Here is a 144,179-nt window from a genome sequence, read left to right on the forward strand (position 1 = left end):
TGAAGTTAAATAAATAACAAATAGTTCTCTCCTGGCCACGTGAGCAGCACAACTCAATTTTGCTTTAAATGCTACAAGGTTTTAAGTTGGTTTTGCAAGAAATTATCAAGGGTTAATTGGCACTGCCTGAACTAGTATTGTTTAATAATAAGAATATGAAAGCTATTATACATGTACACCCACCAATCAGGCAGCCAGATATCAAATTTCTAATTTTTGTAAGCAATAAAAAAATACATGCAGTTTTGACAAGGTCACAGCAATTCACAATTACTTTGCTGCAATACTGAATAGACCAACAGAGATAAACACAGTTCACCTAGACGCCTATTTTCAGGCAACCAGAAAATTTTGAGGTACTAAAGAAAAACCAAGCTTGAAATGAAGGAAAAAAAAAATGTTAGAAGCAGGTGTTGCCGTTTTTTGTTTGTTTTGTTGTTGTTTTCCCCTCTACCATCATTCTGCTTTAATTCTGAATTCAGGGCTACTGGGCACTATAAGTTGTTCCAACAGTTTTGAAACGAAATCAAATGTGTTCTCAAATGGAAGGACTAGCAGAATATATTCATGTATTTTCTGCAATGTTTTTACATATCACCGTTACATGTCCTTTAGAACATGTATTTCTTGTAACTGTATGTAAATAATAAACTCTTATAGAATGTTCTCTATTCTCATCAGCTGAAGACAGTCTAGAAGACAATCCGTTCTGGATCTAACCCAAAACCTGTTAAATTCAAGAGAAAGTCTTATTTCCAGGCTTTGGTGGCCTTAGAGTCCAATCTTGCTGTATTATCAAAAAGAAACTGTTCTTACTTACAAATCAGGCTTCCTGGCCCAGTTCAATCTGTTCAAGTACTGAATAAAATGCTCATATATTCCTCCAAACCTATATTCACAGATAACATGGAATTCATTATTCTCAGGTGGCACATATTTTCAATAATAAATGATATGCCATTCCAAGTGCTCCAGCTTATATCCACTTTGTATAGGAGATCAATCCCTCTGCAGGGCATTTACAAGTCATCAAAATTTTATCTTCACTCATAAGATGAAATCGTCAAAGTATTTTTAAATAAAGCATTTTCAAACAACCTCAAATATTTTCATTATTCAAACAATGATCTGCAAGTTTCTTTACTATTTCACAACTATATATTATTTAGACATTATTCAACAAATTCACCAATAAAAGTTTCAACATTAATATAAGGAATATGTAAAAATACCTATGAAAAAGAATTACTGAATGCTAACATTGCAGGTATTGTAGCATACACATAGAAATATGGAGAATAATTTTGGTTACTCTCTTATATTTAATAATATTATTTCTTCAGACTGCCATATAGTATACTTAGAAAAAGTAGAGTTTTTCTTAACAAGATCAAACTCCACTAAACCAAGTTGTAATTCCTGCTGGATAGAACAGATAGCCCAATGTCTTTCAAAGTAGTGCCATACCTACATGCCTCATTCTTCCATTTGAGACTGCACGTGGTGACTGACTTTTCTCACACTCAATTGTGGTAACCTCAATACATCCTTAACTGAAAAAAGTATCAAAGTCAGCTGTCTTAACTTTAAGCTTTAACTTAACTTAACTTTTAACTTTTTGTCTTTAGCTGTCTTAACACAAGTGGGCAATGGACAACAAGTATAGTGCACTTGACCTTATCAAGCACAGTTGGTAATGACGTATTCCTAAACTGCAGCAATGTTAAAAAAATCACCTCTAGTTGCAAGAAAAACAATACATCTAAATCAGCCAAATTGGCATTTTAAGAAAGAAATTTGTATTGGTCCTGACCAGATGACAGAATATAGTACAGCGTAAATTCCAGTCCCTAATGATAATTTAGTCCATCATAGAGGGAACCATTGCTCATCTGACAAGTCAGACAAGAATGACTAAGCAATGACAAAGACGACAAATTGGTAACCAATTCATCTGTCCAACCAAAGATAAGACCTTTTGCTATATTGCAAAAGAAAGCACCAGATTAGTAATTCACCTTGGAAGAGCCACCATGCCAAATCCGTACTTCAAGTGGAAAAGCAGTATACTAAAATATCTGTCAGTACAGAAAAAACAAAACAAAACAAACTAACAAAACACCAGGAAAGAAGCCATTGTTGCTTGAATACAAACAACATTTTAATCACAGGGAAAAATTTTGTGAATTTATTTAATTCAACAGAAGTCAGATTACACCCTCACAAGTGTAATGAAAATCTATAAACCAACTGAAGTTTCTGGAGTTTTGATGACACTCTAACCATTCTCAACTTCTCTCAAATTACTATTCTTTATTATGTACACAAACATTTTAAAAGTTAACTGCCAAAGTTTTTGCACAAGACAGAAATTGTATTACTCTGAATAGAGACATTAACTTAAATGTGCAGTTAGAGGGTGATCTATTAAAATATATATATTTGTATACTATACATGTTAAGTAAAGCTGAACTTTTTTATAGTAGGGAAAAACACCTTTGTGTATAAAGCTTTACTGTAAACTTGAATATAAGAAGAATTGCACAGAATATTTTTCTGATTACCTGATACCCGAGACAATTTATAAGTGATATTGAGGTATCCTGTCATTACTAAAATTGCATTATTTCAATTATTTATTTTGTGATACTAAAATGAACTAAATAAAATGTACAGGTTTTAACAGTTAGAAGAAAAATTGGGAAGAAGATGGTAAAAAGAGCAAATGATTGCCAGCTTGCAAACCTCTCAGTAAATGAAAAACTGTGATAAGCATCTAAAAGGAAAGATCTTCAAGAAATAGATGAGAACAGTCATGGTAAAATCCATTTTTACATCACTAAAAAAAATAAAAACTTGCATTTCACCTTGAAATTAATACATTTTACATGAAGACCTAAGTGGAATAGTTAGCAAGGTGTGAATTTATTATTAAAAATCAGGAATGTTTTACATTTACCTGGATTTTTATGCATACTGTTTTCTAACAACTTGGTTTCTACAAAAGAGCACCATGTACAAATGAGCACATCTTGATTTGAGAAGAGTCTTCTTTCATCTAGTGTTCTCTGTATAAAGTAATTCAGAAACATGTCTACATCGTAGCTTTAGGAAATCATCAAGGCTTATTAGACACTTAAGTTCACTAGCCAAATCTGTTTTAAAAGTGATCTATAAAGGATAATATTTTAGACCTAGTTTTCTTTTTCACATTAAATACAAATCTAGAATAAGTACATGCATTGGCTGAATGGTTAACATACAAATATGGAACCATGTATTTTTATTTTTCTGAAATCAGCACTAGAGCATCTTCTCAACCCATATGCTTACCTGTTTATTCCCAACTCATTTTTGTGATATTTTGGCATCTGAAATGGAACCTGTAACAATCAACTTTCTACTTACTGTGGCTAACAAGCCAGAATAGCAAACGACTATGAAACACTCCTACACTATGGCTAGTAAAGAAACGGAAAGGGCAAAGGCTCTGTTACCTCCTGTGAAATTACAGCACAGCACAATTAATCCCAATTTGCATGCAAGATTTACAGAGAAATACTGTACTTACAGAAATAACTATAAAGAGATGGTGACATTGTACCCAATTAGCTGTATCCAATTTATTATCCAATTATTGTCCCATATTAATGGGGAATTTCATCAATCTGTTTAAAACATCTTGGGCAACTTACAATCTGTTGTGTTAAAGAGAGATCTTCTTTCATCGTGCTCAATTGCATCTAAGCATTAACATGCACTGAACACTACTAGAATACTCTCCAAGATTTTTTATTTATTGTTTTCTTCATGTAAATAACTGTGGTATTTGCCACATATGTAATGGAAACTTACAGATGGGATCACTGTCTGCAGAAAACATTCTCCAGTAGGATGCATTTAACTCATCGGAAGTTCAAGAATGCATTTTAGTTTTATTGTATAAATTAAAGGGAAATACAGTCCCTAATTAATTCGGCTAGGAATACATGAAAACCAATCTGAATTGTCTTTCCAAAAATCTTTCCATTCTTCAATTGTTTTCCCTGAAAATTCTCTGATCTTTATGATAAGAACACAAATGAGAAGTCCCTCAGATCTTAAGAAAATGCAATAAAAATAATGCCAAGAAAGGCAACAAGAAAGAGACGAAGAGAAAATACGTTAGAAGAGAAAATAAAAACAGTTGAACTCTAAATACTGGGGTGCGAAGCTGGGGCTATAAAGAAATAGTGGACTGCAAGAAATACTGGACATCCAAATGTAGGTTTCAGATAGCATTTTATGTTTGCAGAATACTACTCACTGCAAAGCAGTGTCCTCCAGAGAAGATTCCTCAATATTCAAACAAAATCATCTGAAAACAATTTCAATGTCAAAACAAGCTCAGATTCACCGTTTAAGTACTGAATTTAACTGTACATCTAACCTCTACTTCAAGCAGCAACTGACTGTTCTAATTTTCCATCAATAACAAAGACAACTTATAAGTATGCAGTCACATACTGTAAAGACAATGCTCTTTTATCTTCATGCTAGCAGATTATAATAGCTACCAGTTCAAATGAAAATGGTATCCAAATTTAAGTTATGCAGAGACACACAAAGCATACATCAAAACCTCATCAGCTAACTTTTTTGCTCTGTCTGAAGATAATTACTAGGCAGGCAAACAATTTTAAGGACCAGATGTTTGGATTCCTTTTATTAATTTCTCATCATACTGTACATAACTGGAAAGAATTCTAAACACAAAATTTAAGTCAGTTAAAGTTTCAGCAATCAACAACTTCATAATCATTGCTATATCTGTTACGGAAACAAAGCTGTAACTTTACTTACTCAAAAGGGATGAAAGTGATAGTTTACATAAATTCCTATCAATTATGGAATGCATTTCAACTCTGGAGGTTTTGTGATGACCATATCTTTTTTGGTAGCTACACAAGATTTTGTCTGGTTTTCCATGAAAATTAAGCATATGTGGTTGCACACTACTTGCCTATCCGCCCTGTTCTAATTACTTTTAAATCCATGGAGCAACCACATCTAAATTAGAGGAGAAACACATTAAAAAGTTTTTTTTTGTTTGTTTGTTTGTTTTTTTACAATTTTTACGGAGACAGACAGTAAATAGAAGGACATTCAGGTTACTGTCCATCTGAAGGAAACGTGTACAATTTTCATTCATTTGCACTTTGTTTAGTAAGCAGCTGCTGGCCAATCAGGTGATGCATGTACCCAGCACATCAGCTAAATTACTTGTCAACTCCAATAGTGCATGCACAGCTCCAGGTATAAACCGTTTTCTGCTTAGTGTAAGCATTAGAGGACAGAAAGGCATGAGAAGCACAGAAAACAGGAGAAACAAGGCTCTGCTAAACCAAGTAGTATTTTCTAATTACATAATGAGGTATTCATGGCTCAAAATAAATATTCTTGTACATAATTTACCTGGTTTGGGGAGTTTGGGGTAGGTTTTTCTTGGAGGAGGGGAGAGGAGATAAATTTTTAAGTAACACAGCTCTGATATTGTCATGGCTCTGGTTCTCTCAGAAAGCAACCACGCACAACACTTGGAATAGATTGGACTTCTTGCTAATGACAAGCTTGCAGATGCTGCTCAGCAAACCTCAGAATTAGACACAAGTTGTATGATTCACCCTACAGATACTTACATACTTTAAATTCAATCAATATGAAAATCATTACAGTAAGGCAATTCCAGCAAAGTTTCCTGAAAACAGTAATGTTGATCTGACAAAGCTGGAAAAGACATTTGAAATTGCAAAACTGGTGATCTGCCACATATATACTTTTTCGCACAGTTATCAACTGTGGTATGACTTTTCTGTTTCAAGTTTTCAAACCTACTTGCACTTAAGACTGCTAAATTGCAAATGGGCATTCCTGTCCTGCATCATGCCACCAACTATAATATAACTTCTGGTCTAAAATATCTAATCAAAAATTAATCTTCAAGAGGGGGTAATGGGTGCCATCAATTGATTTAAAAATATAGCTCCTCCAGTGTGCAATGTTTCCTAATACTCAGCTTTTCAGACACACACCTCTCTTCAGATTCTGCCAGCTATTAACCATTAGATTTAATAATAATCCTCATTACCGCTGCTAATGCAGTTTAAACAAATGTAAAAAGCTTCAGATTATCTTTCACTTCAAAAACCTAAGATGTCAAATGCAAACTTGTAGACCTTGCTGAAAGCTGACAATATGCATGCAAAAAAAGCAGTTAATCTCTTTTCCAATAAATAAATAAACATATTCCTGTTGTCTCCATTTGTGAGAAACAGATGACATACTCAGTTCAGAGTGTGACAGCAATAACAAGCTCTTTAACTGTCACTCTTCTAAGAAGACCTAAGATTCTTAAGTGATTTCTAATGCAGATAGAAGGGCTCAGGGAACACAGAACACAAATCTATCGCAAACTAGGCTTCACAAAACAGCATGTAATTATCGTGTTCTAATTAGATGCTGAAAGACATACAACTGTCCACAATTAGTTCTTATTCCTGAAATGTTTTAGAGAACATTACAACTAAGAAATAAGTTTGAAAAGACCACAACTTGCCAAAAAATGCAAAAGTAATGCTAGGTATCCTAGCATTATCCATTATATGATCTGCATTATATGTACTGAAAACTGAAAAATTTATATTGTATAATCCTCGGAATTAATTTTAAACAGTCAATACCTTATGAACATAATTCATTACAATACTAGTAACTAATTAGTTACTAGTAATTAGCTAGTCTAGTAACAAAACTAGACAACTAGTAGTTTTAATAAACTAGCCATTAACTTGTACATATAAGGGAAATAAAAGAAGAGTATATTACATAGTTTAAAGAATCATAACATTTTTCAGTTAGCACTAGCTTCTCTTTAATAACACATTATTCCATGAGCAAGGAAAAAATACAGGATAGGTTTCATGAAGTTTAAAACTAAAAATGATTCTCAGCAGAAAAACAGACATTGTTGAAAACTATACAAGTCTAAGAACCTTGGAGGGGGAAGGTATAAAAAAAAAAAAAAAAAAGAGGAATTCAGTATTTTACATTACAATGAACATAAAATTGGGAGAATATAGCCAATGCTTGTGACAATCTGTGCAGTAGTCCCATTTTCACAGATAAATTACACATCTGAGGCTGGATGTCTTGGCACTGTGATACTAATGCATGCAGAACGTGATTACTTTTTCCTATATTGTTTACTAAACCTGCTAATTAAACTAGAGAGCCTCACCCAAGCATCAAACCCACAGATTAACTGAGATGGAAAGCAGTCAATTTACTTCTTCAACTAAGCAGGTGCAGAAATAAGGGAAAATAAATTTCCACTTCTCATTAGCTCAGATATTCTGTTCAATCCTGAGTGCTAAATCTCAGTAATTTTGACAACTGAGAGACGCAACATGTGGAAACAGACTCATCTAAAGGAACTTCCAGTACGAAAACCCCTTCCTTCAAAGAAGGAAAGAAGTGCTTTACATTTGCGAATACCTTTAACCATAGTAGTTATCCCTCTTCCTCAACCTGATGTCCGTGCCCCTGTCCCTTTTCTTATGTGTCCCTTGCCTTATTTTGCTCATTTGCACATAAAGGTATCTTTTTGGTTTAAGATTTTGGTGGTGGTAGCTTTTGTTTGATTGGTTGGTTGTTTTTCCCCCCCTCTCAGAGCTGAACTGGAGTTGGATGGGAAAGGGCTTGTTTACTTCTTTCTAGCTGGAGTTACTCTATGCTGACTCACTTTGTGGCTGGAAAAAATCCACTGAGAGCACAGAAGGAGTACCAAGCCAGAAGCAATGACAAGACAAAGCTGCCCCCTTTTAGCAGCAGCTTGCACTCAACCTTAAACACCATCATTCATCCCAAAGATTTCACAAATGCCCATTTCATCAATAGTGACTGAACTATATGGCAGTCAGCATTTCCTACCCAAAGAACACCACTACTGCATGGTTTGACAGATTTTGAAATATGAGGTCATTTAAAAGACTTGGACCTCCTCCTCTCTACTCAGATTATATCAACAATTTGAAAATTCAAATAAGATAGATCTATTTAACCATATACAAGGAAAGCATGATAATGCTAGTTTGAACAGTGATTTCTGATAAACAGCTTAGTATCACTTTACCTATTGTTCTCAAGTCAAAAGTGTCCGCAGAAGTGACTGAAGGGATCCATCAGTGAACAATAAAGGCACAAAAACCCACTGTAGCACAAGCTACTGAAGTGTTCTGAAGTGATCAAGAACTCTGCAGCTTTCACTGATACATTTTGTCATCTTTAGTTTTGTGTGTATGACCATAGCGCTTTGAACTGCATACACCTCATGAGCTACATTTATTTAGTTTTCATTTCACATTATGGACAGCATGCAGGGAATTAATCTGTTACCAGCAAGATCTCTGCATTTATTGAGGCATCTGGGAAGAATATTCAGAACAACAAAAGGATGTGATGAAAGGATGGAATCACAGTTCAGTAACTTGAATGATATCCTGGTAAAATGGAATTGTATTTCTTCCTCCGACACAGATTTTATGTGATATTTACCAAGTCATTTAAACCTAATGTTTCACAACTGACCACTAAATGCATCTGCAGACATCTAATCTGAAGCACCTGCTGTCCAACAAGCAGAAAAGCAGAATCTCTAAATTGCAACAGAAACCATCCTCAGTAACAGCTGAGTTATCAGTAAATAAAGAGTCAGATATGAAATACCAGAATACACTCAACTCTAGGCAGGCACTATTAAAAAATACCATTAACGCTAATATTGAACCATCTTTTGATGATTTATAGAAAAATAAGGCCATATTATTTTCTCTTTTTTACAAGATAAATTAAGTAAAGCCTTCAAAGACATCAGATAAACGATACACATCTTGTAAAAAAATAATAAAAAAAAGTTTGTATCACAGAATAGTTCTTCTGCAATAAATTAAGTGACATAAGCAATAAAGCTGTATTTCCAAGTATTCAAAGTAATTACTTTCCATCTTGTAACTGCACATGACAGAGACCATGTAAAAACTGTATATAATAATTAAAAGTGCCATAACATGTACAAGGGGAATGAATAAAAATCCTTTCATGGCATGTCTCAGATGTGAACCCACCCCATCCAACCTGTACCACACTCCTTGCTCTTTTCATCAGGTTAAAATCTTTAGTATAGGTTAAATGAGATAGGAATGAGAGGCTATTATCATCTTCACAGTTCACCGCACCACAAAAGACAAATTTAACACCTTGCTTTCACTGTGATCTGCTAACAGCAGTACAAAGGGTAACTATTCCTGGGTCTAAAAAAAATTTCCTGTAGAGGTTACTGATTTTCCCCCCACACCCAGCCTTATCTCCATTTCTTTTTCCCTCCTTTCAAAATTTGACTCTTTTGACACTCTAGACTTCACCAGGCCTCTGCCTTCCCTTAGTTCTTCAATCACATGTCCCAAGCCAGACCCTTTTGTTCCCTCATACAGTTGCATTTATTTTTTATACCGTTTTCCCTGAACTACTCTTGCTTCATGGCTGTTTCCCACATTGTTTCCCCATCCCCTCTTCATTTCATGGCTCACTCCCATCCCACAGTAGCTAAGACTGACCTTCCCAATTTCCTAAATTCTGGCAGTGTTCTTCTACTCCTCATTATCTTGGTTCAGCATGAGATTTTTGAGAACATCAGCAAGAAGAGTTACTTTGTCCCTTGGTTGTAATACACACTTCTAGTATAATTTATAAGTAATGAGAAACAACTGCGGGGAATTAAAAAACAATTCCTTCAGTCGGGGTTTCCAGAGGTAATAATAGCTACTGCGTTTCAGACCAATGATCCATCTAAAAAAGGCTTTTATCCCTAAGCAAATGCCTAAGAACGGGTAAGAATAGGAAGTAATATATATACATGCTTATTCTACTACATTCTTTACCTTCAATTATTTTCAGCTGAGAGAATTTCTTGAACTTTCTTGTACTTCTGTGAACTTTTTCCTATGCTAACACAATTCTTTTTGACACAGAGGAACCCAAAGTGCCACATAATACATAATGCCACATTTCCTGAACTTAAATACTTTACCTTGCGTTCTCCCTTCCCTGGCCCCATTTTGCTGCTTTCAAGCTATGGGCCTGGAAGGCTGACTGCTGCACAGGAAGAGAGGAAGGAACCTCACCTCTTCCATGGAGTGGTATTCAGAACTCAATCCCTATCACATGATCTGTCACTGGGAGGCAGAAAGACCACCCAGCATGGAGTAAGTTAAAGCTTGGTGATTCTAATTGCCAATGGTGTATTCCCGCTCCCAGGACAATATTTACTGAATTCATCTGTCTGCCTGAAATAAAAACTTTTGAGAACACACAGAATAGTTTCTGAAAAGCCATTTCACAGAGATTACTAAAGAGTACTCCTAACAACACTATTACCTCTCACCAAGCCTTAAGGTTTCATGCTAAAAGTCACAAGGATTTAAGCATTAGAAGATCACTTTTTTTTTCCCCTGGCATCATGAAATACCTCTTCTCTCAAACAGCTCAGTATTTTGGTGAAATTCAGAGTTTTGAAATAGATATCTGGCATAAAAGACTAGAAACAACTCTATTATCACTAGGAAAATAATATGCAACTTAAAACAAGAATAATTATTTAAAGTGCCAGGCACAATTAAATATAAATGCCATAGCTTGTATAAACTATAAAGCACTGAGAAAATTAAAGTACCAGTTTCCAAAACACTTAAATTGCTGATGAAAGCAATCTCAGCAGCAAGAAGGAAGTGAACCAATTACACTGCCCAGAATTAAAGGGATGAATAGTTTTATGACAGCCACCACTGACACTAAGATATAAACCTCACTGCCTGCTATGACTTGAGTTTGAGAAGGAACTCATTAAATGAAAGACAAGATTAAACTGGATAAAAATGTGTTCTACAGAGGGCAACTCTGTATTTTAAAAAGGTTACATGAGAAAATTCCTTTTTCCTTAAGATTATGTTGTGTATTTCAAGAAAGGCATTAAATTAGTCTAGCTAGGTTGATTCTAAAGCAGAAGTGAAGGCACAGTAAAGAATTCATTTCAATGCTATTTTAATACAATTTATTTAGTTTTGGTTTACCAAAGAATGTAAGAATGCATTTATATTTGCAAATATACCTCATAACTGGCAAAGGGTATTTACATACTCTGTGCCATTCTTAAACATTTCTGAAAATAAACTATGAACATATTTTGGTATATTCAGACCTAGTGCAGACACAAACAGAATCCTGAATCATCACTTAAAACCCTCCCACAGACACTGTATCTAAGGCTTTTGCTTGCTTTAGACCAGAGGAAAGAAAATAAAAAAGCAGTGCCAAGCAGTATGCTAATACAGTACTAGCTTCTAGAACTGAATTCTCCTGATAATACTGTTACTCTGATTTCAATGGGTAGAAAAGTAAGTGGAAAAAAGGTGCAATTGTGATTTACTTTATGCAAACAGTTGCGTTGATCTCACTGGGACTATTTTATGAGCACGTACGTGTACAGCTGTTTATACAACCACTGTAAATAAGAGTTCTACAATCATGCTTAAAGCACTTCCCTGTACTTTTGCAGAAGCATTGTTCAGAGATGTGGTAGTAAGCTGAAGCATTCACCAAAAGCAAAAGGAAGGAATCATCAATAGAAGAGATGCAGGTTAACTATCCAATTTTGATAGTACCATTATAAATGCTCTGTAATTACATGCAATAAAGTCCACTTTAGAGATGGCTTGGATAGTGTGAAAGAACAGTACTAAATTTTATTTGCAGCAAATTAGGCCCTGGACTGTTCATATTTTGACAGTATTTTGCACGGTCAGAATTTAAAATACATCAAATGTTCTGTGCTATAGCTTTCAGAGGCACAGAAAAACTCAGCCTGGCTAAAAAGGAGCAGTGAGCAACATAATACTTATCATACTCATCAGTATTGTACTATCATAGTGCTGAGCAATACAAGCATCCACTGAATTGCATTGCTAGTGAATTAACTAGACGAGCAAACACAGCAGGTATGCCAGCCACTACAAACAAAACATATGTAAACCTGCACAAAATTAGAGTTTACTAGATGACATCTGACCTGGCATATTAAAGGGAATTATAAAAAGCATATAAAAACAACAAAATTTTATTCCCAAGGCTTTTTCATCAAAAACAATGAAAAACTGTGTAGTGTCACTGCATGCATTGGTAGATTTTATCACCTACAATAGCCCACACCCTAAGTGGCTCCCTCTTTGCATTTAAGAGAGGGATCACTTCTGCCAGTAGGACTCACTACCACTCAAATTGTCTTAAAAAAAAAAAAATAAATAAAAACATGCAAAACCCTATTCTTGCATTTTTGTGTTGAAGTACAATTTTCTGTCCCTCTTGGGATGGGCACGCCATCTCTTACCAATCAGGATAAGTCAGCTTTTTTTTTTTTTTTTTTTTTTTTTTTAATATAATCAGAATTAAATATAGTAATTTTGGAAAGTTTGCAAAAGGCTATCCATTCAGAAAAAAAACATAAAAGTGCATTCAAATTATCTGCGTATCACTATACTATCATCTGTATTACAGATGAACATGTCTGTCATGTAATTCATCTTCCAGTAATTTTATCTCAGTATTTATAAAACCACTACTACAGGGAAACAAAATGCTGTTTGTACATACAAAGCACAGCATAATGTTTCTTTTGATAAAGATGTCTTAAAAATTCAAAACAAGCCATCATCAGCTTGACTGAAACATATTTTTTCTAAAATCAAAAATACAGTAAGACGACAAAGAGTGGATCTGGTTAAGGATAACTAGCCTCAAAGCACCAAGACACAGCTTTGATAACCTTCTTCTCCCACCTAGTGGCAAGAAGCAAAAAAACCAAGGTCTTTGGGAGTTCAATTGTAAGATGTTTCCAGATACCAACTCTATAAAAATTCACACACATGACAAGGAGAGCTAAGTCACATAGATTTGTGGCTTTCATGTTTAAGTTCTTAAGTATTAGGCATACCATACAAGGAGTTTAGAAATACACTTAAAAGATAAAATTATTGAAACAAGTCAAAGTTCTCTTTACGGGTATATTTATCATTCACCAAGCTCAGTATTTGTTTGCCAGGTCCTTCAGTCTGATCGTTTCCTAAGTAAGAGGTTGTAACTATCTAACTCTGCATTCAGATTCTATTGCTCAAGTATTTAGTAAGATCTGGAGGAAAAAAAAATATTACAGTAAGACTGCTTAACATTTCATTACATTTAGTAAATCAAATGGCATGGATAATATAAACCATCTAAGACAATTCCATTGCCCTATAAACAGCAGTATTCTTGTCTAAGAAAGTCTAAGAAGTTTGTAAGTTTCTACTGAATTATCTTACCACAATGAAAAAAAAACCAAGCCCATTAGTCTTGAACACTGTGTAAGTGTAGTCCCACATTTTTTTTCAAGGTTCAGATCAGTTTGCTCTTACACTCCACACTTAAGTTACCACAGCCAAAAAGCTTCTCATATCTGATGCTTTCACCAGTGATAAATAACATTTACCATCCTTGCCAATATTTTAGCGAGTATTGTTACAGATCACTGCTGCCTGCTAGTACGCCACAAGCAGCAATTCACTTAGACGTTTTTTTTAAGTGTCCTTAATCACACTGGCAAAGCTGTAAAACACGCAGTACAACGTTACTCTTTTAACAATACTATTTATAAATACACACATAGAACAAAACTTGTTGCTTGCTTGAGAAAATCAACCAACAAACCAAAAAGCACTGTTTCTTAACTGGAATGCTAGGTTTAGAAATACAGCCTGGATGTGTCTTGCACTCTGAACAACACCCAGGAAGCATTGTTTCAGTGAAGTCACATAGGTTGTATCAGTGTAATACAACCAATGAGTAGACGCAGTCCCACAGAAGTCCAAGACCTCGTTTTACTTAGTTTTCAAACCAACACAAAAAAAAACTTACTGTAATTACTAATATAACGCTTTATACGTACATACCAACTTCAAAAGTATTGTTTGAAAAGAATATGCAAGTCAAGAAAAATAAGTTGCCTCAGATAACAGCAGCCAAGTTACATACACAATTACCTACACAACCATTGCACTTACCTTCCTAGGAAGTGGATTATAGTCAGAACCAAGGCAAAACATTTTGGTAACTGTCCACTACCCCTACCTTCTTCACCTACAGATTTTAACTTACAATGCCCAGAAATGTTTTATCAGAAAGTCTCATTATCAACAAAGCAAACTTTAAAATTGCACTGCAACATCCAAGTAATGTGTGCTTTGTCTTGAACTACTATTAAAAAGGAGATATTTCTTTTTTTTTCTTACAAACAGCAAGACAAACAAAACACAGTTCCTTGTGCTTATTTTATATAAACATTCCTTTTCCTAAGCTTCTTACCTCAAACTAACACCAGCATATAACCTGCGAAATCTAGGCTCACCTCTGTAACCCCTTAAGTTCTACACACATTACCTATTTCCTAATTAAAGTCTAAAGGCAAGAGCCTGCACATACTACAGCTAAAGTTAACCATGCACCAACTTCTTCAAGGTTTGGGTGCTACAAATACAGGATAAGGGCTATGAGATGTTCTCTTTTTGCTCAATTTGGAGAAGCTGTAGTGAAGAATTGCCTCCAGCTGTTCATATCCACACACCTTGCAAAACACCTGTATCACTTGAGATTCTGCTCCTCTGCCTGGTTCAGCTAAAATTTGCTATTGGATTTAAAACTTTTGGTAGTGAAGTAGATGGGGATAACACTGCCAGAAAGGCAAGAAGGTAGCAATACCCCAACAGCCTAGTTTCCTTAGAAATTCTGGCTAAATACATCAAAACACATATTTTAACTTAAAATTGTCATGACATCATTTTCACATGTGAAACTGTCACATTTGAGAAGTTTATCTAAAGTCTTTGCAGAGCTAAAACAACAAAATCAAACACCATGCAGCCAAGTAGGCATTCCCCATTTCTAAAATAATAAAATTCCTGAATCTTAGACTCAGTATGCCACAGGATGTAACGAGCACAAAGCCAAACATTACCCACAGGAAATACATCAGACAGGTTGATTTCTTTTAAGAAACTGATGACTCAAAAGTGCTCACACAGCTGAAGTGTTTAAATCAATTTCAAAGTGAAATGGATTTGTGGATGGAGTACTTGCATAATCTATGCTTTCCATCATGCAGCTCTCCCTTTTAGCAAATTCATAGAATACATACAGTAGACCTAGTGTGACAATTTAGAATTTATCTGTACATATCAGATTCCTGATAGGAGTATGACATACATGAAACACCACAATGCTGAATGACTCTCACTACATACACATGTATATAGACACACTGAGATGGACTGAGTTGAATCACCACTTCTATACCAGGACTAACGATCAGGTACTTAAATGAAACTTGTGCAGAACACCATTTTGTCTTTCATTCATGTTTGCATGTCAGAAAAAAAAAATAAATAAAAAATGAGGAAGTTCAGGAAAGACAAGCTAGCAGTACCAGGCTCCACAGCATAAAACAAGGACTGTTTAAAAAACAGAGGAAGAAAGCCATGAACTAGCTGCCCGTCTCAATGAACCCTAATTTCCATCCCTGCAAAGACCTAGGAGATGCAAGATAGACTGGCAAGTATTGTACTGTCCATTGATAAGCTGTTAATTGCTATGTGCAGAGTTTACATAAGACACTGCTTACATCTAACATATGCCTGATGTTGACATACTCTCCTCCAGTAAATATAGGATATATCTAACTTTAAACCTTTATTAGCAAGTCAGTGCACAAGTCTGATCTCTGCACCCCACAAACCCATTTGGAAGCCCGATGAAAGGCAGCAATTACAGTTCAAACACTCTTAAAGCTTTGAAACCTACAGGTGAACCTCCTGACAGCACTGATGAGTAACATGTGCCTTAAATAAAGCCTGTGTGGTGATACCCATTTTCAGAAGCTTCTAGCATTATATTGTCTACTGCAGGGTTATTTTACTTCTAATTATTTACAGAAAGCAATCTATTCCCAAAATTTATAATCCGATAGTTGCATCTAAAATCAAAATTGAAGCTGTCAGAAGTGGGATTGAATGAAATGAAACCATTGAATAGTTTGATTTATTGACTCTTACATACAGAATGCCATTCACCACAAGAAAACAGCCTTTGAGATAAAAAGCAGGAAACTGGTTTTAAACCTCTGTACACAATTTTGACAAATTATTTGAAGTCTAAAAGCATAGTGATTTTTGTTTGTTTGCTTTTGACTGAAGTTTCAAAAAGTGGTCTTCAGATGCTGACATCTCAAACATGTTTTTAATCAACATTTATTGGAGTACTCAAAATTTCAGACTATGATGTCATTCTTTAAAAAACTGAATATCAGTTGAAGGTAGAAAAGCCAAACAATTGAACGTACAATACTTCTAATTTACAACAGATGGCACTTTACAGCAAGGAATCTATAGTGTCTAATTAAAAGGACTGAAAGAACTGGATAGCTGAGTACGTTGGAGCACACTGAAATGCCAAAATCTGCATATGACAAAACTTAATCCTCAAATTTTAAAGTATAGTTCTACAAAAATGAAAGTACAAACGAGGAATCAAAAGCCAAACAAAAGAGCTCTAAAGAAACATTCCAATTCACAGAAATTAATCACAGATTTTCTTTATAAATGCAGGATGTTCCCATCTTCTTTTCTTCAAGTAGAATTTCTAGATAGATTTGGATTTAAAAAGAGCACAGTAAACATGACCAGACTATGGCTACTACTGCATTCATGCTCAGAAAAGAACAGAGAACCCATTCCACTAATATACCTCACTGTGATAAGTGTCTGGTCTGTGTAGACATGAAATAGTGCAGGCTTGTGCAAAATATTACAGGCATTTTGACATCTAAATACAGATACAGGATTTTCAAAGGATGGGTTAAGTAAGAAAGCTTGGAAACATTGCTGCCTATGAGTTACAACACAAGTTACACTTTATTATCTCAATGTTATCTGAAGGGAAGGTACTTACTAATGAGATTCACAAAAGGCAAAAAGAGAATGACAACATGTAAAGAAGCCCATGAGGAGTTAATAATTATTTTCAGTTAATTAATCATTGGTTTTAGAAAAGAACGTCCAAATCTTTCTCTGAGAGGACAAAAGGCAATGGACCCAAGTTGCTAAATGGAAAACACCTACGCGTTTTCATTACATAGCTCATTGAGTATTGATAAAGGCTACCCAGATCCTGTTTGCAGAATTTTGATCTATGGAGTTAAGTAAAACTCAGCCCTGAGCAAACTGGCTTCAAGGACAGCTCTGCTTTGAGCAGGATGTTAGACTACATGAACCCAAGTCCCTTCCAGGAACTTGGAGGATTCTCAACTGTCCAGAAGAAAAAGCTGAACAAATGGTGGAGACCAAAAACCACATCTCATGCATTAACTTCTGAAAGATCATCCTTCAATGATGCAATCATATGACACAGTCATATTCTCTCAGACTCTCAGAACAATCCTCACCCAGAGAATGTGACCAGCTTTCACCCTATGACGATGACACTTGAAAAGGATACAGGAAGCCTTCTTTCCAATAAAGGGATGAGAACTATGTCTTGGTGTAAATCCTCATTCTGAACTAAACCAAAGAGAATTTTGATTTTAAAGTCACCTACTTTTCAGGTGTGTGATCAGTTAGTAGAAAAGCTTCCCATTTTCTAAGGAACAGCTATGATGCCAGATAAGAAAGGAACATTTGTAAATCTTGTGAGAGTTAGCGAATTAGAACTTAAAATCTAACAGTATTCAGTACTGTTAAAATATTCTACCAGTATGGAGAAGTTTAAGCACTCCAAATTCATTCTCATACTTCCAGGGCTAAGTGGCAAGCAAACAATACTTGTTAGTCTGATATTTTTCATATGTCTGAGCTGACTCCTTAAGGTGACATGAAAAGGCCAGGCTTCTGTAGGCACACAATTATACCGAGGTTTTACTAAACACTGCTTTCCCCAGAAACTTTGCTTGGAGTGCATAAAACCTTTTGTAAATCTATCCACTGTACCTAACTAGCACTAGAAATTCCAAATGGAATTTGAGCCAGAGAAGTCTGCTAATAAAGCAGCAGATAGAGTTCCCCCTTTAGCAATATGTAAAGGAAAACTGCAAGTATAGGAAAGGGGCTGGCTAGTATTATAGCTCCACAGCATCTTGCAGCGTGAGTACTGGGCTAAGAATCACCGTGACAGGTATGTTCTCTTCTGCTCCCAAAGAAAGCATTCTTTCTCCTGATCGCAACACAAAATTCAGGCATACAAGCTTTACATTTAGCAGCCAAGAAAAACAAGACAGTGAAAATCCTGTGGTTACTGCATTTCTGCTGTAAATGGATTCCAAGCCAGATAACTTGTCATGTCAGTCTTAGAGCACTCATGGAAACACAGTTGTAATTTTTGCACAATTTTCCCTTCATTGAAGGGGCAGATTCATCTCTGTTGTGCAGATGAAAAGCTCCATATGCAGATGAACTGAAACACAAGCAGTTGCGCATTTCACATACTTAGAATTAACTAACTGATCCAGACACTTTACAGTCAATTTCAAGATTGATCAATGCTTTTAGTGTCAAGAAAAGCTTTACTAATCTTACATGTATATTTACAAACTCTGTTCAAAATGAACTTGTTTTCATACACCTTCATCCAACCGTAGTGCTATTGAAAACACAGGTCTCGATCCATTTTGCTAATTGGCGTGAGACTTCCAAATATCTGACTCAGGCTGCTTCCAGTCTTCTCCCATTAGTCTCTTCAGATTCAATTCTTTGAAAAATTCCAAACGATGACTGTAGAGAAAGGAAGAAAAAAAAGTTTCATATTATGCATCTTAAAAGTATCCTCAACAAGTTGAACTGATCTTTTTTTCAATGCTTCCTTGCACAGGAATGTAACCACTACTGTTTCTTGTACTGGAAACAGGACAAAATCCTCAGCTATGAACAAAATTCAGTTTGTGCTGTGGTACTTAAGTGCTCACCTTTAAATTATTTCAACTTATATTGCCTGGAACTCCAGTCAGATCAAGAACAAAATTATATCCTGTTTTATGACTTATCTGCACTCCAGACAAATATTGTTTACTACTCTTGACCAATTCAAGAGTCATATCACAAGGATATCCTCTCCTTACAATAAAAAGGAAGACAGAACAATGTAATAAAGCTAGTCTTACAGGAAAAAAATATTTACTGTCTCATTTGCTTTTAAACATTATGAATTGCTTTTTGCTAAGAAGCTCTCCTTTAGGCTGCCACACAAAAACAATTGAGATGACAAATAAGCTAATTTCTAATTAATACTTATATTAAAAAACTGCCAAACAGTAAACAGTACATCTGACACTATTAATCATTTAAGTAGGTAAATGAAATTCTCTAAACAGGAAGCATCAATTTGACGTGTAAAGACAAACTAAGAGTGATGAAAACAACCTCTTTACATCAAAGCATCTGCTACCGATGTCTGAAAAAGTCTGGATTTTTCTTTTTTGAAAAGGTACTCTAGAAAGAATCCCTTCCTGAAAAGTATCACAAGCGTTCTCCAGTATTGACTAACAAGTTTGCATAAGAACTATAGCAGTCCTCTAGACCTAGCTCCCTTACACAGACTGTCCACAAGTAGCAGCCTGTATAAAGTCATTTCAGCCTCACAGTTAGGAAACGAGCAGGCCCATAGCACAATTTAAATATCAAGATATTCTATTTTTTCTGTTGATACTGGGTATCCTTTTACTATACTTCTCAATTTCGTCTGCCTTTTCAAATTTTCCATAATATGGAGCCATCTGTAGACATGAGGCTGTTTAGAACAGTAGGGGAGAAGCAAAAGAGATTCTCTTGAGATGTATCTGGTACAATTAACACTAACTGTCATTTCAGGAGGTGCTGTAGGCAAAGAAAAACCTGAAAAACCCATCTATGATTTAGCCAAGGAAGGTGATAACAGATGTGAATGGTGTCGAATGCATCATTTGCTATGCGCCCAGGGGATAACATAGAAATCAAGCACTAATTACAGCTATCTGGCAGTTCTTTGCACTAAGTACAGTGCCAATGGATGTGGGGCTAAGCAGTATAATTCAAATAGCACTGGCACTCAGTCTGAAAACTAAATTAGGTTTGTTGTACGAGTATTGGAAGAAGAATGCAACTATGTTACAAGAGAACTAATTTTATTCTTACAAATCTGGTTTCTGTCCTTCTTGAAGTTCACATCGAGGCACAGGATGAAGTGCTTCATATTTTCTCTGGTCTCCTGAGCCATGAATTGCAAATGCGTTAAACTTGTTAGTGCACTGTGGAAAATAATTCCAAGGAAGATGAGCTTTACCCTCCCATTTGGTTTCCATTCTGGTCACCTCAAATTCCAAGGGAAGTTCTTCCTATTAAAGGCAGAAAAAAGAGCTAGTTAACTTCTAATCAGCCAACATGCACCTAAAAGTTACTTTCTGTACATTATGAATGCACTTGACCACTTACTTTCCATACTCTTCTTTTGCCAGAAAGCAGCAACAATAAGTGTTGTCCATGACTGTCAAAAATCAGAGTCACAATTTTCTTAAAATGATGCCAAGTTATTAGTGCATATTTCTGCCACAAATTTGTACATCCTCCATATTGAAGTAGTTTCTGCACCCAGAGTTTTCCTCATGCATACATTCCACAAGCATTACAGCCAGAAATGCAGATTAGTATTCACAACTTTTTCCAGCATGCTGTACTTACGGACAAAGTTCAACTTCTAAATACTGTTCAGTTCTGTCATTCAAGAAAAATGCCTCTACAACTTTAAAAAAAAAGACACAGGCTGTCAATGCTTTATATTAGTTACCAATTTTATAGCATCCCAAGACTTTCACATCCCATTAAAACATTCGTTTTCATAATGGCTTTTGGCCTATGCCATTCTAGAAAAAAAAAATCTTGTGCATCAGAAAAATGGCAGTTCTACTAAGTAGCATCAGCTCTCAGCACAGTAAGCATAGCACCAGCACAGACATTTCACCCAATATGCTTGCTGCAAACACTGTTAAGACAGAGATCGTGGCCAATCACACTCACAGCAGACACTCACCCTAAGGCACTTAAGGGTCAGAATCATGTATTTGCTGGTAGCCTGAGGATTCAGAGCACCATACACAGCAGAACACCAAAAAGAGGAACTCAAAGCAAAGCACACACACCATAATTAAAAAGCCTGCTCAGAAATATTAAGAAAGTAGTAGCTTTCAAAACACTCTGCCCAGTAAATAACTGATCCTGTGGACAAGGAATTACTTGGTTTCAGATACACCTGAACACTAGGTGTGACTACTGAATCACTTTTTAGGACCATTAGTTAGAACTATAATGGTCTTTCTCACAGTAAAGATATGTTATCATAAAGCTTTAGTTAGAGTTAGAACTAGATATGATTTATTATGCTGTTTTACATTAGCCTACTTGGTATAATAGATATCGAAATGATGCTATTAATTTTCCAGTAGAGCTTAAATCAGATTATTTCAATAATCCGAAAGCAGAGAACTGTTAGAAGCATTAAGTTGCTATATTATTCAAAGCAACAGGTAAAAATGAAAGTATTGACAGGAAAGAAGAGAGAAAACAGCATTCCTGTAGGAATATTTCCCATTCTATTTGGGTGCAATTTTCAATAATATTATGAGCTCTACTTTCTTTGTTTCATACCTTCCTGTTCCTGAAATTGACTTTGGAAAAGTAAGCAATTAATAGACGAATGTTTTACCTATTGTTCTCTACTACTTAAAGAGAAAGGAGAACCTATATTTAGCATTTCAATTCTATTTACGTACTGCAAATGTATATTTATATATGTATATAATGTATTTGTATATTTATGTATACATAAGGTATGTTTATATATACATCTCGTAAAATTATTTTAATACTAAAATATGTCAAGCCTTAATTGTCCCACAAGTTATATCAGTAACCCAAAAGCCAAGTTTGAACATCCATACTACTGACATCAGGAAAAGTCAACCTCACTATTCTTGATACCCATCCTGTTTGCTGTAGTCCTTTTCCTTTATGTCCACCAAGTGACATAAATGTAACGTTTTCTTCTTTTCCTAGTCATCTATATTGTTGCACTACTATAAAAACAACCTTACTGTCAACAGTGTTTGTCATGAAAATAATTCACCACCTAGATAGAGAGCATCCCTCTTAATACATTTGGGGGTAGTTTATGGCTAGATACAGCATGACATTTACAGTTACTTGAGGAACTTCCTTAAGGGAGGATGAAGGTTACAAGGAAGTTCTTCACCAGCATTCTTTCCCAGAGCCCTCAAGATAAAACAGGAAGGAATTTTACTTTACATTTCCTATCTGGAACTTTAAAAGCAGTACCGTGATCAAACAAACTGAACTGAATTAGTAGATGCCACACATTCAACACTTCAAATTAGATCAGTTTTTAAAAATAGCCATCAGAGAAGCTTAAACAACAGCCAGGCATATTAAATACAGATGAACGTCAGCATGTACACAAATCAGATAATTGCAGCAAAACAGTTACACTTACCCTCATAGTCCCACAAGTTTCTGAAGGGCTTTCCTGGCTCTCCAAGTGGTGCTGGAGGATCATTAAAGAAGGGAGCATTGACTACCATTAGCAGCCCTCCGTCATATGACTTCAGCCCAATTGTTACTGGCTTGTGGCTCACAGGTAAATCATCCCACGTGTGTTCAATTGTGAATTCCATTTTAATATTCTGCATAAGACAAATGAGAAAGGAAGTTTCCATTAAAGAGCCCAGATACCATTTCAGCACCAACTGTACCGGCCCCTTGACTAAAAAAATAAAAATAAAAACTTGCAAGTTAAGCAGTTGAAAAGTAAGTTTGCATGAAGCATAAATCTCCTAGACAGGACCAAGAGGAGAGAACTGATTGTTTTCCGTCCTATTTACGAATGAATAAAGATGGTCACTTGAACAAGTCACTGTTTTAAAACTATTATTTTACTGAATTCCTCTATACAGCAAGTTATGTATGACAAGTCAAAGTCTGTATAGTGTTAGCTAGATTCCTCAACTCAAGGCCCAAACAACATTAGGGTAGCAAGACAAATCCACGCCTCCTCAAACGTCTCTGTTTGCCTCTTGTACTACAAAAGCAGCTTCCATATGTCAGCTGTGTAACCCAGACTCTCTACAGCTAGAGCTTTTGCCAGCAGCCCTGCCGTTACACAGATCAGCACAGATACAGACTGCTTAGAGAAACTCACCCCCATCCCGACGACTACGTGTACGCACACCCTCCTTAGGGCCACTCAGTTCTAGGACAAGCACGTGGCATCCCCTTGGAGGGCAGACTCCAAAATAGACTGGGGAGGAACTGCTCTTACACTCACCTATAGCCATACTTCTGCAATGCCAGATTATTCTGAAAGGGAGAACCATTTGTGCAGGCAGAAGTTAGAATATTCTGCATGAGCCCTTACCAACATAAGAACAAGTTACAGGCAAAAAAATAATGAAGCTGTATCAGTCATTTTGTCAATAACAAGACAACTGCATCTGTTACAATCCCCAAATCATGTTTCCAGACAACAGAAGAGCTGAAATAGTTTAGCTTTATAAAGCAGTAACATGAATGCTTTTCATAGGCTTTTATACTTCCATGGTTACAAATGACTTTTAGAAGTTTTGCCAAGCTTAAGACATTTCACTGCCTACCTAAACACCTTCCAAAACCATCAAATATTTATCTAGAGAACAGATAAACAAAGCAGGCATAACTACATGCTGTTAGATGATTTTGTAATATGAAAAAAAAACAGATTGACAAAAAAATCTTCAGTGAATCTGAAATGCAAGACAAAAAATCTGCTACAGTTTTGCTTGGCGGTCATTGAAAACCAGCCAAAGCAAAGGATTTCAAGAAAAACTGCAAGCACATCTTACCAAACAAGATCTGCAGAGCAGCAGAGAACGCTACACTCCAACGTTTCTTCCTTAGAAACAATTGCATGAGTCTCAAGAACAACCTTAATCTACAAGCAAAAGAATAAATGGAGCACAGTTTCCAAGAAGTTTATGGCCCCTTATTCTTCTCCTCCACAGTATCAAGAGCTTCCTCACATTTCCACAACAGTTCTACAACAGAACCCACTGAACTACTTTGAGCACTACTTTAACTATGGTGTCTGAAAGGAAAATTAGACACAACAGATGTAGCACCATACTATTTGTACATGTAGGACAGACAGATGACTTTACTATAAAAAATAAAAATAACTCCTGCAGTGACAGCTTATTGGGTAGAAACGTACAAATTGTAAGAATGATCCATGTTACCATACACAGACTTAGTGAAGTTGGTTACTAGTATGCTTCTCAATTATAATAAAGAAAGCAATACAGCACAATGGTATGGAGCAATGGGGGTGTTTAAAGTAAAGAGGACCTTCAATCTATCTTTAATGCTATACATGCCCAGGAGGCTCAGCCAAACACCAGCACACCATACAGAAGAAGCTCTTAGCCACCTGCAAGTGCTCCCACTGCACGCCCCCAAGCTGCACGCAGGTCGCTGCACCCGGTTCAAGCACTCGCACCCGAGCTCCCCCAGCGCTCCGGGTTCCCTAACTGCCCTGCCGGGCCAAGGAAGCCGCGAAGGAGAGGGCAACTTCCACCAGCCGCCACCCCGTAGCTGGGCACGAGCCTCCCGCAGGAGCCCACCGAGGGGCTGCCCCACACCCTCAGGCACCTACTGCGACCCTAACGGCCGAGGCTCCCCGGCCAACCGCCCTCACCTCACGCCAACCGCCGCCGCGCGCGCACCCAACGGCCGCCCCTCAGCGCCTCGCCGGCGCGTGCGCAGCCGTTAGCGCAGCGCCCCGCCCGCTGCAACCGCCGCTTCCTTCGCTACGGGCTCCGGCGGCCGGGGGAACGGTGTCGGTGAGGGGCTCGGGAGCGGGGGCTCCGCCGTCTCCGAGGCTGCGGTGACGGCCCTGACCGCCGGCATGGCCGCGGAGCTCGGCGGCGGCGGGGAGCCAGGTGAGGCGGTCGGCCCCGGGGCTGCCCCCGGCCGCTGGAGGGAGGCGGCCCCCGGGAGCCTGGGGCGGTTCTTGTGTGGGGAGGGAAGGAGGGAAGGCTTCAGTCCGTGGGTGTAACAGCGGAGGGGTGTTTTCTGTGGCGTCTGCGGCGAGAAACAACGGTATGAAAACTTTTATGGCTAGCAGAGGACTAACCATTATAAGGATGTAATGAGGGTAATAGCCAGGCACGGGAATTTTTAGGATCGTGCCTCTTTATGTACGAAAATGTTACTCTGCATAACCGACACCTAGAAGGCAAAAAAGCTGCCTTCTGATGACATGTGTGTTACAGACTGAAAGCTATACCTGTAAGTATGTGTTCTGTATGGTTTGGGTAATTTTAATGGGAGCGTAAAACGAGTGGATCAGAGCATACTTAGACTGCTGAACGCCAAAATACTGACTGGCAAAAGATGCTTCTGCAGAATTTATATTTCTAAAAATAGGGAGTTGATGTGTTGTCCCAAGAATGTTGCTCACCCCGCCATTGTAGTCTGTGTGGTGGGGAAATCGGGTAGCGTGAATGGACAGGATCACAGTGCAAGAAGTGCTGTGACCGTGCAGCACACAGCTCAAGTTTTCAGCGGATACTGAGCTTGTTAGGACAGTTTTGGATGGGCAGAGGTGGAGGGACAACTCGTGATTCAAAGGACCTCAACAGCAGAAAAGCTTTTGTCTGTACCACCAGTAACCTTGCCTCAGAAGCCTCTATATCTCTTGAGTTTTGCTCAAACATTTGTTATACTGTGACGTGAACAAATGGTTTAGGTTCAAAAGTCGTGAATTTCCTTTTTTATGTATTTGATGTGTTTGGGTGTAGTTTCTTATTTTATAATTGTGTGACTCCAAATGGAGCTTAGACAATATACACCATGAAATGACAAGAGTTGCCTTTTCTCTCAAGGATACTTCTCAGAAAAAATGCATCCTGCAAAGATGCTGAACAAATTTTAAGTTAGTTTGCATAGCAGTTGAGACACAAGCTATTTGAGGCCTGTTCTAAGTCTGATGTGTTTATTGATGTTCTACTTTTTTCATAGATGATGTCCAACTTCTAAAGTGTTGAATGTGTGTAATACACGGGGATTCTATAAGCACTATTAAATTCAGCTTTATAGCATAAATACTTGTTGCATTGTAGCTGTAACGGAAGTTCTCATAATGAAATGCTGTTCCCTGATACTGATCAGTTATAAATTCAGTTTTGGCTGAATTCATTTTGAAGTATCAGCAGCCAATCTTACATGTGATAGTTATCCATTCCATTCCATATTTTTGTGATAAGCTGCTAGGTACGTCTTTTATCTGAATGAACTTTATGATTACTATTGAAGGTGAATACTTCTGCAATTGGTGTCTAAGGTCTATCCTCCTTTTGCACCTATGTTCGTGTTCTGAGATTGCTTTGGCTGGTGAGGCCAGCTACTCTTCCAGGTCCTGTTTGTTGACATCCCCTTTATAGTCTGTTCTCTTTTTTTTTTTTCTGTAGATTCCTGTAGCATATTAGAACCACAAAAAAACATTGCAATGCATATCAAGAATAACAGGCAAGAAATTTTAAGTCAAAACAGTTGTATTGTCTTCCTGAGACCCTTTTTTTTTTTTTTTCCTCTATCCATTTCAGTTACAAAGGTTTAAATCAGATTCTCATGGTTTGGCCAGATGGAAGAACACTATAAATGAATGGGAAGAGCTGCTGTTTTCCCTTTCCAACCTTTTGCTGATTCTTCCATTTGCAGCCTAAGTAGTCTTTGAAATCCCAGTAGTCAAAGTTAGATTAGTAGAGAAGAGCGATGCCTTAGTTGATGTTTATTTCTAAAAATGCAGATGCTTGCAGTCTGCATGTCTTTCTTGCTTGGCTTTCTTTTGGATATATGTGAGTGCTCAGATTCATGTATCAATGAAGTTCTTGTGACCTAAATTTGTTGAATATTTTTGTCTGTCATTTATGTGAATGCTTTTTTGAACGTTTATGGGTCCAGTTCCCAGCAACAGGTTAATTTTATATCATCCAGCTAATTGAATTGGCTCTGGTGTGATTCCTTGCATTTAGTCCTCATGAATCGTTAAGATGTTGTGTATGTTTATGGCTTTTCTAGGCAAAAAAAATAAAATAATTTCTAGGAGGTAATGATATGGAAGACGTCAAATTAATTATTTCTTGTTAGTCTTTGTATTTTTTTGAACTCCTACTTTCCTGAAAATAAATGCACTAAGTAGAATTTTACAAAGCATATTGTGTGCCTTCAAAGCACTACACCATAAAACATTTCTGACTACCAGTCAGGTTTATCTAGATAAACGTTCATGTTGTATGATCTTCTAACTTCTATTGTATTTTTCAGATCAGAGGCTAAATGTGGCATTTGAACAGTATGAAACGGATGAAATTTTGAGCAGCAATGCTGAGCAGGTATGTGAACTGAGGTATTGTGGTTTTACCACAGGTATAGAAGTAGTTTAAAAAAAAAAATCTCAGTTTTAAGACATACATCTTTGCATACCTAGAACATAGTCCACTTCAGTGTCACTTTGCCTTGAGCCCATTGCACATCTGCAGAGTTGCTTCTAGTTTTCAAAGCAGCAGCAGAATAAAACTGTCATAACAGCTATGAATTCTGCTATTTTTAGTGCATTTTAAAGTTTATCATATGCAGGAGAACACATCCCTGCAAAGACACTTCATTTCTGCAGAGTAGACTTTTTCACTTCTATAGGCTTTTTTGTCTCATGTGAAGATAGCATTTTGTGGTGAGTACCATAAGCCTGTCTGAAAATTTGTGCAGAACTTAGGGCATCAGCACTTTTCTGATGCTGGGATGCATGGAAATGAACTTGGCACTTGCACAGACTTGTAAGGGTTCTTTTAAGAAAGAGCTGATTCCCCATCAGATGTTGTTACGCTTTACATCAGACCATCTCCAGGAAAAAAAAATCAATTGTGTTTTTTTCAAATTGGGCCAGAGTTCAAGGATTTTTGAATGTAAACCTAAAAGCGATTGTATGGGATAATGTATATGCTTTCAGTACAGACAGAATAAACAGCTTTGTGTTGCATATTAAAAAATAAATAAATAATAGCTACATGCGGTCATGTACAAGTACTAACATAAGATATTCAATTACAGAAAAATGTCTTTGGAGGTGATGGTATATCCGGATCCAGGATAATGGACCAAAGGTAACTGACTCCAAACAAGCGAGAATACTACTTCAAAAAAAAAAAAAAATTGCTTTTAAAAGCGTTAATATCCAGTTGGGCCTAGTTTTATGTACGCTTACTTGCTCACAGCTCTGAGGACTTGTAAGGGGAAGTCTGCAAAAGTGTTCCTGTAACAGTTGTGTTTAAATAAATCTGTTTATTCAGAGATTTAAATATGACTTTTCTTGCACAGTTTATAAAATAAAGAACAGGAGATGAGGAATAATCTAATGTAAATTTTAAGACAATAAAGTGCAGGTGAGGTTGCATGAAGTTAGGTAACAGGTGTTAACAGGTGTCTGTTAAACAAGTCAGGTGGGTATTTTTTAAAATGTTTGCTTGAGAAGTTGACTAACAGTGCACAAATAAGCTTTTCTATATGGGCACTAGTAAATTGTTTAATGGTCATTATCCTCTTCATGCTGTTACAAACTACCCTTTATGGTTGAGTTTTAAGGCTTTATCACTAATAAAGTTTTTTTCAGAGAATTACTGTAGTCTACAAAAATACTGGGAAGGAAGGAAGTATGCAAGTAAAACTGCATTTTTTTACATTATCTTATACGTCCTTTACTGCTGTATGTGAAAGCAGTAAGAAAGTCTAGTTTCTAATCTTTGGAGTTTTTTATCTGTGCATGAAATACTAATGCATTACAGCTCATTTACAATATTGTGTATTCTAATTCTCTCATACAGTAAGTCTGTGGTTAATTATCATACTTTAAAAGTAATTAAACTTGTTCTCTTGATGCTGGTGAATGTTGGTCTTGGAAGTAAACTGTTTTGTTCTGTTCTCTAGGTTAAGAATTCTGTAAAACTAGTTGATTATCAAAACGATGTTTCTGCATTTACAAAATGGTTTCTGAGCATGTTTTTCCAATTTGCAGCTTATCACCTCTAATTGTAGAGTATGATAAACACCTGGAAGAGATGAGGGAGCAGCTGCGGATTTATGAGGTATGTATATTGCCAACATTTTGCACTCTTTTAGTGCTTTACTGTATTAATATGTAGGCTACTATTTTTTGTCAGTTGAGGAAAGCATGCCTGCATCATGCTTCACAAAGTCCCAAGATCACAGCCTGTATCAAATGAATTAATAGAACTTTCTATGAAAAAGCTGGGAGGTTGTCCAAATTATGCCATTACTGTGTTTGTGGAAGTGGTGGTGTGAAACACAACATGCGTGTTTTTGTCTCTGGACATTCTGATATGATTGCATGGAATTTTCCTCAGTGACGCTGAGACGAGGCAGATATTTCCATCTTTCCCTACAGGTCTGATCTTGGCCGTACAGTCCAGCTCAGTCTTGCAACTAGATACACTCATACTTCTATGTTGTTAGTTGTTCAAACTCAAATAATTGAAATGTTTGATACCATGGAGAGTGGGGGAGAGGGAACTGTCTCTCTTCCTTTCAAACCGCAAGCAAATGAAACCAATGCTTCCTATGATTCCTGAAAAGTAAAGTGGTGTGTTTAATAATTAAAATTTGCGGAGCAGAGATCAATTCTTACTTGTGATCTACATGCAAAAGCTACACTACAGTTTTGTTTCAGTGCACTTAATCTTATGTCCATAGTAGAGCATCCACAAATAGTCTTCAAACTTGGTTGATTGCAGAAGGCAATATAAGCCCTATGCTTCTGTTGCACTCCTTCTGTTAACAAAGCCGTTGATTCAGCTATTACAAACTGACATTATTCCTTACATAGTTCCTAAACTTTTTTATTAACTCATCCTGTACACAGTAAGTATTTATCAACTGTATCCCTAAAAGAACAGTATTTAATTAAAAATATATCTGTAAGAGCTATAGGAATTCCCAAAGCTAAGTTTAATGGTCATAACAACTTAGAACTCAGGTGTTAACTTTTAAACAGGATTTAGCAGCTGTTAAATTTATGTGGCATCTTGTGACTTTTGTTACAGGAGGAAATCTTACTTTCAATTACTTCATTATGTTGAATTATGTAGTGTGTGTTTTACAGTATCATTCAGAAAAAACATAAGAGCGAGTTGCTGAAGTTTGACGCTTAAGAGCTTACTTGTGCATGTTTTTGTATTAGGCACAGATGGGTGAGATGAGACGAAAATGTGAGCAAGTCACCAAGGAAAATGAAAGGTAAATAAGTGTACTGACTTGTTATTGCTGTTGTTCTTGATTTTTTAATCTTTTTTTTTCCTAAGACTTTGAAATCTTGTGAAGCCACTTAACAATTCAAGATTTCATACTCATGTACTTAGTGTTAGTTGTTAAGTGCTTAATATATATTACACCACCAGATTAGGACGTTCAGCCATATCTGTGTAAAAGAACTAGATATAAAGCTATTTAAAACTGTTCATTGTTTTTATAGAACATATCTTAACAGATTTAAATGTCAGATGTAGCATTATGTACAGATTAAAGGTACATAACTGTCGTGGTTTAACCCGGCCAGCAGCTAAACACCACAGCCGTTTGCTTACCCTCCCCCTCCCTCTCTGGGACGGGGAAGAGAAATGGAAAATGAAGCCCATGAGTTGAGATAAAGACAGTTTAATAAGACAGGAAAATAATAATAATAATAGTACTACTAATAATAATATGTACAAACAAGTGATGCACAATGCAATTGCTCACCACCCGCTGACCAATGCCCAGCCTAACCCCGAGCAGTCCAGCCCCCTCCCCCGGCTAGCCACCCCTATATATTGTTTAGCATGACGTCAGATGGTATGGAATACCCCTTTGGCTAGTTTGGGTCACCTGTCCTGGGTCTGTCCCCTCCCAGCTCTTGCTGCACCCCCAGCCTGCCCGTTGGCAGGACAGAGCAAGAACCTGAGACGTCCTTGGCTTGGTATAAGCACTGCTCTGCAACAATTAAAACATCGGGGTGTTATCAGCACTCTTCTCATCCTAAGCCAAAACACAGCATTCCACCAGCTACTAGGAAGAAAATCAACTCTGTTCTAACAGAAACCAGGACAAGAACTTAGTTGATTTAAAAAAAAATAATATGTTAAAGAAATATTTTACTTAACTTGTTACTTTGAATTTCAGGCTTCATGCAGAGTTGAAAGAGGTTCTTGAGACACAACTGGAGGCTCTTCCTTTCATGCCTCTGGGAACTGATCTTCCTGCAGATGAAGGAATAGTGAGAAACCTTCAAGAACAACTACAACTGGCAAATCAAGTGCGTGAGACAAAACGTTTGTACTGCTTTATTTCTCTTGTGCCTTAGCAGATTGGAAGATGGTTTATTTCTTGGTTCACAATTTGTTTATAACACTTTCTTGAAACTATTTTGAGGCCTTCTTGATTTTACATAGCTTAAAAAAGGTATTTATAGTATGGACAGCAAAACCTGAAGGAAGTTTCTTTCTAGCTTCATACACCTAGGAAGTTTTTATGTTAATTTGCCTCTAATTTTACCTAGTTTACTAGATCTTTATGTTGATTTCCTGACCAGGAGATGAATAAAATATATTGTTCAATTCAAGTTACTGTGGTAGGTTGTCATTTTGATTTAAAGAAAAAAACATTGTAATGTGAAATGAAGAGGCAAGTTTATGTGGAATATAGAAAGTAACAAATCCAAAAAGATAAGCAAAATCTCATGAACTTGTTGTAGTGATATGTCAGTCCTGTTGCATTGGACTAAATTGAAGCTAAATTGACAGCTGAATTTTTGCATTTGACTGTTGGTATACCATAGTCCTAGAGTAAATACTTGTAAAAGTTTGCGTTTGACAGTTTCAGAACTTTAGTAGAACTGCTTTTCTGGAGAGAGCTACAAAATTGTGCAAAACTTCCAATTCTCATCTATGTATAATTTGAACTCACAAACATCTTTTTCTACCTCTGAATTTGTTGTTTTGTCTTTGTGGTTGTAATGTGTACAAAGTACAAAAAGACATTTCAAAAGAAAAGTTACGTCTTTTCTTTTTGGGGAATGGTAGATAAAAGTAAATGTACTGTAATAAGACAGTATTTATGTAGACATTTGTTCCGCAACTTCTTAGGAAAAAGAACATGCAATAGAGCTCTGGCAGACTGTATCACAGGAGCTTGATCGCCTTCGGCAGCAGTACCAGGAACGCATGACTGAAACACAAATCCATGTGGCTGAAAGACAAAAGCAGAAAGTAATTTTCATTAATATTTTTGTTAATTTTGGAATGTCATTGTAAACTGTGAAGATTTGGGGTCTGTGTGTAGTCAAAATGAGGTTGGGTGGTTATATCATACTGTTTTCTGTAACAGTCATGTCAAATGTTGAGTGGTCAGATGTGGTCGCTGATGCATCAAATAATTGCTAACACGTCGTGGATACATGTCTGCTACTGTGAAATGTTTATAGTACCATCATAGCCTGTGTGGCCCATTAGAAGCACTACACATGTACGCTTTCATTTAACTGAGTGAAATTCAGATACGTTTTTCAGTAGTAAATCTAATTTGCTAGATTACCAGGTCAACAGCTAGAAGTAATCAAATCACTAATTTACAAAGTATATTGAATTTCCTGTAACGTGCATAAATTTTCAAAAATGTTTTTACTTGACTGATTGTCACATCCTTATGATGGTAAACACAAGAAGTTCAATCCTTTTTTTTTAGGATCAGCTGACTAGCTTCCACCAGCTGACTCAGCAGCTGCAGGCTGCCAATGAGAAAATAGAGTTGGTAAGTAAAACCTGAGCAGTGACTTACTGAATTTATTCTTTCTATGGGAGCCTTGAAGCGCAAACTGAAAGCAAAATATCAATGTCCCTCATAGATATGTGCTTGGATAGACCTTGTGCCATTCAGATTTGCACACTTGTCTAGGAACAAGTCAAAAATCAAGAAGTAATGGCTTTTAAGTCAAGAAGTAATATTTTTTTTCCTGAATTCTGAATTTCCTTAAAATTCTTTATTTAAATACTTAAATTCTTTGTTGTGCAATCATTTGGAAGCTGTGGGCTGAAAAAAATGTAGTGCTTCAGTCAAGCCCCTACTGATATTGAGTACTCTACTGCAGATTGCCATAGAACTGTATCTTGCAAGCAGTTCTGTTTACTCGCCATTTCAGTAGTTTTAATAAAAGCAAAATAACGCACTCAGGAATTTTTACCTTATACAGTCAGTGACTAACAAAATCAACTTTCTTTAAGGTTGATAGCCGTATTATAGTTATTGAGGGATTGCTGTCAAACAGTCTCAAGGAAATACAATGAGCCAAAACAGTTCAGGTGAGGATTTAGAATTTGCAGACTGATCCGCCATTATAAGTGAAGCAGTAGGAGGTAACAAAAAATTGAATGACTGAATGCTTAAAATCATAATATTGGAAAAATGATGCGGAGAAGAGTGAAATACAGGTGTTCTTCGAAGAAGACAATGTTAAGGTAAAGGTTATCCGTTTGCTTGTGTTCTCCACACAGTTTGACAAGGTCTGTTATGAATGTCAAGAAATGAAGAAGCATGCCCTTTCTAAGCTACCAAACTGAAAAATGAGGAGTGGAGAGCAGAAGTAACTAGTTGTGTTTTTTATCATGGTTAAACATCTGTGTTGCATAGATGTGTTCAGGTTTGAGTTTTTCAGCGTATTTATAAATGTTCTGGAAATGGGATCCAGTAATGAAACAACAGTGCTCACTACTAATGTTAAAGAATTTAAGGTAACGAAAACTGAAATACAGAAATTTGCAGTTAGACATGATATCAAATACATGAATACATTTTGTCAGACATTTCATTAATAATTATATAAGCAGAATAACCTATGAGAGCAAAATGGAGCTTTCACATAGGGTACTTAGTATTAGTCCTGAAATTATTGTTAACACTGAGAATACATATTTTACAAGTATGAGGGTTCTGAAAACAATTCTCAGCAACAGTCAAGAAAGCAAGAAGAATGTTAGCATTGGGGTTGGGTACTGTGCTGAAGTCCACAGTACAGTAGCGTCTTGAATGCTACCTATATTCAAGTTGTGGTCATCTCTTATCTCAGAAGGCGAATGTAAGATCTAGGAAAGGCTAGTTGGATAACAAACACTAAATTATTCTCAGATGAGAGGGCACCTGAAAGAAAGAGGATGAGATTTCTAGCACTCTGGGTGGCATAGAAAGTTGAGGGATAAACAATTGCTTTCTGCCTCAGGACAAGAGGGCATTCAATACAAAGTAGTGTGGTTTTTTTTGTTTGTTTGTTTGTTTGTTTTGTTTTTGTTTTTAATCAGGCAGCCTATTTAAAACAAAGGAATTCTTTCCAGCAATATGTGGTCTACTGTGGTACTCATTTATCTAGGGTATTCTAGGTACCTAAAGCAACTAGATGGGAAATGTAGATGGTAGATCTGAGTTATTACAGTCTTCATCTCTGGAAGTTCTTATACTACCAACAGGGGAAAGAAATGGAGGATGGGGTAACATCGCTCTTCATTTGCCTTTCTATAGTACGCTACCTAAAGCCCGGCACCTTGAAGACCAGCCAGTGTTACGTAGACTTTATCAGCTATTCTTACAGCATTCTATTCTGTAGAAATGTCCTGTAACTCCAAATATATGAGACTTTCAACAAAATGGGAACATGCTATAAATCTCTCCTTTTTTTGCAGAGCAATCAACAGTTTCTACAAACTGTAACGGAACAGAATGTGGAACTAGAGCAGCTACGAAAGCAACTGAGGTATAAAACAGGCAATTAAAAATATTTTTTCCTATAGCCTTTTTTAGCTTACTGCTTTATTATGGGCCTCTTTTTGTCCTGTAACACCATTTGTACAACATCCCGTTATATAGGTGGCTACTCATCACAATCCTGAAATTTGAATATTCAAAGTAGCTTTAGATTTTAACAACTAAAATTTCACCAAGAGCTCTAAATCATAGGCTATGTGGACGTTAGAGGTAAGAGAAGCTTTATTTGTCTTAATAGTTATTTTTAAGTTTCTTCTGCACAGCACATTTAGGACCAGGACCTGTTCACACATGCAGTTACCTTGGTCAGTGAAGATATTTTTGAAGGGGAACTTACCACCTCTTTTTTATTAGCTATAATTTTTCAGTGGGAAAAACTATTTTCAGAAAATGATGTAATTTAAGGAAGGAAAATGTGGCAGAAATCAAAAATTAAGGTGGTATTCAAGGTATTTGCTGAAATAAAGTGTTTATCAACTCTGTTATCACTTGTCATGCTATCTTAAAAGAGAAAATACATACCTCCATTCTTGGACATTACTCGCACAGGCTAATATTACTCTTTTGGTACCCATTCATCTGGAGATCAGTCTTGCATTGACATGGTTGCATTGACTCATGTAATAAGTGTGTGAAAGCAATTAGCTGAACTTACTTTAGACATTCAATAAACACTTGCAACATTGGCTTTTTATGTATTTCTAACACTTCCAAAGGTTTGATTCAAAAAAAAAAATTGGGGTGCAGTGAAGCATTCAGTTGGGGTGTTTGTCAAATTCAAAGGTGTCATGATTTCCTTTGCTCTTACCTTTACTTCCTTTTTAAAAAAGGAAACTGCTCTTTTTTTGAAACTCCCTGGGACTGACTTAAAACTAATGGATCACCTTGGTCTGAACTTTTACCTATGTTTGCACTAAATATGTGTATTTTTGTAGTTGCTGTTACTTACAAACAGCAGTGAAGTTTGTATATAATGGGGGAAATTGTATATATTTATGTATATTCCTTACTTTCACAAGGGTAGGCTCCTATTTCCTGGGCTTGAGTAGACTAGTCACCTTCATTCGTCTGGGACACATTCCTGATTAAAAGTCTTTGCTGGTGAAGGCAGTTCAACGCATGGCTTAAGTCAAAATAGTTCATTACATGTTATTAATCAGTGAACTGATAAAGTAAAGTGTGTGCACAGATACTCCCTTTGTAAGAAATACATGTCCACTTACCTGACTGCATATCTCTCCTGTTGGAGGTGTGATTGCTGCCGCATTGTGTGTACTTATGCAGCGTCTTCAAGTCCACTAATTGTATGCTTCTGAGAAAGCACCCCAAGAATTCCCATACGAACACAGCAGATACATTGGTCCCCATTTATTTCTTGCTGTGTTGTCGGTCTGCCAGTTGGGTGCAGGCTATTCCTGGTGTCTGGCGGTGTGGCTGCTCTCCACCAGTGGAGTGACTCCAGGCAGTGTCAAACACAGCTCAACTGCTGGTCTATTGCTGTCTTGTCACTCCCGCTGCAATCACAAATCTTTATGCATCTTTGGAAGCTTTCTCCAGGTTCTGAGAGTCTCTTGGTAACTCCCTGATTACTGATTAAAGTGACTGGGGACCATCACGCACAAACTTTGTCATATTTATTCTCCCCATAGTGTTACCAATTTGGTGCAAACGGGACTTCAGAGTAATTTTGAGTTTCTTGTCATGGGCACTGATTAGACTGTCATTCCATGCAGATCAGCTCAGAGTTCCAAAAAACAGTACTTCATATTCACAAAGCTAATGACAGCAGCTCTATATAGCTGTAAAAGAAGTACTGCAGTGATTCTCAAAGAAGTCTAGAACACTTTTCACCAGCTGTTGCTTCTCTACCAGGAAGTCACATGCATGTAGTTTGCTTGGGTTACAAAGCATATATTGCTGACAATTTGATGCTTCCTTCAGACATTTTTAATAGATTTGCAGTGATTTACAGTAATAGAGTAACAAATCTGGAGAGATTTAAAAACAAAAACTTACATGTGGAACAATTTCTATTTGTTTCATATGATCTAGACTGGGTGCAGTTTTGGACCTTTTGATGTTGCTAAGCCTAAAAGCATGTCTTGGTAAATTTTAAATATATTAGGATTGATCTAACAAAGTATACAATCTGTTTTATGTAACCATAAAACACTTTAAACATACTCGTGACGGATTATCTTCCTATTTCTAATATGTGCACCTAAGGGAAGACTGCTAGATTAAGTTTTGGAAGGTAACCAGGGGAAAAGAAAACAAAATGAAGAGTTCTGCTGGAGTTTATTTTCCAGAGGATAAAAGCTTTTATTCTTTAGATCAGAATAAAAAATTGACCCGAATTAAAAAAAAAATTAAAAAAAATAAAAATAATAATAATAAAAAAAAGAAATCTGGTGAAAACTTCTTGAGAAGTATTTAAGAACAGAGTTATTGCTACTCATTAATATTTAAATAATAACAAATCTACGTTTATGCAACTATTAAAGGGCCATAATCAGCCATACATTATAAGCAACATAATATTTGATGTATTTGTGGAGAGAATTGAGGATTAAACAGATTGACTTCTTTAAATGCTAGAATTTTTATTACAATATTTTACATATTTAACATGTAATATTTTAATATAATATTTTAAAGTTCCATTGTATATAATCAGTTGTTTAGCTCGTCATATTATTGTTCTTGTGAATTAACTCCTAATGGCTGTCTCTGGAGAGGGGATACTCTGGTGATACTGGATACTCATTTGTCAGATGGTCTGCTCCAGTGCAGTGAACTTCTGAGTTTAGCTGCGAGTATCAAAAATGTTTTGAGATACATGCTGTTGAAATGTTTTTAAAAGTCTGAAGATAATGCATATAAACATATAAACTTTGAATTGCTCAAAGCTGCATTTCAGTATATTAACAGAAAGGTAAAAGCTTGCCAAGGTTGTATCAAAGATAAATTGCACAATGAAAAATCAAAGTTGCATCTTTAGAATCAATTTGTCACTTCTTAAATGCACATCCCAGAATTTGATCTGAAGCAGAGTTTGGTTATTAAAATGCATTTTAAGTATTTAAGCTGTTTTGAATTTTATGATCTCTTTTTTTATATATATTTATTTTCTCCCTATGTTGGGTTTAGAGTTCTTTGGTTTTTTTTTTGCAACACTTTTTAAATATTTTGGGGGGAAGCAACTAAATGCTCTCATAAATTTAATAGCGCCTTTTCTAGAAGGCACCCCCTTTTCATATGGGGTAAGGTTTGGACCTGCAGTGAGGGCCAGAAGTCTAGGAATAATGTTTTTTTCTTTGTTTTTTGATTTCTTAAGAAATGAGCTTTTCTGATGTATTAAACTGAAACTGTTGTAGAGTTGGTAGGATTATGTGTATGTTGGTTTATATTTTCACTTAGGCATAATATGCTTCTTCCTTTTATGCCATTAAACAAAAATGTTATTTCCTTAAGGAATTTTTGCTTGAAGTTTGTTCTAAAAAAATATTCATTATTTCCTGGCTTCTTTCATGACTGTTAGTGCTGTAGTTTGCACTAGTCTATATGTTTGCTTTTTTTTTTTTTTTTTAAGCTTTATCGTATTTTCAGTCACTGGTCTTTAAATTTACCCTAATACTGAGCCAGAATAATTGGGTTACGCACCCATGTGAGGGACTCTGTACTTCTTTCTTTTCCCAAGTCAGAGGAGTAGAAGCATTGCTCATTTCAATGAGCTTTTCTACTGTGTTTAAAGTCTGATTCACTAACTAGCCCATTTTTTTTCTCCTTTTCTGTTTTAGCTGTTGTCAGACCTCTTCAAATTATAATGCATATCAATTATGTTATTTAGAAATGGTTAACATTTTTTTAAAATTCTTTGTACAAATTGATTTAAAAAGTGAAATCTAATTCTGAAAATTATTTCAGTGTTAAGTATTTGAGGCCAATTATACTTAAGTTACTGAGTTGCTCCAAGTTTTTGATTGCCTAGTCCTCCCAAATATTTATTCAACGTACCTTCCTGATGAATTTGGTCTTTCTCTCTCATTGTGCCACATGCTTAGGGGAAACCTCTTCTGCCATGTTAAAGTATTATGGAATCTGACTGCCCTTCACAACTATTTCAACAAAGATGTAACAGAGTTCTTTTTTTGCCCCTGTAATAATTGAAGTGTAATTCATAGACTCTTTTCTTTATACAGGCAAGCCAAAATAGATGGACGGACAGCAAGTGCTAAGATTGATGAAATGACCAGATTGACAGAGAAGCTTCAAGGCCAATTGGAGAGAAAGGTATTCTAGAGAAAAGAACAATTTTAAATTACAACTGAAAATGTTAGTCAGTTACCAAGTTGCTGGTGTTAAATTAATGGCAAGTTGTTCCCTGACTTGTTTTTTATTGATATACCTTTGTTTTGTTAAATGAAGTTCAGATGATACCTGGAAAATATATTTATTCTTTCTAGGAAGAAGATGTGTTATCTGCCCAGCAAAGAGAAGCAGCATCTGACAAACGCTTGCAGCAAATGCAGTCTAGTATAAAACAATTAGAAACAAGGTAAAGACATCTCACTGGATGTTACTAACAGGGTATTCACAAGTGAGATAAAATGTAGTTTTTATCAGTCTCTGGGTTTTGTATTTCTAAGTCTGTTTTCTCAAAATACAGGTGTTTTATGTTTGGCTGCTCTCTACCTTATTTGTTCTATTCTATAACCTTGCAGAACAGCTTCTGTCTTCAATATGTTTAAAATGTTAAAACACAGCACCGATTTTATTGACAGTCATGGAGAAAAAACAAGACACGTATTTTTCATTCTAGTGCATAAATTCTAGTTACTCAACTCTCATTAGTGTTAGGTGGAGTTTTGAAGAAAAAAATGCACATTAGAATTTGATTTATTTTTTTTAATGTAAAGAAGCTGTTTTTGAGGTGAATACAGATCTTCTGACCATGATCTGGCTTCAGGTCTTAGTTCATCACTCCTCATACAAAAAAAAAAAGAAAAAAAAATTAATAACATTGCTAAAGCATTCCAATAAATGCAAATTACAAAAATTGCTTGAGTGATCAGGAATAGAATTTTAATTCCAGTACTGTCTACTGGAAGATATAAGATCCAATCAGTTTCTTCTGTGCATTCCCCCTTACCTTCACTCTCCAAGGATATCAAGTGTAGCTATATTACATGGAGCTGAGGACAGTAATTTTGATTAAAATATTGTAAGCAATTTTAGAATGACAAATGACTTGATAGGTAAGAAGAATTCACAAATTTCTTATTGGAATAATTGTGTGACTGTTCATTTTCCGTTCTTGCTCACAGCTCTGTTCGTAGCCCTGTGAACTCTTCAGTAACTCTGGAAAACAAATAATTAGTGGGGAACCATGTGTCTATATGGCCAAGTACAGCCTTGAATAGTTCTACAGATTTGTTTGGCTACCTCTACTTACTGAGTTTTACTTGTCTAAGTGTTTCAGAGGCTCTTCAATTCATTTTAGAATGTGTTAAGGAATTAGCTAGCATTATTAGTTTCTATGGGCTTTTGGTTCTCCAAAAATTGCATTTTAATAGAGTGGCTCTCTTTCTTTGTGTGTGTTACTGTAAACACGTTAGAAAGTAAACCACCATGATTGCCTGAAAAGGCAGCCCAAGTGTTTCCAAAGCGCTCGCTATGTGTATTTGGAACTATGCACTCTATTGAATAAGCTGCACTTCGGAACTTTCAGACATTTTTTGAGGATACCTCTGAGACTCTCTTGCCCTTTCTCATGCCTGCCAATACTGACAATCATAATTAAACAATAAGAATTTCTGAGCTGTTGCAAAATTACCAGTGTTTTCATTGTTCTAATGGTATAGCTGCAACTTCATTGCCCACATCCAATTATTCCATTTCCTCCGCAGAGGAGAACTTTATTCCTTCTTGGGCTGTTCTATTCTGTTTTAATATAGAACATTTTCAATGATGTATCCCAGGATAGCAACATACTTCTAAGGATTTTCTGAGAGTAGGTATCTGAGTTAACTCCTTCAATTCTGCTTCTTTCTAAGGTGTGACAAATGTCCCCAAAACAAGCAGAAAAACAGGAATGCAGTATTGACTATTTTTATTTTATTTTACTTTCTACAAGCTTAGTTTGAAAGAATTGAAGTGTCTTAATTAAGCATTGTATTGTTAAATGAGTAAAATTATAACTGTCTTTTAGATTACATGTTACTGTCCAAGATGCCGAACAGCTGAGAACAGAAAGAACAGCCCTGGAAAAACAAATTAGAGAGCTTCAGACAAAGTACACTAATTTAGAAAGGGAGAAGTATGATGCAGTTGCAAAAGTCCAAGATTGCATACAGCTCTTAGAAGAAGCTAACCTACAAAAAAGTCAGGTAAGGTAATGGGTGAAAGTATTTCTTACATACTAGAAAATTGAATCACTAGCAGTTGTGAAGAACCAATCTTATTGAATACCTAGATAGGGCTGTCAGAGTAGTTACAAGATTATATTACTTGCTAATGGTTAGGAAAGAAAAGCTGAAACTATAGGGATTTTTTTTTATATGGTAGACATAAGTCAGCAAGAGTGAGCTTTATGTTTAGATCTTAAATATTCAGAAGAAATCTGAAAAAGTTTCTGAGTAATGAGTCAGCAAAGCCGGCAGCCAGTAAAAAAAACTGCAAAGGCGTTTGAGTGTGTATGCTGGAATGGCAGATGAAATTCAGATATTCTGTACAGCATGCTGAACTTACTGTTCTGCAGTCAGAGAAAGGTCTTCTGAACACATTTATGTGATCCTTAGTGTAACTCAATACAATTAATAGAATGTTCAGAATGAGATTTTTAAAAATGCTTTTAAACATAGTGCACCTTAACATGCAGTTTTGATCAGTATATTTCAAGTAAGATGGGAGAAATAGGAAAGTGCAGGATTCAACAATGACAGCAAGACATGTCAGAGAGGCTGTAACAAAAAAAAATCGATTCAACTGTTACAGGATAACGTTTATGCCAAAAGTATAGATATGAAAACAGTCACATTGAAAATAGAAGAATCCACCAAAACTTCTAGAGGTAGACTCTAATCCAGCAGGTTTAGAAGCATCTATTGATCAAAAAAAAAAAAAAAGTCATCCTCTTTTCCCAGTTTTTAAATTTTCCAAAGTATCAGCTGTTTGCCCTTTAGGATAATAGGGTAGAGGGACTGATAAACTGTTGTTTAATATGGGTGCTTCTTTGTTTTCATGCTAAACTTCAGCTCAAATCAGGCTTTTAGCAATCTAATGAATAGTGTTTGCTGGCGAGACAGAACTTTAATGCATGTAATAGACTTTACACAATGAAGTCCAGATTAGTTAATGACCATAGGAACATATGGAGACTTTATTCTGTTTGGGCTAACATGTTGAACAGTCAAGCAGTTAAGGAGATAAACATTCCCTTTTAGTCTGAAGTTGCTTTTCAAACTCGAGGAGCCTCCTGAGAATCTAACTTAACTTTATATTTTTACCTTTTGTAATACAAGAGTTAATGTTGTCTTTTTTGCTCATGCTGATTTCATTTCTGTAACAAACAAGGAAGATCCTGTCTGAAAGGAGGAGTAACTCTTTAAAGAGATCCTGCTACCTTCTTGCCTGCTTCCAGAAGAGTTAAATCTTGCTAAGACTTATGGGTCCTGGTTGTTACTGTGGTGCCCAGTAACTTGTGTGTTTCTTTTTGCCGCACAAAAGAGGGTTCTTTTCTTGTTACAGTCTTTCTTCCCATATATTTATAGTAACTTAGGATACACTTTGGGTGGCATCTTCCTGACATACTAATTCCTTTTCATATTCATTCAAAACTTAGTGCATCATACTTGCTACAGGCCCTGATCTTCTACAGTTCCCTTCACCTCTTAGGCTCATATTCAATAAGGAAGGGAAAAAATGAAGTTTTATGTCCTCCTTTGCTGGCTACCTTTGGACTTATTAGTTCCTTTTTCCTAGTAAGACATTTGTATCCTTAACAGCATTTCCCTGGAGCCTGAGTACGAAGAAAAGGTAGAAATTAATTCATTTTTTCAGAGTTTAAAAATGAGAAATCACTCTTTCATTTGAAAGTTACTGGTAAGAAGTGTAAATCACATTTATAGTCTGCTACATATTGGTACATCAAAGCAGTGTTTTTCCCACCATTTTTGACAGAAAAAAATGGCCCAGTAGAATTTATTGTGATGCAATTATGAATCTGAGAGATTTAATGAACTTCTACAGATAAGTAAGTGGCTCACTACAAGTTTAGTGTAATGTTCTTTCTAGGAAGAAAAAACTTGAATTTGCAGGCACTTGTTAATTTATTGCACTGGCTAAAGCTGGGAAGTTTATGAATTAACAGAATAAAAAATGCAGCCTAATATGTACATTTAGTTAACTGTGTGTCTTATACTGTTGCCATGGAGGTTTCTCCCTGATCTGTAAGAGATTATGGGAGGCAGTAAAGGGTTGTCACGGTGCTCCTTTTTTTATGTTAACATTGTAAAGTACACAAAGCTAAGATTACAAAATGAGATCAGAAGAATTCTAAGAGTACTTTGAGAAACAAATCACAAATTGAATGGGAGCAGTAAAAGATAATATGACATATGATGCACCATGTTACTGATTGTAGTGAGTAACCTTCTACAGGCTGAATTTGTATCAACATTGTATTAGCAATGCTTTTCATGTCTTTCTCCCTTTACATTGACATGTTCTTAATGTGCCACCTAGGATATTTTTCATCTATCCCATCAAGAGATCTGTATTACCTTCCATAATCTTTCCAGACCAATATCTTGTGTTCTACCTTAACATTACTATCTTCATCTTCCTCTGGAAAGGCTCCTTAATAGACTTTTTTTCTGTGATTCTCACCATCCTTTTGTGCTGAAGAGCTGTTCAGTTGATAGTTATCCACTGTGAGATGGATTGCATATGCATTCATTAATTGCTTGTGAATTTTCATTCATTTAGTTTTCTAGAAGATGAGTAATTTAGTGTATCAACAAAAAATGCTCAGATGTGTGTAGGAATACGTGTGTGTGTATTCAGGTTCTTAACTGAGAATTCAGGTATGCAGATTCTTAACAGATCTTTCTATGTGACATTTCTGTTTGTGTTCTTGATGGATCTTGTCAACGGCTCCAAATGCAAGCCAAAAAGTTCTTTTGAACAGTGGTTATGTGTGGTTTCTTCTCTCACTGCTAGATATTATGTCATGACTGAAATATTTTCAGTAGTATTTCAAGTTTTGTTTTGTTTTTTCTAGGCACTGTTTGGGGAAAAACAAAAGGAAGAGGAAATTGAAAAGTTGAAAAATGAAATGTCTCAGCTTGCAGAAGACACTGCTACAAGAATTAGGAAGGCAGTAAGTTCTGATATTTAGAAAGAATCAACTGTGAACTTATAGAGTTAAATCTGACATAATTATGTTTTATGAATATGCATATTATGCCTGATCAAATCAGCTGTTTTCTACAAGTATTTTGGTAATGTAGGTAGCAGGGGCAGCATACTGACAGGACTGTACTCTTCAGCTTTATCATCTAGATAAGTACTCTTCCAACCCAAATGATATTGGTTTATCTCTCATGAACCAAAAGTGTTCCTGTCAATGCACATGCTGGTATAGAGAAGGTGAGGATGTAAAGATTGGCATCTATTTCAGAAATTCTATTAGCATGTTAACAGACACTAACATCTGTTAGTTGTATTGGTATCAATGTATTTAGTTTATGAATATATGGCCTCATCTAGGAAGTTCACAGAATCACAGAATTTCTAGGTTGGAAGAGACCTCAAGATCATCGAGTCCAACCTCTGACCTAACGCTAACAGTCCCCACTAAACCATTTCCCTAAGCTCTACATCTAAACATCTTTTAAAGACTTCCAGGGATGGTGACTCCACCACTTCCCTGGGCAGCCTGTTCCAATGTCTAACAACCCTTTCAGTAAAGAAGTTCTTCCTAACATCCAACCTAAAACTCCCCTGGCGCAACTTTAGCCCATTCCCCCTCGTCCTGTCACCGGGCACGTGGGAGAATAGACCAACCCCCACCTCGCTACAGCCTCCTTTAAGGTATCTGTAAAGAGCAAGTTACTGATGCTTATCAGTACAGTCAGATGATAGAAACTGTTGAGAGTTATACTGTCACTTTTTTGGCATCTCAGTACTTCAGAATATTCCTCTAGGCGAATAAGACTTCTACCAAGTACAGTTAATAGTAGAAGACTCAATATCACAGTTCGCTTCAAAACCAGCATTCGGTAGAGAAATGACTCTGAAGATTTTACAGTCTGTGTCCTTATGATTTTTATTCTTTTTATGAGTGGCTGAAAAATTGAAGCTCTTTTGATAACAGACTGTTCACAAAATTAGTTTTCTTTATGTTGTTTCCCATCTGTGATTAAAATGCATTTACCTGGAAGTTCTCAACAATTACCCACATGTCAAATAGACATGCTTTATTTTAAGGCAAACTCCAGAGGAAACAGAAGCTTGTTATATAAATATGTTAACAGTGTCTTTTATTTCAAGTAGGCAACAGTGTAAATCAATTACCTGGTTTGTAAGTTTTCAGTGGTGCCATTGATTGTGCTTCCTTTCACTGTCTTCACTATGACACAATGCATATGTTTATTGTTTAGGGATGAAAGGATTCTTTTTATTTCCACTCCTTTAATTTCTAGAGGTTTCAGAAACATACTATGTAAATTTTTGAAGCCTTTAAAATGAGGATGAAAGTGGTTTGTGCATTCCACTTGTTAAGTACCCAAAAGAACCACAAAAATTACATGGATTACTTAAAACTGCAGTATTTAATGTCATGCATGGTTTCAAGAAGGTGTGAGAGCTAAAGAGCAGGTAGGATAACCACTCAATCTAGTTATGACAACGCTTTACTCATAAGAATTTTGAAATTTAGAAATGTCTTTGTTCTTATTTTGACATAATCCCAGGAAAAGTGAATCTATCAAAAGCATTAAAAGTAAAATTTGAGAATATGCGTTGTCATGTTTCCCCAGGAGTTAACAAATATTTTTGAAAATACATGTTAAACAAGTTGCAGATATCTTGCACCTAGAGGACAGCAGCTTTCTGGCAGTCTTAACGATTTGTTTTGTAAGGCCTTGTTGTGATGTCTTTCTGCTTTTTTTCTAAACACCCTCAGTTAAAGTAATATGGATTGATAATAAGCATTCTTCTAACATTGATATAGAAAGATTTATCAGTTGTTTCAGTCTCATTATTTTTATATGTAAGCACGTATACACAATATATATTTCAGGCAGCTGCCTCAATTTTTGTCAGGGGAGGTTTGGATTGTACATCAGGAAGAATTTCTTCACGGAAAGGGTGGTTAGGCCTTGAATAGGTTACTGAGGGAGGTGGTAGAGTCACCATCCCCTGATGTATTGAAGAGACATGGGCATGGCACTAGAGATGTTGTTTAGTAGTGGACTAAAGGATGGACAGTTGGAACTGATGATCTCAAAGGTCTTTTACAACCTAAATAATTCTGTGATTCTCTATGTAAAAACAGGATGGAAAAATAGTTCACAGGATTTTTTTATTTCTTTTTTTTGGTTTTGATCACAGGTAGACTCTGCAAAGAAACAATATAACGTACAGATTTCTCGACTAACAGAAGAACTTTCAGCTCTCCAAATGGTATGGTCTTGACTTACAAAAGTATTTCTGATAGCAAAACATTTGAGACTTTTTTGTTGCTTATCAAGTTAAACACTAAATTCAAGTAGAAGTAAATCAATTAAAATCCAACATCTCATGATATTATTAGCTGTTTAGTGAAGAGAGATAATTCTTTCTTTTATACAAAGGTATCAGAGCTTTGATATTCTTATTTCTAGAATGGTGTTTATCTTTAGTATTACTTAGAAGTTACTAGTGATTGGTTCTCCATTTCCCCTCCCCTCCCCACAAAAAAAAAAAAGGATCATGACTGTTTTTATCTTTTTTTTGTGTTGTTTATGTTGCATACATTGGTCAATAATGGTAGGTTTGGGATACTTTTATTTTAGATTTTACTAGAAATACTTTGTTTGTAGGGTTGTCTGGAAGGGTTTGTGTATTTTTATTTATTTTTTTTATGGCCAGCAGTAATATTCTAAATTGCACGAGAAACTGTTGTTTCATCCCCAACAATCAAATAATTTGTGTGCATATATGGTGTACTAAGAGACACAAATACCATGTGATTCCTGTTTTGGAGAGGATCTCGGTGTAGATTTTGTAGTACTGGTGCACCACTTGCACCTAACAAAATACTTGTCTTTATCAATAACAACTTTCCTACAGCGCACACTGCTCATTTCTTCTACTGTACCTGTCTAGATTTGTCATAGGGCCAATGCAGAGAAATACAGGCAAATAAACGGATAGAGAGAATAGAATTGATACTATTTTTAGTTCTCTCCAGATACGTAGGTAGTGAGCTGGAGTCTGTGCTGAGTCTCTCAGGAAATTCATCTGTGAAGGAATGGCTCAGGGAACAGGAATAAGGTGGACTTTGCTGAACCAGAATGAGCTATCATAGGTGCTATTATATGTCTAATAGGACCTATTATAGTCATGGATCTGTACAGGTTTTCACAGTTTGTCTGATCAGAGGCAGTTTAGTCCTGCTGTGTAACCATTTCCTCGCTACCAGTATAGAGTACCTTCACAGCTCTTTTGTACAGTTTAGTTTGTGTAAAGGACAAGAAGCAAAAAAGGTAGATGATAGCACAGTGCACGGAATAGTTACGATTTATGAGTAATTATATAGGACTATGGTTTATTATAGTAGTACTTTACCCCTTGCATGTGCACAGTCATTAATACAACATTCAGTGCCTTTAATGTTGCTTAACAAAAGTGACTGTGTGTAGTGTCTCAACAGTCAGTGCAGCGATTCGAATGTAGGTATAAAGGATACTTTGCTTTGAAAATTCATCTTTAATGTGCAGATTTACTTTATGTGTATACAGTCGTATTTTACTTTTACTGAGAATCTTGCCTGGCTTTGCATGAAATAATAGGGTTCTGCAAATCTACCCATTTATTTGTGTAAGTTTATTCCTTGATTATTCTTGTTCTTATCATAGGTCACAAGCCTCTTTACAGTGAGGTTCTGTGCTCTGGAAAATACTTCCCATGTGGTGGCATTTCTTAAGTATCCCTGTTTCTTTCAGGGATAAATAAAGCAAGGAAAGCTGATTATTGCATATCTGTAGTTGCATATGTAGCAATAAAGTATACAAAAGTTGATAAAGTATACTAAGAGAAAGTGCATCACAATCATCATATTCATGAATCAACTTGGAACTTGTAACAACTGATGTGGGGGACTAAAAGAGTTTGGTTTTTATGCAGCTTTTTAAGGATTAAATTTATTTCTAAAAAGTTTCATTTGGCATGTTGTAGTCTATGTAGTGAATGACCAATCCTATAGAGAAAATAATGAACAGGTAAATACAATTGAATGCATACATACCTACAGCAAAAAATTACATTTGCAATGGTGGGTATTTGTCTTTGGCAGTTCTTGAATTTTTATTGTGAGTTATTTCTGATTAGATGTACTTAAAGTGACTTATTTTAAAACAGGAATGTGGTGAAAAACAGAGTCAAATTGAACGAGCCATTAGAGAAAAGCGAACAGTGGAAGAAGAACTTGAAAAAGTAAGGCAATTTTATGCATTTTTACATCATGTTTAAGATCTCTCTTCAGTAGGAAAAGATGTGTTAATTTTTTATGTTTCATGTTTTTCTCATATATTGGAATGAAGGACAGTTCTGTGACCCTTAAGTTTCTTACTTTTTGAGTAGTTTTTCTTAACTGTAAATACTCATGTCAGTATTCTAAGCTATTAATCTAGAAATCATTTTAAAGCTGTAATTCTAAACTGAAAAAGAGTATTCTTTGAAAAATGTAAAAAGTAAGGGAGAGGTACTTGAAAGAATCTTGGTACATAGTGCAGTTAAACTTAAGCTCAGTATACAAATGGATGAAAAAACTTTGAAAACCTTTTTGTTTTTTTTTTCTAAGTAGCAGCAACTCTAAAATTCGATGAAATTCAGTTTTGTTTTAAATCTGAAAAATAGGGCGTAATGAGGAGTAGCATTGTTGTCATTACTACGCTGTCAATCACCCCTGCAAGGTAAAGTTGATCTTACATGGAATTTTATTCTTCAGATTTACAGGGAAGACAGAGTACATGAATCTGACAATAGAAGACTAGAGCAACTGCATCAGAAGTACCTACTTGCAGAAACTACAAAAGGTGACCTTCAGCTGAGTCTACAGACAACACAAAATAAACTGAAACAGCTGGAAATGAAGTAAGTCATGGATGTTACAGAGACAGGAATGGAAAATAATGGAAATTATTTCTGACTAGCTGTTGATAGTGTGTTAGGTCTTTGTCGCATTTTCCATCAGTAGCAGGAATAGTATCAAGTTGCCATAATTCTGAAGCAAGGGTAATTATGAATCACTATAAAAGTATTAAGGGGGATAACAGACTATAGGATGAAAAGTTTTCTTTGCAAGACTAGAATTGCAAGCAGCTTTTTTTTTTTTTTTTACAAAATGATAAAAATTGGAGTACATTATTTGAAATCCTGACGTATTTCTTAATACTGTTTGTAGGAAAAGTTATGCTCTGAAATATTTGGGCAGAATTTATTACTTTATAAATTCATCTGCAATGTGGTATCTTCTAGTGCATGTGTAACACTCCATGTTTATGTAGCATACTGCATTTCAGGTCTGTGTTCAGAGAGCTAACGGATATTATCGTAATTCCAGTAATGTAATGGTAAACGACATGGTATAGTATACGTTTTTAGATCAGGTTGTTCTCAGAATAAAAAGTGTAGGATTCTCTGTAAGTTATTTATGATCTTCAATGATCATAAATTCTCTCTCTTCTCCAGAGCAATCATTTGGGAATCTAGAAATGTGTTTAAAATGAGAATCTACTGTTCCACGTTGCCATTTTACTGAGATTGCTAGAATGTTAGATTGCTGTTATGAATTCCCTAGACTTGATAAAATACTATGCTGACTTGCACGTAGTCCTAGGTGTAAAGGCCATTAAACATACTGAGCTGATACAAGCTTTCAGGAAGAAACAGGGAGATGTATATACTGGCTCAGACCAAAATCTGTCCCAAATTTATGTATGTTCATGAGCACTGTCCAAATTAAATCATCTAAGGGAAACACTGATCACTAGTATAAGGTGACAGTGATACTTCACTGGAATGTTCTGACAGCATTCTGATAGTGATGGGCTGCTTAAAAATGTCCAAAGGTGACATCATATATTTATATGTTTAATTATCTCTCTTACTGTTACATGGATTACTTGAATCTTTCATCTACAATATAGTGTGATAGTGAGTTCTATACCTGAAACATAACTGCATGAAGAACTTCCTTTTTCTGCCTTCACTTTGCTTCCTGATAGCCTCCTTTAACAGCAATAGAGGCAGTGTCCTACTAGACCAATTGCTCTATTAAGATTTTGTTGCTGTCTACAAACTTAGTGTCCCCTATCTTCGCACCATTGCAACTGCAGCAAAGTAGCATTATGAAACTGTAAAATGGATTCTCTTCTTGCGTTCAAACAAGACTTCTTCTCTTTCAGCTCTGAGGAAGAGAAATCTCGTTGCCAGGAAATTATCTGTAATTTGCAAAGCATTCTGGATTCAGAAAGAGAGAAGAGTGGTTTTGTCAGTGAACAAAGGTTAAAACTTCAGCAAGAGAACGAACAATTGCAAAAAGAAATGGAAGGCTTGAGAAAACTAGCCGTAGAGGCTCAAAAAAAAGCTAAAATAAAGGTATGGTTTATGTGCTGTTTTTATTTTAATATAGGACTGATATTTACTTAATAAGGCAGCGTGTAAGGGAGTGAAAGTTTCAATGATGCTTCCTCTTTTCTGCTTACAAGTAATTTTGTTGTAGTGCTGTATCGTATGTCCTCATGATCTTGTGAGTAATTCAGCCTTGGCTAATTAGGTTGTATTTTAATGTGTTATTTTCAGCTTGGTAAGAGGATCCCAAATATTCTATGCTTTCATAAGGTAAATATTCCAAATAGTAACATATTTACCTTCAAGTGATTTTACCCATTCCAATTCCAGATCTTTATCTACTGTCTTCAATGTTAGGAATGTATTGACTCTCAGTACAGTGTTCCTCTGCTTGCGTATCTACCATCTTATCAAAGCAGTGTGTAGCTAACAAATTTATTAATGGTATGGTTGTCAAACATTAGTTCTGTTTTTTCTGGACAGAGAGTATTTTTCTGTGTGAATATTTGCAAGCAAGATACTTAGCTGAAAGACATGTTCTTTTTGAATATGTTTCATTTAATGTACCTGAACAGACTGCATGTGGGATAATGTATTAATAACTAATCTCAGCAGGTTCATTGTACCTTTTAGCTTCTGAAAGGAATAACAGCTTTGATTTGACATGCTTTCTAAATATATAGAGCTGATGCGTTCCCCGCTGCTCTTAACTCTGAGTATAAGGATACTGAAGGGATCTAAGAATCTACAGCAATGAAGCAGACTTGAGTAAACAGTTGTAGTTAATTATGAATGAGGGCCATCTCAAATCCTGGTACCGCTTTGTACCTCAAGATTAAAAAAAGTAATCAAATTAAAAAAAGAAATCTTATTCCAACTCTAGAACCTTTTAGTAAAGCGTGACAGGTAGCAGTTATAAAACAAATACTAGATCTTCATATGTCCCTAATCAGACCAAATTCCATTATAGTCAGTCACAGATAAGATTTGTTATTTGCCTCCCTTTTCCTCTAATGTGCAAAAGATTCTGGTTGCAGTTCAGAAAGTTCTAACACATTTTGGCTAGATGAGAAGAAAAAATATGTTCTGTGGAGAAAACACAAGGGAGAGTGATAAAGTTTATTTACAAAAATAAGCATACACAGCTCATTATCCTTTATTGTCAGTTGTACTATTTGCTTAAATTGGCTTTGGGAACATGCATCTATTTGAGTATATAATTACAAGTTTAATTATTGTATGTTACATGCTTTCAGCAAATGCTTATAAATTTAGCTCAAGAGTTTTTTAAAAAAAGAAGGAAGTGAGAGACTTGGTTGTATCCTATTGGTATTTTTTCCAGATAAGCACAATGGAGCATGAGCATGCTGTGAAAAAACACGGATATGAAGCTCGACTGAAGGAATTGGAAGACACCAGTCAAAAGTCTACTGCTGAACTTAGACGTTTGTTGGTAGCTCAGCAAAAAGCAACAAATCGATGGAAAGAAGAAACAAAAAGTCTTAGTGAAACTGCAGAAGCCAGGATCAGTAAGCTAAAGTAAGTGCAAATTTGTTGTTCCGGCAACTGTTATAGTTCTGGTAACCATTTGCTATGACAGTATGATGGTGGAAAGCAATGAAGGGCAAACCATCTAGAATAGATGATGTGCTTGTAGCAAATAAAAGAAAAAAATGTTGTCTTTAGAACATTTTAACTTAACCCTTTGTGAAGTTAGCAGCTAATCACTGAAGTTGAAATTTCACATCTCGTTGATGTGTATGAATTTTGGAATGACAAAAAGTAAATGGAATATGTTCTTTTTAATTTTCTCTTTCAGAATATAGCATTCTCAGTGTAGAAAAATAGCTTTGTATTATGAAAACTCCTATATTTATCACTATTCAGAGCAGTCTTCATCAAATCAGTTGTGGAATGAGTCTCTAGACTTGTAAAATAAGTTGAAAAAAGCATATTGGGAGACATATCTGATGTTCTCATCCAAGCACTTGGTTGTCATTAATGAGGATACAAATGAGTTTTTTGATTGCCTTAAGCAAAAATATGATATAAACTTTACTTTTCTCTTAATTCATACAGGTTGACAGGTAACTGGCTCATGCTTTTATTCCCAGCACAAAATATAAGAACATTTTCAATCTTGAGAGGCCATGACAAGGGCATCTCACACAGCAGACACATACTACATATCATTTCTAGAGGCTGGGCAATACAAACATGTATGGTGCCTGTGAGCCTATATACGAACAGGCAGCAGTTGGCTTAGAAAAATAAGAAGGTGAGTTATTGGAAATGAGTGAGTAGTGAAGGAAGCATCCCAGTGAAAAATAAGCTATTCTCAAGTCATGTTTGAAATAAATTCTACAAGCCTTTCTTTGTTTTAAACGCATACTGCTGTAGGTAGTGTTTGCTTCTACTTGTATACACAATATCCATTAAGATACATTACCAGTCAGTTTATGAAATAAGCAAATGTGACATCTGCTTTCATTTTGGTTTTCCTTTTCACTGTAAGGACACATTGCAAAGTGTTAAAATTTAAATTAATTTATCCATGCACAGTGGTTTTCTAGTGTCTTCCTTTTTTGATACTGCCTTCCTCCATCTAAGCTTCCTTGTGCATTTTTGGCTGGCAGGTAGCAGACAAACTGTGGCAAATTATGAGCTAACACACAATCATACACCCTTGCTGGCCAGGTAGGTGGTGTTTGTGGGGTATAGGAGGCGTATGGGAGGCCACATTTTCAACAGTCTTTCTCGAGAGGCAAAGATGTATGTTTGCTTTATTTGATGCCTAAGCTCAGGAGACTCTGTCAGTCAGATCAAGTTGCCTATAAAGTAGAGATTAATTAGCCTCATATTTTTATAGATCTTCTAAGTTTGTCTTCAAGATCTCCCTCTTTTCAAAATTGGTTGAAAACTGGAGGAACTTGAGACTGGTGCATGATTACTTCTAAACCAGGAAGCCTGATTTCATAAGTCTTGTTTCTTTGAATGGTTTGAGAAGATTATAATGTTATATGTACCTTTTAGAGAGGGCATTCAGTGGTCTTTAGAAGAAAAATCTGGGGCATGCAGCTTTGTTAATTTGAGAACTTTGAAATTACCTTTTTAACTTCAGCCATGTCAAGTTCCGGATGCACTCAAGTATATTTCTTCGTTCAGATTGATTTTAGAAGTTGCTTACTATTATGTTAACAAGGAAGCAAAGATTTTGCCATATTAAAATTGGAAACCTATGAATTCTAGCTTTTATTTCCTTTGGTGTAATCTGTAAATTTTTCATGTTCCATTCTAATGGTTTGCAACTTGTCAGCTTCAACCATAATGTTTCCAATATCCTTGTTGCAATTTTAAGTCAGATTTTTTAAGCATAGTTTGACATTTCTTAGTTGTCAGAATGCTTGTGGTGAAAGTAGAATTAGAACCAGGTTTCCCAACATGAGCAAGGAAATGTAACTTTCTGTTGTAGACTACATCTGCAGGTTTACCATACCACTACTCTAACTTGTTTTTCGAACTTCTGGGAGAAGAATGTGAATTTGGTCTCCAGTGAATTTTGCAAATAGCAGTGTCATATGTAGTATGCACAGTTAATCCCTTAGAAACTATTTTCTTATGTTTTTAAAGTGACCCACTGTCTATCATGACAAGTTGTACCTATCCTCTGTTCAAATAGAGGAATACTTATTGATGACCTTTCTGATTTAATTGAAGCTTCACTGGTCAACCTAGAAGCCCTTTTATTTTTAAAGTACTCCTTTTATAGTGGTTATAACAATTTTTGTAGTCATCTATGATGACTAGTTCAGTTTAAACTTTTTCAGATAGACCAAAAGCATGCTAAGTCCAATTAGAGCTAACACTTTGGCCTATTTTTCTAGATAAAAAAAGTCCTACGTAGTCCCTCTTGTCATTTTCACCTCTCCTAAGTAAGCAGGGTTTTTTTTTATGTTTTCAGTCCAGATATAGGCTGGATTTATTTTGCCTTTAAATATTCTGCATTTCGTGAAGATTACTAAACAGTGTTTGTTGTTTTTTTTTTAAAGCAAAAAGTGTCTTTCGGAAGAAATCATCACAGTGTTCATTGTGTCTGCAAGACACCAGGAGCTCTGCATATTAACTGACAGTCTTAGTGATACAGCTTCACTTTATGGCTGCATCTTTGTAATGCTTTTTTGACATCTATTTTAAATGCAGTAACTAGAGAAGAAAAATATTTTGTAGTGTTTCATGGTAAGGTAAATTTAAGCTGTTAAATTTGTAGTTTATTTGCTGTACATGAAACTAGAAAACTGCCATAGCTGAGCATCTATTTTCCTAACTGAGATTCAGAATATAATTCAGCAATTTCCAATTAAAAGGGAAAAATTGTGAACTTCCAAAGCAATTAAAATTGTCTGTGAAACAGCTGCTTTCCTTCATGAAGCTTTAATGCAAAGTGTTAAAATGTTGCAATAGTGGCCCAAAAGCTTTAGACCTTATTTATCTGCAGCAAAATGCTGACATAGAAAATATAACAGACAAGAGAGGAAGTCTGTTTTGTGAATCTGTATGAAAAATAGATATTAAATTTTCAAAATGCCCCTGTTTATGTGAGAGACTGCCTGTGTGGTATCATCTGGGAAACCCCTGCATTAATTTATCATTCTGTATCAGCAAATGCTGCCTGATCTGCAGAATAGAAAAAAAAGTTCATCTCATTATAAACTAAGTCTACCCTAAGCCCATCTGGTTCTCTGTCACTTTAGTAGGCATTTTGATGCAAAGTCTAAAAGCAAAGTCAGTTACATTTTAAGACGATTTTGTTGGTGATGCTTTTACATTTTTGTATAATCAAGAATCAGAATTTTTTATTGGAAAAGATTTGCTCTACCTAAGAAGGAGGCTGGCAACAGTGACAAGTTAATTCTCTGATAAAAGGTTGTAATTTAAAATTAAATAAGGAATTTCATCTAAATCTGTGCAGTGATGTTCTGATATTATGTTGACAAGTAGCTATGACAGTACCTATAAATAAATATTATCTAGGAAATTTAAAACCAGTTTATTTTTTATATATGTTACGTGCATTACCAGATACTTAATTATACAGCATAGAATGCAGTTGGTATGAAAACTAGCTCCTGAGCTGCACAGTAGAAGTTACTCAATGCAAAATCAAAGCTCATATTCTAAATTAATAATTATTTATTTTAATCTTACCGCAATAACTCTTGAATAAGCATTTTGTGTGCAAGTGCAGAATGGCAAATCACATCTTACCTTGTAGTGAACTAAAATAAAATTGCTGAGTTACTTAAAGAGCAAAACAGTTTTGCAGCCAATGCACTGATAGATTTATCATCAAGACCACTGACTAGTAGTGATACTTGCTAAACACAGCCTATTGAATTACAGGTTCTGTTTTGAATGTCCTCTTGAAGCTAATGCAGGGAGTCATACCAGGAAGTTTTATATCAGACTCCAAGTGAAAGGATGATGTTCACCCAGCTTTCCTATATACATGTCTTACTAAGTTTGTGGTTTTGAGAGGGTTAGTTAAGCTGTGAACTTTTAAGAAAAACTTAATATTTTCTTTAGAAATTTCATCTGTCTTGATTGGGCAGCAAGGGTATGAGCTTAGATAAAGATACTAACATAGACTTTTTGGGTTTCAGCATAGAACTCCCTAAGCATGTCATGTTTATTTAATATATTTTGAGAGCAGTGTGAGTCAAACCTTGGCAATTAATGAAGTTAATGTTTTATGTATCGGATTCATGTAAATGTATGGGCAAATACAGAGATTGTGTTGGTGACATAAAATTTCAGTTTTTAACAAGAATTACTACTCTTACAGCATAGTAATGTGCTTTACAAGTGCATGTTTTTCATGAAGTTATAAACTTCCTTAGAAAGTCATGCCCGTGTCTACTGGGGAGGCACATTACATAAAAGTGCTTAACATTGCATTCACCAGAAGTTTGCTGTTAGTGCAGCTCTCGAGCCCTAACAGGCATTGAGTCAGCGTCCCATTTAGTGTAGGTGTTTCCCATTCCTCTGCGTTAAATTCATGATCTGTTGCTTGTTTTGGTCTCTCCTCATTACTTTCATTTTCCATGTGAAAGTGTCTGAAACATTTTGGCTTCTTTACTAACTTCCTGGCAACAGCTGCTTGCTTTTCCATATTCTATGCTGCTTGTTTGTTGTCTTTCAGTGTGTTGTGTTTTATTTGCGAAGTATAATATATATACATAAAGGAAACATTAAATAAATGTTTTTAAGAAACAAAGCAACATCAGAGAACATTAGTTGACTTTTAATTTTTTTAAATTGAAAAGTAAATTTTCAAGCTCCAATAGTAGAGCAAAGTGATTTTTTAAATAGCACGAGAAGCTAGTAACTCAGTGAAAAAAATGTAGATAAAAATGTTAGTGAGTCAATACTTTTAAGCTTCGCTGAAAATTACTCAGTGCTTTCTTGGGCACTTGGGTCTCGGTGTAAGTTAAACACATAATCGTTGCCTGTGAAACTGAATTTGGAATAAAAACAGTGCTGAAACACTAGGCAATGAATTGAATACTTGTAGACTACATTCCACCATTTTATTCAGAAAAGTACAATATATTCTTCATATATGAGACAAAATTGTCTTCCTTCTAAGCATCTTAAGATGCTGTACATTTTTAGAAGGATTTACTGGTAATAGACCTTACCTTCATCTCATTATAAGGGCAAAGAACCAGGATTACTTTGATATACATGTGCCAAAAGGCAATCTTGAAGGTAACTAGGAAGGTCAGTGCTTCTTGCAGCATAGGTCATACTTCCAAATAAAAACGCTACTCTTGGCAGCATGACTTGTGACTAGTCTTTACCCTTTTTATTCCTGCAAAGCATCTAGTCTTTCAGACTATGAAATGAAGCTGTTCTGTGTCTTGATTGCATCAATTTTAGATGTACTATGAGTTTTAATGACATTTACTAAAGTGAACTTAAACTACAGTGAGATTATGAAAAGGACGGCAGCTATGTACAATTATAGAATAGTCATTCCAGTAATTACTGTTAAAAGTTTTAAAAAAGAAAGTGGTACAGTGTTCATATTTAAAGATAAGTTGTCCAAAGGCTTTTGCTGTTGAATTTTTGTTTGTTTTTTTCTATATATATGTATGTTTAAAAAAAAAATTGTCTATGTCTTTATATATTTATGTATATATAAATACATATAAAAATCTCTCACCTTCAGAGTACTGGGGCTGCGTTTTAGATTTGTGACCAGAACCATGTTGATAATGCAGTGATGCTTCAGCTATTGACAAACAATGCTTATGCAGTGCGAAAGCCTCTGTTTCTCATGCTGCCACCCCAGTGAGTATGCTGGAGGTGGGCAAGAAGTAGAGAGGGGAGGTAGTTGGGAAAGCTGGCCAAACTGGCCAAGGCGATAAAGTACAGGTGTTCCCCTGTACTCAGCTCTGGTGAGGCCGCACCTCGAGTACTGTGTTCAGTTTTGGGCCCCTCGCTACAAGAAGGACATCGAGGTGCTTGAGCGGGTGCAGAGAAGGGCGACGAAGCTGGTGAGGGGCCTGGAGAACAAGTCCTACGAGGAGCGGCTGAGGGAGCTGGGCTTGTTCAGCCTGGAGAAGAGGAGGCTCAGGGGTGACCTTATCGCCCTTTTTAGGTACCTCAAGGGAGGCTGTAGCGAGGTGGGGGTTGGCCTGTTCTCCCACGTGCCTGGTGACAGGACGAGGGGGAATGGGCTTAAGTTGAGCCAGGGGAGTTTTAGGTTAGATGTTAGGAAGAACTTCTTCACTGAAAGGGTTGTTAGACATTGGAACAGGCTGCCCAGGGAAGTGGTGGAGTCACCATCCCTGGAAGTCTTCAAAAGACGTTTAGATGTAGAGCTTAGGGATATGGTTTAGTGGAGGGCTGTTAGCGTTAGGTTGGAGGTTGGACTCGATGACCTTGAGGTCTCTTCCAACCTAGAAATTCTGTGATTCTGTGATTCTGTGATAAACCATTCATAATAATCTAATTCTCAGAAATTAAACTGGATGAAGGATTTTCCAAAGTAGGTGGGTGTTCCTCTTTTGGTGGTGAGTGATTGCTTTTGCTTTTTTTCCTTTCAGTTGCTAAACTCTTTTACCTGAATCCATGACATTTTTCAGTTCCCTTCTAACCCTGTCCCTCATTCTGCTGGAGTCCATGTATGTAGGATTTTGTAAGAAACAGAGACAGCTTTTTTTGTTTTTCATCACAGGATGTAGAGCTTACAGTTTTACATCTGTAGATCACAACTCCAAGATCACTGTCAGTTTGGCCATATCTTGGGGGGAAAGGTACTGGCTAGAACTGTTCTTATTACCCTACAGCATTGTGAATAAGGCTATATGGTTCTTCATATTTAATCTGAGAAGAATAAATGGCAGCAAAGTTAGAAAATGAAGCCACCAATACCAAGATAATGTTATGAAATTTATGAATGGAAGGAAACAAACCTCAGTAAGAAGAGAACGCAGGCTAGATCGAGAAGGTGTAAGAGAGAAAGTTCTGACAACAGAATTTAAGCAAAAACAGGGTAATCAAATCTGTAAGCAGTTACTAAAAGAAAATGCAAATGAAAGTCAGTACACAAATTTTAAAGGGGGGTGGGAGGGAAAATTATTCATTCATTGTTTAAAGTCCAGTGCTGGGCCTTGAGTGGGCTGTATTTACGCTAATGAGGTTAAACAAGGGAAGAAAGAGGTCATAAGACAAGCTGTAGTAGATGGTTAATCCCTTGTAATTCACCTATTGGTATTTTTCATTCTTTTTAAGTTCTAACCCTGAGAATGAGGAAAAAAGAATTGGGGTAAACTGAAATTTGGCAGATAAGCAGTGGCTACATGTACTCACTAAGCAGAATCCTCACCAGTGGTCAATACAAGGAGCACATACTTGTTGAACATAATTCTGTTCTGGACCAGAGGTCAGAACAAGATTCACAGAGAAAATTGAAATGTTATATTCAGTCAAACGACTGTATTATCAATAGAATGACCTTCAGTGCAGTGTAACATGAAAACTGCAGATGGTATGAATATGGATCTTGTAACTTGAAAACTTTACAGGAAATTTACACTTCTGTCAACTTTGCAGTGAATTGCAGTGAATCTTTGGTCTCAGACTCGTGATTGTTTAGTTAAGGTACAAATAAGTCTGATTAGGGGTGGTAACATATATATAATTCTGTTCTCTTCTTAGAAAACTCTTAGAAACTTAGAAAAGAAAACTCTTCTTAGAAGAGAATAAACTGAATCTAAGAGAACAATCAGCACATAAGATAGTTTATAAACATTGGCTTAAATAATAGGGTAAGTACTTCAAAAATGGTTGCCTTGTAAAAAATCATTTAAGTTAATTCAAAAATCTTAACTCTCCTCAAAGGAAAGTGTTAAATTTAAATACTAATACGTAGTATGAAAAAATAGCACATTTGTAACGTTAGCTATCTGCCACTATTGTCTAGTAGTAATGTATGTCATTTTGGGAAAAAAAAAAAAACACATTTGTTGTAAAATTAACTAGAATTATAATCATCACTACTTAAAATGGAATTCTTGCCATATTGTTTCTAAATTTAAATAATGTGCTTAGCTTAAGTCATAACTTTCTTCTTACCTTATTGCAGCTATTTTGTGTGTCTTTGTTCCAATTTCTGTTTCTGAAACATTTCTGTATCATAGTTAAGAGTTTCTGACTCATCTGTAGCTGTGCGTCTTTATTGGAGTTCTCAGATTTATCTTTTCTATATTTGAAAAGAATCTACCTCTGAGGAACCTTTTTTCTTTTTTTTGGTCTGTGTATGAAGTGTTGGCCAGAGCCACTTTCTCCTTCTCCCCATATCCTGTACAGTACACTGAGTGAATTGCACAGCATCTTGAGATGAAGAAGTTTCCTCCATTTCCAAAACATTATTCTTGGCTGCACTTCTGTAATGTTTGGCAGCCATAACTGCTTATTTTAAGATGTTCATTAAAGAAAAAAATTAACAGGATGAGAGACAGCTGCAGGTACTGGCAGTATACAAAATTCATAATTAGTAAGACTAACTGAAGCATATTATAGTATAACTCAACCAAAAAAACATCTGGCACATGCTATATTTGTCATATGAGAGCTCCGCAGAATGTACTTGCTACAGCTGGTGAATTTATCACCCGTCTGCCAAAATACTAAAAGCTCACCTTTTGTTTCCTACTCACTTAACAAAGACAATATGCCATAGAGACTGATTTGATTATTCAGCAGTTGGAGTTACCACTGAATTTTAATATTAAAATCTCATAATATGTATTAGGGGGAGGGTCAACAATCAGAACAAATCAACTGTCTGTCCTGACAGCTGTCATATTTCCTTATACTTACAAGGTTAAACTGTTTGCTTCCCAAACATGTTCAGTGTGATGTAATTACAAAATAATTTCTTGATATACAGCTGTACCTGAGCATACAAACTCCATTTATGGTCTGTGCTGCTAAGAATGCTAATTCCACACCACAGAACAAAGAGAGGAGACTGATTGTTTTCACTAGTAAGAATTCTTAGTATTGAAAATTAATTTTTAGATACTCTCCTTAAGATGACGAAGCATAGAGATGGTTTGTCACAATTTGATAGTTCTGTATTGTCAAAGCCTTTTTTATTAGTATAGTTAAATTTGACCATAAGCAGTTCACACATCGTAAGCTGTAGCGTTTGAATAGTTTATTTTGAAAAGGTATGTATGAAAAAATGTGAATTGTGTGAAATTTTTGTATTGCTAACAAAATGGCTTATAAAAAATGAACTTTAAGACAGTTTTCAAAAAACAGCTGTTCGTTAGGACTTGTATACTGAAAATGGCTCGTTTTGGTGCATAATATTAATTGAATTATTAATATTAATTGCATTATTAATTAATAATTATTATTTTATCTTCACTACTATGCAAAGTTAGGATCAGTAAAACTCATGTGGTATAATAGTAAAAAGACCACTTTGAAGAAGGGAATGTATTCCTTATGAAATGTTGCATTGTTGTCTGTCACACAAAGCACAGAAGGATTTGAGTTTTGTACTTCAAAGTATCTTCAAAAATGTCCATATTGAAGTCTGATTATAAAACACTCATTAGAATTTTAATCTAAGAATTAAATGCACTGGGCAAATTCATAGCGTATTTGATAATATGCCTGTAAAATAAGATAAACAGCAGGAAAGCCCTGTAAATTGTTGAATGCTTGTGACAAAGTTATTTTAATTCTAACTAACACATTTAATTCCTCTGCCATTACAGTTGTGAATACACATTCTGTTTGTAGTGCTTTTGAAATTAATGTGTTAAGAGCAACGCTGTAATTAAAAATATGCCACAAGCCCATACAATGCAAGAAACAGCCTTTGAGATCATGTTCTGATAACTGATGCACTACTTTGTGTTAATCAGCATCTTTCTTCTGATTAATAGAAGTGAGCTGAGTCAACAAAAACTTCGTACCCAGGAGCTCATTTCTCAGCTGGAAATGGCAAATGAAAAGGTAATTGAGGTAAGATATTGGCCGATAATGACCACTCCTTTCAGTTACAACAGAATGCAGATACACTAGGATCTTAACAGAAACCCATTTAGATGAGTTATGTTTCTGTTTTTTGTTTGTTTGTTTGTTTGTTTAAAAAAAAAGGATTTTTGACAGGAGTAGACATAGCTTGAAAACACCATTGTTTCTGCTGACTGTTGCGTTCAAATGACAGGAAGACAAATTAACTTTACTCTCAAATTATTAGGAAAGGTAGAGAGATTATCTCTCTTGGTTAATAATCTGGTAATTTTATACAGTTCAGGAAATGTTTGTGAAGAAACTTAGGCCTACGTCTGCATATCTCTAAAAAGGAGGATGCATTGTGTTATGGATAATGTAGCATATGCAGAGAGATCAGTTTTTCAGCATACTATATGTATAGTAGAATGTACACTTTATGTGTACATATGCATACAGATAAAAGCATTATTCATTAAAAATTAAGGCCATGGCTGTTTTGGAATGTGCATTGTTCAATAATTAACGGTCACTTTAGAAAACAGCTACCCTGTCAGTCTGCTTCATAAATCTGGGATAATATCCAGTTCTGGCTAGGATGAATCCTTGTGTGTTGTTTTTTGTAGTGCTGTATTATTTGGAGGAGAAAAATGGAGTTAAGGTGGGAATAGATTTTTGAAACTAATGTTAAAGAATGGTAAAGAAAGGCTTTATACATACCGTTTGATGAAGGGAACAGAAGGCAGCTGTAGCAAGATTAATACCATATGTATATTATTTTTTCCCTTTGAATATAGCTAAAATATTTATATTGTAAGATAGTGTAAATTAAATTATCTGGATTGAAATGCCAGCTTTGTGTCTTACTTCAAATGGTGAAATGAATAAAACTTCCTCTTAAGATTGCTGTGATTGGAAAAGTGATAGAATGTCATATTTGAGCTGGAAACTGTCTGTAATGTGTCAAAAGTGTGTCTTGAGTGTTATTATATGTGGTAAACAGCTCCACTTAAATTCCTCTTGCTTTAAGCTTTTCACTGCAATAGGTATGGATCCAGTAAAGAGAACTTTACATTTGTAACAAGGTACTTCGTTTCCACAGGATGAAAAATTAATGATAGAGTATCGAGAATACATCAATAGGCTTCAAAAGCGACTAAGCCAGGCAGAACAGAGGGCAGCGACTGCATCACAAAAGGTACAAAACTATAACAGTTCTCTAACTACAAAAATCTCATTGAATATTGCAAAAATACTCACTTCATGTTATTCCCAAGGCAGAGGTGATCTTCTGTATTCAGTATTACTAAAGTAATTTGAACAGCAATCTTGTATTTTGAATGTGTCATCACAAAACTGATGCATGTTTGATTAAATGCTGCTTTCTGAGAGGATGCTTAACTGATGATGTAGATTTGTTTATGGAAACAAATTTTACACTTGTGGTTCAGTGTGTGAATGAAGGTAGATTGTTTCCATATTCTGCTATATAGAAATGGCAGCAAGTTTAAAAAAAAAAAAAAAAAAAAAAACTCCTTAAATAATTTCTGCTCTTGTTTACATAAGCAGGCTTGTTTTTGTAGCTTGGTGTAACCTGCTGCAGCAGCTGGAAGTGATGGCTTCATGAAACACAGAAGTACCTAACTCCTGGCGAGTCTCTGTCTGAGAACAGAGCACTGCTTTGAAACAAAGCATGTCTTGAGTTGCTGGGTAGAGAACAGCATTTATAAAAATGTTAAGCAGCACAGCTGTTTTGTGGGTATTTTGTTTGGTGTGGTTTTTTGGCCAGCTTCCTGCTCTAATTCATTGCATGGCTGCATGAATAGCGTGGGGAAATCTTGTGCAGTGAGTGCAGGACAGAACTGATGGTGTGGACCTGTTCATCAGACTGCAACCTTGCGAACCTGGCATGTTGTGTGAACTCCAGAGGTTGTTAATTTCTTGTCTGCTCATCTGCATTTTCATTAGTCCAGTAGCAATAACCCCAAGGACTGTTGGAAAAGTACACACCCCTGCAGTTGTCATAAGTTACATATAATAGATATAATTAAGTCCTGTGATGTCAAAAGTACTGAAAGTTACGCAGACAGCATAAGAAATAACTTGGTTTTCTCCAGGCCATGGCAAGGGGGGAAGGCAGGGATGGTGCATGTAGCTCACTACCATAGTAAATATGCCTAGTATGTGTTTCAGTGGTCTGAAAGCTTCAGACATGTTGTGTCTGTTAGAGCTATTCGTATTCCTAAGACCTCTTTGTGCACCATTGTAATTACTTAATGAGCTGAATTTTTGCAGCCTTCTTTTCCAGTTCCCTTACAACTCAATTCCAACTTTGACCGGTATTCTTCAGTATTTTTGGACATAAGGGATATTGGGGGGAAAGGTGGAAAGTTACTGCTTATCTTCTGAGAAAATTTAGGCTATAGTTGTTTCAACCTTGTGCTACCTATAATTATATTCTCTGATGGACATCCCTTCAGCATTCTCTCCCCCTGCTATTTGAGCTGTATGTCTTGAAGCAAATGCTATGGAGGTCTCTCTATCGGGTTCACTTGTTTGCCAAGCATATCTGTTGCTCAAGTTTTGCCTATTAAAACATGATCCTTTTGCCTCCTAGTATGTGACTTAGTGACTTAGGAAACACTATTTGCTTTTTAATGTGGGTGACCCTGCATGAGTTGCAGAGAGGAAATGTTTGGTTAATCTAAATTGTCCAGTTAAGATAAATAGGGTTTTTTGTGTGTGTGTGTGTGTTTTTTGTGTTTTTTTTTTGTTTTGTTGTTTGTTTGTTTGTTTGTTTGTTTTCCAACAACAGTGAAAAAAACGAGCATCGCTGTCATAACATAAGTTATGTTTCCTGGCTGGAAATGCTCCCTGCCACAACAAAGTCTATATCCAGTTGGTAAAAATTTGCTCTGGAAGACCAATTTTTATTTTTTTTTAAACTTCTCTTTGTTACATGGATCTATTTATTTAGCTCTAATAGTTCTGATATGCTCTCTGCCTTAAAAAAAAAAAAAAAAAAAACATGGTCATACACCTTTCAAGGGAATACGTTCCTGGACTTAGTTACCCATATAGGAAGAGGTCCTGCTGCTCCAGAAAACATTGGTAACTAACAGTTCTGCACCAGTGTCCCAGAAAGATAACAAAGATTTGACAAGATGTTTATCAGCTGTATTGCTGTTCAGATCTTGCTGATAGTCTTTAGAACTGCCTTGCCCCTCCTCAGGCTTGTCAGAGGTTACTGCTGGCAGGACTTCATGTAGTGACTGAAGTGTCAGTGAAGCTCCAACAACTGCTTGTTGCAGAAGCAAGTTAGCTAGAGAAAATCTGCTCATGTTTGTGAAGCATCATGGAATTGACTTGGCTGTGTGATTCACTGACCAGTTTGGTAAAACAGTTTATGCTGACTGATGTTAAATCAGTAACTCTTTCAAAGTAGTGATAATTACTTTCCTTACAAATTGTGTGCTTTGAGAGATGGATCTAGTATGGATGGCATCATCGTTTCTCCTTTCACTGCTATAGGTTGAGGTAACTGATACGTAGTTGTTTCAGTTTTCCCATGAGAGATTTTGAAAGTATTTGAAAAATGCTAGACATCCATGTGGCATATATGTGTGTCTTCAGTAGGGCCTGCAGCAATTACAGCCACAGTTCCTGTATGCTAATAAACCATTCTCTTCACATGTTTTAAGCCTTTCAGTAAAATTAGAAATGTAAACCTGGATGATCAGGTGGCATGTCAGTAAAGTACTACAGCATGAAAATATTTAGTAGTGGCACAATTGGTATATAATACCAATCAAAGGCATATCATGATGGATGTCCAGCAGGTCTGGGACCTGAATGTGATGGCATCAGAAGAAGGAAATCTATGAGAAATAGCAGCACTGATTTTTCCACTCAAAGGGAACAGACTCATAGTATATTTGTGTATGCAAGCAAAATACTGCTAATGAAATTAAATGTAGTGTTATATTTATTCTGCTGAGATTTTGTCAGTACACTGAATTTCTACAGGGGAAGAAGGCTACCTTGGAAGGTAACTAACCCCTACGTATTGTAGGGGTTACTATAAAGGTAAGGGACTTACCATAAAGGACTAAGGACTGGCTGTGGTGGTTGGTTGATTTAGGACTGTACTTAAAGGGGTGGTTCCATGTTGGTTCCCCTCTCCCTGAAGAAACAAAGCTTGTGCCATATATAGAGCACCACAAACCTATTTCCAGAGACACAGTACAAACCAGAAATGTTTGTTGATGTAGGTTAAAGTCTAATACTCCAGTTTCCCACCTTTTTTCTTTCTTTTGATGTTTTCAACATTATTTCAAGTCACTGTTGCACTGTCATGGTGTGCATTCGCACAAAATGCTGACTTGGCCTTTCTGAAGAACAGGCAGGGGGAGGCAAGGCAGGAGGGGGCTTCTTAAAGGTATTAAGGAGATGAAAGTAAGGCACAGTAGGGTTGTCAGACAGGTTTTTGGCTCACTGCTGGATTGTAGGCTGGAGCTTTTTGCCTTCTAAGCCAAAGGCGACTGTTTCTCAGTGGTGCGTTATTGTGCACTATAGTTTGTGTGGTACTTTTATAGGAGAGATGATTATGAAGAAATAATATATTAAAATTATCAGTGGTTATTCAATGACTATGAATCTTAGCTTATTATTAAATAATAGTAATTCAATGAAAAAGCATTAAAAATGCAAGATAATGTTTGCATAGACTGAAAATGCGTGTATTCTATATAAATACCTTTAAGCGTACTACCTAATCTTTCCTCATCTGTAATTCTTTGAGATCTGAAATAAGATGCAAGCAGTAATCATCTACAAAATGCATAATAAATTCTTCTGTTTACCCCAAATACCAACTTAACTAAGCTTGTTCCCTCTCCATAACATTTTCCATATTGAATGTGTACTGTTACTTAGATCTTAAAAAAATTTATAGGAAGCTATCTGTTTGTTCTTAATTACAGCTTAGCGTCATAACTTCACAGAAGAAAAAAGCTGCTTCGCTAAAGGAACTGGAAAACATTTAAAAAGATGTATTGTGTCATTCACACCATGTTGGAGTTAAGAAGATTGCTGGAGAAATCTTATATTGGAGCATTAAAAGCAAATGCAAAGCAAGGCTTGTAAAAGTTTGTATAAACATTTTCTGTTTTACTCAGGTAAGAAGGAAGGGTGGATGAAGATTCTGTCTCTGCATGAGTAGTAAACATAGGGAGAAGACTGCAAAATGATGTAATTAAAGTTCTTTAATGTAGCAGATGGAACAATCTGATACAGTGCTGTGGCATATTGGTCAGTTTTGGTCTTAAAAAAAAAAAAATACCAGCTATATCCAGCTACAGAAGTGTTTACAGGCAATAGACGTTATTACACTGAAGTTCTTAAGCAGCTTTGTTCACATACTGTTAATACCAGTTTTTTGGTAGTGCAGTAACTTGGGAACATTTTGAAAATCTTTTACAAGGTGTAGTAAGACACCAATTACATCATGAATGTCAAACAGTTGCTGTTTTTATGGTAGGTGTTGTAACTGGGAAATGCCTCCGTTGCCTTCCATTTTTACGAATTCACTTCAGTTTGTTGTGATGTCCCTGGGAAACAGTTAATAAATAAAGTTATTTATTTATGATTATTCTTACAGATAGTTTTTAAGGACCGTAATTTTTCTTCAGTTGTGCTTTTTTTTTTTTTTTTTTCCCTCTCCCCTAGTTACAACTTTTCAATCATTCCTTGCTTTTGTGTTGACATGCTGTCTTGGGTGGTATATGTCTGGGAACCTTAGTTCTCTGGTACTTGAATTTGTACAAGGGTGGTCATCCAGCTTTTACACACTCTTACATAGTGTGTTTGAATTCTACGGATGCCAGTATGTGGCAATCCTCTTGTGTTCAAGTTTTTCTTTGATAGATGAGAAATTTCATAAATATTATCCTCAAATTCTAGCTGAACTATTTTCTTTCAGCGTGTATTACAAACGTGATACATGTAACTAATTTTGAAGTGCTGTCATTTTGAACTAAATTTAATTTCTTGTCATCCCTTTTAAATGTGAAGAGTGTAGTTCTGTTTTACGGCTTCTAATTCAGTTGATCAATAATGCTTACCCTGCTTATCTAGTGCTTGCTGAAATGCATTGTTTTGGGATAACGAAGACCATGTGTCTGTCATAGTGGATCTTCATTGCATTTGTGTTTTAGAGGACAGATGGGGTTGATTGCCATGTGGAAGTATGTTTGTGGCATCTCCAGAAAAGCATGCTAGTCTGTTAAAGTAGCGCCTGTAAGATGGAAGCAACCTCAAGGAAAAATTCTGATTACCTCAGAGGAAGTTATTACTTCTAGAGTTGCACACACTTCTTTGCTCATGCTTTTGCAGTCTGATATAGGCCTGCATCCACCATAATCTGTAGTTTTGCTAAGACTTCAAAGATTTTTAAAGCAAATGGATTATATTGTCATGAAACTCCAGACAGTTGTTGCAGCGGGATTTTCATCAACCACGTATATGATATAGAGGGAGGTAAGTACCAGGCACCTTAACTTTCATTTGTGTAATGTGCGTCTGAAATGCTGACAGACAGCCTGGAAGATTTTGTGTGTGCTATGAATCCCAGTCACTCCTTAAAGGATGCTCTGTGAGGTGAAACCTGGCTGAAATTGGCAGATAATTGTGTGGTTTTAAGCAACAGTATTTTTGTTCCTTTGTTTCTGGAGGCACAAGACTTCATTAGCTTTTAATGGTGGCTAGTACTCACTTTAGCTTTTGATGAAGCTCTTGTGTAATGGTTATTTGCTGGAGTATGAATTACAACAACGCAAGCATGTGAGAGTAAAGTGAAGGGGCATCAGAGCAGTCATGGCAGATGAAACTGGAAAGAATCAGATTCTCTCTTTGATCTGTCTGCCTAGTTCTCTGAGCAACTAAAAATTGGCCAGGTAGGAAGGGGCGTGTGGTCTAAGTTTAGCTCATCATCCACCCCCTCCACTTCATTCAGTTTGGCTTCCTCAGGGGTCTTCTGGCACACCGCCCACAACGGCTGTTCAGAGCTGAAACAGTTGAGATTTTTCAGCTTAGGTAAGTTTTGTCTTTCCTAGTGATACCAGGTTATTTAATGGAGTCAAAGAGTGGTCTTTGCAAACGTGTCTTGGCTGTTTTACATTTATGTATTTCTTTTTATACATCTTTGAAGAGTCTGGGTTTCCCCTGCCTTCCTTTCCCACCCTAACGCTAGTTCATGAGTGTTTTAAAGATGCTGTAGTGTGATGCTGTGCTTCCCATTACATAAGAAGTGCTATAGCAACTAACATCTTGCATTGCTGAGTACAGGCACTTGGTGGGGTGTCTGTCCATTCAGCCTGCTTATCTTGCAGAGTTAACAGGTAAGAAACCTGACTTACCCTTCCAGTGGAACATGAAGGAAGATTTTGGACTTCGGAAGGACATTGTATATCAAAGAATTGAAATTCTTGGAGGTAAGTAACATGTCTTTGAAGATACCAAGAAAAAGTAAGTATGCAATTTGCTGTTGATTGGGTGGGCACAGCTGTCAGTAATGAAGCCCTATACTATTCCTAAACAAAATATTTTCTCTTGCAACCTTAGCATGCATTTTGATACCTGTAATGATCCAAATTAAATGCCTCTTGTAACCGTGAAAGTTGTTGAAATCATTGCAGTTAAGTGTTTATGTGAAAACCCAAACAAAGTCATTATTGTAAACCACTGTTGCAAACATATTGCAAAAATTTACAGCATTTATTCACATACAGACAAAAAGGCACAATTCTACTGAATATTTTAACAAAAAATACAGCTGTTTTCAACTAGGTCTTTATAAATACTTCAAAAAAGGGGTAAAATAAATACAGGATTGGGCCATGTAATATAAAATAGTCATCTCTACATATACTTTTTATTTCTATCTGTTTCTCTTCATGCACCTTTTTTAATTAATTTCAGCTGAATGGACACCAAAGCTAGGCACATAGTGAAAAATCTTCTGTACAAGGTTTTACAAATGTAATGACAAATTTTTCAATTTTCTGAAATTAAGATTTGTACACAACACGTATAACCCTTCATTTAGATTTGTGTGAGTTCATAACCTAACAAATGGCATTCCAGGCAACTTTACAAAAAGTTCAACTAGCCTACAGTTTGACATAATACACCAATCATAATCAAAGATTTCTTGGTCAGTCTGCACAAGGAAAGGTAATGCTCAGAAACAGAAATTAAGCAAATGGTCTATCCCAATAGAACAGAGGGCGTGGGTTTGTATTGTCACTGCTGCTTACGACACCTCTTTGTTGAGCGCTAAGCATGGGAGACAAAACTATCCTACAGATCTGGTCACACTGCAGTCATCTTACAGCTTTTTGTAATTGGGGTGGGGGAAAAAAGCTTTTTTGGTTTTGGTTCAGCATAACTTGAAACGTTAGAAAGCTTATTAACCTAAACATCAGGGAGCAGAACAGGTAAGGCATTAATTCTGCACAATGTTAGCATTCATAATAGTGCAAATTAACAAGATACCTCTTTCAAATTGGTGTGAGGTTAAATGTTTACTTAGAATCAAAATTTAGATTATTCCATCTATGGCTTGACAAACAATTCCTTACATGGTCGTGAGCTTCTTACAGAAAATAGCAATGCCTGCCTTGAAAATGTTGCTGTATGTCGAGTAGAACTACCTGCACTTACCTTTTGTCTGTCGGTTGCTGATCAGGTAAGTGCTTTCATTTCATCACATCCCAAGAGCAACTACATCATTTCACGTTCACCTGTGCCCTGTTTAATTTTAACCTGTGTGAGTCGTGAGGTCAATCCAACTTCATGGATCCAGCAATGGTATTTTAGAAGTATACCATGTTAAACAAAATACCCTTTTCTCACCGTCACCCCAAACACTATCAAAAGGTCAAGACTTAAAACTTTTAAAACACAAATGACAGGGATGCATTCTGTCAAAATGTGTAAGTAAGCGGTAACTTGCATAGCAAGATGGGGTGTTAATAAGCCTTTTTTTGATTGAATCCTCTGGAAGACTCAGTTATGGCAGAGTTCTACTGATTTTAGAATTTTCCCTGCTCAAGACGGAAGGGTCTAACATTAAAATGTAAGTGAACGTGGTAAGGGCAGGCTAGGAGTGAAAAATAATGGGATTTTGTTCTTTACGCCTGTATTTCTGTAGCACGTTGCCTGCTTAAACTTCCTTTTAACCAGTACATACCTGACTTAAATCTATGCAGAATTCCAAATCGACAGGCTTCTAACAATCCAGTTACATGTGCACTCAGTACAAAAAGTACAATAATGAACTATTAATATTATTGCTCATAGCTTACTAGTTATTGCCATTTGCAATTATTTAAAAAAAAGTATGCATATGAGTTCCCTCTTCCATCAAATCTAGTCCAGAATAGAATACTTTTTTTTCTTCATTTGACTGTAAAGAGCTAATCACAATTTATTGCCTTTCCATTTTATTTAAAAATATATATTTATGTCCATTTTAAAGTAACCCTTTAGTGTCATAAGCTTGGCTTTCCCAGTACATACCATTATTAGTGCATACGTGGTGGGCTTTGGGAAATCCTAATGACTAGTGCCTTAGAATAATTTTTCTAAAATTGTCAATGTATTCCAGGAGGCAGGTGACTGACTAAATGCTGCGGGTTATGCCAGAGGGCCCAGGAACCCACAAGCCTGCCCCCTTTCTCAGAACTAAGCTACACACTCAGCCTGAGTACCTTGAAGCGGTTGCAGTGTATGGCAGCTGCAGCCCTGACCTGCCCCTTCCTTTTTCTCCAGTGTAACACCCCAGTTATGTCTGGTTATCTCGCAGACCCAGTTGCACCTAGACTGGAGCTTGCGGAGGGTTTTTGGCTGCCACCTGTTCTCAAACTGAGTGCAACAAAAACATTCTGCAAATGGAGGACAAAGACCTACCACCAATCCAAGGCAAGTGACCATTTTTAAGGGGGTGTAGCAGTGCAATATGGTTAAATAAATAACCATCTTTGATTCAATACACACACTAGGTAAATTAAGAGCTTGTGCTTTTCTGGAAAGCAGGGGAAGGTAAGAGAATTGTAACAGTGCTGTTTTGCTAAAAGGGATGAATGCAGCCTACTTCCCCCTACCCACCCTAGCCCCCTAAATGTTTCTGTGAGTTACTTTAGTGTTCATCATCCTGGTTTAGTAGTGATGTCATTTCTCTGCTTGCCCGGAAAGGTTGCAAATAAAGGAGATAGAAACTTGTCACAGAATGAGCTGGGGAGCAAACAAATCCAGCTTTAAGAGTATGTAAACATGTTTATACAGCTTGGGAATAATGGGTTATCAATCTGTCAGTCCGTAGTCACGTCTAAGAACTCTCCCCTCTCACACCAATAAATAAAGTGAAGTTGGCTTGTAGGCAGTGACTCTACTGACCATGGTGCCACGCTGCCCCGTCAGGATGCCAAGATGCTTCTCCTAATAATGTCCGTTCTCCTGCTGATAGAGCTGTTTGGACTGAGCCTCTGCTGTCTGCATTTTTTTTCAGCCACTTCAGTTTCTGAGTCGCTCATTTCTGCATCGGGGACGTACCCATCATTCTCGCTGTCAGGCTTTAGCTTGCTTTTTGCCCTGTCCTTCGGTGAAACTCTGCCCACGCCCAGGTAGGGATAGCTGGAGTTCTGGCGGCATGTCTCCTCTGGGCTCTCGCCCTGCTGCTGCCTCTCCCCCTTCTTTGGAATTCGGAATCCGCCCCAGTTTTTCACTGGGCTGGTGGGCGTCGTAGGCACTTTAACTACTGTCTGATTAGAGTTTACTTTGACAAGACCCCCATTGCATTTAGGCACTATATCTCTCCGTGTGCCAGGTGCTGACCTACCACTGGAGTGGTTCACAGCCCTTTTGTTTTCTGATTGCCTCTGAGAGAGTTCTGTGGGTCTCAGTGGTTTGTGGTTGTGTTTGGAAGTTTTTTCCTTTAGTTCTGCCTTGATTACCTCGCATTGTGGACGATTGTCTCTTCTTTTTCTGTGGTCTGGCATAACTATGCCGTTTTTCTGCTGTGCTGATACAATCCGTGTTTCTGCAAAGGTCTTGTCAAAATTTAAAAAGCTACCTGGAGCCGCGCCACCTTCCCTCTGGTTGGGCTGCCTCAGCATGGACTTGCTGTTGTTCCCAGAGCTATTTCTTACTCTGTCTCTCTTGTGTGGTTTTTTCAAAGAGTGCGTTAGAGATGTGCCCATTTGTTTCCTGAAGAATGCAGAATGCCATTTTAAATCCTCTATCTTAGGGGCGTCGGGACCCAAAGATGGACTATTGAACAACACCACGTTTTCCATTGACGAGAATGAGGAAGGCACACCTAAATGTAAACACACTGGGTTAGTCAAGCAGTCCATGTCTGGGCAAACATAACTTTTGATTTGTACTTATTTAACTCCATTCTTCAATGTAAGTGGGTGTTTGGCTGCCTACCCAGCATCTTTACACCATGACTGTGTGGCTATTTCCCGGTTTCCTAGTTAATACGGTAATTTTGAAGTTGCTCCTCTAGGAGAAAAGACTACTGTCAGTGAGATTAGGCAGAAGGAAGTACGTTGTTGCAAAGAAACATGTACTAAATACTAATGCCGTGGCACTGATAAAGCACAAACCTACTAGACAGCATATGGCACTTGAATGTAAGTCACGGTCTCTCTGTCGTAGAAGGAGCCATTAAGGACTCGCAGCAGACAGGACCTGAAGCAGCAAGCTGCTCCGTGCCCATCGGTAAGAGCGCAAACGTACGGGTTTCTATAGCAGCGTGCCCACCATTAGCGCTAGGCAAATTCTCATTTTTTAATTCCAGTCTGCCAATGCCTGGTGGACTATACGAGATTTTAATGAGAATAAATGAGGTCCTGCTTGTCCTTCAAAATTAGTCATTAGTCTCTAGCCAAATCTTTCAATGCTTGTGCCTGTGGTGGTGTGTGAAAAAGATAAATGCTGAAGCATACCTGAAACTCTTTCTTGTTCCAACTGCTTTGCGTAGATGTTAAATATCTGTTCTTGAACTTTGCAAACAGATCTCTTGATTTTCTCCCTTCGGGTCACCATGTAAGTGAGATTACGCACCTAGAAGGCATCAAGTTGATGAGTTTTAAAGGAACTGTGTTTCTATAATGCTGTAACTCAGTGGTTCAAATAAATTCAGCTTAAGTACGATACACCATTTTAACAAGGTATGTTGAAGAAGGATAAATTTAAATATACATATATATTACAAGACAATCTTAAATACCATTTAATTGACAGCTTAGGCTATCGGATTTTGGAGGCTCACAGTGCAGAAGTAAATTCTATGAACACTTGTATCGTATGTATATATGTACATGTGTATATATACACACACATACAAATCTAGAGAAATGCTGAAAATGCTTAAATATGCTCAGTACTATATAGCCCAGCACCACTTGTTCCCTGTTGTTTGAGACCCAACAAGAAATACTTAATGTAGTATGAAAATGTGGAGGCCTATTCACTGGTACCATTCTTTATATTGACCCTGCCATTGTATGGTAATTGTTAAAAGTGAGGGCAGGCCAGTCCATCCATGCCATAGCACCAGGGAGGTGGCAGGGACTGAAAACAGCAAAATGTTTATGTTGACAGGGGCTAGTTTTTCAGAAGAGAACTACATCTCTGGTCTTAAAATGTGACTTTCTAATCTAGCAGTAGTGTAAGAATTTACTTTCACAGCTGTCACTCTCAGAGCTTAACAGTAGTGATGGGGATCACTGAGGAGTTTATGGGATTGTTTTCAAGGCTCCTCTCTCAATTTAGCGTAGCCACACACGGTAAAAGGAGTGCTGTTGATCAGAGCCTTATGGGCTGATCTCAAATTCGCTGAGGAGGAGACTCACTTTAATGTGTGTTGAGGGTCTCCTGTATTAGGCTCCCAGTCCTGGCCCAGACAGCACTTCAGATATTCAGTAGCTGTCATTACTTTGTGGATTTGAACTGGAAGGCATTCGTCTAGCCTGTTACCCTTCCTGGTACAGTTCACAGCCTTTTGTTCTCTTCCTTGTCTGATCCGAGCCGCAGAACAAAGACACATCTTGTCCACAAAATTACCTGTTTTATTAGGTGAACTGGATGACACCATTTAGAAATGTTTCTAGATGGGTGACACTGTCACTAATGTAATTCATAATGAAGTCTAACAGACAACCTGAAGAAGAGCAAAAAAAATAGGCCCCTTTTTTTTTTTTAGCATCTGAGTTCTCTTTGATGTATGTATCAGTGAGAATAATAGAGTAGTAAAATATTAAAAGTGGTGCTAGAACGATGTATCCTGTTTTGACACCATACTTTAGAACAGAAAGGATACATACAGAATCGTTTAAGACCCAGAGAACACTGTGATAAACTCCACTTGTTTAACTGATCAAAGGGAAGAATAAAAAAGATCTTGAACATGCTGAACAGAAAACAAAATACAGAAGGTAGCAGCAGTCTAACACAGGGAGAGAAGGATCACAGGCCGGAAGTTGAAACCAGAGGAAAAAAATATTTAAAAACCTCCAACAGCAACTCATTAGAAGAACAATTAGCCACTTGGATCCTTTACAAAGGATGCAGCAGATAGATCTATTAGCACCTGCTGCCCAGACTGAAAGACAAGATACAATTCTGGAAGAGGTTCTTGTTCACCACCAACCCTGTTAAGGCAGGACTTTGTGAGTCAGGTTCTACTGGTGGCCTGCATGAGCTGGACACTGGATATACATGAAAAACTAAACAAACTGTAGTACGCTTCCTGGCTCTTACATTCCTTAGTGTCTCTAGTATTTTTGTTGTTGTTGTTGTTTGTTTGTTTGTTTAAAAAAAAAAAAAAGAGGAATTCAGGTGATTTCAGGATCAGATGTGGTTAGAACACCCTACTGATCCTATTCAACTGTTTTTAGCTTATCAACCAAAATCAAACAAATCTGAACCTAATTAACTGGAACAGCCTACCAAACCTACTACATACAGATAGTCCAATGAAATACCGTCCTACCATGCTGTGCCAACAGGAAACACACTTGCTCCAAATCAAGGTAAGTTTCAGACCCTTCCCTTCTTGTGCACAAGGCAAAAGGAGCAGAGAAAGCCCTAAGGGCATCTGGGGGTTGCAGTACATTCCACAGCCATCGGTGTTAGTAAAAAAAAAAAAAAAAAACCTCAGTGCACAATCCAGTTATAAGGGGACAGCATACTGCAAACCAAGAGCCAAGGGCCCTGTGAACTAACCCTCTGGCTGAAAAAGGTAATTGACATAACCAAGTATTGGCTCTGAAATTTAAACAGAAATAGCATTAACCATCTTGTACCAAGCTGACAATACCACCTCGAGTTGCACGGGGTGCCTGCATGCAGTGGCAATAACCGAGCATGTTGTTTAGAAACAGCTAACGAAGCCCAGCACACCTTGCACAAGCACAGGCAGTGCAGTGGCTTACCCGCTCCAGATCCTGCCGGAGGTGTGTGAAGAGCTGCAGCCTTCTGAACAGAACGTCCTGCTCTCGTTTGGCCAGATTGTCCTCTTCATCCTTCTTTGGGGTAATCAAAGGCTTATTGAAGTTGGCTTTTCTTTTCAGCTTCCAGTACTCGTAAAGGAATCCCACCGGCTCCTCGGGCAGCCGCAGCACATTAGCCACTTCCGAAGACTCAACAAAAGTATAGAACTCATCCTCCAGCTGCTGGAGCTTTTGCTTGCGGAGGCTGACTCTGTGGGCCTCCTCCTGGTTTTGATCCATGCTGTGGAAAGGGTCGATGTGGGCAGGAAGAGAGCTGTCCTGAATCCCGTTCCCATTCTCTTGGCCCGGGCTCTCACTGAAGGTCTCATCATCTGCTTTTTTGGTGGAGCTGTGCTTGGGACAGTACGACTTGAATTTCACCTCATCATTCTCTGCCAGTATCGTCTTCATCTCCAAGCCACGGTCAAACGCACAGGTGACGTGAAAGGCTGTTCTGCAGTTCTTCACTGAACACTGCACAAATTAGAGGAAGATTCATCAAATACAAATACTAAGAAGCCACTGTGCCTAAAACTATTTAAGCGGCCAGGACTGCTTTGGAAGAGCAACCCCATTACCAGGCTCTGCTTCTAAGCTGCATGTACTTTCTTGCTCTCTTTTAATTAGGTTTACAATTTAGTGCTTTCAGGCCAGGCAACGACCAAGTGGCCCAGTGGGACAGGAGTGGTTAGCCCCTCCCTAGCCCAACCACACTATTCAATAACCAGCAAACCCGCAAGCAGAGCCACTCACTTAAAGCAGCGTTACACAAAGCAAAGTGTTCCTCCTTTGACTATGCCAGCATGAGACGGGAAAAAAAACACCTCAGTGGCTGCAGGCCAGTCTGATACTTTAATTGAAAGTCTTTCCCAGCACCTGGACGCATGCATGCTACCCAAAAGGCCTCAACTGACTAGGTATTTCTTTTCCTGTTATGGAAAGCTTATGATGTCAAATATTATATCACTGTCAATCCCTACTTTGCTTGCTCACAGCCTTCACTTCACCTGGGGGATGGGAAGAATGGAAAATTCAGGTTTTTTTTTTCCACTTTTCTTCGTTCCCAGTCAACCAGCTGTTCACTGGAGTGATGGGCACCAGGTCAGATGACTTAGCACTACATTTCAGTTAGACTTTCTCTTGCAAAATGCTGCTCTAGCTATTGCCAGCTGTAAACTGAAAGGTTTATATACACACATACACACACTTAACTCACACCTCTGTCTGCCTCCAGTGAAAAGAATCTGAAGTTTAAATGAATGTTACTGATATTAACTAGGAGGAAAAGAAACTATGCTTACCACAACTCATCTAACCTTAAAGAGAAGTGCACCGCACTAAGATGTTTATGCAGTACTTTGTGAAGAAGCCAAGTATCTTTCCCTGGATTTTCCTGCTGAGGTTGACTCAGCAGCCAGCAGGCATATGGAAGGTACACTAAACTGCAGAAGTTTCAAATGAATATTCTTTAATTAAAAATCAACATATAAAAGGAATTAAAAAAAATAAAAAGCATCTTTTGTCCTTTCCTCTCTCTAACCAACAGGGCAAAAGCTGTACCAAACCATACAGAAGAATACTCCAGCTATGGTTTCCAACCTGCCATCATTTAGAGTAATTAGCTCTCAGTGTGGCTCATGTTTTATTGGGAGGAGGGGGGCAAGTGTGCATCATCAGAATGAAAGCTGCTGAACTTGGGAGACTCTGCAGTCTCGTTCTTCCAAGCGTATTCCAGCTGGTCTCTGCCCAGCCTGATACATACTTCCAGCTGCTGGCTTTTCTAATTACTGTGAACATTTCATAACATCTCTGGAGGATCAAGAATTGCTCTCTCTTAGTTCATCCTGTTAATGCTATTCCTTCATAGTGCAGTGACTTTGTAAAATGATGTTCTCTGCCATGTAAGATTTCACAATACAAACCTAAATATTTCTCATTGCTAGCTTTAATGATACTAAGATTTACACAATTCCTGCAAGGAGGTACTACATTTACAAGTTTACATACTGTGGACAGATTTCTCCACTTCAAAACGTACTTTTTTTAATACATTCCTTGAATAGAAATGGACTGATTTCACTGTAACTACTGCTGCATTGCTGTTTTACAACTTTTTCTGGCTACTTTATCAAATGGCTCAAAATAGAGGAAAAAGGGAAATGAATAAAATCTGATCTCTAAGAGGAATAGGATTTTAGCCATCTTTGTGCCTTACCATCACAGTTACTGTAACATTAGGCTCACCACAAAATAGTAAAGAGTTCTACTTCAGGCTGCTTACTTGTTAAATAGGCAGCAGTACTGTCCTGTCTGGCTCAGGGAACTTTATGATGATCATTTCCTTAAGTATTTGAAACATTTTGAAGGTGAGCAAGCATTATTGCAAATTCTAACCTACATTTTATTACGTTTTTCTACATGGTTGTAACACTTTGCCGTAAGTGGCTCACCTCTCCCTTTCTCTCATCCACTTCTTCCCAAGTAAGTTAAACTTTTGTCTGATCTCTCAGGAAAGGAAAGCGGATAGATCCTCTTCAAAAAAATGTAGGCTTTAAGAACATGTTTTCTCAATCTCTAGATTCTACAATTGTTTTCAAAATTATCACTTCACATTTCAAAGCTTTTTTTTTTTTTTTTTTAACTGTAAAGGATCTGCAAATGCTTTACAGTTAATAATCCAATGTAATTATGCACATGAAACCACACTGCCCAATCTGAAATGCTCTGGTACAGATCAGTTCAGTGTATTTAACAGTGACAACAATTCACAGGCTACAGTGAGACAGGCTGTGGCCATGTCCAATTGAAACTACAGAGAGAATTTCAGAACTATGCAGTGAGCCAAACTGGCACTGGCCCAAGAATGTGAGTTGTTGGTACAAAACAACTGCCTTTATAGCATTGGCTTTATAGCTTATATATTGCCTATGGACATCATTCTTTTTGGAAATGCAAAGACCAGACTTTCATTTTTCTTTGTTTCTGCCCCATATCACTGTTGCAGGCTATCATCACCACTGAGCTCAGGTGAGTATCAGAAGTCAGAAGGATAATGTGGCTCTGCTTCTGTAGCAACATGAGCTGGGAAACTGACACCCAGGAGATTGGTTGGTTTGTTTTTCCACAGAAACAACAAGAGCTCGAGATCTACCCACAACCAATGGAGGAAATGGGGCTCAATCCCTCAACTTGTGGCTTGCCTGAATCTTGGGGCAGACCAGTCCAGCAATGTTTCTTTCTTGGTGCTCAAAAAGCCTGTTATTAACTGATCAGATATTCTCCTCAGTAAATTAAAAAAGCTGAAGCAACATTAAAATGAATAAAATAGATCCAGAAAAAAGGCAAAGGCCTGTAGTTTCACTGCTTTCTTTGTAATAAAAACAGAGCTTGAAATCACTCTAATCCCAACTATACTGACAGCCAAAACAGTCCAGTGTTTAGTACCTAAAATCAGAAATTCAAAACCAACTAGCTTCATCATGGAAGTGAAGGTGTTTGCTTCCACTGACTTTAGTAAAATCTTGGCATGCTCAGCACCTTTAAAATTTCAGTTGTTAGAAGCAATTATACAACTCCTACTGAAGTATCTACCTCATCTTAGAAGTCACTGAATAGGGGCTGACATAGGTTTCAGCACAGAAGCTTTCAGCATCCAAGTTTTGATTGTGCATGTGGTACATACATCACAGAAATATATTTTCTCCTTCTACTCAACAGCATTTAAGTTTTATTTCAAGTGTACTAATAAACGTATCTATGTATCTACAGATTATAACATTTTATGGGATGACCTATTTTTATTGAAATTTTACTAGAAGGAATGAGCACACTAACTTTCAAAAGCACTTTGTATGCAATTAAGTCCATAGTAGCAAACATTAAATCCAAGAAACTTTACTGAGAATACATGTGCCTATCTACAAAATCCCAACAAAACAAAACAGAGAGATACTCATACTATTAACTTACCTGTATAGAAGCCCCAACTTTTTCATTACAAAGGCTGCACACCAATGCCCATCTACTGCTGGGAATGTGAGACACTTTTGTAATGGGCTCCATTTTCTCTGGACTTCCAATGCTCACCTAAGAGAAAAAATATTAAAAACCAGAGCAATTATTACACTTCTAAATGAAAAGGGAAATAATCTTATCAAAGAAATCCAATTCACTGCATACATATGCAAAATTTGCATATTCCAAGTTCCTCAGTTTGTAAGGAACTAAAAGAATCACAATTTGTTTTTAAAAAGCAGTTCCTCATTGAATGATCAAACTAGTTTCTAGGTGACCCCCCATCAGTTTAAAGTTATTGCAAAAAATAACCATTTTGATTATAAAGGCCATAGGAATTCTCATTGTCACATCCAAACTTCCCCCTTCTTCACCTTTAATGTTTGGTGTACAAAATGAAACAGTACTTTGTGTGCTCATTAAATGAGCTTTGCCATCAGTCATCCCTTCTGAGGCCTAATTTTGATTGACAAAGCTTAATGTAATTACTTTCTTTACAGATGATGCATTATCCTGACAGACCTTACATTGAACATCTTTTATACTGACTTCCTAGGAAGCACCACATATACACCTGCAAGTTGCTGTAGCAACACACGCTAGGCTGAGCAGTGCTCTTATCAGATTCCCTCTCTCCCAGAACCACAGCAGCACTCAACAGAGGGACACTCCCGGCAGATCCGTGCCTACCTCTGGAATCCACAGAGCACAGCTGACGTGAACCCACTTGGTGCCGCTCCGGGTCGGCTTCATGGCACCACCCTTCTTGGGACACAGCAAGCACTTGGGCTGAACACCGAGCGCGCAGGTCCTGCAGAGCCAACTGCCCTCCGGCACCTTCAGGATCCCATAACATGCCTGTACTCCCGTTCACAGGAAAGAGAAAGCGGACAGAGGAGATGACATGCATTTCTGTTACTTCTTAGCTGTGATCACAGGTAGCCTTTCAGAACTCTCAAAACATTGTTAATGGTATTTATAACACTATAGAAACATTAGCTTGCGGAGCAAGCTAAATTGTAAGGTAAATTACCTTACAGCTTTCATAGATGTTATTTCACTTGTACAAATACATTTAAGTAACGCGTGCAAGACAATGCTGCTCTTGCTTATCAGACAACACAGCTTTCTGAACAGTGAATGACAAAGCAAACTTAAGTTGGGAAGGAACAACAAGCTCACAGGAAGGCATCTTCCATAGCAGGAAGCAGCCAAGAAAACAGATACACCAAAACTGGATCTGTAATTCCACGCTAAAAAGGCTTTTTAATTGCCACACAATAGCGCTTCATTAGCTCAGCTCGGGTCAGTAGGTGCATAGAAAGAGCAAGAAGAAAGCAAGAGAAGTGACCAGGTGAGAATGTACAACAAGGTACACGTTTTGGGGAGGCTACTCCTTACCTTCTAACTTCCTTGTTGTTTGTGTGTATTGTAACAACACCATTTCTTAATCCTCTTAGTATGACATTTCTACAGTCACATGTAATAACTGTCTTTCTCAATTTTATCATTTCTGAATTCATCCCACTGCTCAATAGAGAACTTTGCACCAACTTAATAGATCAGTGTCTGTCAATGGAAAAATCCAACCTATCATCTTTAGCAGTTTAGAAGAGTTTCTGTTGCTACCCCTGCACTCCCCTGCTGTGCCCTGGCCGCCATACCTGATGCACACAAATATTGCATTTGTCACAAAACACCATTTCGTTGCCATCTTCTCCATCTGGAGACTGACAGACATCACAGACAACATCTTCATCATATTCAATCCCAAGTCCTTCTTCTGTCTCAATAGCATGGTTCATGTTGTCATAGCACCGTTGTTCGAACTCCTCTATGACCCTTTCCATTGTGTACTCGTCCAGCTCAGGCATCCCTGGGAAACAGGATTTGTTATTTATTGAAAGGGAACAACCACCACCACCACACACAACTCCAGATATTTATTTATTTATTTTTTTAACAACACCAGAGTATATACAGCCCAACTCCCCCCACCACAAACACACATATTTCACCCCTAGACAATCGTGCCTGTTCCAGCACGAACTAGGGAAACTGCAAAAAATGACAAGAAGTTGTATAACTATATTAAATTAATAGAAGCACAGTATTCAAACCTATCTTTCAAAATCCTCAAAGAAACTCATAAACTGATTTTGGCTTCCTGGTCTTGTTCTCATTTTTCCTTCTTGGATGACAACATCTATGGCTTTTGCTTTTGCTGCAATTTTGCAACCCAGATATTCAATCTCTAGTAAAAGATTTGACAGAGTTTTGAACAGAAAGCGAAGGAAAAACAAAATCAATGACAAAATCTGGTATGATATTTGTACCAAATTAGCAGTTTCTAACAACTGCTTTTTTCTTTTTTTTTTTTTTTCTCCTATTATTTCTTAAGTTCCATCCCAGCAGGGTGCAACCCCAAATGAAGTCCCCATCAGATCTTGCTACACCAATAGATTTGTTTGAAAAAGTGAAAACCAGAGGTGTTCTAAATGCAGCATCAAATCGGGGAACCGGTCTCTGCAGTGTCCATCAGAAAACTATTAGTGACTACAGCTCCATTATGTTATGCAATATAATTAACAAATCTGAATTATGAAGTGATAATTATAATCCCAAGAAAGTATCTGCCAGAGAAGCAGAAGGAAAAATAAAGTGCACAGTGCTTCCCCCATCTTCCATCTCTCACTTGCCATGAGGATGAGTTGGATGCAATGCTTCCACGTTGGTACTACACCAACCCTTACCACAACATTACGACACAAACCCTTGTGAAACCAAGAAAGCCATGCTACTACACCAGTCATTTTCCCCTTGTAAAGTCAGTTTAACGCAAGAATTTCCATATTCTTAGATTACTACACTGAAGCATAGGCTTAGGATGACACCCTACTTTTGCCTAACTCCTAATACCTAATATTCACTGTGACATACAGAAGATGGCAACCTCATGATATGCATTTGAACAAGAAAACTCTTCCTTTGGCTCTCTCTGTGAGTAACTGAGCCACAAATTCCACAAAATGCTGAAGAAAAAACCTTCCTAAATCCCAGATCAGAGGAGAAACACTCTACAAAAGTGTTTCCACCTTCAGGGAACAGGACCTTACCGCAGAGATCGATGCATTCCTTACTACCCAAACAGAGCAGCTGAGGTAGCAGGAGGAAACACCCAAAACCCTGCTGATGAACAGAGCAAACGTTGCCCTGCAGCCCCAAAATGCTATGCTGGCAAAGCACACTATGGCAAGAGTTACAACAGCTTGCAAGTAAATTCTAACCTCGTGACTGCTATCGCTTTATAAAAATCCTTTAGAGAGATGTCACCCACTGTCTGTTGATAAGGATTTAAAAAATGGGAGTGAAGGAGCTGTGGCTTCATTTCAAATGTTGCGTTCTGGCTTTTAAAGAAAGATTATACATTTTCAACACCTGAAGCACTGCAGCAGATATCAAAGAAAACATTGGGAATTCATAGCTGCAGGGACACCGTAAGGCAAGCCCTCCAACTGCAGATCAGGAAGCATTTCACTTTTTAATGGAGAAAAATACACAGAACTACATGAATAGTCTGATGAGCTCTTAAGGGCCTTGATGGCAAAATTGGAATTTTGTGAGAACTCCCTTATAAAGCAGAAAGTAGCAGAGAACACGACCACGTTGCCATATTCTGACCTGGTCTAAGCAAACACAACTGAGCAGTTACGAAAGCATACACATTAGGGCTTAATCACATCAGATCTGGCCTCCCACAGAAACCCCAAGGTGATCAGTCTCTTCAGATCTCTATCACCTCTTCCCACTGCTGACCCCTTGCAAAAATTCTTCTTAAGCTTACCAGCTTTAAAAAAATAAAATACAAACAACAAAATGCTCATTGCTCACCCATTTCTTTGAATTCTTCGTTGGCAAGTTGCAGCCATGCTACATCCACATCATTGAGATCATAGCGACACACGCTGTCTGCTAAGGTCCGAATGTCGACATAGCCCAGCTCTGGAGGCTCGGAGCCTGACGAAGCAATGTACTTCCTGGGGCGTGTAAACGTGACAGCTTTTGTCTCAGACACAATCCTAAAACAGACAAATGCACACTAGGTATGCTGGGCTGCTGAACAACTTGTTTCTAGAGAACTCAAAATGCCTCATGCTAAGTGGCTAACAGGCACAAGCAATCTTCAAAGCATATCTTGCACAACTGAGATGGGAACAAAAACCAGTACATTGCATTTTCATACAGGATTTGCAATATTATGATAAATTAATTGGAATTATCTAGAAACCCTTTTCATTTCCAGAATTATAAATAAAATGAAAAAAATGGAGGACAGAACTCTGGCTACTCTTACCTGAATGTCATACTCGTTTAAAACTAGAGTTAGACAGTCTGTCTTTAGGTAGTGATGGCTGCCATATACACAGGTGTTAAACTGTTTTATGACTTTTTTTAAATCCATCTGCTTAACTACCATAGCAAGGTCAAGAAAATTCAAGAATTAAAGTTTTGTTTCTTACAGTGCATTGCTTTTGAATGTTTGGGAGGGTTTTTTGCTACAGCATCACCATCTTTGTGAAATTCAGAAGCCCTTTCCCACAGAGAATCAGAAATTTGCAATTGCTTGGCCTTCACTTACCCAAACAGATCCAACCTCTGGCATCCTATGTCTGCATTTCCTCTTTCACAATGCCTAATCCCGTGCTGCGCCAAACCTTTGCGCAAATATTAATCAGTAGCCACTGAAACTACCTCTCCCCCCTCTCAGGGTCTGAAGGCTCCAGGCGGCCAACCAGAACAACACAAAAGCGCATCTGAGCTGCAGGCCAGGATTTTGTTCAAGCACAGGTATTGGTTCAGGAGACAGTGAACTACCTACAGCACATAACCTGGTCTAGGTCAGATTCTCGCATTACTGCAACTTTGCGGCACCAGGAACCGTGGGCAGAAATGCCCAGTAGGCGAAGGACAGCAGTCATTCTCCCAGTGAGCTGAAGATTCGCCTCCAAAGAGCCAGACAGCTCTGTCGGTTCAGCTGCTGTGCAGGACTCTCAGCAGAGGATGCTGCACCTTCTCTTAGGTAGCTGCACAGGCTAAAATTCAGTGCGAGTGCACCCCAGTTCCTGGTGTAACACTGATACCTCCAGGAGCAACAGGGCCATGCTGCCAAATGACTCCTTCCTGCAGCGCCAGTCCCAGCACTAGCACTGGTGATTTTTTTGTGCTCCAATCCCACGCGGGCAGAGATGGCACCACCCCACGCAGACAGAGCTTTCTCTTGGGAACAGCCAAAGCTCCATGAGAAGGAGGACATCCTCTGCCCTGTTTTGCTCCCAACTGTGCCCCCCCCCCCCCCCCCCGAAAAAAAAAAAGAAAAAAAAAATCTCCTGACCTGTCATTACTGCATCTGCACAACCAGATCTCTGTAAACCAGTCTCCTGCACAGCCCTAAACCTTCCCCTCACCTAGGTTATTTCAGACAAAATCTGAACCTGAGACATGATGGACAAGGGCCAAATGCTGAATTTTCAGCTTCTGTGGTGCAGAAGGGAACTGTGTAAGAATGAGAAGGTGAACGATTTTGGCAGGCTAACTGCACTGCCTGAATTGATCCTGGTCATACTGCACAGTATTAAAATATTACAGACTACTACATCTCACAGACGTTTTATTTTAAACAGGGGGCACTGCTTGCTGAATCTTCTGTACCATCAATTCCTTCCCAAGTACTTCTCTGTGTGGAAATTACAACCTCTGGGCTGCATGCTGCACACACTGTCTATACACCACTGTAGTGGCACAGAAGAAATAAACACAGGTAGTTTGGCTTTACAAACAACACCTTACTCTCGTTATTTTTGAGACAGAAGTAAATAAAAAATATATAAAAAAAGAGCTGCAATGCTCCGAAAAGGAGGTTCAACTAAGCAAATCACCTGTCTGAGGCTACACTCACACTGAAGCACCACATGGACTCACTCCTTTCCCCACCCTGCTGGGCTGTGTTTTCCTTTTACGCTACACCAGCTGCTACTGCTGCTGACCCAACTCAGGGTAACCTCATCCTCCCCTCCCAACGTTAAGCACGGAACTGTTTGAGCACTCCAGCATAACTCTGGCATCTTGCGAGGGGACAAACAGGGTAAGAATCAGGCATCAGGAGGCCACTGAGCAGCAGGTACTCACCAGTAAAAACCTCACAAGACAGCTCAGCGCCTAAAAAAAAATAGCAGTGCCTCCTGTGCTGACATCCACACCTTTGGGTGCCCTCCTTCCCCATCCCCTTTAATTTCTTGATTTTGGAGCACATTCACAAGCGTGACTCTCTCCTAAAGAGCACGTGGAGCTGACAGGGCCACCCAGCTACCTCCCCAGACTTAAGGCAGACACAGGTCGGGGAATACCTGGGAGGGTCTCCCCCTGCTCCCGGGTCTCCTGGCCCTCCTGCAGACTTCAAAGAACACAGCAAGGAGGAGACAACGTGAATGCACCTGTGCACGGGGGGGGGGCATTTATACAGGCTGTGGGTGAGGGCAGCGTGGAGCAGGGTACAAGCTCCATGGTCAAACAGCACGCTCCTGTGCCCTGCAGTGCCCAGCAGACAGGGAAACACCGAGCTGCCTCCCTGAGGAGAGCACCAGCTCTGATCCCTCTGAAGGTGAAGGAGTAAAGGGTTTACCTGCCATGCAGGTCAGTTCTGCACTGTACAGGCCTGGTGGGGCTGTGCAACTGTCTACAGGTTTCTGCACAGAACACAGGAAGCACAAACAAACCCTCCTGCAATCCCCCTGCAACAGTAAAGCTGCCAGACACAGAGCTAACGGAAGCACTGTCACATAAGCCAGATTTTTTTGCTGTGTATCAGCGCTTGGGCTGTTGTGGCCCCTTCAGCACTGCTGTGTCACGTGGCAATGCCGTACGCACTAGCCTGCACTCACTCAAAGAGATCTAGCATGTTTAAGTGGCAATCATCCTTCTCACTTTCTCCAACTCCTGTCCCAACTAAGCATGAAACAGATAGATGGGCTGCAGTGCGCTCCTGCCCTTACAGCTGGATTGTTTAATTTGAAACAGAAAACAACATCTAAGTGTAACAAACAAGGGAAGGAAAATAATGGTTTCTTGGATAAGAGCTGGAAAATCTCACATTAATGTGTTCAGTTACACACACATCAGGATGGTTCTTAAAACAGCTAAAACGTTGTACAAACAGTTTTCTGAGTTAGTAAATCAAATGAAAAAAAATCATAAAACCAAAATAAATGCTGTATTTTCTCTAGCTCTTAAATCTAGCTTGTCGAATTGTTCTCTGAAAAGAACCTATGGCTTGGAACTGCGCACAAAGACGAGGTCTCTCCCAGCAATACTGAGTGAGGTCAAGTCTGGGCTTAAAAATGCAATGGAAGGGATTTTCAAAGCTCTGTCATTAAACTCCATCCTAACGTAACGCCAGAAATGACTCTCTGATACTCACTCGTATGTCAACACACAGGCAGAACAGGCCTGACTCTTGACCCCTCTGACCATTCAAAAAGCTGAGGCATGTTGCTCTCTCTGAGAACCAAGGCCTTTCTAGCTAGACACTGCAGGATAAAGCTCAAGAAGCCAAGGCAACGTAGACAAAAGCTGCTAGCATAAATGTATATTTGTTTACATTCCTCCAAACTATACCTGGCTACTGGTTCTGGGATGGTCCCTGGGCTAACTGGCACCTGCACTCCCTTTTCCCACTCCTGCCTCCAGGGGTCTGCCAGCACATAGTATTCATCAGGGTTCAGCTGGAAGGAGTCATGTAACTTCATGGCAGTGATCAGGTCCGTTCTGAACACCTGCAAAGAGAGCGACCAAGAGAGAAAAATAGAGACACTGACATTTGATATTTACACTCTATGATTCACAGCTCCAGGGTAACCATGGAGCACAGAGCATAACAAGGTCACTGTATCAACAGTGAACTAACCCATCCCACTGCAGGACAGAAGTTTAGCTTCATCGCAGAGAAAGGGGTGGCAGAAGGTGCAAACGCTGATACGATGACTTCCAGCTAGCTCCTCTATGAGCCCTGATGCTCCCCCCACGCCGGAGAGACGGTGCTAAATGATGCTACCCCATTTTACCTTCCTCTTGGCTGTAATAAAAGCTGCAGGAGCTTTGAGTCTTCTTAGAACAACAGCATAAGGAAGACTCAATTTTGCTCCAACATTATTATCTTTTAATTATTGGAGCTCTGACTAATCCAAAGGCATTCTACAAATTCCCTGTGGTAGAAATCAAGGCGTGACTCCACCACGACCAGACGCAAGAGGAAATTCTACCAAGATGACTCTTTGTGCAAGTATTTTAAAAAAATAACCCAGAAGACAAATAAAATAAGCCCCAAACTTGAATTCTGGTGGCAGCTTGATGTTCAGCACATGTGCTTGTTATTCTATCAGCTACCAACACTGCTGCACCATACCTTAATTTTACTCTGCCTTCGCAAAAGCATCCACCTCTAAAACCAGCATGATCTTGGCAACTTCTGGGTTAGCAGTCACCGACAAGCAGCGATGCTGTCTTCCACAAGCCACCGAACGAAATAAAAGGGATCCACTCTCATAGCGGGCATGCTGTGCTACTGTTGTGGCAGCTTCGGCCTGGTTTGCCGCTGCCTGTCAGCACTTCAGAAAGCAAAGGGTGGTATCACAGGCAGCAGAAGTGCACGCCTGCACTTGTCTGCACATCTTCCAGCTCTCCCCACCCTGCTCTCCCTGCAAGGCAGGGCTGCTGTGAACTGCAGCAACTGCACCTTACCTCTGCAACTCTGCACATTTTAACTATTTGATGCCCCTTTCAAAGGAAGGGATTAAAAAGCAACCAAGAGACTAAAAATGAGCACCACTAGCACAAGAAGAAGGCAGGCAAAACTTGCAAGAAAAGCTTCCCTGCAGACTGCTCAGTTCAGGTTAAGCAAATTTGCCGTCTATCCAGCCCCTTACTGCACTTACAAAAAAAAAGGCAGGCTACCAGGAAAGTGCTCCTAGGCTCTTACGCGGCTGCTAACGGGGCAAAGTGCCACAACCTCCTGTCCCCCAGCCAGTCCCAAGCCACTGGCCACATTGGCTCTTTTCCATTAGTTCCAGCCAACAGCTGCGTATGGCTGGGGAAGAAGCTCAGCCACACGTGCTAATTAGGGAGGCCTCCCAAGGGCAGCAATTTCTATCATACACTATTCACGCACACAAAATTTCAATAGATCATGTAAGATTTTTAGGATAACAACGCACCTGATAGTTAATAATACTTCTGAGACTGTTTAAGTGTGATTTGCCTTACAGCACAATGTATCTTGACACCTTTCCTCCTTCCTAACACTCATACTCCCCACTCCTGTCTCAGAATGTTTCTGTTTCCACTCTGGTTTTGTCATATAAAATAGGATAAAATTATGACATTTTTCTCAGCACTTGTCTTGACATGATCAAAAAAATGCTATCCTTAAAAAATAAAGAACAATATTACCATATGAAGGAAGAGGTGAGGGCAGGTAATGAAATATAATGAAGTGTTTTAAGCGAACCAATTACAAGTCCTATGAGGCTGCAGTCAAGAAATGAAAAATAATCTACAAAGTAAATTGTCTCACAAAACTAACAAGCACAGCTGGCCAGAGGATCCTGCACTTCTAAGTGATTTGAATTAAAGCAATCAAACGTCAAATGAAAACAAGACTAAGAATATAAAATGGGATGCAAAACTTGCTCAATCTGAGAGGCAAAGTAACTCAGGCACTCAGATAAACTTGTCTCTCATAGGAGATCTCTCATAGGAGAGCTAACGTGGTACTTGACAGCCAAGAAACTCCTTCCCAGGGCAGTGGCCCCGTAACACCATTCTTTCTGCTCTAATTTCTGATGCAATCAGACTGCCTGGAGCAAAGCAGAGCTTACAGAAGTGCTGGCTCTCAGAAGCGCAGAGCACTTCAAAGCTAAGGGGTGAAATCCTGGCCAGACTAAAGTCAATGGGAATTTTGCCACCAACTTCAGTGAGACCAGGATTTCACCCAGGGAGTTTAGCAAGTGACACTTTTCCACCAGCACGCTTAGCTTAGCGTCAGAGGAGTGTGCTGTGGCAAGCAGCAGAGGCAATGCAAATAGAGGGAGGGAGAGGGCTAAATGCCTGTGAAACTGAGCTAACATATATGAAAAAGTATATGAAGAAAGTATACAAAAACCCATCCAGGCTGAAAAAGCAAGAGAAGAACAGCACAAAACTGGAAAGACATTGACAACAAATGCAAGGAAGGGGAGAGGAGAAAACTGAAGTACTTTAAAAAAAAAAAACAACAGCAAGATCTGTAGTTTCTTTCTTGATAGTCTTTCATGAAGTAGTTCTCAAAACTGCATCTAAGTTTATCTATAGGGGATGTAAAAAAGATAGCTAAGGAAAGCAAGCCTACTTTCAACAAGAATAAATTCACTAGAGCTCTGCACACTCACCTAAAAAAAAATAAAAAGCTTTTAACAGCCAACAACCAAAAAAAGAAAAAGATTGAAAGCCAACAGTACTAGGTGTAGTTCTAACACACTGAGCAATGAATGGGAGTCTTCCTGTGAAAACTCTTCTCTTTGACTTCAATACACTGTCATCAGGGAGATTAACAAAGCACAGTTTTTCTCAGCATCCACCACTCACTAATGCATCAGAAGTACATTTATCAGGCAAGTAAGCTGACTCAAGAAATTCTACCTCCTGAATCTTATGCTTTCTTTGCAGCCTTTTCAGAGTTGGCAGTATAATACCTGCCTGAAGGTATGGAGATTCAGCATGAATACTTCCAAAGAATTGGATCTCATTTATGTGTTATACTAATAGTTGATCCATCCTAGAAAGTTCAAAGCCATTTACATCTCCCTTGGTATGATTTCCTCAAAGCACTACGGAAGACAGAACTGTCAGAAAGCCGATTCCTCATCTGACAGGCACATTAACAAAGATCACAGACCAAGACCCAATATCTACTATGAAATAAAAGCACCTAAGATAAATTTTCACTGTTCGCAAGACAAGCTACAAATAAATTCTGATTCCCAAAATATTACAAGAAAGACTGCACAGCTATGTTGGATGGATGTCAGACTATGCCAAAATTCACTGACAGAAACTGGTGCTGGCAGTGGCTGTGTCAACAGCTGAACTCTGTGATCTCCTGGCCAAAAATAAAAAGGCAGAGGAGGGGACACTAGGTGCCAGCTAAAACAGAGCGAAAAGGAAAGAAAATGCACTTCAGGAGAAATGGATCCATTACCAGAACACGTACATGTTTGGCATTTGATAGATGCAACAGAATGCAAATCAAATTCCAGAAATACCTCAGAAGGTTTTCGATCTTCATGCCTAGAACACGAAGTCCTCCGACGTCGAGATCTGGAATGCTGGGACCAGGTGGACAGACCTAAAATACAGAAACGATCAGTTGTGGACACTGCTGCCAGGTCCCTACAAAAGCCTTGCCTCCCTCAGCACACCCAAGTAGGCCTACTGACTTAAGTAAGATTGCATGAGTAGGGTAAGCCAGAGAAGGCCTTGTCTGACAAACCTGGAAAAGACTTTCAAAATGAACTAGAAAATAGAGGCTGCTCAGTCTTCAGCTACTGTGATCATTTTTCTGTTTCGTTTCTAATTCTCTGCTGAGGTACAGACTGGCTGTGCTGCACCAACTGCCTTCCACTGAGCATTTGAACAAAACTATCTCCTAACATCCTTCCCCCTGAGCACCAATAATCCACTTTCTGCAGATTAATAGCTGACCAGGTTGTCTGTTGATAGCCTAAAATGTAAAATTTGAACCTCGTGTACTGACGTCCTAAATACCTGCACTGGTTACACAGTTCTAACTAGAGCAAGCTTTTTCAAAATCGAGCAACCTGCCATACCAAATCAGTACAGCCACCAAAATAAGCTGCCATCTCTCTTCCTAAGGAAACCTCAGTGTGGTTGTATGATTTTTGTCTGCACAATTACTCATTACGTTCCGAACAAATTATACCTTTTTGCCTTGAAACTTTGTGACAGAGCCTCTGTCAGCTTTCACAAATATTTTAACAGGAGAAAAGGAAAAAGAGAAAGGAGGAAACTACACTCCACAGATGAGGCAGCGCTTTGACACCAAGCACACGATGCCTGTGCAAATCAACTCATTCTAATTCAATAGGATTTACAGGTATGGCAGGTATTTTCCACTGTCAGCCACACAGCAGTAACAAAAACAAACAAACAAACAAAACCGCCAATAAATCCTTCTCTGGTGGAGAGATGAAAGATGTACCGATATCTATTATGATGGGGAAGCTAGGGAGCTACACGGCAACCTCTGAAGGCTGAACACAGACTTTGCAACTCTGGGCATTAATTGCAGAGAAATAAAACAGAACCAATACAAAAGCCTGCCTACACCACTCATCTCTTCCCTGCCTGTGTACACAGATGCTAGGAGTAAGCAGTGTAGTCTATAAGAGAAACATCTCACATCACCTAGCTGAAACCTCTTGGGGATCAGCAAGAGCTCTTCAAAAATACACTGCGCAGGATGGTCTATGTTCTCCATTAAAAACACAAAACTAAGTTTCAAAGTAAAGGAGCTATCCAAGACTTTCATTTGGAAGACACCACTAAGTCATCTTCAGAATTCATTACATTGCTTTAGTCTTCTCAGTTGGTAAAACATTAAGGAATCTGCCCCATTGCAAACCACTCCGGAACAGAGCAACAAACAACAGACATTACACAGAACATGCACAACAAACCTGGAGCAAGGTACACAGCAAACTGCTAAATAATTTATCTTCTGAGGTTAGAATGTATTTTAAAAACAAAAACAAACAACAACAAAAAAAAGAATAAGAATATTTCAAGTAAATTTCAGTGTTTTAACATGAAAATTGATTTGAAAGTTGTTTTTTTATGAGTCATGGGTGTTTCGCCTAAGCTCCTCTGTTTGACAATTCTAATTTTCAATTTCCATAAAGAGAGAGATAGAGAAAGAGAGAGAGGAGTAGCCGACTACCATTTATTAACCTGTGTGGAAAAACAAATTCCTAAGAATTTCTAAGATCCTATAATTACCATTCCATTACGATGTTCTGGAGAAAACTACAGAAAACCATGAGCAGTAGCGTAAATCCATAAATCCCTGCTTCTGAGAATCCTATCAGCCTGTACATAAATTCAGCAAGACCAGGAGGACTAAGTGAAATCAATCAAAATGTGTCAGAGAGATACAGCAAAAATTCACAACTGAAAACAACAGATTCTTCCTGTAATACAACAATTTAATTATTAACCTTTTCACATTCACACACGTGATTCCTTCCACCACCAGACTCAGCAGAGGACATACACCACATACTAATTAGCACAGATTACACCACACGGGTTAGCATTCTGGTTTTGTGGGTTCTGATGCTTTTCTCCATCTGCAGGACTAAAATCTGATTTTAGCAATAACTATCTGTCACTGAGGTATTCTGCTAGTTAGACCCCTGCACCAGCGAGTCATACACTTCAAAACTGGTAATTCCGCTGTGGATCTGACTTACTGTTGAGCTTGGGAAAGAAAGCCCAATGCATATGAGCTACAGATTAAGAGTGACAGGCAGCATTGGCAAAGCGTTGTCTTGTTCTCAATTTGTGGGAGCACAGCTGGTGACTCTGGAAGCTTTGGTACAGCTGTTCCCAAGCAATGTACGCATCTGGCAAAATTAGAGCAAGAGCAGTAGGAGGTGCTTCTGGGTCTTTACCTGTGTGCTTTAATTCAGCTCTGGTGACAACATACGATAAACTGAAGGCAAGTAAACAAGCCTTTTCCGCCTTTTTTTTGTTTTGTTCCCCACCATGCAGGTACTGAGGTGGATTTCCAGGCATCTTTCATGGCATACAGAAGCTGCAAAGGTGAGAAGTAAAATAATCCTTACTGTACCTTCCATCTCCACTTCCTTCCTGTGCTGTCTGCAGATGCCACACATCAGAACAGAGCCTTAAATGTGTATTTCTTTAGGCCACCGAATTAATTAACCACCTAATGCAACATGAAGGGGCAAATTTTAACCACTTCTGAATTTCCCAGTTTTTCATTTTAAATTACCTTTTTTATTATTTTTTATTTTTTTTATTTTTTTTTAAAGGGCTACGTGAAAGCATACTATGTAAAATTTCCATATGTAAGGGACAACTCAAATGCAGCCAGCCTTCCTCAGGATATATTATAATGAGTATTTTTTCCATGTTAACTGACTTCCTACACCAACTAAGGGAAGAAGTGTTTTTTACATAGGTCTGTAGTAACTGTTTCCTTAACATAAAACTAGTGAATGCACAGAACACATGGTATTTTAGTACATTACTGAAGAGACTGTTGTATTTTTCTAAGCAGTGTAAACTGACTGTACATAATACTATGAGGAAAAGGTGGAAAAAACTTCTCATGGGACTGAGATTTTGCTACTGGCTGAGATATGCAGTATAGCTAACAGGTGACCTTCGGCACGGGCTTCACTTCAATAGGGAAAACATTTACTCACTGAACAAACAGAACCCAGCTACATGGCACGCATTCACATATTCAAACCACCACCACTTAAACACAAAAGTGCAAGAAATTAATGGAGCCAGACAAATTATTGTAAAAATACCCAGCCCATAACGGTATTAAATTTAACTACTTATGAAAACTAAAAAGAGGAGCTTCAACTCTTCTTACATTAAACTTAATGGCAAAATATCACTGCTTTCCACTGTGCCAAGACCATGTCACTGAGCTGCCCAAAGCTGCTTTCATTAATAAGCAACGGACCAACTGAGTACATCAATAAAAGAGCAGGAGGAAAATGAAGGATGTGATTTGTCTTTTAAGCATTCTGTCCATATTTTGATACTTAATCCAGAAGAGGGACCTCACTGAAAGGAAAAGTTAACAGGCAATTGCAGCTACTTCAGTGATTAATGATCTGATTTTTGTGTCTAAGTACATGAAATACGAACCACTCCTGGATTATGTGGAAAGAAGAATCTGCTATGGTCAAAACACAGGGTTCAAAATAGTTCTTCTGTACTGTAAAAGCACATGAACCTAACAGAGTATTTTAGAAAGATTCCAGACGCTTTTCAACAAGATTACTCCTTCCAGTAAGCAGCCAATTCAACAGTTTCCTGCATACTAGCTATAGTCTAAAACTAAATTAGGATCACCAAGACTATAAAAAATGCTAAGGCTCAAGACAGAGTTAAACCTAGTTTTAATAAAATAACCAAAGTCTGAATCCCTGGGATTCTGAAGATGTAAAACTTTGTAAGGTAACATTAAACCTCATGGGAAAAATGAGTCCTACAGCAGGCAGAAGATAAATGAGTTGTTGGAGAGCCCACACCACCAAAAGCTGTGTGAGTAACACTGAATACAAAAAACGTTAAACTCCAAAGCACAGAGCTAAATAAACACATCTAGAATGTGCGATGCTATCAGCATTAGAAACCAAACACAACAGGTACCTTAGTAAGTGCCTATCCTTTTACACGGTTCCGAAAGGTAAGGACGAACATAGTAGCCTAGCTAGTGTCATTGCTCCACACCAAGACCATCCTGGTTCTTTCAGCTAAGATCGTTCTGGATGGCCTACGTGCTCATATCCCTTTTTAAAGGTTTTCATCACTGAGAGCAAAGAGATGAGAATCATACTCCTAAGTGCTGCTCAGTTTTGCCTTCACTTTTATTCACTCGAAGACAAAAAAAAAATTGCAAATATAAAAACACAAATGACTAATGAGATACAATTCACAGCAAGAGAGGCAAAGCTCCAACATAGTCCCACTGCTGCAAAGAACACTTTTAAGCCACAACCAGGAAAACTTTCTATTCACCAAGGGTATTACATATACACCTTACACTATAAAACCTGTGTTTTTATAATACCACTACAGGGTTTATAAAACACACACACCCTATGATCATAAAAGAAAGCAATCAAGGGGTATGAATTCTATTTCAGTACTTCTGAAGAGCGCACACTTCCCAGAAGGGAAACAAAACAAACAAAAAATCAATTCCAACTGTATCAATATGTTAAATGATCTGTCAAAAACATGTTTTGATTCTGAAAAGGCCCATCAAAAAAGAAAACTCCTTGGGACCAATAAAACAATTCTAGCCCTCAGGGAATTCTACCCCACAGCTAATACACTTCTCAGCACGAGCAGAAAAGGCTCAGCTATTATGTATCATGCACAAGGCTGTTGTAAAGCCACCTGCAAGGCACCCGGCTGCGTCCCCGGAGAATTACCTGCTGCTACAGCCTCTGCACACTTCAAAGCCTCGGATCAGTGGGCGTCTGAAAGCTTCTCCCACTGTAAACACACTCCTGCTACACCATTACACCAGGCAGCACAACAGAGCAAAACATCTCTGACGTGGATATATGTCTGGCTGTCTCTTCTGCTTAACGCTGGCATTTCCAGATGCCTATACTCTTCTCTTCCTCAGCTCAGAGACAAAGTAGGTGCTGCTGCCAACGCTGTCAGACAGATCTGCAGCCCGAAGAGAAAATAGAGATGCTCGGAGTCTCCCCGTTTAAAGCCTGGCTCACAGCTCTTTAAAGTAAGGATTCACATCATTTAGACATAACTCCACGTGTCCAGACCCACGTTCTAGCACAAAGAAAACAGAAACAGACTGATGGCAGTTTTCCTGTATATTACATATAGAAAGTGCTGTCTCTGCAGAAATCTTGGGGCCTCATCGTCAAGAAAGAAGAACGTATGGGAACACAGCCCACAACATTTCATGCAGCCTATGTCTTCTTCTCATGTTTCTCTTACTGGAGGATTTGCCCATCTATCTTCCTTATCTCTATACAGTAGCGTACTATTATGCAATAATCTAATTTGGATCAAAACAGAAAAAGCACCTGCCTTTTATCTCATCAATCCTGACGCTACTCAAAAATTAGCGTTATTTGACAACCACCCAACTGCAGCTGCCGACCTATGCATGGATCCATACGATCTCTGCCGTGCTTTACAGCAGCACTGCTCACTTGACACATACAACGAACAGCCTTTGCAGCATCCTGCCCCAGCAGTTCAATACATGTTCCTCCCATCATTGCTCTTCTCAGTAGTTTCTTCTCATTTGAGTTTTATAATCTCCAAGAACATAGACGGGACCACACAGAGACACACCTCACACTTCTATCAGTCAGGAATTACTTTTTTAAAAACACAAGGCAAAGTGCCACTCTAACTCCCTAACGCAAAACTCCGGTTTGATGATTCCTGTTACAGTGTTGTTTTACCCTAACTACATATGGAGTTTTATCTCGGGTTTTACTACGGATTATCATGGTCTATTTCAGCATCTCCTAAGGTCGTGTTCATAGGCTGATGCCATTATGTTGTTACACCTGACGATTCAGGTGGAGTTGGGTACACTCAGAATTAGCAGTCCTGTACAGAAACACGCTTCTCCAAAAGTGATGATTATGTGATGCCCCTTCCCCATCTGCAATGGCCTACAAGCACAGCTAAGTCTTCCAAATTGCTCTGAAGGAGTGCCCAGAAGTATAACTTCACCAAAAATCACCCTGCCACAGCGAGCCTAGCCTTTAACTAAGACACAGGTTGTGACCATTTGTCACCACTCCAAATGTCACAGCCCTTTCTCAAAAGCACAGCAGCGACCACTGAACTTGCTGCTCTGTCCAAATCCGAGCACTACCACTACGTTACAGCCGTTCCTTAAACACCCTCCTCATCCACAACCCGTTCAACTGAAAAACAAGGGATGTTGTGTTCACTTTCTTTTCGTGAAGTGCTGCACAGCATTTCATGCTCTGCTAAGTAATTGCCACCTTTCAAGCCAGCAGTGACCACAATTCTGTGGTAAAAATTACGTACACAGCTAAGGTTATGTACTCAGCAACCCCTGCATGGCACTTGGGGATCCATCTCAAACACAACAGGAGTCCAGTGGGATGAAAAGCCCTTTCTAAGATCTCTGTCATTCAGTCAAAGCAATGGATATTGGCAAGATGTTTACACTTAAAGTAACATTTGTTTAGCAAAGATAGACGAGGGGGCCATCTAAATTACAAAACTTCTGCTATCTGTAAGTATTAAATCTTTCATTTCTTAGAAGTGATGTGAAACGTTGTCAAGCCTAGAAATATTTTTCATCTGAAAGCCTCTTCAGTTTTTCTTTCAGACACTCTGCATTTAGAAGTATGATGAATTGATAAACCCTCCAAGAATAAAAACAAAAGGCAGCGCGGGAGCAAGCAAAGCAAAAAATCATGCTGAATTCCTTGCTCATGGAAAAGAGGAACCAAACTCCCACTGACATCAAGGTGGGCCTGGATTTCACCCAAGCTCCCTATAATTCAACTGCCTGAATTTCAAATCTCATCTCAAACGTGATCCATCCAAGTGTCCCAGCAGTCTGTGCAGAAGGGATGCCCTGAAATTATAAATGGAAACTACAACGCTGGACAACTTGATCACACCAGGAAACAAAGCAAAATGGATTATTCAGCACAAACCACATTTGAGGATTTACAGACAAATGAGGCTAAAATGTCAGGTCAAACACTGAGAAGGGAAAACAAAACAGTTTCAGTATCTAACACTTAATTAGAATAAGACCTGGAACCATAAAGAGGAGGAGCTTTTGAAATGGAGAAGCAAGCTAAAATACAAAGCAACAGAAATTACTTTTAAAATATCAAAGCCCTGACCAGCCACGCAGATAATAAGGACATAATTGAGTTTAAGGTAAACATTACTAATTTACTTAATACAGGTTTTGAAGAAGATGTGTACATCATCAGGCTTTTATGATGGGCCTGGCTAATATTAACGTCTATTATAGTTGCTGTAATACATTATCTGGAAAGGGATGGAAACTAGCAAGCTGTCTGTAGTCAAAAAAGAAAAAAAAGGACTATTTTGAGCTGCCAATAATCTTAAAACCTTCACCAAGCCCCTCCCAATCCCATTCCTCTGTATTTAGACAAAAGTTCAAAATCCAGAACTATGCCTGCAGCCATTTTTTGTTCAATTATATTTCATGGATAAAATGTTCAAAAGTGACCTATAATTTCAGAAAACGAAATCTCGGAGAACACACTGAGATATCCAGGGCCTGACTGCAGAACTGAGGTGCACAACTTTAACTGACACCTTTTGCTCACTGCTCCAGTTGTGCTATTTTGGTCTCAGGTCTAAATGTAGATGTAGAAGTCTGCTTTTAAGGGGACACAGCTCAATGATTTGCAGTAGTTAGGTTGAAGGACATAAGCTAAACACGTTGGAGGACTTGGAGACTGCATTTTGCATTGGAAAGAATCAAGTCAGAGGACAAAAAAGAAGTGATGAGAAAAGCAAGGGTGCTGTCTTTAAGCTGCAAGACTTTTAGAATGCTGTAAATAACATAAACCTATCCACACTGAAATACCTTACATAAGAAAATGCTCCAAGACCGTAACCATGTTGGTTAAGCTTCCCTCTGGTTTGATTTATTTCACTCCTAAACACTAACAATTCACCCTTCTTTCATATGACAAAAATAGAGCATTTTTTTCTTCCTCTGAAAAACTACAGATATGCTTAAATCTTCAGTATAATATATTTTTAGTGCCTGCGGGTTGAAGTTTGTTTTCTTGTAGGCACAAGGAACCTGATTCAGTACAGTGACGTAGTGGAAAAAGAGCTCTGTATGTTTACTTTCTTTTGTAGATAAATTCCATTATTAGTAGTATAGTTACTATTGCCTTATAAATATTCAGGTTCCTGAGTTCAACAAAATAAAATGTGTATTTCTGCATGTCAAAGCATCTTCCAGGTGGCACTAGTCTACCCCAAACAAGCATCATCATTCAGGCTACTCCAACAACACATAACCTGTGATGCTCGTGATGAATCCAAGATGCCCGATCACACAGTCTACTAGGGCACTGTGTGAAAACTCAACTTCAGAACTGAAGAAATCCAACTGCTGGAGGTCCCAATCCTTACCTTGCAAGATGAGGGAGAGCAGTGCTGAACTTTAAGCCAAAAGACAATCGAGTTCAGCGTGACAGGAACGAAAGAAGCAAACTGGAGGGTCAAGAGGTGCTACTGACTGAAGCACATGTCTGGCAACAGGACTCCAACTAAGTGTTGATTAAAGTTGCAACTTCTCAATTTGAAGGCGGCTGTTTGAAGTGCTCTGAATAGCCTATTTAACTGTTTTATTTCTCTGCAATCTCTGAGAAAGAAAAACAGCTAGCAGGAAAGTTATGGCTTCAAAAAAGGAGCCCAAAATTTCAGAGAAATTTTTGCCTTTGATTTTTTTTTTTAGGCAACAAAATTTGCTTACCTTCCATTGCACTAGCATCAGTACAGTGAATTAGAGATACTACTGACAGAGTAGCAATGGATCTCCACACAGAAATTAACTTAGTCAGATTAACCAGTAATTCCACTGAAGACAAGAAAAGATAAAATGAAAGTAAAACCTGTAAGACAAGAGCCTAAAACATGAGAAGTGGAAGGAAAGGGCCTGCATGTGAGAAATTGTTCTCATGGAAGTGTGAAAGCCAAAAAGAGCCTTGGAGAAGCTGACTCTACAGTATTATCTTCTGATAACATTTCTTCTGATTGCTAACTTTTACCTTTATCAATATGTAAGTAGTAACAGAATGAATATATATGCAGGAACCTGTATCTGAATTTGCCCACCAATTTCACAGTAAAAGGGCAAACAACAGAATCAGGACAAGAAAAAAAGAAAAAAGTGTAATGAAAGGGAAGTGGTGTATGTTTCAAACAATACTTGAAAACACTTTTAAAATGTCACTGACTTTTGCCATGCAATTTATTCAACAGAAAGTTATTCATATTCATGAGGCTTTAAATTAGAGATATCATAAAAGGCCAAGTACTTTTTTTTCTTATCTCATTTTCTTAGATCTTGAACTACGGAACAGATGAAAATAAAGGTTTTTAGAAAACATAACTCTCTATGTGTCAACAGCTCTATTCCAGACAGTCACATATCAAATGATATTACAAACAAGTATTATAATCAGTAACAGATCAGTCAACTATATTTATTTCAGAATTTAAACTCCAAGATTATCTGCTTCATATTGTATTTGGAAAAGCCTGAAACACAAGGCACACGAAGGGATCAAAGAGAAAGAAAAAAAAAAAGGAGAGTGAAAATAACTATTATTAGCAAAATAAGACACTATTACAAAAACCTGTTAGAGAGGGAATGAGAAAATGGTAGCGCAAAATTCTAATGAATAACATCATATTTGCTGCTACTTGTCTATTTCACAAGTAGAAACACAGCTTTGTTTTGGAGTACACTTCCCCTTTGAGGAAATACACCAATTTAAATTCTTATCACCCCAAGTAAATAGTCTAACCAAGAAAAAACACGGTAGGTTTTTGTTCTTCTGTGTGTTGTTTTCTCTTTTTTCCCCCAAATTTCCCAACTGCAGGCAGTTCTCCAAATCCAGGCCAAGTCCTACACATCTTTGATAGTTTTTATTCAATCCTTCTTTGGATGAACTCCTAATCAGCTTGCTAGTTTTCACCTCTGCCAATCCTTTTACCACTCCTTCATTTCAGCTACGGTTTGCCTAAGGTTAGCTTAGGGTGCAGATCTGGCTGTAAGAGCCACCTGAGCAGACTCCCACGCAGCACAGATGCTCCTCAGAAATGCATACAGGTGAAGTAGTCACCTGTGCAGGGCCACAGTGCAGGGCTATGTTCCTTTAGCAAATCCTTCAAAAGTACCTAGAATATCTCCCCAGTCATCTCCTGTAACATTTCAGACCGAAGTCTCACAAGAGACTTCAGAATTTGAAGATGTGCCACTACATTGGTCAAATTAAAGCTGAAAATATCTCTGACAACTGACTAGGCTGCTCTGTTGTCAATTACAATTAATTTGCTTGTTTGGGTAGATAAAACACCGTGGTACATTCCCCAATCTGCCATTTTATCTCTTCTTCCCCCTCCCCCCCCCCCTTTTTTTTTTAAATTAAAGTTTATTAATCCCTGGAACCCAAACACAAGAGAGCGATCACACAAAGCTCAGTGTTAGTTACGTCAGTACAGTAACAGTTAAAAATGTGTATGCGAATCAGTGATGCACTCAATTCAAGTTGTTCAAAGTTATTTCTCAATTCAAGTAAAATAATCTTCAAATAAAAATAAATAAATAATGGTTTTTACAGATCTGCAATAATTTCTGCTGAAGTCTGAAGCAATGTACCGTTCCATTACATAGAAGGGTCTGAGAACACCAGCGCAAAATTTAAAATCCTCACACAAACTTGTATGAAATACTGAGCTGAGGACAATGTTAGCAGATGTCTCCATCCAAGTTCTTTCCTTCTAATGATGAATTATGCTGCTTGCAACTGAAGATGTAAAGAGAGAAAAAGAAGACCAACTTCTCCTGTTTTATCTTATTAATTAACACTGTGAAGTCAATACAGTGGAGAGGGGATCCTGCATCTACCATCCACCTGTGCTCACAACAACAGAACTCAAAACTGGTTCTTCAGATACACATTTCCACCAGTCCAACCAATTCGCAAAGTGCCTCTATCACATAAAACACTGCATTAAAATGTGTTTTCAAACTCATAACCTACTGCACTCTACAACAAAGGAGCACTTACTGCCATTGTCGTCAGAATCCTCACTGCTGCTAGGAAGCCGACGTCGTTTCATGATCTCCACGGGAAACAGCAGGCAGCCTGCAAAGCAATGAGACAGCACTTAACCCAAGATAATAATACACAGTCATCAAGTTGTGTTTCTGATGGCACTCGAGGATTTACAGCACACAAAGGAAAACAAACAACTTTAAACAGCATCTGAAATACGAACAGTGAGTACCTCAAGGCTGCTTAATTAGGCAGTTATCATACAAACAGGTGAACAAAACTGGAGGGTGTCATGAAAACCCCACCGACACTTTCACCTTAAAACAAAGGCATATTTTGTTCTCAGAAGTCTTACAATCACTAAATATCTGCAGTAAATGAGCTTAACTATTCTACCCATTCTGACATTAGATTTGCAATACAATAACATTTTTACTGCTTCTGTAAATATTTACTTTGGCTAATATGCTTTTGGAACAATTTTATTCCTGTGTAAAGTGCCAGATTTACAAAATCAAAGATTAAAGTCTTCCATTTGCATTAAAAAAAAAAAAAAGAAACATCAGCAGTAGCAAGCCAAGCTTTCCCAGATTAACTAGACATGCATCATCTATGCCCTAGAAGGCAGCACCTTTAATGTAAAACAGTTACTTCTTCCTGCAGGCACATTTCCACTGGCCTGCCTAAACACTTAACTGCTTTTCAGGAATCAGACCAACACTTGATTACACAGAAGCTCCTCCAAGCTGCCAGTGCTGATGAATTCTAGCAATATTGAGTTCAACTGCACACGAACCAGTGATGTAAAGGCAAAAAGTCCCTTATCTTTTTATTGGCTATTCACAGGGTGTTGCTATTTCTGCATGTATTCTTTGTGAAATGAAACTAAATGCAGGAAAAAATAAGGTAGCTGTAAATAGCTAGTCAGCATTTATACATAAAAACTTACTGAAAAAAAAGTGTGAGTTGAAGAGCAGAAAAACCATGACAAGACAAGCGCAAAAAGGCACATCCACTCCAAGTTAAACTGACAAGGACTCTGGATAGCACATCAAACGTCCCCAGTCTTTGCCAACCACTTATCAATCATGCTATCAATAAGGCCTGGGTGTTCTGCTAGCAGCAAAGTCCTACTACATGCCTTCACCGTGCAGATTTGAAATCAAGTGCCAAAATACCTTTGCTTCTAGGTGGGTGCAGAAAATCTAACCTCCTCTTTTTCGTGTGAGCTGGGATTTCCCAGAAACCTTTCAGCAAAAATCTTTTCATTGACCCCTTCAGTAAGCTGTTAACTGCTTCTACTATGTTCAATGAGAACATGACTCACGGTAGTAAACTTGACAAGAACGCTTTCAACTTTAAGAGTAATTCCCAAAGTGATAAGAAGAAAAGCCTAATCAAAGTCTGACTCTATTTCCAAAAATGAAAATCTTCTCTTCAAAAAGCAATCCATGTAAAAATAAGCATCCTGGAGATGATAAAATGAACTTTCTGTCTCAAAGGAGAGCATAAGCAACTGAACCTGAGACTGTTTTTCACTTCCAGAGAACTCTAGTGTGTTTTAAGAGCCCGAGTATTGCAAGATTCCCTCCTTTCTGACATTATCCACACGAACTGGAGGAGGGAGAACGTCTCTCACACACACTGTCTTTCCAGAGTAGGATTTACTACGGCTGCCATTGACACATGTACCAGTTTTGGGCCGCAAACTTTGCTCGCTAAAGGTACACTGAACGGTTCATTTCACAAAGACCTGCTGTTGTCATTTCATGGAAGATCAGATATAATTTCTGATGCTGGAGAATAAGGAATCAGAAAAGGCCACCTCTCACAATGCAGAAAGAATTCTCTCTACGAGAACAGATTTGACGTGGACCGGGACTTTCTGTGCATGACAGACAGAAACGTTGCCAATTAAACACACACACACCACCAGCCCAGACCATCAAAATCACCTGAATACAGTTCTGGTATACATGTAAGTGTGCTAGTTCCAGAGACTTTTCCAGTTTCATGTGGTCACTTATAAAAGACAAAATGAAACAAAATGAAAAGAAAACAACAACAACAACAAACCTTCATATCCAAAACAGGCTAAGACAGAACTGAAAAACAGACCGGTAGCTGTTATAAGGCCAAAACCTGGGGGTAAGTACCTGTTCCTTAAGATACTTTTCCCGTAACCAAAATAAATATTAGTATTTGCTTTGTTCAGTACTGAAGAGCACACTCACTCAGTGTGGAAATACCTCCTAAAGACAAACTAAAGACAATACGGAAGGAAATAAAGAAAAATGAAGTTATTTCAGAAACACAGCTTGTATATTCCTGGTCAAAATCCTCACTTCTTGGTTCATTCCCACATGGTCTGAAAAGTATTACACACCCTAAAGCAAGATTACATCGCTTATATACACTGAGACACACTCATAAGCTTGAGATGAACAAGGAAATTTGAAATTCTGCCCTTCTGCATCTTTTCAGACAAGTGTATTTTGAGTCCACCTTCTCCTAACCATACTTCTGCAAATCCATAAAATAAAGGAAAGGCCAGAAGCCTCTCTTTTGCACCACATATCTTAATAAATAAATAAATAAAATAATAAAACACTTCTTTTTTATTGTTGTTTAAAGGAGAGAATGGTATTGACCCCTGCCATTTGAAGCTCAGCTAGTCAGCCTCCAGCAGCTCCAGGAAGCAAGGGAAGCCAGAAGCGCAGCTACTTCCCCGAAGTACAGAACATCAGCTACAGCAGTTAACTTACCTGCCTGCTCTAGTCAGGTTGCTGAAGTTGACCACACCAAAAAGCCTGTCCCCTCAAAAATAACACTAACGGAACTACACGATCCAGTGGAGCTTATGTGATATTCTTTTACAGATGCACACGAACCAGGAGTTGTGATGCAGAGATCTCGTGTTCCCTTTGAACCTGAGTTTACAGGGAGGTAAATCGCCAAGTGGCACTTGGCTGCTTGGAGCAAGCATCAAACCTCGTACACCTAACCCCTTAAAAGTTTTGTTACTACAAGTGATAAGCAGCCTTTTTGACTTCTAAACTAATTTTAAAACATTCCTTTTAAACAACACCCACCAGATGTTCACACTGTATGTTATAAAGGTAACGCTGGAATAGCCCATATAAATTAAAGCCATGCAGCCCGAAATGCTGCTGCTCATAAGGGTACCACAGTGCCTCTGCCCCACAGGCCATTGGTTTCTGTTAGTTAGCAGTGACCTCCGAGTCACACGAGGACTGCATTAAAAATAAACACGGATTACTGACAGTGGCGGCTAGGTGCAGACCTTCCCTGTTCAACCAGACACACACAGCTTCTGCCAGCATGTTGAGAAGTTACTGGGAATTCAAGCAACTTTTTTCTAACCTTGAAAAGAAGAACTAGAGTAACTTATTCTTCACGGGACATCTGTAACTAAAACCAAGATCTTTTTATACTGAAAAAGGCAGAATGGGAAATCTGACAAATTTTTCAGTAAACTGCCAATTTCATTCCCTTTCCTTTCCTAATCTGGGACTTGTGTGCTACTTCTCTTTGAAATTCTCACCCTTGACAGTCACGAACCTGCTGGTGTTTTTCACCTGCCTATATTCTGACATACACTTAATATACTCAGGTGTAAATATAGTGCATCTGATTCACCTCTGATCTCAATAAAACATAATCTGAAACAGAAGCAGGTCAGCCACCTCCAACAGGTCAGAAGTAAAGGTGACTCCTCGGGGCTGACTGTAGCACACCGGGTTTAACGGCACAAACTGGCTATGATCGTTATGCGTGCAAGTGGAGAGAATTCACATTGTGAGCAGGATCACACAAAAAGGGTGAAACATTTAAGCCAAGCCTTAGACTCATTCCAATAAAAACTATGCAACGCAGCCTGTGACACTTGCAGGACAGGAAGGGACCACCCAGGCTATTGAGCTCAATTCCCCAAAATTGAACGCAACTGCGTAACTGCTGTTTAGCCCAGGAGTTTCCACCAAACATTTGCTCCATCCACACATGCCGCAGAACCGCTTCCCAAGCCCCTTCTCAAAACGAACACTTCTCTGAGGTGAGCAACAGCCAGCCACGCAGCACCTCTGAGCGCTGCATCTTCCATCACTAACACATCCGTCGCTGCTTCTCCCAAACCCCCACACCAGCACCAACAGGGCATGTGCCCACGCAGAGTCCACCTGCAGAGTAAGCTGCAATGCAGCTCAGCAGCCCTGCCCTAACGCAGGCTGCTGCACCACCCAAACCACGCAGTCCCCAAGTTTTCAGTCACACACGTGAATTCCCAGTAACCCGGCAATTCCAGTGGGACGAGCAGAGTTGTTTCATTTAAATAAGCAGACGCTGACTGCCATTCCAAATAACAGAGAATCCCTCAGATGGAGCCCTCAGGTAAGTATTTTTGCTCTGATTCTACCTCTTCCTCTAATAGAGGCACGAGGGAGAGCTCCCAGCACAGCTTGTGACAGCGCTCGCACAGGGCAAAGTTTGGATCTGCCTAAGAGGCCAGTTCTAATACAGCTGAGAGCCTTACTAACTTCTGCGTAATGTTTCAGTTTCATCTCCTGGAAAGATCATTGTTTCTTCCCTTTAAAACCATCCTTCCAGAGACCAGGCAATTGAGCAGAGCAACACCCAGCACGCTAGCAGTTATTTCTACTGAGAACTCCGCTGTACTATTTATCCATTTACTGGGGGGGAAGTGGACTCTGGCAAATGCCAGCCTTCAAGCACAGCTTTACAGAAACAGCTGCGATTCTGCTGTCTGTGTTACTACATCTCCGAAGGGGAACAGAGCATCTAAGAGCGCTTCACACCATCACACCACAGCAATAAATGATGGTGATGAGGCAGAGGCTGTGACTTTTTAGACACTGAGCACCCCTAGATGAGCCGGCACAGCAGAGCTGCACTGGTGAGGCCGGCACAGCTTGCAATGGGCTCTGCTGCACCACCCTGGCAGCTGAAGGCACAATGCTCCCCAGAGACATGGCACCAGTGGCTTTTTCCATCCTTGTTCATCACACCAGCTCAGAGAGCCGAGCTCTGGGCTTTACCCATTGACTGGGTGAACACTTTGAGCATACAAAGCTAACTCTGGACTTAGAGGTGAAATTGCTACTCAGCTCATGTTTAAGACAAGATTACAATGCCTGAAATGCTTCCTCTGGCTACTGTATTTCAGAGAGAGCAATAAACCATTTTCAAGATGCCTGTAAAATGCTGCACAAATGAAATGAGTAGATGATAATCCAAAATCAATATCAGCCCACAAAGTAACATTTGGATTTACATACCCCTGTGGAGGTGAGCCACAAACATCTAACTCTACACAAATAACCAGGCGGACAGGCACTTCTGCCCACCTCCCAGCCACGGCTGGGAGTGCAGCGGGTTAGAGTCAGCGGCATGACCCAGTGCAGCAATGCGTTACCAGCACGCACTCCTCATTTCCTACCTCAGCCAGAGATTGATTTAGAAGAACCAACAAGCAACAGAAGCTACGCTGGACAACAATACCAAAATCTTTCCATTTTTCCACCATCACTGAAGTATGGGGATTGCACACATACAAACAAAAGCTGAATCCTTTTCCCTAGCTTCCTGGGAAAAATCCAGACATTATCCCATATAAAATTGCAGATGCATATCCACACATATATACACCCATGTACTGCATATATATATATACATACACACACACACACACATTTGCATGCAAGACACCACAGAACTTTTTATGCTGCTACTGAGCAAGCATGGACACCACAGACTTCTGTCCCTCAGTTTGACCTCCAGTAGATATACGGTCAAAGAGAAAGATGCGAAGCGTGTCAAAGTCTTTGTCATGCCAGTAATGAAACAGAATCAGACTTTTTAAAATAACTATGCTTGAAAAAGTCTCCTTCTGCAGGTCGAAGATGTTATTCAGCACAATTCTTACCAGAGTATCTTTAAGGGCTGTATAAACATCCGGGTAGAAGGAGTTTGTAATTCAAACTCTGACAGACAATTAACTGTAGCCATGTTAATGGGTGTCACTATAATAAACTACACTGAACAGCTGCAGAGACAGAATGGGAAGAAAGCAGAATTATGACAGATGTACACCCTGAAGACAAACTGAAAAACTGGCTTTTCCTGCAAGTAACCCACTAACTGCAATGACACTAATTACCTCCAGTACACAAGAGATCATTTCAGAATGGTTATTGTACACAGGGAAGCATAACATGGCCTTAATCATATGGACAGTAGATGAAGACACTAGGTTTCTGCTACAGTTCTCTCCTAAATAGCTGGTTTATGGTAACACCTCAGTCTTCATTGACTGACACATGAGACAGGGAGAGAAAAAAACTTTTTCATCTATGCCTACAAGAAAAAAACAGAGCTACACCAAAAATAAGATACACTATTGAACTCCACCTACAACTTCTTAATTCCTTTTCAGCACCAATAAAAGCTTTGATAGCAACAGTTTGTAGTCACAAAGAAGAGTTCGTGTTCCCAACTTACATGAAATACTCCTGCACTATGTAGCACAGGTCACGGCACAAAAACCCACAGACCTTACATTTAGAGACGAAGCCTCAAGCCTTGCAAAGCAAGAGAAGTACATTTTAAGGCCAGAAGTGTTCTCCACAAGGTCTATTTCTACTAATTTCAGCACACCTATTCAAAATGTATCAAGGAAAGGCAGAAGCACAAGGTGGATGTGTTGGCACAAGATGTTTCAAAGATGCACGCGCTCATTTAGGCACCTGTGCAAAGCCAGCTCATAACGTGACCTCAAGACGTGGCCAGGGGCAGCTTATTCCCAAACTTTGCTGGTGAATGTGACTACTGGAAGCCTTGAGAAGCAGGCTCTGTGAATGAATGCAACCCACCCCCCACCCACCAGTTTGTCTTTTCCACCTAGAAAAAGCTGGCAGCTTGGACAACTCCAGCTGAAAACAGCAGCGCCAAGAAGCAGGGCTAACCACAGGGAGAAAGCATTAGAGGAAACACTGCAAGTTTTTTTATTCTGTGAATTGGGAATGAAACCAGAGAAGCTAGAAGGGAAATCTGCAGCTGTGAGGGGAAAGGGGGGTTTATTATTATTATTTTATTTTAAACATATGTATTACACAGAGCTCAAACACAGGAGTGAATGGTATCTGCAGCCAGAGGGAAAATCCTACCACTAAAACGTACAACCCTCGCTGTTTCAACAATATCCCGCTGAGTGTGAGAAACCTCTCGAAATAGAAGCATAACAAGCGTATTTTGGCGTAACTCGGAGGAAGGCTTCAGCTTTGCAAGCGTGGGCAGCCTCTGATTCCCCCGGCAGACAGCGCCCGCTTCCAAAGGCGATTATTCCCCATCGCGGTACAACCTTCCTGTGAGGAGCAGCAAACGGGACTGCCGCGGTACAATTAAGATGTCCCCGGAACGCGTTGCTGAGCGGCAGCCCGGCCACCGGGCGCTTGAGGGCTGCCGGGGCTGAGGACGGCGCCGGCCGCCAGGTCAACCCGCTCAGCCCGCGGGCACGCCGCGGGGCGCAGCTGCCCGGGGGCCGCCTCAGCGCGGGCCGCGCGCCGGCCGTTAACGGCCGCGCCCCGCGCTCCTCGCGCCACCGCCGGCTCCAGCGGGGAGAGGCGGCGGCGGCCCCGGGCTCCGCCTCCCGCCGGGGCAGCGGCCCCGCCCCCGCCGCCCGCTCCCATTCGCGACGGCCCGGCCGGGCCCCCCCCCCCTCCTCCTGCCGCCGCCGGCTCCCTCCGCCGCTCCTCCCCGCCGCCGGCCGCCACCAATCGGCTGGGCGCCGGCTGCAAATCAAACTTGGTGCCCCCGGCCCCGCGCCCTCTCCCCCGCAGCCCCGGCGCTGCCGAGCGCGGCCGAGGCGCCTTCCCCTCCTCCCCGCGGCGGGGGGGGGCCGGGACGGCGGCACGGCGGCGGCTCGGGCTCCCTCTCCGTGCCCGTCTCTCCTCCCACTCCCAGACAGTTCTGGAAACTGTGTATCACCTCTTGTCACAGGGAGGCAGCCAGCAGGCGGTGCAAACAAACAAACACGCCGCGCCTCCGCCCTCCCCGAAATAACGACAGCCCCGCGACGGAGCGGCAGCGAACTGGCGGGCGCCGAGGGGCAGGGAAATAAAAAATAAGTAATAAATAAATAAATAAATAATAATTAAAAAAAGAGAGCCCCGCGAGCATCCCCTGCGCGGGCAAGGCGCGGCTTTGTCTCCTCGGGGCGAGGGGAGCAAGCGCCGGGGCTGCCCCGCCAAGTTGGTGCGCTGCTGCCCGCCGCTGCCCGCTGCTGCCCGGCGGGACCCGCCCGGGGTGGCCGAGCCGCCCCCGGCATCCCGCGCACGTGGGTGCGTGCCCGGCGCCTGCACCTGCTGCCCGCTGCCCCGGCGGGGCTGGGACCCGCACGCGTGCGGCCACCTGCCACCTGCGCCCCGCCGGGCGGCTCGCGCTGCGTTTCAGCCCCGAGCGGTTTCTGCGCTCCCGAGGCGCTTTCCCTCGCTCCGCCCGAGCGCAGCCCGGCAGCGCGGCCGGGGGGCAGCCCCGGCGCCGAGCCGCAGCCGCCTCGGGCCCCCGCGCTCGCTGCTGCGGGACGCGCGGGCGCCGCGCTGCCAGGCGCTGCCGGCGGCTCCCCCGCCCCTCGCCGGGCGCCGCTGCCATCCGCCCGCCGAGCGGCTCGGGCGCTCCCCGCCGCCCGCGGGGGGCCGCGCACGCCGGCGCCCCGAGGCTTCCCCCGGCGCCCCCGCAGCGCCGCCCGCCCCGCGGCCGGCGGCCCGGCAGCCCCCCTCCGGCCGCCCCCTCCCGGCTCGCAGCGCCCCGGCCCGGCACAAGTTGGTGGTGGGATAGCGGAGCCGCCGCTCGGCCGCCTCCCTCCCCTCGCCCCGCGCCGCGCCGCGCCGCGCCGAGCCGCGCGGCTCTTGGCGCCATGTTAATGACGTACTCGCTTATTTCCACTAGGCAGCGACCTTCGGCACCGAGCTGCTCTCCCGCCGCCTGCGGAGCGGCGAGGAAAAAGCCATCAAAGATGGCTGAGCCGGCGGCTCCCCCGGCTGGCGCGGGGCGGCGGGCACGGTTACCTGCTGGCGGCGGCGGCGGCGGCGGGGCGGCGGCGCTGAGGGCGGCTGGCGCGGCGCGGCCGGGCTCCCCCTGCGCGGAGGGCTCGGGGCCGCCTCATGAGTTCGGCGCGGCGCCGGCAGCGGGCGCGGAGAGCGGCTCCCGCGCCGCCCGGGCACACGCACACACACACACACACACACACACACACAGAGCCGGGCACACCGCGCGCACACACACACACACAGAGGCTCCCTCTGACTGACGTTTGTACTGGGTACGGAGGGAGGACTCCGCGCATCAAACTCGTTTCTGGGTCACTGCTGCCACAGGGGGGAGCTGCTTTAATCCCCTGCCAAAACGGGAAGGCGAAGGAGGGAAGGGGGAAGCCAGCGCCGCGCACCGCCGCCGGGGGGAGGCGGCCCCGGCCCCGGCCCCGGCCCCGGGGGAGCCGCCGTTAACTCTTGGCGGGCCTCGCCTCAGCGCCCCTGCCCCGGGGGAGCCGGCTCGGCTCGGCTGGGCCCGGCTCCCGCACAGCCGGCCCGCGGCGCCCCGAGTCGCTGCCCCTGAGCCCCGCGCTCCCTGCTGCGGGCACGGAGGCGCCGAGAGTTGCAGGAGGCGGCCGCAGGCAGGGCGAGGAGAGAAGCGCCCCGCCAGCCCCGACTCGGCTGCTTGGGACCGCCGCGGAGAGCCAGCAGCGCCCTGCATGCTGCTAGCGGGCAGCCGGGGGACCTGAAAGCGGCAGCTCCCCGCCCGCCGCGCTGCGCTCCCCTCACGCCGCGCACCTGTGCCCCCCTCAGCGCCCGCTGAGCGAGGGAAGCTCCCCCTGCGTCGAGCGCCACCCGGCACGGAGCCGACAACGCGATCGCAGCCGCGGCGTTGGGGCGAGGTGGGGAAAGCGAGCCCCAGAGCAGGCAAAGACAAATGAACGCAGCCTCCACTGCGAGGCTCCGCTGCCGAGGCATCGCACCTCAGCTCAGCAGAGGAATCCGCTCGTTACTCATCCGTGCAGAGCGAGCCCGTTATCCCGCCGTCTCCCCCACCCACCTACCCCTAATGAAAGGGCGCCTATTTCTGCACATCCTAAAAGTTGGAGATCACAAAAAAAGCATTTCCCTGCCTCGAGATATTTTTTCCACCATAAAAATAAGATAATTATACTGCTTTTCATAGAACAGCCTGGAGCATCTTCAGATTTTTAAGCGGGAACTAGGACTTCAATTCTCCTTGTTTTCATCTACACTAACACTTAAAAAATTAAAAACTATATATATACACATATATATATATTTTTTTTCTCTGTTCTCTCATGCTGAACTTGGCGCCCAGCCCTGTGAAGACACCTAAGGGACTACCTGTGCCCACCAGCAGTCTAACCACAAGTACCTCCACTGGTATCACTCCTATTTGCAAGGCTCAGGGCCTTAGCCTTTCCCGTGTATAGTGCTGTGATCACCCATGCGACAATCGCAGATCTCACCAGCTGGTGCTCTGCCCACCAGTCCTCAGGACTCCTGTCACCCGTCAGCTTTCTCCCCTGAGATTCCAAAAACCTACCTCACGTGCTACTTCTCAATGCTGCCAAGGGAGTCAAAGACCAGAGACTGTTGATCTCTAGTATTTAAGCAGCACGTGCCCGCTGCTGTGCTATGCTATGGTATCTAATCCCTTAGGGGGTTTGTAGGGTTTATGAGTGGTTTTTCACTCAGTGGTTGGCAGGCCCCTTGGGAGCTCAGCTATTGCTACTTGGTATTTACTATACGGACTTATGCACCCCTACTGGATGAATATGAGTTTTGCTTAGTTTTAAGAGGTTCACCCACTGCAAAGCAGCAAGGAATCACTGGAAATGCTGTTTGCCCCACCTTTCTGAATTCTTTCCAAGAAAGTTCAGAGCTAGCTTTTGAGAAAACCTTAAACATGAATGCACTCTAGTTTCTTCAGAGGAATGATAAAAACCTTACTGTCTCAAGCTCCTTGGATTTGAGGCAGTATTTCTATTTTCCTCTGATGGGTTTTCCTTTGCATATACAGCCAAGTTTAAGTTAAGTCTTGTATTTTACGAAACATTTCTCTTGGAAGCCATGCAAGGCCATACATGTAGGAGCAGAACATGAATGTCTGCAGAATGGTGGGCTGTGTTTTAGGATGTAGCCACTAAAAATCTTTTCTGCAGCTCAGCAAGTGTGAGCCTTCCTCACCGTAAACCCAGCGAGTCCAGCCTTTATGAGGAAGGTAACACAACTGGAAGACACATCCTTTTTTTGCCTCTCCATATGGTATCACCGAGATTGTTCTGGATTAACACACTCCTAAATCCAAAAAGAAATACTGAAAAAATACAGAGTTTGTAACTAGAATAATATTTTGGAAATTAGTACAAACCATGTTACAATTAAGCAGTGGCACCCTGTGCCACGTTAAAACTACACATATAAAGTTTTGTACCAATATAGCTATGGTCAAACAGAAAAGCATATAACAGAGCATACCAGGGTAAGCCACCAGCATTGTTTAAAAAAAAAAAAAAAACTCAAAAAAGGGAACTACATAGCCTGCATTGAGACATTCACTGCAGAAACAGCTTTCATGGCTTTAGGCACTTGATTCCTGCCTGAGGATGTCAGGCACCAGAAGGAACTGCACAAGTGATCTTCACCTGCTTCTCAACAAAATCCGTGTCTAGTTCAACTTGCCAGGGCAGGCAGGCTGCCTACTATAAACAGAGAAGGATGATAAAAGCAAGCCACTCGGGGCAAAGAAAGAATTCCTAATTCTGCGTCAAGCCTCTGACCACAAGCTGACTGCAAAGATCAGGAACTAAAAAAGGAGAGAGAACCTCAGAATAGTTTTCTGCTACCTCTTCTGGCTACATTTGAAGATGCGTAACATCCTGCTGGAGGTAGACTCTGTAGAAGTTTTATCATGGACATTAACAGGGCCAGAATTTCAGCCTTCATCTCTAACCTGTTCTAATGAAATCTCATACATTTCTTAGACCCCACACCTTGCTCCGTCATCTTTGTATCAGTATTAATACTCATTCCAGAAGCATTCAGAGCATATATATCAGGCTTGGAGTTAGGCATCATCCTAACACACAGAACTACTGGTCCCTTCTCCATGTTGTTTCACCAGGTATAGTTGCTCCTTGTTAAAATTTAAACTATATAAACGATAAAAAAAAATTAAGTTCTCCCTCTTGACTTATTTCTGGGCAGCTGCACAAAGCCAAGGAAGGAACATGTGGCTGGCTTTTTAGCACTTTCTTACAGGATTTAGTGGAAATCTGTTGCTGCAGCAGTATCTGCTACAATGTTTTCACTTTTTTTTTTTTTTTAAATTTGATTAGTATCAGTTACTCCTTTAATGTTTGCAATCTTTTTCCATTAATCCTTGCGGAGTCTCATCCTACACAAAGGCAGAGCTAATGAACTCGAGTTTCTCCCCACTATAAAACTTAGTCCTACTATCAGTTGGAACTCAAACCTTCTTCTTTTGCTCCTTTTAGCCCCCCCCCCCTTTTTTTTTTTTTTAAAAAAAAAAAAAAAAAAAGAACTTCCATTTTCCCCTTCTTGCCTTTCAAGATTAGAAACCTGAGGGGAAGAACACAGTATGGATCCAAACCAACAGTGTCAATATTTTAACTTGCATTTAATCCTAAAGACAGCTTTCACAACTCCTGGGAGAGATGCATACATTGCAGAGAGGCAAGACATGCACATTTGGGCCATATCCTGTTCAGGTCTGTTTTGTCTTCACTTGGCCTACACGCATGAGTGATAGGAAAAAAAATCAATTTTGACTCATGCACATGTAAATCTTTATCACTTACAAATTGCTTATGTACAATATTCTTAACCACTGCAGAAATAAAACTTGCTCACATGGCTTATGTACGTACTACAGAGAAACATAATTGCCCCAGTTTTGTCTAATTCAAACACATCATTTATGGCAACATGGCATCTGACCACCACACAAAATCATCCACAAAAGTTAATTTTTGCTCTTGCTTTTTTTTTTCCTTCTTCATAATGACAAGAGCTGACTTTAGGTGTGTTTGGATTAGAAAGATCAGAAAGACTAGACTTGGGTAGCATGTTATTTCCTTTTACTCTGAAGGTGAGGTTTACATCTACCGTCACTGCAGAGTCAGAGGCCATACTCCAAAGATGTGCTTTTTCCAGCACTCACAAGCCTCATTCTTGTGGTTTACAGTTTCTTGTTTTATTGAAATGTAGCTGTTTGGAGAGGTGACTAGCTGTACATGTATGTGTAAGACCCGGTAAGTACAAGCTGTGCTGTTAAGGGATAAGGAGGGGAACAGATGAAAAATGAGTTCTCAGAACTCAACTTTCTATTTAAAGTGTTATCAAGCAGGGTGCTTGTAACTGAGAGACTAGAGTAGTCTTTTTAACGACAAAACTTGAGAAGTAGAGATAATGTTTATTTTATGTGTGGGTAAGCAGGGGCATACGAAGGTTAAATCACTTACATAAGTCACATGTTAAGTCAGCATTAAAACCAAGAATAGAAACCAAAAGTCATGCCTCCCAGTCCAAAGCTTCTAATGATTAAACTACATCCTTTCCTTTGGCCTGCTATATAGCACCTATCAGAGTACAAAGTATACCTCCATGACACTTTGATGTGGTATCTTAAAATACTTTTGCAAATCAGACATGGTCATCGCATGGATATGCAACAGTTCACATTGTGCGTTCATCTCAAAGTGGAGTGGGAGCAGGCACCCTCAGAACATACTGAATTCCAAAATCAAGAACTACAGCTACTGAAATCAAGTGCTTCCAAATTACTCTAATTGAAAAGTGGAAGCTGACGGAAAACCAGTAGAACAAGAACCTCAAGGGAACAACTCTAAGCAGGCAGTTAACTTGCGAGTCTGAGAGTTAAGCAGGATCAAGTTGATGCATCACCTTTAAAGTAAACAACACAATTTGGTACATGATGAGAGAAGTAATTAGCAGCCCAGGTAATGCCCTCAGTACAGGAAGAATGGATTGTGAAAACCTCAGGCAAATGACAGTTCAGTAGCTACAGATCAAATCTGAGTTAAAGTATACACACGTGCCTACCTGGCAGCTCATCAAGCAACATTACACTGTCTAATCTAAACGAACTTCAGCTTCAATATTAAATTGTGTTTGTGCAGGCAGAAATCAACCAGTGAAAGAAAGGCACTGTGACAAGACGCGTGGAAGAGTTCAAAGGAATCTGATTACAGATTTTCTGATTGCAGTGTTTCTTGATAACTGGTTGCTAGCAGCGGAGTTGTGGTACCAATTCACTGGGGAAGTACTACAAAATCCCCCCCCGCTACCCTCCCAGTAACAACCTAGCAGCAAAATGACTTAAAGAAAAAATGACAACTTCAACTCTGGATCCTAAGAGTTGGAAAAAGATTAAACAGGGAAAAAATAAAAATAAAAACAACTGTTGAAATTGCTCCAAGCAGCTTATGATAACATTTCTGGAAAGACTAGAAACCTTGGAAGGAGCCTCCCACGTGGTCCTTTTGAGTTCCACTTAGTATTTATGGAATTGCTTCAGCATTACTTCTACCTGTGCTCTCTCCTCAGACAGCCTCCTCCAAATGCTATGATTCACTGTTCAAGGAGCTTAGAGCTCATTCCAGACCGTGAGAACTGAGGTCTTCTGCAAGGCCTGAGAGATTATACAGCCTCCACAGCAGAAAACTGACCTAAACCAATTGGACATAATGCAGAGGACGTATTCTGTCTATCCTTAATAGGGGCATCTACCTCTGCTCACTTTACCAGCTTATCAGCTTCCCTGCTTGAAACCAATCCCCCATAGGGTATGTCATTCACAATTTTGACTGAAGTCAAATTTTCTCCCTGAATAGTTAGAGATCCACTGATTTCAGTGCTTTCAGTTGCAGTAATCTTGAAACCTGCTTCAGGTATTAGTAACTTTATGTGTACATGTATAGTACACAGAAAGGAGGTAACAAGGGTGTAAAGCAGACACTGCTTCTAAATAAAGAAAATGCTAGTCAAACAAACAGGCAACTGTTGTTTACTTTAGCTATTTTCCTTCACCAGCAGTATGTTTTAGAAGTCACTCAGTGTTTAACACAGAAAAAATGATTGAGAGAACTGAAGTAATTCTTTCTTTCTTTTTTTTGTGGCAATGTTTGTTGCTGAATTTTTCCACAAGTTTCACTGCTTAAGCAAGCAAAAAAAAAAAAAAAAAAAAGTTTAGTAAGTCTTAATCAGCATAAACGTAATAAAATCTGCCACATATACTTCCATTTCACTATTGAAATACTCGGAGGTTCAACACTACCAAACAGGAGTAGGAATAGGAGGATCAAGGTATCCAGGACAAAAGAACCCTTGCACAACAGGGGAGGTTGAGTCCAGCTCTAGCCTCCCTCCTTCCCTCCCTCCTCCACCTCTCTCTTGCTCAAAAAAAAAAAAAAAAAAAAAAAAAGAGAGAGTGGGAGGAGGTATTGGGCTAAACATGGCTTTTCATCTTGAATATCAGTGGGCCACATAAACTTGCAGCAAACGGCCCTTCCTGACACGCTTTATCTGGTTTGCATACCCAAACACAGTCCGCACTGTTATGCCTCCACTTTGCTAAGAGCTTATCAGAAATACATACTCCGTGTAAAAAATAAAAATAAATAATTATAAATGAAAACACACAAGCATAAGGAAACCCACATTACCTTATCAGATGCGGAAAATTATTATCCATTGTATCTATTTTGCAAATAAAGATACTGAAACATAATGGTAAAGAGATACAAATGAAAATGGTCTCTGGCAAAGCACAGAGACTCAGTGTCATGACTCAGCCCTAACATATTACAATAGTGTAATCCTTCAGTGCTATTTGAAGCACACACACTACAAAAGGTCAACTCTTGTTAACAGTGCGTTTACACACTGGATGTGTCTAAAACAAAATTTCTGCTTCTGACTCCAGAAGAGCAACAAGAGTGGTAGGAGGTGGCAGTGTGCGTACACAGAGATGTTCAGAGGAAGAACCTCAACCAGCTGCACAGTAAATTTTCAGTGCACGTAATGCAGACGTTCAGGATATAAACAGCCCGAGTCATTTGATACCATTCACAACAGTAATTCTGAAGTTACATTTTTTTTTAAATGGACAAAGGAGTTTATTGCTTATTTAGAAGTTAAGCTTCTTAGCTACTGTTCAAAGCTGCAGCTACCACAAATATATTTAACTAAGCACACAGTGAGGAATGAAGAAAACTTGGGAATCAAATCATTACTCCAGCTCTGTGAACTTTGCTTCACTAAGCAAAAAAAAAAAAAAAAAAAAAAAAAAAAAAAAAAAAAAGCAAACAAAATAGTCTCTGACCTTCCAGAACAACATTAAAAAAAAAAAAAAAAAAAAAAGCCTGATCTGCTTATGTGGGCAGATTTTGGCACAGGGTAAACATCTGTGTTTGCTCCTCAAATTGCATAAGTCACAAAAGAATCTCTCTCTCTCTTCTCTCTCCCTTTTATCCAGGACATGCTTTTAAAGCATTGCACATTTATTTTTCTTTGACAATCTGAGGCAGGTTACTTTCTCCACGTGGAAGTGCAAGCTCTGGTGGAAAGTAACCCCACCAACTGCTTGTCACCTGGTATCTCTGAGGGAGGAACGGCCACATCCTGCAGCGAGCGCACGTACCCTTACGTAACCACCAAAACCGCAGCTCTAGCCCACTTGGCTTCTCAAATATTCAGCCAACCATAGCAGCATCTCTGCCCTCGGCCAAAGCTAAAGGTGAACCCTCAGTATCTCAGATCTCTTCTGGAAATGGGCCCACCTACTTAAGGGAGCCAGGCAAAGCCTTCAGCCACAGCACGCAAAGGGAAAAGCGTTTACAGAAGATAAATTCAGGAAAACCGGAAAGAATGCCAGCCCCAGAGCGGACAGTCACATGCCAGAGTACAGCCTGTACTGGCACTCCGGGGTAGTGCTTTGGATCAATAACAGCTGTAATAAAGCACATATTGACTGATAGGCTGCACAGATGCACTGAGAGAGCAAAGGACTTTTTTTTTTTTTTTTTTTTTCTCTCTCCCACACACTGACACTGGAGCCTCAAGCAATGATCTGGCTCTACCTTTATGTGTTTATCTTTAGTTCATACTTTTCAAAAAGCTGCTTCTGTGGGTTCTTCGGGGTCTCTCCCCTCCCCCCTGTTTTAAGGAATTTAAGCACTTTTCATGACTGTCTTAAAAAAATGCTACAAGTATTGTGCTCTCAGTAGTGCCTGACACATGCTTCAGATACCATCCTTAGCTTGTTTGCAAGAGTTGGATTTCAGTGGGAAAAAAACAGTGACAGCAAAAACATCCCAAACCTCGTAAAACATAATGAAAGACTAAGATCACCAGCTGGGCAAGCCCTGGCATTTCTTGTGAGCAGAACAGGTAGGTATTGAAAATGTCTACATCTGCCACACACTGTCCCTGGGGAGGGAGCCCCATTAACCAGGTAAGCAGGGTAACCTTCAGAAAGCAATCAACATCAGCTGTTTTAAATCCTTTAAAGGTGTCAAAGATATTCATACACAAAACTCTATTTTTCCACTTAAAAAATAAAAACGAAATAGACCGGTAAGATCAGGCCACAACATACACACACACACTTATTTAATAGAGGTATTGTAAAGTCAGGAACTCTACGAGCCCAGCAAAGGGAAGACAACACTAACATTTGTTTTATTTTTTCAAACACCCTCTGTGTACCTACAACCATTAAAGCAAAAGCATGAGCTGAAATTCTCTCTTCCCTGGGAATGAGTGCTTGTGCCACTAACTACCAGAAGCCAGGATTTCTCCCTCCCTATATGCCTACGTCTTACAATCATAGAGAATTCTGTACAGCCATTGCTACTTAAGCTTTATGATACTTTCTGATAAACTGAAGTATCAAACGCCACACATTGTACTCAGTTTGATCATCTCAACCTGAGCGTCCAACAAGGAACTAGTTGACAGAGAGCTTAAAAGCTGCATGGTATCTCTAGCATATGCACCAAATTAAATCATACTTAGCAGGTGTTTACTACACTAACCCTGTTTACATTTCATAGCACAAAACAGGCACATTCAACTCTGAAAACTTAAGCCAGGACTGAGAGCACTGAGCACAGGAAAAGCCAAAAGTGTGCTGAGTTAGTGAGACGAGGTTCAAAGGATTCTGATGTCCAAGGCTACAAATGTAGCACAGATAATTCCTGCTCCTCTGCCCAGTTCTGGAATAGACAGAGCTTACTTAGCACGATTGCAACATTCCTTGACGATCTGCAGCTCTCAGTTTTTTGGCATCATCTGAACTGCTTCAGTCTGCATAACGAGGTCACAGCTTCGGCCTCAGCCCAGCGAAGCCAGATGGGATGGTCTAGGGCTACCTACTGGTTAGGTGCTTCCACTTTCTGCAAGGCCGATTTCGCAACGCTGCACTGTGGAGCCAAACGGCCTGCTTGTTCTCATCCAGCTTCATGACTCCTACGTGCTTTTTGTGCAGTGTCTCAGCTTTAATAAAAGGAATGGAGAGCACACAACTTGGCCTGCGTTTGGGGCTAAGTCATTATATACCATATCTTCGTGCTTACTAATTTTGTTCCAACTATACTACTTATTTTGTTTTGGTTTTAAACTGCAGGAAAAAAAATATCTTAATGGTTGCCTTTTTTTTTCTTTTTTTTTTTTTTAAAAAAAAAAAAGGTAACTACAGTATTATTTTAGGTCTGAGACTTGCAGAGGACTTTTGCTAGATTTGCTACAGACAGAGGACACTATCTAAATATCTTACATTTTCATATTTTTAACCTTACTTAATAACACCACTAAGGTCATCTTACACTTCCCTAAAAATTACAATTCCATAAAAAGTTCAGTTTTTTGTAGGCCTTAACACTTAGCTTGCAAAAACAAAAAAAAAAAAAAAAAACAAAACAAAACAAAAAAAAAAAAAAAAAAAAAAAAAACAACCATTTCTAAGAGATGAAGTTCATTGGTTGCATTATACTGCTCAACAGTGATGACAAGTCCCATGAATTTCCTCAGGAAAAAATTTTTGCAAGAAACAAGTGAAGTTGCAATTTTTTTTCCTGTGTACTAAGGTTACATCACTGTTATCTCTTGTGTACAGACGACACTAATAACCATGTTGCCTGGACCTCAGCTAAATTATCAGTTTCCTTTAAGTAGCTGGAGGGGAGAAAGACAGCAAGAATTCTGCACAGGAAACAAGGAAGGCTTGGTCTCGGGTCTGTTTTTAAGATCCCTTCAGTTTAGCCTCTACACTTTATTCTACAGGTTTTCATAACAAAAATTGCTCATTTGTGTATGCAGACTCAGCATCTGCATGTGCAGCCACACAAACTGGTGGCAATATGTGGGCCTAGCACCTGCCCACACAAAAGCAGTCTGAGGGCAAGTTCTAGCTGTTCAGCCCAAGCAGTGTAAGTGGTCTCCATCCTTTAAGAGACCGCTCTTCCCTTTGGTGAAAACGTGTATTTTAACCCTGAAGTCACAGGTACTCCAGCTGAACCCTCCATGCCTGTGCAGAGGCACCCTCTAAAGACTATCTACCCATCCCACAGGACCCTGTCCACCAGGCAGCAGTTAAATGCTCTGGTCCTATTTGTGACCTGAAGCTATGAACCAAGTACAGGCAGTGCCAAGGGCATTCTAAGATTTCTACACTAAAATCTGATGACTTCATTTGAACAGGTAAAACATGATGAGCTCCACAAACTGCTGAGGCATTTAGAGATCACCAGTCCCACAGAGAAAGCACTAGTAAATTGTTTAGCACTGATTTATACAGAAACGTAAAACCTGGTATGCCTTACTACCAAACCCACAAATAGGTTTCTGTCACTTTATGCTTGTTTAATTAATTTCATATATTAAACAAATTAAACTGAAGTGAGTCCTGTGGGGCAACCAATAGCTATGTCACCAGCAGTTTGCTTCCTTTCCATTCGGAGAAGCCCTCTCAGTTTTCTTTTACTGACAAAAGATCATAGAAGGATGAAAGCTGTGATCTCACTAGCACAGAGGAAATCAAGACAGACTTCTGTTACATTGGGATTAGTGAGAATTCAAGAGAAGAATTTCACAAGCAAGTTCCTGAGTGAAAAGGAACCCAAATTTTGGGAGATCTTCAAACAGAACACCCCAACTCAGCTTTTCTTTGTGATAGGACCAGAAGAAGCCCACAGCCGGGCATAAAGCATGGGAATATTTGTAAATTCATTTTGAACTTCATATGTGCCACCTTCTAGAAAAGGATGATTTATAAAAACTGACACTTAAATGTGTTTTAACATATCAGATCAACACTAATGACTACTCTTTACTGATTTGCTATATTTATGCAGAATTTATGTAGAATGTGATTTGAGGCAATTGTAAGCTTGTATTAAATAACTTTTTGGACAAAGCTATTCTATATTTCCTTCTTGTATAAAGTAATACAAAAAATCTGAGTGTTGATGTTTCAAGACGTTAAAAAAATAGAAATGTTATTTTTAATTAAAACAAAGAATAAAAACATATGTCCAGTATTTTCAATACTATACAGGCTGCTATGAAGTTATCTCCATCCCAGTCAGAGTCAGTATATCCACAAACACTGTTTTATACACATTTTGGTCCAGAGACATCAACTAGACTATTGCCATATATAAAATTAGACATAAGCCTTTGTCAGACTGGGCGTTTATACACCTGAGGTAGTTAACAATTTACTGTGGGTTTTCTTGTTCACTTGTCTTGTTTAAAAGATTCTTTTTTAATTTTTTATTATTTTTTAAAAGAAAGTAATGTAACAACGATTCCTAATGTTATGGAAATTATTGTTCTTTAGTTTCTAATTCTAGACAGGTGTTCAGTCCTTACAGAGTGTTATCCCTACTGTGTCTGCATATACCTTCTTGGTCTTATAGGCAACAGAACGTATAGATGAAATATCTCCACTATAAAATGTATACCCATTTTTGTTTACTAAAAAACCCCACAGATATATCCTAATTATGCAAAATCATCTTGTAATAAACTTCTGATATTTTTGGAGCTCTATTTGAATTTTTAAAATAATTCTTGGCATTAATTTTTCTGTTTCATAAGAGTACAAAGAATTTGAGCCTCATATCTTCCTCTTATACCAAAAAAAAAAAAAAAAAAAAAAAAGAAAAAGAAAAAAGGAAACATATATAAATGGCAATTCTATAGCTATTTTGTGGTAAATGATAAACCACAAAGTGTCCCTTAGTGGATGTGCAGAATGTATAATCCAGAGTTTGGCATGTCCTCATTTCCTGACACTTTTCCTTTTTCATCTATGTAAGAACTGCTGACTGCTACATTTCATGTAGACACACAACCTTATTCTTCACTGCTTTAGGTGCCAGACTTGGGAATGAATAATTATTCTGTTCTAGTATTACAGTAGCAGTTCTGAAAGGAAAAATGTATGAAATATACAAGTTGAAGGTTAATGCCTCTCCCCGTCTTCTTTACCCCAATTTCACAACATAATTATTAGAATCTTCTTGGTATACTCTATGAAATGTTAAATTTGTCCCATGATAGAAGGTCAAAAGTATTTCTTCCATTTTCATTGATGCCAGCATTCATAGTCAAAATTAAAGGTCAAACAAATCAAACAACTTGCATCCCATGCAACTAAAAAGAAAATGGAACGTAAGTTAATGGCCAGAACATCTGAACTCCTTCACTCCATGTCTCCCTGACCCTTGTAGTGTTTTTACCTATATGTTCAAATCTGTGCACTGATTACACTAAACAGCCTTTTCTTGAATTAAAAGAAAGTCACCTGATCAACAGCAAAAACAGTTGATGAACTAAATAGCCCCATTGTTACAGAATGAACAATAAAAGTCTTCAAATATCTAAAGAAGAAAAAAATGACTTAAAGAGCAGGAATCAACTACACAAGTTTTGCAGCTAAAGGCATTAGCTTGAACCCAGAATCTGATGAACTACCCCTTCCTGTAATAGCTAACTAAAGTACCACAGCATTTTACTAATATATTTGTAATCTGCATGGTTGAAATAAATAGCACTTTTCAAAGCATCTCTGCACCAGAAATCACAGGCTAGATCTGGCTGCCAAAACACTAATGATATGTTGCCTCAAAGGTTGCTCTGCCTCAGACAATATAAAGTTTCCACATCAAAATTGTCCACCACTAATTGAGGGGAATCTGTCTTTGCATTCATTTTGATGCTTATTTCCTCTTTTGTCGTTCCTCCTGGAAATACCTTCGTGTTGTTTCCATTCCTGGCAGCTGATCCTCCCAGCAGCTGCAACAACAGCAAGAGATGGGAGTCTCTCAGTCTCTCACTGGCCATGCAGAAGCATCACACTGCTGGTGCCCTGGTTACTAAATGGGGCATGGTTAGCTGAGCAAGAGCACCCTCCTTCCGATGGGATTTCTGTGCCAGGAAGCCTTGCTGGTTTTCAGAGAGGGTGAGTATCCTGTGACTGAATGAGATTTGGACTTCTCCAGCCAGCTCTGTGTTATAAACACATCGCAGTCTGAAACAGCTGTCTAGACATTCATCAAGCTGTTGGGTTTCAGCCCTCCATATTTGGTCTTCATGTCTTTAGGCTTGCTTGGTTTGGACAGGCTAAGTATTACCCTTCCTTTGGCATCCTTGATACATTTCCTGAGCACTAGCGCACTCTCGGTCACTCTTTCACGTGACTCTGTAATCCAATTGCTCTTCTGAATCAACCAGTACCTCAGAACACCGATTTTCAGCTTATTTCTTCAGGGGCACATGGCTACAGAGGCAAACCAAACCTTAATGGTACGCAACTTAGTATCTGTAAACATCCATTGTAAGGAAGCACAAGCAGTTTGTAGCTTTAGGTTTAAAAATGTCTTATACTAAATACAATTCTCTGAATAGTCTATAGAGTGTCCAAGACTAAAGGTTAAAGTCCTCTAAGAAGTACTCTGTTCTCCCTATTCTACTCAAAGCTTCTTCTCTGAAGCAGAAGGCCTACAAACACCAGCTTTTCCTTACTTCTCAGTACCAGTATAGGTATTTTCCATTCCAAGTCCCTCCAAACACATCTAGCAAAACATCTCTATGACCAGATTTCTTTTTGTGGTATTTCACAGATCAGCTTGAAGTTCCTTCTTCTATGAGGTAAGCTTACACCTGCTAACTTGGCAGAATGGATTTTCTTTTCTGGTCACCACTTCTACCCCATCTGTTAAAGAGAACACCTATTCAAATGTCAGTGACTTATACTAGACCAGACTCCTAATAAACAAAATCCAATGTACAGACTGTTGTCTCTTTTTTTCTTCCAGTCCCAAGATTCATTTCTGTAGGGAAGGCCAATCACTACTCTCAAGTAACAAGGCTACACAGGAAATAAATAAATAAATAAATAAATAAATAAATAAATAAATAAAATCACAAAACAGAAACAACTGTGAAACAAGACCTGTAGAACACTTCATAGAAGTAATGCAGAGCTGGCCTCATTCCTTTCATCATAAAGATGAGATTTCTCTGAGTACATTTTCTCAGTTATTGTGTACTTTGCAATAATTAAAGAGAATTCTGAAAGTAAACGTAGTTTACTACTTTATCAGCAAATAGACATTTACAAGTCTTAAACCTCAGTAAATACTGAGGTTTATACTTCAGAACTACTTCCGTAGTACAGACAATCCACAGAATCAAAGAGAAAGTAGTAAGAATATTTTTATTGTTGTTGTTCAAATTGATTAGCTTTACTACAAAACATTCAGAGAAAAATTACAATCATAATTCTTTAAAAGCATCCATGCCATGGTTTGGGCTGAGACATGAGTAACACTATCTGTATTCTTGTAGTTTAGGAGAAAAGCCACCATATAAAAGCAAACAGCCCAAGATTTTAACCACAAAAGCTTTCCTCTGGAGTTCTATGACACCGGGGAGTGCAATTCAGTCTGCAAGTACAATTCCATTGAAGTCACTGTCAGAAGGAATAGCTCCCCTGTTCCTCAGAGATGTGTTCTCTCAGTATAGCCAGAACCCCTCACATTTATTTTAGTGATGAAATTAATATCTACTACTCTTTTAACTCTGGAAAGACTATTTCACTCCAGTCCCCATCAACAGAATTCCCTACTAAACTTCTGTCACGTACATCTGATAACATCAGAATTTGGGAGGTAATGCTAAGCATCTGCTTTAAGGACTAACACACCAAACCGCTATGCTGAAGACCTGCATTTTTCAGTATGCTTTATTAATTAAATAAGCTCTAAACTGAGCTTGTAGGCTATCATTTATTAAAATGCTGTTCTGTTGAAACAGCACCAAAACGCTAATATTTAAGCCTATTTTTAGTACTCACACCTCACTTTAAATGCTATTTTTGAGGTTTGTTGAGAATACAGCACAATCTCAACTATGCTTTCATTAGCAAGTGGTGCAGCAGAATCAGAACAAGTCTATTGCACAAAATAGATGCTGCTGAGAGCCAAAAACCAACACTACAGGTTTTTCTGGAGAGAAGGGGAAATACTTTAAATTAGCTGCTGGATTAATGACCTGGACTGAATGACCAGTCTGCAGGACTGACCATTAGCAGTTAGAGCACTTGAAACATGCTCCTGTAGCATGCCTTTTGGGTTCGTTTAATCTAAAAGGAACTCATTTTTCATTCTCAGAGACAATTCGACAACACAAACGAAAAAGAAGCAAGCAAGTAGGATGGAAAGATTCATGTCACCAAGGTATCTCTCAGAATTAACACATTAGCATATATGATCAGCAGAAATGGTTGAGACAGAAACCTTTTAATACAAAAGGAAAGGACAGAGAAACAGCAGGTTTCCCGTAAGGGTTCTGTTTTTAAATACTTTCTATGCTTTAGTAATCTGGTACCTTTTCAGGCACATTACAAAAAGTCAGCAAACTTTGGAGTACCCATCTACAAAGTGCAAACAGGTTGCAGCCCAAACGTGTGTTCAGAATTGAAGTGTATTAAGGAAACTTAAGAAGCACTGTGGTAAGAAAAATAATAGAAGAAAAAGTTGCAGTCAGTGCTCAGACATTTTCTCTTCAAAAGAAAAACATTTGTCCATAGCAATATGGACACAGATGTTTTCAGGTATAGAAATGAAATACAGATGCAGGAGACTAAGTGAGCTTTGCACCAGTATATGGGTCTAGATTGTCTCAAGAATGAGAATCAGATTCTGCTCTTTGTTTCACGTGTGCACCACCACTAAAGCACCAAGGAGTTCTCTAAGCTGCAAGTTCATTCATTGTTATGGTTAGGGAACATAACCTGATGAGCCTGACCATTCAGCATTCATGTCCATGGAAATCAAAGGGTGTAACAAACCAGTTTAATTAAACAGGATTTCTGACATACTGAACCACTGTCATTTCTTCTCTGTAAATTGAACCTAGAGCATCGTAGCTAGAGCCCAGGAGCTCAGATTTCTGTGGTCTGAGGCCAAGTTCTGTAAAGCACAGAGGTATGACCCTGGTTCAACTTTACAGAAAAATTATCGAGCTGTGGGAGCTTAGTGAACTAAAACAATGCAAGATAAGAAGTAATAAGAAGAAGTAAAAAGTAAAAACAAAAACTAAGCTTTATTTATGTATTTATTTGAGTTGGCAGCAATAACTTAAGGAATTGACAAAAACTGCCATGAAAAGGTGTAAGATGCTAAAGAAAAAAAAATTGTCAGCAAGATCAAGGAACAATTTGTTCCAGGAGGCAGTAGTGGCCAATGCCTCACGACCTGACTAGCAAGAAGAATCTCCTCAGATGCTTGCATTAGGAATGGTACACACATTACTGGTTGGCCAAGCAAGATGCAGTTATTACCTATAATGTAATAGACAATAAATGATTTCTGGATATTCATCAGCTGTGTATACTTCCTTGCAGGTCTCTATGAACAGTAAATATATTAATACCTACCAGTATCAATACTGATACCACTAAGCATTGCTACCTACAGACATCAATATCTATCAGTATTGCTACCCATTGATGCCTACTGGTTTCTAAACTTTTTCATTCTTATACTGTTTTTAAACCTATTGAAAAACATCAATACTGTATGTATTGATGCTGCTCAACTTTGGTAACAATTTCAATACTGATATGCATCAATAGGCATTGAAAGAGAATGATACCTAATGCAAGCAATGGATACCTATCAATGTCAACACCTGTCAATACCAATCACAGTAGCAGTAGGCATCAGTAGCTTTCAGTATCCATAGGCATCTATACCTATCAATTTTAATACTGATGTTAGGCATCGGTACTTACTGATATCAATACCTGTCAGTATAGGTAGGCATTGTTACCTATACATTTCTTTACTGATTTTAAAATCAACAGGCATTGATACTGATCAAATTTTATACTTATCTAGCTATGCATGCCAACAGTTTTGAAATTCACATCAAAACTGACATCACTACCAATTGATATTGCTGCCTTTCAATAGCTTTTAATACCTGGTTTAATACCAGGTTTTAATACCTGTCTTTTTTTATAGCTATGGATAGGAAAGGTACCGATAGGTATTTCAAGACTGATTTCAATGAACATTGATACCTATCAATACATATCCATACTTTTTGACAGACATAGGTACTTATGGATAAGCATCAACAGACATTAATACCAATTGATAGGCATCAGTACTTATGAATTTTGGTATAATTTCAATAAGCTTTTTTTTTTAAAAAAATCTCAAATCATAAGTAGCTACCAATGTCAATATCTCTGTATATTGAGAGCCATCAATTCATATAGACACTTACATTGTGGCCCAAGAGCCGTATGAAGCTCCAGCATGTGGGTTATAGGTGTTATTATTTGGTATGGAGCTTGTTCACCTCTACGATACCTTCTGGAGCAAAGGTGTGGAGGAAAACGCTTATTATTACAAAAGATGTTTTACTAGTATTTCACATTCACCATCAGATGAGTAAAATCCTGTACTGCAAAGGTCAGTGAGCACGTGCAAAATCAAAGGCACAGCTGCAGGGGTCATTTGTCAACAACTGGTCCTTGATATTTATACAGAGGACAAAAATATAATAATTTCCTTATTTCAAAGAATTCTGAGTACTTTGGTATTCCTCCAATTCAAACTGATCTTCTTAGGAGTCAATTCTCTTTAAAACAGGCCAGTTTCCCTCACGCACCACTCCAGATAGCCGAGTTTCAGCCTGCAGAGGCGTACTTCCCCCTTGCAGGCTTTGTAGAGCCATTAGTTCTATTTAGAATTCTCTTTACAGTGTTTGGGCCTCTGATATGCCCACGGTTTTCCTTCTGAAGGCTGACAACGCAGACACCCATATCGGCTTCTTTCCTTTCAGCTGCAAACATCGTTTCTCAGTCCCACACATAAGCCTCCGAAACCAGCAGGGTGAGACAGACACATTCCCACACTGCTGCCTAAGAAGCTACGGTGCCACATAGAAAGACAGTTGGATTTACTCTCATTATTTCTCATTCTCAACATTTTGTCAACTATAGCTTTTGGTTTTAAATTTGCTTATAAGTGACTACAGGAAAACTGATAGCTACAAAAAGTATTGCTTGCTCATGTTATCCTAACGGGGATTCGTGTTGCAACCAGGGTATCAGCATGTGTGGTCTCACTGGCACCTCCTGAAGAGGCAACTTTTCAAAGTTCACCTCTTGCCTGCTACAGAAGGCTAGAATCCCCAGACTAATGCTTCCTGCTGCTTGTAAATGTCACCATGGTATCTCATTACCACAACTACTTTAAAAAAGTCTGACATTTAAAAGATACCAACTTGGTGATCACCTCCCAACTACACACACCACTGATTAAGCACTGACTAGCAAGGAAAACCCACTTTTTAGCATTTTTGACAACCGCCCCTCAGCACTTTGGTTTTTCCAAGGCCATTCCCCATGCAAATAGCAACCGTGCCCGACTCCAGTTGCCTTACAAACATTAATAAGATCTCAGCCTTTGGGAGCATAGCTGCCGGCCAGTACTGAATCCGGGAAGTTGAGATGGATATAACAGGCCATATAATAGGCTGTAGCAACGCCTGCCACACCAAACTGGGGAATGAAAACTAAGACTGTTCTCCACCCTTATGTAACGTATACCAGTGTAAATGATATCCCAACACCTGTGCCGTTGCTTCATTACAAAAACGGTCCTGAAGCGTCACAAAGGATTTTAGTAAAAGTAGTTCTCACAAGTTATAGCAGACTCCTTTATGAATATTTAACTACAGAAGCGGGATGATGCACTTTGCAACAAAATGAGTAAAAGACTAAAGGGATCAAAGGAGTGAGAAGACCCTTAGCTTTTAGGTATGTCACATCATGAAGTAACTTGGCCCAAAGCGAGCGGTTCTGTGTATCTGAGGGTGGTGCTAGAACTCCTCACATCTCCATCACATTTGGTTTGGGAGGGTTACTTTGGATCAGAGCCTGGCCTGGGGACAAAGCATCTTCACAAAACACATTGTTCAGTGTTCTGAAGGGAAGTCATCCTCCAGGGCTTCATGCCCTAAACTACAGGTCTCTCTATGAAGCACTGCACTGACTTCTCATTTCTCACAAATTTTCAACACCCACTTTAACATCACTCATGAAAGATCCCATGTGCAAAGAGTCTATTCATACCATTTCCAAGCACCATTGTAGCTTGGAAATGCCCAAAAGCACTACCCCACCCTGAGCTAGGACAACATGCCCTTCAAGAAAGCATGGGGAAGAAGGGCCAGGGGAAGAGACTTAATCCTGCAGCTGCAGGGGAATGCTGGAAGGACAGTAAGTGAAACAATACCTGTCTTCTTATGCTTTTTTCTCTAAGGAAACAAGAGACAGAGCGTGCCTTCTGCGGAATCCTCACTGCCATGATTGCCACTTCCTTCATCAGCCAGAGGTGCCCAGCCTGACACGCAATCAGGCTGGTTGAGGTCATTGTCCTTCAGACACTGAACACCCAGCAGTGACGTTTTTGTACACGTAGTGATGCAGCCAAAGTCCGCTGCCATATTAGCCCCATCCTACCACAGAACTCCAGGTACTCACATCCCCGAATGGAGCTACTGTGATTGAAGCCTCATGGTCCCTGCCTATTACTAATCACTGGCTAACCAGATTGCAGAGGTCAGAATAGTCATCTGACTCTGTGAGGCCATATTGTGTTATAAAATCAGGACATCAATGAAAATATCGAAGATATTTGATCTCCACGGGCTCCCATATTTGAGCACTGACAGTCAATGAGAAGCACATCACCGTGTAGGGCATCAGTGTTTGGGATTTGTAACTAAAGCAGTGCTGATAACACACTAGTGTTTTGGCTGTGGCTGAACAGTGCTTGCACAGCAGCATCAAGGCCTCCTCTTCTCACTCTGCATGCCCCCTGCACCAGAAAGTAGGCTGAGGACAGGCAAGAGGCTGGGAGGGGACATGGCCACAACAGCTGCCCCAAACCATCCAAAGGGATATTCCATGCCATGTAGCGTCATGCTTGGCAATAATGCTGTGGTGCTTGGTCTTCCAAAGCAGCCATTACTCAGAGACTAAGTGGACATTATTCTGATGGTAGGAGTGAGTGAGTGCTCTTGCATCACTTGTTTCTCCCCTCACCCCTCTTTCCTTTGCTTATGACACTGTCTCTAACTCAACCCACGATTTTTTTTTTTTTTTTTTTTTTTTACTTTTTGCTTTTGGTCTTCCTAATCTCTTCCTCATCCCTCTAAGGGAAATGAGCAGGCAGCTGTGTGGATGCTCAACTGGCTGGGGTCAACCACAACAGTCACAAAGCCATACCCTTTTACCATCAAGCTACTAAGAGAAAGGGTAGGTGATGGGAAGCTTGATAAGAGCTGTCAAAGCAGCAGCCTTAGCATGGCAGAAGGAAAATCAATATCAGTTAGGGAAGCAGAGAGCAGAGCCAGCTTTGGGGGCTCTCAGCAAGACTTTCTTTTCCCGTTTTATTGAGACATGAACATCTGTCCCACCCAACCCCCCTTCTCAAATCTTGGAGGGGGAGGCGGGGGGGGGGAGGGCAGGGGGAATTACCCATTTGTCCTTTACCTAGTATTTTTGCTGAAATTCTGTGTTCAGAGAATACAAATGCTCTTCTCATCTTATGGTGGCCCATCACTGTCTTGTTTTTTCTCTCCCCAGTGCCGAGTGCATAATTTTAAGTAAAGGCCAAGAAATAAAAAGGGAAGAAAACCTGAAGCTAAACAGGAAACACGGCAATGATATTCAAGCATCAACATTTTGCTTCCTGGGAAGCCAGCATAGTCTTTGCTAACAAGACAAAGAGGCAAAGGGGCTGGGGGCAATGTGACCCAAACTTACAAAGACAGACCAGTTACAGGCACAGAAGGGTAATGTGGCCAGCACCACAACTAGAAATTAAGCTTTTGTGGTGGTTTTATAGGGCCTGCCCAGGTCAACAGAGGGGCTCTGAGGACTGGGCCTGGACACCACTCAGTGCAGGCCCCTTCTCAGCCCTGGACTGCGCTTCTGCTTCCTCCAGATCCTCCTGCATCCAGCCTGCCCCAGAAAACAGCCTCTGCTGGGTCTGGAGAGACAGAGAAGACCTCCAGCAGAAACTGCTAATATAGACACAGCCTTCATCTTCCCTTTAGTGCTCTAGACCATCAACAGGTATTTGCTCCCTTCTTTATTTATAAAAGGCTCACTGCTTTATTGTATTTATACGGGGAGAACATGGGATTTGAGATCTACAAACTTGCTTGCCTGCCATTCTAAATGAACTGCACCTACTGCCAAGCCAAGAAACGATCCCTCTTTCCCCATCACAACAGGTCTCCAAATATCAGTTTTAATCTCATAGGCTAAGCATTACTTAGATACTGAATCTGATGTCTAAATTACGGTTTCTGTTGGTCGGTGTCTAAAGGCTAAAAATAAGGAGTAGACTCCCTTTGTAGTGGGCAAATATGGTACCCACTCCACTCCAACTGAATCCCAAACCAGTTCGCCGAGTTCCAGTGCTTTCAGAGTAAGGAAAACATGTAAAAATTGAATTCATTGGGAGAGTTGGGTAGAGCATGTTAGGTTCCTGGTGGTGGTGGTAGTGGTGTTTTTTTGGTTGTTTGTTTGTTTTCAAAACCTTTTCATTCAGAGTAAGGGTTGAAGGATACGTATTAGGCAGTGTGAGTAAACTTGTAAACTCATTGCCTATGCTACACGTATTTTAGATACAACTTGAGATTATTCCACTTTTTTTTTCCAAGTCTTCAGCTTCATTACCAAAAAAAGAAAAAAAAAAAAAAACAATCACTGTAAAACCCACATCCTCAATTCTGCAGTTAAACTAAGGGCCACGTGCAGCGTCTGACCTATATAGTCACACGACACATGCACTTCCGTAAGTGTGCTAAAGCTTTTCAAGGGCACAGGTTCTATAAAAAGAGCAAAGAGGGGGCATCCCAAAAGGATTTCCCTGCCAAGTATAAATCTTTCCATAACCACATTATTGGCCACAGCTCTTGTGCATGGCTCAGCTGAGAAAGCCTTTAATTACAAAGCAGTACAGATCCGCTCATGGATTTAGGAGCCTCCGGAAAATGAAAACAGAGAGCTGCATTTCTGCAGCTAATAAGAACACAAAAATTCTTTTCCCGAATAAAGCTGAAAACCTCAGATAGATTTCAGTGTCCTTGAGATACTGTAGCTGCACCCAAGGTCATTTCCAACTGATGTTGGTCTCAAAGGGAGTTCCTTTAACTACTGTTCGCTAGCTTGAAGTCACTCCTACTTTTTATCTCAATAAATCATTGTATTCACACAGTCAACCAGCAGTAGCTGTGGCCTGGAAAGCCCGGTCTCATCACCATATTGGTATCTACTATAATTTAGATAACCAGCACAGATCACTCCAAAATACACTAAGTTAGTCTTGCCGAAATATTTTGTCTAGGATATAGGCATGTGTTCCCTTGAATATGGTAAGTTCATTTTTGATAGACTCTACCATAGCTACAATTACATTCACACCAGTAACTTCAAAGTTTTTTTTGAAAGCCAATGAAAAACTGACCACAGTTTTAATAACCTTTTCCGAGCTTATTTCAAACACAACTTCTCCACTATCTAAGCCAGTCCCAGGAATCCTGAGGGAAGACTGAAGAATCAATGAAATTAACCTCTTGGCCCTCCTGGACTCTCCATCTGCTTATCCGTCCTTAACTTAGGATCAATACGTATATTTGCAAATACATTGCTTCCAGCACTGCTTGAAAATTCACTACTATTATTGTACTTGCCTGTTCACCTGCATCACGTTCCTGTTTGTCTTTCCTGTTTAGTAACTTCTTTAAAGGGAAGATTTAGATTTGCAGTCACTAGATGTGAAGACTCCATATGGCAGAATGCAATTTATATTTTGTCTTAAGATATGGCACCTCTGTTCAGCTCCCTCCGTAAAAATGCTTAGGTTACCACATTAAGATATATACATATATATATATATTATATATGGTGTGTATATATATATATATATATATATATATATATATATATATGCGCGCTAAGGCAAGCCTGTATTATTTACAAACACTCAAAGTGTGTTTTTTCTTCCAGTGATGAGTTTAGAACAAGAGCATGACTCAAAGATAAAGTCTAGCTTACTTACTAGCAGCCTCTTAAACTTTTGGTGTGAATTGCCACATGCTTTGCAATTCTTTCTTTTTCATTAACAATAGTCTTCGTCAATTAATCTCAAATTTGGGGGGGGAGGGGGGGGGGGGAGAGGATGGGGGGGAGAAAAAACCTACACAGCAGTTCCAGCTTTTGAAACACTCTATTTAATATTAGAGTTACTTCAAGTACTGTGAGCCATCTGGAGCATTATGGCTCTGTCTTGACTGCCAGAAATGGGTTTCTTTTGTTTATTCACTAGTAGAGACAGCTTCTAGTCTACAGAGGGTCTTTAGTCTTATCACAAAACAAACTAGATAGTCAGCCATGAGCAGACAAGTACAACGAACCCTGTCCTTAAATACCTCATCGAAACAGCTTGCTTCCCTTGGGATTTCACAGTAGGTAGTTCATCTACCACAGGTATACAAAGCCTCAAATCACATTATTGCTGGTGTTGCAATTGGTTTTTCCCTTTCTTTTATTTTTCTGTAAAGATAAAGCCCAGTACTAGGGAACAATTTCTAATGAATTTTCTGGAGAAAAAAAAATAGACTCTATATAGAAAGAAAATGACATCTGCATGCGTATGTATTTCGACATTAAATGTGTGATGCAACCAAGGACTTTTGTCTTTGTTTTCAAAAAGCAAGCATGTAGAACGATATGCTAATACAATACATGATGCAAATACCTTTGTGTATCTGGTATGGGTGTAATACCTTTGTTACTCAAATTTAAATCAAAAGTAAGAACAGCTTGTTAAATTATCACTTCTTTCATTATTAGAAAACAAGCACAGAAGAAAACTCTCTCAAAAAATAACAACTACTCACCAAAGAAACAAAAAGCACATTTGAGACAGAGCCTTCTTGGTACCCTTAGCCAGACACAAATGAAGCTGCCTTGTTTTACAAAGTGAGCTGACATCTGTTGGACTGAGACAAGCCGGTCCTACCCCGATGTGTCCTCATGCTCACAGTGTAACCTGCAGCTAGCAGCATCCTCAAGGGCAGATCTGATAACTGCCTGAGCCCAGAGCAAATTTGTCTCTGCAGTAGAAAAGAAATCATGCCATTTTAAAGCAGATGTATGCTCTTATCATTTGCTTGTAAAGCAATAAAATAACTTGCTCTTGCTTAATTGATCTCCACTGTTCAGAGTAAAAACATTTGCTTTAGATGTGGCCTTTACTGTCAAGCTACTTTAGCACCTCTGTCTCCCTCTTCTTTTCAAGGCTGTCAGAACATTGCTTTTGTGTTATTTTCACACTGTGAGGAAGCTTCTGCTGGGAAAGGTAGGAGAAAACAAGTAAACTAAGCCAAAAATCAAAACACCTCTTTTTTCCTTTACTCCTGTCCAGTAACAATCATCTAATCAATCTCTGTAAATTTATTTCCTTTTCTATTTATTCCTCACAACTTTTAATGTAGAAATTACTACATCTAAAGAACTGTGACATTCTCCTGAATTTTAAACTTGCATCCACAGGATAGAAGAGAAGCAGTCCAATGGATTTCTGCCCCAAACCAGAAAGAGGTTAACAGTTACAACCTTACTGGATTTTTTCTCCATCACTAGAGTAGCTGAGGTCACAACCTGCCCTTCTTGTTACGGCTTCTCCTGTCCTGACAACTACCTCGTGTTCAACTCAAAAGCTGTCTACAAAGCAAGATGGCATCAGCATCCCAAAATTATACCTTCGATCATTTTTTGACATCATCAGACCATGGCGTTTTAGGAGCTTATTTTTGCCAATTAAATTATGAGAGTCTTAGGGAAATTTGCTTTAAAGTATTTGAGAAAAGCATGCATCTATGAAAGCCAAAGCAACCAACAAACAACGAGCTTTTTGCACCAGACCACCAGCAGCTGAGCACCAGGGCGAGAGTGCTGCTCAGAGAAGGCAGATGTGTGCTCTCTGCTGTGGCTCCCCACTTTGGGAACTTGCTCTCCCCACCCCCTACAAACTAGTTCTAGTTTATTGACTTTCAGGACACACTAAAAGGCCCATTTGTTTCCCCTAGCTGTGAGAGGACTGGGAGGACCCTGGTGAGAGATCATAAAATTGGCTCCATTTTCAGTTACAACAGTAGTGATTTGTATGTTAATAATAGGGAAATCAAGGGAGAGGAGTCTCCAGAGAAGTCTGTACACAGAACTATTCCCAAAGTGTGTCAGAAACAAAGCCAGACACTTAATTTCTAAACATTTAGTTGTAAAGAAAGAAATCGGTGTTTGCGCCTAAATAAAGGCTATTTTCAGAGGGGCAGAGTTCATTTTAAAACCAAAACACTAGCCCAGCTGTCACTTGTACAGAACACATATGATACACACACTATTTTGGATTTGACCAGGTAAGAAGATAAAACAATACCAATAATTGAATTAATTTAGTATGTGTGCTCAATTTAAGAGTACCAAAGGTCTGCATTTGCCTACACAAAGTCTTCCGGTGCTCCATCCTTTTTAAAAGTGGCAGCATGATTTCATTTCATTATTTCAGTCAACACAGAGATCTTTTATCCACTAGGTGCTGAACATGGATTAAATTAACTAAGTGGGAGGGAGGAAGATGAAGCAAAGCATTCTGTTTAAAAGCATTTCTCTGTACCTGTCTGAACATGAGAAATTTTGAATGACTTACCCAGTCAACAACTCCTGCTAATGTTCTAGCCATAAATGGGCAGAACCCTGCAAATTTAGGTGAGAAAACAAAAGCAGAACAGAAAGAATTCCTGACTGTACCATCACTGAAGGAGCACATAAAAACCAGGCAATGACAGACTACAGCAACTTCCACAGCTCACAGTGGAAGTGGGGGAGCTAGTAGAAGCATCATGGCAGGCAATCTATCACATAACTTGGAATCACAGGCAAATTCACGTATGAATCACTGCACCTCCATGCATAAAAAAAAAAAAAAAAAAAAAGCATAAAATAAGATTTAAAAAGCAACTGTATTGATGGAAGAACCCAAGGAAAGTGAAAGCACAAGAAAGGGAGATGTATGATCAACAGCAAAATAAATGTTGCTTTTGAAAACAAAGACTTCCAGAAAATAAATTGTATAAGTTAATTTTGTTTTTTTTGTTTGTTTGTTTTTTGTTTTTTGTTTTTTTTGTTTTTTTTTTTTTTCCAGAGTCCTTGGGGTTCATTATTTTAAATATGCTTATTAGCTGGAATGTAGTTGAGAAAATCACGCACATATTATACTCTAGAGAAAGAACAGAATGAGAGGTAATTGCTGCAAACTTTTATCATGGACGAAGGTACAATAAAGACCTTCCCTCAAGGAAGCACATCAGTGAGAGTCTAGGATAAAAGGTGTGGTAGTAAGATAGAGACAGACACTTGTTCTGTCTACAAAAAAAATGGCTAGAACAATTTGCAGCATTTGTTGCACAGCCTTATTCTTGCAGTAGAAAGCCCTTTTTCAGTTAAATCGGAATATAAAAATATCTCATTTAACAATGCCATTTCTCTAGTGGCCTTCTGTTTAGATATGAACGCAGATTATTTCTCCTGCTGGAATTAGACAGAGCTATAATGACAGTATCAAAATTTATCTTCAGGAGATGATGGCTGAACTTATCAAGAAACCACCAGCAAAGAGTTCCTTGCTGAGGGTAGATAAGTTCCACTTCTCCAAACTGCATATTTTATAATCTGCTTATACAGCAGCTCATCCATACAGCTGTCCCCTCATTTTAAATCCACCTGCTGTTTTAGCTGCTTCTAGTGTTGATAGCTGATGTGCAATAAAGTGCTGAACTGGGTCTTTCGGATAAAGATGGGTGAAAAATACACAAGCTACTCACACTATTCTGAAATTAAAGGTAAAGGAAGCCGTTTGCCTTTCTACTTAATTAAATGCTCTTACTTCATACCCTTTCAGAAACCCTGGGACAGCAGCAAAGAGAGGCAAATGATTGTAGTAGGAGCATGATGCAATGCACTGCATATAATGCAACGTAAACTGTATTATATGTATAATGTTGCTAGGCTCATCTCAGTCTGGCAAACATCTCCATGTTAACAATCGCCACTGGTTTCCAGCTGGGCACAAAGGTCAGGCTGAGAACATCCCATTGTAGGATCCATTGTTTTCCTTTGAACTGTGCCTTGTCTGTCAAATTAGTCACTAAAAGAAATGAAACAGTTACTTGGTTAAATGACTGTTTCCCCTGGCTATTAGACAAAATGCATTACATCTCCAGGCATGTGATCAAATGATTGAGAGTTTGACCTAAATTTACTTACTATGCTAAACAACCAAAGGAACAAAAGGAATTACGCCTCGCTGCCTACTGCCAGCTACAAAGAACATCTATCTGTCTGTAACTACAGCTGAAGTGTAGTTCTGTAGTTTTCTGTGCCTGCTTCTTGGAGCAACTGCAGCTCAGGTGACAAAAGATTTCAGGGAGCGGTCATTTTTTGTTTGTTTCCTCCTAAAAGCTTTATCTCACTTGTTTTTGCACTTTTGGGACCCTAAAATTACGTGCTTTAGAGGTGCCTTGACTTCTACAGAGCTAAGCTTATGTGGAATTTCCACTTCATTCAGATGCACTTGGAATCCTTGCAAAAGTATCAACCAAAAAATAGTCTTAAAAGCCATCTCAAAACAGCAGAAGTACAAACACATCACAGTCTCACACATTTGATAAAGCAGACTAAAACTACACATAGTTTTTAGAAACAATCTTCCTTGAAGGGGAGGGGGCATTCTGAAAATTTCATAGATTTCCTCACGTCCTGAGCATCTGCTAGAAGCTATTAACATGCAGCCACTTGAAAACAGGTTGAGTTCTTTTATTGTGAGGTCATTTAAAAGAAAGGTGGCAAAATAATACACTCATAGCTAACAAGGCTAGATATTTCCACTCAAAATTCAAATGTTTGGGGCACTCAACTCCCTTTCATTCTTTTTTAAATAGATTTTCACATTCTGGTAACGACAGTTTTTCAGTCCATAACACCCCTGAATGTGTTGCTCATGACCATTTTGGGAAGCAGCAGGGAATAAGAAATATGGCTAAGGGGGTGATCTATACCAACAAAACAGTACTTATGTGGGAAGCAGAAAATGTACGCATGTCTCTCTATTCAGTCTCCTTCAGCTCGAAGTAACCTGCAGTTTTACAGGGAAAAACAAAGAGGACAATGCAACTACAGTGAGTAACAAACTGGGATGCGACTGTTCAGAATAGTCCAAGGACTAACGTGATTAGGAACTGCCTCTTCCAAGAGCAGCACCTGGTTCCAGTCTACATGATCAAAGGGTCTGGCCCATTTTAACAGAAGCATTGGTAGTGTGCTATGGGCAAAGCCAAAGAGAGACATCACCACAAGGCTAAAGGCTTTACCAGGTGACGCTACAAACAGAATAGAAAAAAAGAGAAAGAAAATGGACGTACTGCTTAGGAACACAACACCCATGCTAACACACACGGATAACTGCGTACACAGACATAACGCTTGTGAGCACATAAATCGTCGTGCTTGCAAAAGTTATTTTTGTATACAAAGTTTTTTTCCCAGGTGTGGTTTTGCTGCTTAAACTTTGGTATCTTGCAGCTTTTAAGTTTACTTGTTGCATCCACTGTTGAAGATGTTTTACCTTGACAGAAATACATAAATATTTATACACATTCCTCCCTGTACCTACTCAACATCAACCCTCTCCCAGCTCCAGCTTCCTTTCAACTACTCTCACCACACTCAATGAATTACAAATATATATAATCTTGATTATTCCTATCATCATTTTCTTTCACAGAAAAAACTGCTATCCAGAGCTTGGCACCAGCTCTTTAAGATTTAAGGGATTATTTATTTATTTACAGTTTTTCTTTGCCTTTCTGTGACATACCCCTTTACAAATATAAACGTATTTTTCCCCCAAGATGTAAAAAGAAAGGATTGAGGAAAAAACAGGTTTATTCCAAATACCAGGCACAGCCCAGCTTTATTTCACAAAAAGATCAAGCTACAGGGGATTCAACAAAAGGAAGGGTAAGGGGAAGAGGCACACATCCTGACACACTGACAGTATGTTGACAAACTTCTCTCAGCATCAAAAGGCTTCCTTCTTTGTGCAATTCATTTAAAGCTCTTGCTCAAGGCTTTTGAACAAATGGGCCATTGGCAGTCCCTCAGGGATTAATTTTCAAAAGAATTATAGGCCCCCAAAAGCACTGCTTACAGATAAACATTTACTTCTGTGATTCAAACCAGTCGTGCCCTGCTCCCCCCAGCAGACACACTTTCAGATTCTGGAGAAGATGAGCTTTGGAGTCAAGGCTTTAAAGGTATTTTGAATATACCTCTGGTGGCTCAAAGATGTCTTAATCAAATCTTTTCCCTTCTAGAGAACAACATGATGTAGTGAACATTTATCTGATGTTTCAGATTATTAAACCTGGATAATAACTCCTTGCTGCTGGCACAGTTAAGTTCCTTCCACCTGCCCCAAGCCCCACATTTTCCCCTCCACCCCATCGTGCAAATCCATGCTTTTCATAGATAGCAAATAAAGAACTGCAATCAGAGACAAGGGAGCTGACAGTGACAAACTTCAGGCTATACAAAAGATCTCCTTACAAGCTATGCCAAGCAGTATTACAAGCAAAGCCAGCAATCTGAATGAGCAGCCCTCTAGTTCTCACTGCCTGTGCTATACTCCTACCTTCAGCAAAAAATCCTTCAGGGCAGCAAGAACAGCAGTAAACCTGTCATCAACAGCCACAGTACTGTCACATCAGCTACTCTCCCGTGTCAGCTACAATCTTTAACTCAGCTGTTTGCCTCTTCGGGGACAACTTTCCTTGGCTGTCAGGAAATAGAACATGTACATTGGTCCTTCATAAGCATATACAAGTGCTCCAGGGCACAAATAAACAAAACAGGCTCGTTCTTTGAACAATCATGTTGATTTTTAAAAAGAAGCCAAAAGATGCTTCTGTGATTAGTCCTATATACGAACTAGCATGGTAGAACTTACATGTAGATCTGTCACATGGAATAAGCCACTGACACTCATTTCCTTTCCATATACCAGAGCTGGAAAACAGATTGCTTTTACCGCGTGCTTGATACAGAACTGTGCTTCCAAACCACATAGCCAAAGTCCTGGAATCACAGTCAAACAACTGGCTAACGCCCTACAAACCTACAGATCATTACCATAGGCACTGGTGTCTAGAAGCACAAAAAAAGATCTCTTCCTTCATGTCTCATCATCTTTCGCGGTCCTGACAACTACCACAACAAGGGGAATGTATCTGTTAAACAATCCTAGATGCCATCCATTCGGTAACAGCTCATTTTAAAGCATCTGACGAGACAAACTTCATAAAAGTGACTTTTTGGTACAGCCAAAACGTTTATACCCCAGTCAGCCAAGCCAATCTGTTGTGGTGGCAAACTAATGGCATTCTGCCACTGAAATTACCGGAGCTTACTCCACTCCAGAGCAGAGCTCTGGCCACTTGAAATACAGCTGCTAAAACACATCACAGGGAATGGAGCAGAGAAGTAACAGCAGTATCAGAAATGTACTTGGGAGCATGGTTCACAGGCAGAAGAAACCAGGAGTGTAAACCTCTTCCAGTTACAGTGCTCTGTAGTACTGAAG

The 144,179-nt window shown here is 39.2% G+C and overlaps 3 protein-coding genes across 7 annotated transcripts; 1 reads left to right on the top strand and 2 right to left on the bottom strand.

The window, feature by feature from the left end:
* Positions 1–16,348: 16,348 nt before the first annotated feature.
* Positions 16,349–24,962, bottom strand: LOC311208892 (UPF0462 protein C4orf33; the record flags this gene model as incomplete). 2 transcript variants are annotated; one of them, XM_084285921.1, is made up of 6 exons in its annotated part: positions 16,349–18,936; positions 20,332–20,531; positions 20,629–20,680; positions 20,875–20,935; positions 22,700–22,889; positions 24,935–24,962. In XM_084285921.1, 5 exons carry the CDS (start codon positions 22,878–22,880, stop codon positions 18,837–18,839), a joined length of 594 nt encoding a protein of 197 aa, XP_084142047.1. In that variant the 3' UTR covers positions 16,349–18,836. The 2 variants fall into 2 exon arrangements, with proteins under 2 accessions (XP_084142047.1, XP_084142046.1); XM_084285920.1 differs by lacking the exon at positions 24,935–24,962 and having other exon boundaries at positions 22,700–22,895.
* Positions 24,963–25,042: 80 nt separating this feature from the next.
* SCLT1 (sodium channel and clathrin linker 1) lies at positions 25,043–70,083 on the top strand. The gene is made up of 21 exons (XM_084286422.1): positions 25,043–25,178; positions 27,565–27,632; positions 28,348–28,400; positions 29,309–29,378; positions 30,491–30,546; positions 31,468–31,600; positions 32,430–32,552; positions 33,028–33,093; positions 35,013–35,083; positions 39,297–39,387; positions 39,561–39,652; positions 41,306–41,483; positions 44,378–44,476; positions 46,711–46,782; positions 48,721–48,795; positions 49,310–49,455; positions 50,769–50,961; positions 52,277–52,473; positions 62,406–62,484; positions 63,578–63,673; positions 67,458–70,083. Exons 1-21 carry the CDS (start codon positions 25,145–25,147, stop codon positions 67,518–67,520), a joined length of 2,055 nt encoding a protein of 684 aa, XP_084142548.1. The 5' UTR covers positions 25,043–25,144; the 3' UTR covers positions 67,521–70,083.
* Positions 70,084–70,239: 156 nt separating this feature from the next.
* On the bottom strand, positions 70,240–113,027 carry JADE1 (jade family PHD finger 1). Of its 4 annotated transcripts, none has more exons than XM_084286418.1 (12): positions 104,920–105,314; positions 103,754–103,831; positions 92,399–92,481; positions 88,719–88,876; positions 84,939–85,126; positions 82,712–82,923; positions 81,738–81,905; positions 81,003–81,119; positions 76,977–77,507; positions 74,487–74,604; positions 72,931–73,852; positions 70,240–71,283 (listed from the first exon to the last, which is right to left on the bottom strand). In XM_084286418.1, the coding sequence occupies exons 1-11, from the start codon at positions 105,059–105,061 to the stop codon at positions 72,951–72,953; spliced, it is 2,697 nt and encodes an 898-aa protein (XP_084142544.1). In that variant the 5' UTR covers positions 105,062–105,314; the 3' UTR covers positions 70,240–71,283; positions 72,931–72,950. The 4 variants fall into 4 exon arrangements, with proteins under 4 accessions (XP_084142544.1, XP_084142546.1, XP_084142545.1 ...); XM_084286420.1 differs by lacking the exon at positions 104,920–105,314 and adding exons at positions 106,507–106,671; positions 106,834–106,886 and having other exon boundaries at positions 70,243–73,852; XM_084286419.1 differs by lacking the exon at positions 104,920–105,314 and adding an exon at positions 112,843–113,027 and having other exon boundaries at positions 70,243–73,852.
* Positions 113,028–144,179: the final 31,152 nt, after the last annotated feature.

This window comes from Netta rufina (genome assembly GCF_964035555.1).
Source record: "Netta rufina genome assembly, chromosome: 4".
Taxonomy (NCBI): Eukaryota; Metazoa; Chordata; class Aves; order Anseriformes; family Anatidae; genus Netta; species Netta rufina.

Bases quoted from the DNA above. Each gene is read 5' to 3' on its own strand.
- SCLT1 (XM_084286422.1), top strand. From the start codon at position 25,145: ATGGCCGCGGAGCTCGGCGGCGGCGGGGAGCCAG. The intron at 35,084-39,296 runs GTATAAAACAGG...TTCTTTATACAG, and splicing joins CAGCTACGAAAGCAACTGAG to GCAAGCCAAAATAGATGGAC. The intron at 48,796-49,309 runs GTAAGGCAATTT...TTTATTCTTCAG, and splicing joins TGGAAGAAGAACTTGAAAAA to ATTTACAGGGAAGACAGAGT.
- JADE1 (XM_084286418.1), bottom strand. From the start codon at position 105,061: ATGTTCTCATTGAACATAGTAGAAGCAGTTAACAGCTTACTGAAGGGG. The intron at 103,832-104,919 runs GTATTTTGGCAC...ATTGCTTTGCAG, and splicing joins GCACCCACCTAGAAGCAAAG to GCTGCCTGCTGTTTCCCGTG. The intron at 88,877-92,398 runs GTATTTCTGGAA...CTCTCTTTGCAG, and splicing joins AAGATCGAAAACCTTCTGAG to GTGTTCAGAACGGACCTGAT.